This window comes from Rosa chinensis, chromosome 6, assembly GCF_002994745.2.
Source record: "Rosa chinensis cultivar Old Blush chromosome 6, RchiOBHm-V2, whole genome shotgun sequence".
NCBI lineage: Eukaryota > Viridiplantae > Streptophyta > Magnoliopsida > Rosales > Rosaceae > Rosa > Rosa chinensis.
Window position 1 is genome coordinate 18,449,470 of NC_037093.1, and position 115,532 is coordinate 18,565,001.

Consider the following 115,532-nt stretch of genomic DNA (forward strand, 5'->3'; position numbering starts at 1 on the left):
AGCGGCTGGACGGGGAGGTTAACCGCCTGAAAAATGAACAGAGTTCCTCTGCGGCCGCCGCCGTTGAAGCGTTCAAGCTGTCGGCGGAGTATAAAAAGACATTGACCGAAGCGGCGAAGTCTAGGGCCCGGGCCAATATAGACATGTTGACGCGGAAGGGCGCCATTGACTTTGCAAAGGCGTCACAGCCCGACGTGCCGGTGGTCGAGAGTGTCCCGCCGGAGACAGAAGTCGTGCCTGACCCTGCGGCGGGTACTCATTCGGGCAGCGGGGAAAGTGGCTCCCATCCGCCGGAAAGGTCCCGGCAGACTCTCCAGCAGACCCCGTCGGAGGTGTCACGTGCCGGATTTCTGGAGGCACACACCCGGCGGATGGTACTATAGAGACTCCCAGTCCGACAGCTCGAGGGTCCGATCAGGCGAGCCGATCGGTCGTGCCGACAACCGCTGAAGCCGTAGAAGCTGAAGACAACCGCTGAAGCTAGCTGAGACTTCCATAGTTTTTTTTTTTTTTTTTTTTTTTGACACTTTGTAATAATGAACTACTTTGGGTGGGGAGTCCCAGCCCTGAAATGAAATTTCAGAGTTTGACGTTTGTCATGATGTGCTTGTACCGCTAGAGTTTTGACGTAGAGATTTTTCTTTTGCCAAGCAATGAAACATTAAAGGAATTAAAATTGGTCCAAGTGCACCACGTAGCGGACGTGGTCCGCTGACGATTCCTGGCGTTGCCAGTTGCCCTCAGTGCTAGACTTGGTAACAATGGTTTGAATAATTCCTCGTTTCATTGATAGCTGACTGATCAGCATTTACAAAAGAGGGGTAGTACCCGTTGGGTAGCTTCCCTTAGCTAAATATTGAACAAAAATTTAGCTAAGTCAAGATGCTCTTGGGTAGCGGCATGACTATTTGTAATAATACCGAAGGTGTTCGGTATTCCAAGGGTGGGTCGTTGTGACGCCATCCTTGTCCATTAAGTAGAAGGTGCCTGGGCTAACGACTTTCACAATTTTGTATGGACCTTCCCAAGTTGGGCGAAGCTTTGTTGGCGGTGGAATGACTTCCTTCATTACCCAGTCCCCCAGTTGGAGGTTCCGGGCCTTGACTCTGGCGTTGTAGAAACGCGATACCCGCTGCTTGTTTTGCAGGTTGCATAGGTGGGCCTTGTGTCGCTTTTCCTCCAGGAGGTCCTTGTCCAGGTTGATGCCGTCAGTGTTGGTCTCTGGGCGGTAGCCCTCGACTCTGGCGGTAGGTTGAGAGACCTCAATAGGCAGGACAGCCTCCGTTCCGAACATCATGCAAAAAGGAGTTTCACCAGTTGCGGAAGTTGGGGTTGTTCTGATGGCCCATAGAACTTCCGGGAGTTTCTCCGCCCATAGACCCTTTGCTTTGTCGAGTTTTTTCTTCAGCAGCTTTTTGATTATCTTGTTTGCTGCTTCGACCTGACCGTTGGTCTGGGGGTGGGCGACAGATGCAAAACTCATCTTAGTACCCAAGTTGGCGGTGAAAGAGATGAGCTCCTTGTTGTTGAATTGTGTGCCATTGTCGGTGATTATCGTGTGTGGGACACCGTAACCGCAGTAGATGTTCTTCCAGAGGAAGTGAATTACCTTGGCGGTAGTTATTGCTGTTAGTGGTTCCGCCTCTATCCACTTGCTGTCGTAGTCGATAGCCACTATGATGTACTTGAACTGGCCCTTGGCGGTTTGAAATTTTCCCATCAGATCCAGGCCCCAAGTTGAGTGGATCCATGGAGCGACGATGACTGATAGTGGCTCCGCCGGTGCATGCGGGATGTCAGCAAATTGTTGGCACTTGTGGCATGATCTTGATACCTGGCGGGCATCGTCGCCGAGAGTAGGCCAAAAATAGCCTTGTCGCATTGTGCGATTGGCTAAGGATCTGGCGCCTGAGTGGTTTCCGCATTCTCCGCTATGAATTGCTGCCAGAACGACCTTTCCCTCCTCTGGGGTTAGGCAGCGGAGGTTGGGATGGGTGAATCCCTGGCGGTACAGCTTGCCGTTCTGGATGTTGTAGCGGGTTGCCCTCCGCTGGAGTTGTCGCGCCTTAACTTTGTCTTCCGGCAATGTGCCGTTGCGCTTGTACTCAATGACTTCGTCCATCCAGCTGGTATTGACCTCAATGTTGAAGATCTCCGCCAGGGTTTTTGTGATACTTGGCTTGTCAAGACACTCCACTCTTGTGTCCGCTGGACTCTGATGTGGCTGGGCGGTTGCCAGTCTTGCCAGTGAATCAGCCTTGGTGTTCTTTTCCCTGGGGATTTGTGTGATGTTATGAAATTTGAATTTCTTGAGGAGTGTCTTAACGTACCCCAAGTATGCCGCTAACTGTTGGTCCTTGGCCTGGAAGCTGTCATTGACCTGGTTAACGACCAACTGGGAATCACTGAAGATGTTGACACTGTCAGCCCCTGAATCGATGGCGAGGAGTAAGCCGGCAATGAGTGCTTCGTACTCCGCCATATTGTTGGAGGCTTTGAAGTTGAATTTTAGCGCGTATTCCACATTCAGCCCCCCAGGTCCTGTGAGGATGACTCCGGCGCCGCTGGCCTTGGCGCTGGCGGAGCCGTCCACATGCAGGTTCCAATCTGATTGTAGGGGAGCTGGCTCCTTAGCGGTGACCATTTCCGTCCCGGGCTCATTCTCCGTGCTGGGATTGGGCTGACGCTCAGTGAGCTCGGCGATGAAGTCCGCTACCGCCTGGCCCTTCATGGCGGTTCTTGGCTTGTAATCTATGTCAAATTCACTGAGCTCGATGGCCCACTTGCTGAGGCGCCCTGAATGTTCAGGGTTCTGCATCACCTGTCTTAGTGGTTGATTGGTCAGCACGTGGATTGTGTGCGCTTGAAAATACTGGCGGAGGCGTCTGGCGGCAACGATGAGTGCAAGAGCTAGCTGTTCTAAGGGTGGATACCTTGTTTCTGTCCCGTTCATGCCTCTGCCGGCGTAGAAAACTGGGAGCTCGTCCTGTCCCTCCCGCCGGACAATGGCGCAACTCACCGCTGATACCGATACCGCTAGGTATATGAACAGTGTCTCTCCTTGCACAGGGATAGAGAGTAGTGGGACTGCCGCTAGGTAATCCTTCAAGCCCTGAAACGCCGTCTGACACTCTGGGTTCCAGTTGATGACTTTCTTGTGAGTCGTTTTGAGGAGCTTGAAAAATGGGGCACACCTGTCAGAGAGCCTGGAGATGAATCGAGAAAGGGCGGTTAACTTGCCCTGGAGGCACTGGACGTGTATCTTATACTCAGGGTCCGCCAGGTCGAGTATGGCCTGTACCTTGTCCGGGTTAGCCTCGATTCCTCGTTCACTGACAATATAACCCAGAAATTTGCTGGCGGTGACGCCAAAGAAGCATTTTTCTGGGTTGAGGCGCATGCCATAGGCCAGGAGGATGGTAACTATGATCTTGAGATTTGCCACATGTCCGCTGGCCTTTATACTTTTGACTAACATGTCGTCCACGTAGACCTCGATTATCTTGCCCAAATGTTCAGCGAACATAGCATTCATCAGCCGCTGATAAGTTGCACCGGCGTTCTTCAGACCGAAAGGCATGACATTGTAGCAGTACAGCCCTTTGTCGGTGGTGAAGGTGGTACACTCCTGATCGCTGGGATGCATCTTGATCTGATTGTAGCCGGAGAAGGCGTCCATCATGCTGAGGAGTTCATGCCCGGCGGTCGCGTCGACCAGCTGGTCAATGCGTGGCAGAGGGAAACTGTCCTTTGGACATGCCTTGTTGAGATTTTTGAAGTCGACACACATCCGCCACTTGCCGCTAGGCTTCTTGACCATGACCAGGTTGGAGATCCACTGGGGATAGACTACCTGGCGGATGAATCCAATGCCCTGGAGTTTGGCGACCTCTTCTCCTATGGCGCGGTATTTCTCCTCGTCGAAGGCCCTTCGCCTCTGCTTGATGGGATGGAACGATGGCTTGATGGTTAGTTTGTGTGTGATGATTTCGGGAGAGATACCTGGCATGTCCGCATATGACCATGCGAAAACGGCGGCGTTGTCCCGCAGGAATTGAGTGAGTTCTGCGGCCACCTCTGGGTCTAGCTGAGCTCCTATGCGGACTGTCCGCTCTGGGTGCTCGTCAGAGATGCTGATGACCTTCAACGATGTTTCCGGATTGACCGGTTCCTTCCTTACATATTTCTCCTCCTCATCCCTAGGATCCTCGAAGATATCTGGTGGCGGTGCCCGATTTCCTACCGTTAGGATTTCGTGGCGGCGGGTTGACCGCGCAATGGTGGTTGAGTAGCACTCTCGTGCTAATTGCTGACTTCCCTTGACACAGCCCGTGCCGTTGGGTGTGGGGAACTTCATGAGAAGCATGTATCCGGCGATGATGCATTTGAGCTTGTTGAGTGCCGGCCGTCCTATGATGGCATTATACGAACTGAAACAATCCACAACTATAAATTCAGTATGCACCTGTGCCATACATGGACTGGAACCGACGGTTAACCGCATGTAATCAGAACCTAGCGGTTGAGTGATATCGCCGGAGAAGCTAAGCAATGGCTCATGGTCTTGTAGTAGTTTCTTGTTCCGCCTAAGGTTGTTGTAACAACCGCTGAATATGACATTGACAGCAGATCCGCTGTCCACCAGGATTCTTCCCACTGACCATCTGTCGAGAATGGCATCGATCAGAAATGGGTCGTCATGGGGTAGATGTACTCCGCGCTCCTCCTCCTCTGAGAAGGTGATGGGCTCCCAACCAGACTTTGGGAGTTTGGCAGATCTCTCGTAGTGGATGTTGCAGACTTCCTTTGGGTGACTTGCGCGTGCATACCGCTTTCTTGCCCTGTGAGACATGTTGGTGATTGGAGCCCCGCCATTGATGGTGTTGATGCGGCCCAGTGGCTCAATGTTGGCAATCACAGGTGGCGGTTGGCGCACCTTAAACTGATCCATCTTGCCGTCACGGTACATGGTCTCAATGGCCGTTTTGAGAGCGTTGCAACTGTTGGTATTGTGACCGCTGTCCTCGTGGTATTTGCACCACATGCCGGTGTTTTTTGGCTTACCCTTTTTGGGGAATTTCGGTGAGGGTGGCGGTGGTATCTGATCCTTACATTGATTGTAAATTTCCTCGTACGAGGCTGTGAGGACGGTGAATACTGCATACCGTTGAGAGGATTCCGTCTGCTTGTTGCGATTGTCCCCATGGGATGGGCGGTTGCCCTTGTAGTGGTTGTCTTTCTGCCTCTTGCTTTGATAACTGTCCTGCTGCCATTCCCTCTTCTTGTCAGCTGGCGGTGCAGTGGGGGCTTTGCTGGCGGTCTCCTGATGGCTGGAGGAGGGTTGAGATGACTTTGTTGGTGTTGCTGGTGGCGGTGGGGTTTCTCCATATGTGATAAATTCCGCCTGGGCATGAATGACCGCCTCACTCATAAGGTGATCATACGCCGCATTGGGATGATTGTAGTTGAGGTGATAGAGGAATGGTCCCTTGAGGAGTCCCTGCCTGAAAGCCGCCGAAGCCATCGTTTTGTCGAGATCGCGGCACTGAGATGCTGCCGCTCGCCATCTTGTGACGAATGCCTTCAACGATTCATCCCCTCCCTGCCTGACGCCAAACAACTGGCTCGTGTTGTGATGACCGGCGGACAATAAGATGAATCGAGAGAGGAAAGCATGAGATAATGCGTGGAATGAGTCGATGGACCCTGGCGGACACTCAAAAAACCAACTCATTGCCTCACTATCCAGCGTTTCGCTGAACAAGTGGCACAGGGTGGCGTCATCGAACCCCTTGTTGTTGGTGACCTTCTTGAACGTGTCCATGTCGACGAAGGGATCGGTCTTACCGCTATAATGTGACATTTTTGGGGTCTTTGCAAACGCTGGTCTGACGGCTTGCAAAATTGTAGCGGTGAATGGGCCTGGCCTGGACGCGAAGAGTGGGTTTGGGGCTGGCGCCGGGGTGCCTGCCTCTGCCAGGATTAGTCTCCGTTCTAATTGCTGCATCCTCTCCAAAATTTGGGTGGTTGCGTCGCCGGCGGGGCCCGCTCGGGCGCTCCGCGGAACTAACCCCTGCCCGGGAATGGGTAGATTGCCCTCAGTCCTTGCTCTAGTCCTCGAGCGGTGGGTGCACAGCGATGACTCCGCCTCCTGCTCCAACAGTTGTGGGACAGGGGGTGGTCCCATTCCCGCCAGCTCAGGTGGGTTTGGCGGTACCTGCATTTGCACGATGGGTCCTATACCAGCGGTAGGCCGGCTGTGTCTGGTGCTGTGTGAATGCTCACTTCGTGCGGGGTTGGCGTTTGCGTCCAGCGTCCGCCTTAGCTCGTCGAAACGTGTCATCAGTGTGGCCACCTGGTGTTGGGCTTCCGCCTTCTCCTTGCGTTCCTGCTCGCGTTCCCTGTTTGCTTTGTGGAGGTCCGCGAGCGCCAGCTCATACAAGGCGGTGAGGTCCTGACCTGGGGGACGGCTGCTGCTTGGATTTGTTTCACCGCCTGGGTTGACCGGGGTGTTGAATAGTGCGCGGTTGATGTTTACCGCTGGGTGGGCGGGTTGGGGAACGGCGGACTGGTCTGCCTGCTCTTCGACATTTCCCCCGCTACCGTTAGTCATGGTAATTGTGATGGGATGACCTTCTGTTCAAGGATTCCCACAGACGGCGCCAATGTTAATGTCTAAAAGTCTAGCGGTAGCAGGACTTTAGCTAACGCTGATCCGATGGGCGGATCGATACTTGTGTTGTTGTAGTTCCCGTTACCTGTCAAGTGAAATACAAAGGGGCGTCAGAGGGAGACCGCGTTGGGCGGTCTTTAGCTCTCCGATGCCTAAGTTAGTCGATGTATTTATGTTGACAAAGTAACAGTAAGCAAGTATTGAATGCGTAATAAATGAGGAGAGAGGAGAGGACCTTTTATAGGTGAGGAAGAGGATGATCTTCTCCTTGTTTTCGATGTGGGACTGATGTGCTTCAGTTCCCAGTTTCAGTAGCTTCTGATGCTAACTTGACACGGCGCGTGGCGGCGCGTCTGCGGTGCTTTGGGGTTGCTCCGGGGCTCAGGCGGTACCCTGGCTAGCTGTCTTTACGCCAGTCACTTATATGGTGGGCGTTGGTACCCCTGGCGGTACAATGAGCGTGGCTCATTATAGCTAATTATGCTTGCAAATGCACATGTATGTACATCCTGCACAAAAGAAGAAACATTATTAACCACAGAAGCAACCAACTCTTCAAGAGAGTTACCTTGAGGTGTTTGTAGTTGATGATCATTGCATGAGCTATGGCAAGCCTCCGACACATTGAAGGATGCTTGAATCCAAGATTGTGTTTCGAGGGCCTCTGATCCTTGTTTCAAAGAATTAACAATTTGCTCTACTTCTTGCTCCATGGCAACATGTGCTTGCTCTTGATATGATGATGACATGAACGGATTGAAATCATGACGATATGGGTTATTCATAGGAGCTTGATAAGGCTGCCATGAGTTGAAGAGCCATGAAGAGTTTGGAGCGCCCCATCCTTGATTATAGACGCTTGAGTAATGTCCTCCCACGTCATGTTACCTTCTTCGAAGTAACAACATGGGTATTGCATCTTGAAAACAAAACAAACAAAAACTAATTAGTATTATAGGAAAAAAACAAAAACAAAATAAACTAGATTAGCAATTAAGGAAAACAATCCCCGGCGACATGTTGGAGACATCATTGAGTATGAAAGTGTGTGCAAATTTGTGTATGATGTTCCCTACTCCCAAGTGTAGGAGGTCAAGTTTTAACATAGAGAAGTGAAGAGTGTCGTACCCAAAGGATTGGGGGAAACTCAAACCTAGCTAGATTCCCGCAAAAGCCTTGAAAAAAAAAATGCAATCTAACTTTTTACAAGTTCACAACCTTAGCCCTTTGGAAGCTAAAGATTGCAAGGATGGTATTAACAACTATGGTAGTAAATGGCTTGGTTGATTTTAGTTTTACGATAAACTAAGTTGCACAAAAATAATACTAAGCTAATAAAAATGTGGAGACTAAATCAATGAGAGGAGTAGAGACTTAGGCATCACAACTAACCTTACTCATGCACAAAATGTAACCCATATTTGATGTAGTAACATGCTTTGACAAATTTCCCCTTAGTGCTTTGGTGAAGCTACCAAGAAACCAACTAATCATGCAACTCAACAAACTTTGGTGAAGTTAAGTTAAATTACACAACCTTAATCCCATTTATATTTTATTAAAACATAAGTGGGCTATAAACCGCAAGCCTAACACCCCCTTAGAGCAATTAAACTCACGGTTTATGCATTAAGTTTAAAGTAAGAAATTCAAGCAACTTAACAATTCCCATAGGAATCATTAAGCCACCACCTAAAGGCTACTCATGCTCATGGATTCAAGAAGTGGTAAAGTTCAAGTTTCCAATTCATTAGTTTCCTAAATATGCTTTCTAAGTGACTAAGCTAGCAAACACATTTAGTAAGCATTAAAGTTTAGAAGCCCATAGATTCAAAACATGCATAAACATCAAAACACATTAAAATTTACATTATTTGCACATAAGCTAGCCCTAGCCTCAAATCCAACTACTCACAACATATGTTATTACAAGTACAAGCCATAAACATCAAATTAAAGAGAGAAGGAAGGGAAAAGGAAGAACTACCCACAGGTTTGACTCTTGGTGGAGTCAAACCAAGATGTCAAAGATCCCACCTAGCTCTCTAGATGTAAAATGATGAGAGAATTGCTTCAAGGTATGGGATTTTCAGTTTTTACAACCCAAAACACCATACACAACCACAAAACTCAAGAACAAGCAAGAACAAGGGTTTGGATATGTGAAAGCAAGTGTTGTGATTGATTTAGAGTGTGTAGTAACCTCAGTTTTGGTGAAACCCAAGTGCCTACACACCTATTTCTTACACAAACTTAAGCAACTATGAACTAGAACTCAAAACTAGAGAGAAACTATGCTAGAACTAGAGAAAAGAGAGGTTTTGGTGTTGCAAAATGAGAGAGTAGAAGGGTGAACACGGTTTTGGAAGAGAGAAGAGGCTATTTAAAGGCCAAGGCAATTCAAATCAAGGGTGGAGATCAAAAGGAATGAAGGGCTAGATGTGATTGACAAATGTGTAAGCACAAAATGTGAATCTAGTTTTTGACTCCACATAGAAATGACCTAGAAAGCCCATAAATATTTTGGTGGAGGAGAAAAGTAAGGGTAGAAGGGGTCATTGTGTAGGGAAACAAGGTAATGAATGTGAGACAAAGGTGTAAGGTGCAAGAATTGGACCACTTGTCATCTTTCAAACTTTGAATTTCAAAATAACCTAGACCTAAAATCTTCCGAGCTAAAGTCTCTAACCCTAGTCAGCTCTTCCTTGTCCTCCACACGAGTTCTTGGCAGGCAACTCGGCCGGAAAAGTCCGGAATCCGGCGTTGACCACCGTTGACCCAATTTTTGTCCTTTTGCTCATTTTCTTCTCCTTTCTTCCTTCAATTGAATCTCTACAGAGAGTTCGGAATTGGCCTTTGACTTCTTCATACCAAATGTTCCTTCATGAGTATAAATCATCCATTTAAAATTTCAGAGCTTATTTCACTGTAGTTTGGCTGGAAATTCTGCCGGAATCCGTACAGGTCCAGTTTTGCAGTTTTCATCTTTTAGTCTGAAACTTGGAGCGATTATTTGAAAGCCTTCCACAACGAAGTAGCTCTTGCACTCTTCATACAAAATGATCCTTAGAATGTCTAGAATGTATCTGGAAATTTCAACTCATTTAGAGTTCATTTGGTTAGTCTACCGCTCCTCCTTCGTTGCCTAGCTCGGTTTCTCCTAGCCGGAGTAGGAAAATATGCTAAAGTTGAGTTTTTAGGGCATTTCCAAGCCTTTCCATTATTTCCTAGCATGATAAGGAAAACATAATAAATATATATAAATAAACACAAAGGTTAAGCAAAAGTGCAAGATTAGGGGAATAATTACTAGGTAATTATGGACCTAACACGACATGGCGCCAAAATTTGGTACACTTAAAATAGGCGTAATAATTTAACCCTGCAATCACAAATATTAGTCAATCGTAGTACAGGAAAGAAGGGGTCTCCCGCAGAGGATTGTACCCTAAATATGCAAATCTAGACTATAAAAAAAACATACAAAACACAAAAATTGACCTCTAATAAAGACAAAATTTAAAACCCTATCTAGACTCAACGAAAAATTATGAAAATTTACAGACACGAATTAGACATGCTAAGGATAAGTCACACTAAATTTCATGGGAATTGGAATTGATTTACGATACTAAATAAATAAAACAAGACCGAGAACAGAAAGTGACGAAAACAGAGAATTGTTTTTGGGTTTTTGAAATAGATGAGATTAACAATAGCTAGTGTTTGGCTCCAAAACCAGTCTAGCGTGCAAACAGTCTCTTTTGAGTGCGTAGGCATGCCAGCATCTCGGGGTGCAGTCATCGGAAAGTCGCTTGACCTGACTTCTTCTTAAATGCTGTGGACGAGGAGAGCACCAACCTCTTCACAAGGTTCTTTTCTATGCCTTTCGGAAAAGGACTTCTTGCCTTATGGGTAAGGACTTCTGCTGCGATCTCTTGCATCACCGAGTTGATACTCAATATTGTAGATTGAACAAAGCAATCAACGAGAAGTAGGAGAAAGCACGGGTTTTGCTAAAGAGTGACTTTAGCTTCACTTGGTTGCGAGGGCGTTACCCTTGTTTTGCTGATTTTCAACTAGGTTGAAGGTAGGTTTGCTCTAGAGAGGCTTTGGTAATATGAGAGATTGATTGGAGAGTTGTGTGTCTGTTGCCCTTGAAACCTGGTATTTATACCCTTAGGGTTTCGGTTGTTCCTTGCCGTAGAAGGATTATTGATTGAAGTTTCCTATTCAATCTCCGCTACTTGATTCCAGTAAGCGCTTGTTTTCCTTATGGATCTCGAAATAGGTGAAGCTAAAACCCAAACCCAAGTAAACTTAATTTTGGGGCCGCGGGTATCGGCCCGCTATGCGAAACCCCCTCAAGGGATCTTGCCAAAAATACTTTTGGGCTCAAACACTGCCCCCAACCCTCAAGATTAGGCTCGCAAAATTGTAACTGATCGAAGGGGCCTTAAACGACATGACTTATGACGGAAACGAGACCATTAATGAAGGTTTGCATCCATTCAATTGTTAAACGTCTTTTCATCTCATCGTTTCCTCACAAATCTTCTTGTTTAAATCCCGTCGCCACTCGGATCTGTCACATCAGAAACTCTTCCAGCCTCTTAATCCCAGAAAAATACTTCTCTCGCTCCACGCCATCTTCTTTTTCGAAACCCAAAAATAGCTCCACCCAAGAAAATCATCATCGATCAAGAGGAAGAGATCAACGAGAAAGCTGCTCATACCTGGGGAACCACCATCGGTGCCCGCTGCTTCGCTCACACCTCCATCCAGAGACCTATGCTACTCAACCTCCCCAATTCCTAGGCCGGATTAGGTCATACCCTACGAGAACCTATCCCGAACGATGCCATCGTCCTTTACGGTCTATCTATTCGCCGACCCATTCCAGTTCTCCGAATGACCCCTGGAGATTTCAGCAGTTGGGGCACGCATCAGTACAGAGGCAAGATAAGGTTTTGGCCTACGATCAATGCGGCGGAATTCGGCTGGTATCGCAAAGTTCGCATGAGGGATCTGGCTCGCTGGGACGCAGCAGGTATTACCCATATCATTTATCTGTGTTTCCGTCTCCCGTGCGGTGGTAATCATTTGCCTCTGGCAGCCATTCTCTGCTTCTGGAACACCGCCAGCAACCCCTTCGATTTCAGGTTCTGCCAAATGAGCATAACATTGGTAGATATTCTGGCCATCACCGGCCTTCCTATGGACGCCGAGCCCTACGTGCATGGTCAATTTGACTCCATCGCATTCTCTTGGCATATGGTTCAAACTAGCCGCAGCGTCCACAACAGTTCCTACCCACGATGGCTGACCCACTATCGCAAGGAGCATAAAGTGATCGGCGGTATCGCCTTTTTGGAATACTGGCTCTGTAAATTCATCTTCTGCACCTCTTCAAACAAGCCCACTAGTCCCTGGACTTCTCTGGCCACATCCCTCTACAACGGCCGCCGCGTAGGACTAGGATAACCTGTATTAGGTGCGCTATACTGGACTCTCTATCAGGCCACGATGCATCCCTTCGAGACTGGCATTTCTGGCCCCTTCTGGATCCTCGACTTCTGGGTACAAATCTACTTCCCACACTTTCGTCGGCAAGACATTTCGCCGCTTCCCCAGGCTGACGAGCTTCCAGGTTAATGGCTCAGCCGCGAAGCAAGGTACACTTCCCCACCATACTCTGAATGTTTCTCATATTTATACCTCCTAGATGAGATGCCATTCTCAAACCTGGTACTTAGGAGAAGATTCCCCCCCCACTTGAACATGGGTTCTATCCTAAGGATCCAGAATACAGCGATCGCGCGCGCTTGGCCTTTCGCCTTGCGATCTCCTGCTCAGATATCAGGCTCGCTGCTGACAACATTAGCTATGAACTCTATGCCCATAAGCACTTCACTCGCCAACTCGGACTGGCCCAATTAGTGCCATTCCTCCTCTATGATGCTTGGAATTACAACACCTCCTGGCGCAGAATCGGCCCCGCGACTGGACCTCCACCGGCCCAAAGCATGCTTTCTCTGATCAATCTTCCGAGCGGGGCCTATGAAATTGTCCCTGTTGACAGGGTCGCCTAGGATTTGAGGTACCCTTATGAAACTAATTCCGAATTGCTTGCGCGCTTCCCTAAGGATGGAGCACAATCTTCACGACCTGTGCAGTCTCCGTCCTGCTCAAGCCGAAATCATAATTCACGAACCAGTGCAGGAGATAATGCTTCTTTGTGTACTCAACAGTTCACTCCTTTTGCTCTCACTTTCCTAACTCATATATTATTTCAGCGGGGAAATCTTGGGGCGCCACCGCCTAGCGGCCAACCAACCACTGCTTCACCGGCCTTAGGCCAGGTCGCAAAGCAAAAGGTTGTGGTAACAGAAACTGAAGCCGTAGAATCCTCTGATGAAGAAGACCCTCAGGAAGTAAGCCTTTACTTATTGCTAAATTTGAAAATTTGATAACTTTCTTGAACTCCAACCTGACTCCCTAACTTTCAATAGGCCGCTACCGCTCTAGCCTGCAAGGGCAGCCGTTATGAATCCCAGATCAACCCCTGGGCCGATGATGAGCCACTCGCGAACTGCCTGGTACTCCATACCTCAAGTAAACAATGAGGCTATCGCTTTACTTTACTTTAGTTTTCCTTACAACGCTCCCCTTCTCGCAGGTTCGTCGCAGGTCTACGGGTCCTAGGCAGAGTGGGGAAGGCTCATCCACCGTTGGTGGTGAAGCATCCTCCTCACAGGCACAGGCACCACCAGACTAGACCACCACCTTAACTTTGGTCAGCACCACAGACGGCTCACACTTGGCCCTGATGCCTGTGCAAATAATAGATGACAGCTCGCCTGAGGCAGAGAGGAGAACGCCCCCTCCTGACTCTACCCATAAGGGGACAACCGCAACTAACGCTCTGGAGCAAGTGGCAACTGATTCGGTTACAGATGCAGCTGGGGATGGCCAAGAACATGAGGCGATGACGACATCAATTGTGCTAGTAATAGCCCACGATACTTTAGACACTCTCTGCGAGCAACATGCTGAAAAGGTACCTTTCCTCAACAACTCTTGCTCTATTTGTTCTACCTTAACTATTCCTGACATTGTGACCTCCATTTTCAGGGTCAAAGCTCCGGTTGCACATAAGATGCAGCTGTTGTCGAGGAGCTTGCAGGCGAAGATCCTGCTAAACCCGTGGTAGCAATTTTCGGGGAACCAGCCCCCATGCCCCGCAAGTACTCGAAGCAGAGGAAAGAGTGAACTATCAACCCGAGCCGGAGGAGGTTCCCATCGCGGAGCCACTTGAGGCTACAATAGCAGCACCTCCTGTTCCACTGCAAGCACCTCCCGCTGAGCCTTCCAGGCTAGAACGCTGGCCCGGGTGCTTGAAGTAACTCCTCCTGGAGTTGTAGATGATGCTAGGGAAGGTCTTCGCCGACTTCTGGGTCCTAACATCCTAACACTCTGTGCGCCTGCGAGGGCTTTGGAATATCTCAAAGTACTTCATCGTGAAGCCGCCATCACCGAAGCCAAGTTCCTTGATATTGACAAACTGCTGGAAGACCTCCCTAGGTGGCTCAATGAGAAAGCAGCTGCGACAGCACAGGCCAGACAGGCCCAAACCTATCATCAGGCCCTTGCTCAACAAATGGATGCCTTGCAAGATTTCCTGGGTGAGCAGGCCTCTCATCTTAGGGAGTTGACGCTCACGGAGAACCACTTTTAGTCCCAGATCTAAGACCTTCAGGCCCAACTAACTGCTTTGAGGGCCGAGATTTTTCAGACGGAGGCCTAACTAGAGCAGCCCTTGGCAGCTTTCGAGACGCTATCTCAAAACATGGCCCAGGCCCCCAAAGAAGCCCAAAAAGCTGAACAAGCCGCTGCTTATGCAGGTTTTCATCTGGATGAACATTTCCTCCAATTAACTTATGCGGGCCGAGGTCTTTAGGCCTCTAGTACCAGGCCTATTATTTTTGTAATACGCACATTATTAATTATTTAGCCCACTTTATTGGCCCAAATACACCTTTAATTTTATAGGCAACCGAGCGTTCGACACTGCCTTAATTGCAAATTAAAATGGTTCCAAAAAGATAATCTTGGAACTGAGCAGTTACCTCCTTGAAAACCGCTCTGTTACCCATGCGTCTTCAATTTTCCTTCATTTTCGAGATCACAGCATTTAATCTTATTGATGGCGTTGAATCGACCCCAACTGTCTATCAAACGGCGGAGGCTACTGGAATTAGCCTTATAAATACCTAAAGTACTTAAGGGTGTGAAGATAAACACAACCATGGCTTACCCAGAAATAGCCCTGCTAGCCCTACTTCTCTTTCTTCTCTTCTTAAAATCTTCCCCTCACGACATCGCCTCTAGCTTTATAGCTTTATGGCGAAATCTCAGGTCTGGGGTTAGCATTATGGCTTAATCTCAAGCCGACCGCATGTCTTTGGTTTCAGAAAGTCTAGATGGAATTTCCAGGCTTTTGAGAGGCTAAAGAACATGCGGAACTCCTAGCACGGGATACCACATTCTGGGGAGTCTCCTTCCTTAGGTTCCCTTGCATGGAGCAAACCGAGGAAGGGTGGGAGGCCACCCAAGGCCTTACGCTCTTCTTCGGCGCCCTACCTCCTGGACTTAACGGACCGAACTTTTGTTTTGTCCCTGAGATAAATGGGGCAACTTGGCTACACTTTCCTCTTATGACAGCTTTCCGCCCATAGGATGGACGACATGAGAGATTGGGATGATTATTTCCTTCCCTCTCCTTACAGTACGAATGATAGTAGCTGTAGCCAATTGGGATGGGATCGGTTCTGTTTTTACAATTCAAGCAATGGAACCGAGACCGAACCGAGTTGTAACTTTCGGTTCGGGTTATGTGTTTTTCAACTTGAGAACCGAGATGGAACCGAACCGAAAACAAACGGTTCGGTTCTCGGTTTTTATGGTTCCTACACCATTTTCAACTTCAGAAGTTCAGAACTGCAAAGTATGACCATTATCAGTTTGTGACCATTATCAACAATTCAACATCATAATTGAAACTCTATAACTGTTTCACAAGTACAAAACTCTCAAAACTACATTAGTGCAACTTGCAAACTATCCAATCAATACAAAATTACAAACTATCCAACTTGCAAACTGCAAAAGTGCAAAGTACAAACTGAAACAAAACAAGGCAGAAAGCTAGTAAGCAACTAACTGAAATAAGCAAAACTGCAAACACCAAAATTGCAGCATAACCAACACTCCAACAGTCCAACACTTTTCAGTTTACTGAGTTTAACAATTAAAACTGCAACTGCAATTCTAAAAAACTGAATCATTCATCACAAATTACTGAGTTAAGCAACTAAGGCAGTCCACATAACACATTCATCACAGCAGCCAGTCAGCCACAACTACTGCACTGCACAACTCCATCTGCATAAATAAAAAATTATGGACAAATGAGGTTCCAAACATTGAAATGCCTGCATACCAGCTAAAATTAGTAAATTACAATTACCATATCTGCAATTCACTAATTTGACATTCTAAATGAAAACCAAAAACATGAAAAGCATTCAAAAATTATAAATCTGCAATTGTAAGATAGTTCATACTTCATACCTTGACAAAGCATTGACATATCATTTTTTCAGTTTCCTCTTCTTGGTTGTAGGAGCTGAAGCTGAAGCCTCAGAACTCTTGGCTGTTCTCACACTCGGTACTTCTGCAGATCCACCAACAAAAGTGTTGTTGACCTTCTTAGCCTTGTCTTTGTCCTCCTTTTCATGTTCTGCAGAAAAAGAACAAATTCAGCCACACAAAAATGAAATTGAAACTTAAACTTAAACTTAAATTAAAAAAGAGCAAATCAAAAACTTGGAAATACATACCAGTTTCAAGTTGTTCATAAGCTTCCATTTCCTCCACACTTGGAAGGTACTCCAACCCCATAATTGAATCAGACTTTAGCCAATTTTGCAAACAAATAAGCTTTTCAACTGTTCTAGGAGTCAAAGAGCTTATGTATGGATCTATCACCCTCTTTCCAGTACTGTAACTGGACTCACTTGCAACTGTAGACACTTGTATGCCTAATACATCTCTGGCCAATGATTGCAAGTTGGGATATTTACCTCAATTTAGCTTCCACCAATCCAAAATCTTCCAAGCATCCTCTTCTCCTTGCTTCACTTCAGGTTTTTCTATAGGGTCTAGCAAATAACGATCCACTTCATGTCCCACAACAACTTCATTATTCTGTTTAAGCTGCCTATTCTAGTCTTCTAGCATAATAGCCCTTTTCCCACTTACTGTCCTTGATCTGCCTCGACTCTTACTGGTTGCTGTGTCATTATTAGTGACATCTTTCTTCTTCTGCCCACTTGCTGCACCATTAGACTGACTGTACAAGTCACAAAGTTCTATAACAAGTTGCTTCACTTCCTCCGATTTTTTCTTGATCACATCATTAGGCAAATTCAGCCACACTTCACACACTCTACCAATGTTTCTCAACTTATACCTAGGATCTAAGACCACAGCAACTAGGAAAAGTTGGTTCATGTCATACTTGGACTTCATTTGGACTGCCATGTTATACAAGACTATGTCAGCTTCATTTGAATCAGGCCCTATACCAAGCGAGCTAAGTTCTTCAAGCTCAGCTTCAATGGTAACAACATCATGGAAGGCCTTATGTGCAGTAAGGGTTAGTGAAGCGCTCACATTGAGGGTCACATCATTAAAGACCTTCAAAAACTGCACAAAATACCTGCATTTTCCCAATCTGTTTCAGTTGGTGGCCCAACTCTTTTCGTAGGCACTCTCCTCCTATTTGCAGCCTCTGCCTCATCTTCAGCAATTTCTTCATCTTCATCAAAATAATTTCGGAACCTTTCATCATCATCATACAATCTCTCAAATGCTTTTTTCAACTCCAAAGTTGTGTCCAACATAAGAAATATGGAATTCCACCTTGTCGGAACATCTAAAATGCAAATCCTATTGCACTCAACTTTCTCCTTCTCCACACATTTTTTAAATTCATCAAGCCTAGAACCTGAACTCCTAACATATCTTACGGCATTCCTTAGGCAAGCCACTGACCTCTCCATCAACTTCAAACCAGACCTCAATGAGGTTTACAATGTGAGCTAAACATCTCACATGCATAAACTTACCTCCACAAATCGTTTTAATCTCCCAACTACACATTTTCTTCCTAAGATAATCAATGGCATGCTTGTTCGCAGATGCATTGTCAACAGAAACAGTTAAAACTTTATCAATTGACCAATCAAGGAGACAAGACTCTAGTAGTTTACCAATCATTATACCTTGGTGATTTGGAACCACACAAAATGCAAGCACTCTCTTATGCATTTGCCATCCCCTATCAATAAAATGAGAAGTAACTACCATGTAGTTTATGTTTTGACAAGAAGTCCAAGTGTCTATTGTTAAACTAACACAATGAGACTTCAATTCCCTTCTCAACTCCTCCTTCTTGGCATCATACATGCGAAGAAAGTTTTTCATTATGACTTTCCTACAAGGGACTTTAAAAAGAGGCACGACAACACTACAAAAGTAATTAAACCCAGGTTTTTCAATGAAACTAAATGGAAGTTCATCGACAACAATCATATGAGTAGCAGCTTCAATGCAATTATCCTGACTCCAATTCATAGAAACTAAACTGCCCTGCCCTCTTTTCCCATCACTGGTTAACACTTGTTGCCCAGATTCTACCTTAACTCTACCCGGGTACCCTTTACATACTATCTCTATGTGTTTCCTAAGAGATGAAGTACCATTATCATAAGGATTGCATGCCAAATGCGTCGGACAATACTTACATTGAGCTCGTTTGGTATTGCCAACCACCTTCTCAACTCCATCAACAGTCTCAATTAATGGATGATCCACCTTTGCGAAATGATCCCAGACATCTGACCTCTGCTGGCCTTTCTTTCCTTGTTTTCTTTTCACAGTAGTAGTGCTTCGAGCGTTGCCAGGTTTTGGGGAAGCTTCTGGGTTGTTGCTTGCAACAACCATTTCATTGCAAGCTGAGGATGGCCCAGACTTCTCGGGATCAAATCAGCTAGACCCAGATTGTTTGACTTCGACACCAGGAGTTTGGACTGTTTGGGGCATAGTGTTTCGATTGGGAATGAAAATCGACTAATCGATTTGGTTGTTTGGGAATGAAAATCGACTAATCGTGTTTCGAAGTGCTATTCTGATTCAACCTGAATGAATTTTGGGGCAGATATGTTTAGGGTTTTGAACTTTCGATCGAATTAGGGAAGAACTCAAGAACACATGAGATGAGACTCGAGAGGAGATTTCATCTGGTTTGGTCAACTGGCTGATATGTTTAGGCCTTAAGGTATAAGTGGAGACACGTGTGTAATACCTCGGTTCTGAGGGGTGTAGAACAGATGAAACCGAGACCGAACCGATCTCTTCTTCCTCGGTTCAGTTATAAAAAGGCACTGACATTTTCTGTTCAAGAACCGCGCCGAACCGACCATTTCGGGTCTGTTCCTCGGTTTATCAGTCCAAAAATCCCACCCCTAGTAGCCAAGGTTCGAGAAAGGTGAAGAGAGGAAGAGTAAGAGCAATCCTCTCGCTAACTCCTTCCTGAAATAAAACCCAGAAGATCCAGAAGCTCTTGGAAGATCTGAAATCCTGTGACTTTCAGCCACTTTTGGCTTTGTAATTTTGCATATGTAATTGTTGCGAATGTAATGTCTTTTGGCCACAAAGCCATTTTATGACTATAATAGCATTTTACTATTTTTCAATCTCTTATTATATAATAAAGCCTCTGGTATAGGCCTTGTTACACATCTTTCTTGACACTTATTGTCTAAAGGATAATGAAACTAACATTCAAAAATCAACAAAACTGGTCAAAAAACCAAAACTTAAGATAGTTAAGGGCCGCGAAAACCTAGCCCATATGCATAGAGGGTTGCCCCCCTAGTCTTACTAGGTGAAGCGAGGATAGTAGAATGGGATCCCTGAGTAGGCCCAGATGTAGAGGAGGCTGCGAGCAAAGGAAGACTATGTTTGGCCCCCTGTCATGGAGGCTGGTGTAACTGGCAGATCTTCAAACTCCCACACGTTGGGATAATACTTCTTCAAGAATCTGCCGTTAATAGGATTACGATGAATTTCGCCATCCAAATTCATAAGTTGAAATGCCCCCTGGTCAAGAATCTTATGAATGACAAAGGGTCCCTCCCAGCGCGGAGTCCATTTGCAGCGGCCGGTTAATTTCTCACCGAACGGAAGCACTGCCTTCCAGATGAGTTCACCCTCCTTGTAGTTGCGGTCGCGTGTCCGCTTATCATAGGCCCGAGCAACTCGTTGTTTTTCGAGTACTAAGTTATCCAAGGCCGCCAGACGCTGTTCACTCAAGTCTTCATGCTCTTGCCACATGGCCTGGACATAATCCTCGCCAATCAGATGATGTTGGTCCTGGACTCGCAGAGATTGAACATTGATCTCCAAAGGTAGAACTGCATCATGGCCAAACATCAGAGCATAGGGTGTGGTGGTAGTAGGGCTTCGCTTAGGAGTGCAATAAGCCTAGAGGGTCTCGTACAACGTTTCATGCCACTGGCAAGGATTCTCCGTGAGCATCTTCTTCAGAAGGGTGATGATAATCTTGTTACTAGCCTCAGCCTGGCCATTAAACTGGGCATAATACGGGGTAGAATGAAGGAACTGGATACCCAAGTCAGCTACCAGCTTCTCCATTTTGCTATCCATGAAGGTTGCCCCCCCTGTCTGAAACAGCACTTCCGGAATGACAAACCTACAAATAATATGATTGAAAATAAATTGGCAGATTGTGGCGCCGGAAGCCTCTTTCAAAGGCTCAGCCTCTACCCATTTGGTGAAGAAATCAGTAGCGAGGGTGATGAACTTGTGCTGGAGAGATGAGTGAGGATGAATAATTCCAATCAGATCCAAGGCCTAGCCTCGCACAGGTCATGGCTTAATAATAGGCTGCATGAGAATATTGGGCATGTGCTGGACTGGCCCATGTGCTTGGCAATCTTGGCAACCTTTCGCGAATGCAATGCAGTCCTTCAAAATACTGGGCCAATAATATCCATGTCGTCTGATGAACCAGCGCATTTTTGGACCCGCTTGATGGGCTCCACACACACCTGCATGAGCTTCTCGCATTAATCGCTTAGCTTCGCTGCCATACGCACACAGAAAATAGATGTCGTCTTCACCACGCTGCCGCAACTAATCATTCTTGAGAAAATAATTGAGAGCGGGGAAGCGGATCATCCTATCGGTGGCGGAATCTGGCCGCTTGAGGTATGCGATCAAAGGGACACGCCAATCCACATCGATAGGATCCAACACAACCATAGTTGGCTCGTCAGGTGGGTTAGGTCTCGCAAGCCATGAAGGTAGCGAGTGACGTTCTACTTTTAAAATCATCTCGCGAACCCCATATTTTAAAGTTATCCTGTAGCCAGTTGAGCGAGTTCATTGGTAGCGAAGTTGTTCTCGAGAGGAATATGTTCTACGTCCATGTCATCAAATTGGACCAGGAGCTTGAGTGCATGATCCAAGTATGGGGCGAGCAAGTAGCCCGTACATCTGAACTTTTCGCGAAGTTGATTAATCACGAGTAAAGAGTCTCCGCGAACTTGGATGTCTCTGACTCCTAGCTCCAGCAACACCTCTAGGCCTATAATGAGGGCCTCATACACAGTTTGATTATTAGTGCACCGGAACTCCAACTGGAAAGAATAGAAAAAACGATCGCCGGTTGGGTTCTCCAAAACGACCCCTGCCCCTGCCAGTGTGTATGTCCTTGAACCGTCAAAATATAGCACCCAGGGTTGGAGTGAGATTGTGGCCTGATACAACGCAGTGTATTCTGGCAAGCACTCTAAGTCTGGCCGCTCCATTATTTCGGCAGGAACCTCTAAATCTCGCACCGCAGGGACATCTGGTACGTCTTAAAAGATGTACAACTTAAACCTTGCACTCAAATATCATCGTTGGTAATATAGTGATCAAGCAAGGGTCATTACCTACCGAAGATTGTTCCTAAACTGCTAAACAAATGTCACAAACTACTCTAAACCATGCTACTGAACAGTTAACAAAAATAAATTGTTTAACTAACCTAGACTCGATGTAATTTTCTATAAATTTACAGGACACTAAAGACACATTTAATAACACACATACAAAATTTCAGAATAATTGGAGTTGATTTGATATATGAAATAATTCACGTAAAACTGAACACAGTAAGATAACAAAACAGAAACAGATTTTATAACTTTAAAACTATTGACATAAACAAAGCTAAGGACTCATTCTCTACCACCAAACACACTCAATCATATCAAAGCTCAGTTATGGAATCACTATGCCAATAACCTTATCAGACGACAGAGATCAGACGACAGACAAGTTGGTTTCTGTCGTCTGATATATTTTAACGACAGACAATGTAAAAACTGTCGTCTGAATATAGCAACATACCATACAAAGTTAGTTTTGAGAATTAAGTTTGTTTTCAGACAACAGTTATCTGTCGTCTCGTCAAAAGAGATAAATTGATTTCGATTCCTATCGTAGCTGTTTTTTTTTGTTTGTGTTTAGACAACATATATCTGTCGTCTTATCAAAGAGATAAATTCGCTTTGGATTTTTTCGTAGCTGTTTTTTTTTTTTGGGCACAACGTGAAGGGATATATGCCAAATTTTAAAGCTATTTCTCTTTCCCGACAAATTTAAACCTTTTGAAAAATTTTCTCTTCCGCAAAAATCCTATCTATCTCGCTCTCCCATAGGCACAGAAAAACCAGCAACCCCAACTCAAGACACATACACTCAACTTTCTCTCTCAAACCCAAATTTCATTTCTTACCCAGATTCATTCTACAGAGCAAGAGAGCCAAACATGTCGATCGAAATGCCCAAAGGGCTCCCCTTTTCAGTTGATACATGGAGTCCTTCTTCAAAGAGAAAGAGGCACCATTTCTTAACTCACGCCCACAAAGACCACTCCACTGGGATCTCCTCCCACTTTTCTTACCCGATTTACTCTACCCATCTCACCAAAACCGTCCTTCAACACTACCTCAAGGTTTATCTTTCAATTTTGATACTTTACATGTTTTTACAGTAGCCCATTTCATTTTTTGGGTTAAAGTTCCAATCTTTAATTGGGATTTTGCAGCTTGATGAATCTTTGTTTGTGGGCATTAAAGTTGGGCAATCTGTAGCTATTGATGACCCGGATGGAGCCTTCGCTGATACAGCTTTCGATGCCAATCACTGTCGTGGTATCTATCTTTCATGGTATTATGGATTGGTTTCTTATTGCTTTGTTTCTTTTCTTTCTGGATCTGAACCATAGCCGCTTAATCTCCAGTCCTTGACCATTCTTTAGCTGAGGTTAGAAGTTGCTCCGATTTTGGTCAAATTAAAAACCCAAGCTTAAGCCCTTCGATTTTGGACTCACATTTTTCGGATCTGTGGTAAGTCTCCTGCGAGATCTGATTTCAAATCCTTATAGTTGTTCGCTTTCTGAAGATTCATCTCTTATAACTTATGGGCTTTACCTCCGGAGATGATTTCTCCATTGCTAGCAATTCGTCTGTCTCTATTTTCCTCACAATTTCATACTCGTCGCGACATTCAATCTATCGCTGAGAAAGAGGTCGCCGATACTGCCGGTGAGGAATTCCAGTACCAAGCCGAGGTGTTATTGTTATATGGGCAATCAAAATGGATGCATTGAGTTTAAATTATAGGGCTTTGTTCATAGTCGGGACTGTTTATAGTTTTCATTTTCATTTTTTTGCTTTTGAGATTTTAGTTTATGAGTTTTGAATTGAAAACTGGGGACTTTGAAACTAATTGCGGGTCAGTCGGCTAATGGATTTGATAGTTCACAGTGTATACAGCCACAAGGAGGTGTTCCTTAGAGAGCTTGTTAGGTAAGCTGAAGATGCCTAGGCCTTGATAATTTGGGGAATATATAAAATTTGAATCAAAACCTCTTTCTCTGTCTCACTCACATATAGAATTTATGGGCTTTATTTCGTAAGATAGATTGCTCCTTGATGAAAAACTAGAGTCCTCCTTCATCTTTGGGACAATTTATTTCTCTGAATCTTCTCATTAGTCTTAAAATGTTGGGCATTTTCTGCTAAAGTATATGTATGGATTTTTCTGTAATTAGAAAGGATTTTGTGCAAATTCAATAGTTTTGTTAAGTTTCTGTTGATAATTGCAGATGGCCAGGTATATATTTTGTCTTGTTTCATTTTTTTAATTATGCAAATAGAGTGCCAACTTGTTTCATTTTGTCTAAAATGCTTGGATTTGAATCTACCCTTAATTGATATGCAGAACTGCAATGGTTGGAGAGTGAACCTAATGTGACAATCCTGTGTAAAGATTGCATTGATGGGTTTCTTGGTTTGATTGAGAAAGACGGTTCTAATGTGTTTGTAAATTGGGTTAAGAGCAATCAGATCAAAACTATAAGCGTTTACCAAACCCCGAAAGTGTGTGTTTGCTTGTGAGTTTTTGCAATTTGTATTTTGTATGTTTTAGGTCGTTGGTGGCTTTTGATTATTTATTGTTTCTGTCTGATTTTGTAAGTTACTGTTTCTGAAGATCTTAGTGCTAGGGATATGCATATGTGTGTGTGTGTGTGTGTGAATAAATGTTCTCTATACTTCAGTTCTCTTAATTAGATAGCTCAAATGTTAGGGAAAGAAGAAAGAGAAACAATAGCTCATAGTGTTAAGAAAGCTCTGTGAGGATTATATAAAAGCTTTACATTTTTCTTTTCAGTTCAGTGAGTAATAAGGCTAGACTGTGCCAATTATCTCCGCTCTCTTTTTCATCTTTCAAGCTTTTCTTGGTTTGAAATAATCTCGGGCTAACTCTCTCTGTGGTTAACTTTAACGTATCAGGTTACAAGCAATAATCCAGGTTGCCATTAACGTCGTCTTTGTTGCCGGTGAGTTCTTCTACGACTAATTTACTTTGCTTCCCCGTGTTTGCCTGATTCTTCAAATTTCCAAACTAGTAGTTTGATCAGAATTTATAGTGTGAAAAACAGAGTATTGCCTGTACGTGTCTAATTCTGACCTCGAAAAGGCCATATTAAGGACGTTGGCCAAAGGTGCAGCAACATTTCTAAGCTTTACAGGTGATTAATTACTTGTACTTGTGCTAATTTTTTATTTTTATGTATTAGAATGAAGTTTACTGTTGGTATATATAATTAAGCAATGATAATTGTCAATAGTTGGACTGTTTTTAGTGTTTGTATTAAGAATTTCATGATGATTAATTATGCTGATCGGCTATTGACCATTGAAGCTGATCAGCATAGTTGGTCAATCTTTTGTTCCTTTTGTGCTTTGAATTGTAGGAGTTCTATACATTGAAGAAACCAGCTATTCTTGACAATAAAAGTGTTGTACAGGTAAGTGATACCTTCTCAGTCATTTTCTAATATTTATTTTAACAAAGCAATGTTGGTACTTTGTCATTTTCTTAAATCTCCTCAATTATGGCTTCTAAGCTAGAAGTTCTAAATTCTGGGTATGTTTAATGAAGGGTTGGTAAACCTGAGAGGAAGAAGTCTCAGAGTTGGTATGCATTTTTAACATCTGAACCATCATCATATTCTTACATATACTTATGTCTATATTTACTAGCTAATGCAAGCAGACATTTGCATTCTTTCTGTGCCTAGTTCAGTTTTAAGATTTTGGTAACAGTTATTCGATATATGTGATTTTAGATTTGAGCTGTTCACATTTGCATTCTAAAGCTCAAATATTTATAAATTGATCCACATGTTTTATAATTTTTTTTTCTATATCATTTACATTTGAGTTGCATATTCTGCATTACCTGTCGTATGGCTTGCCTCTACTCATTCATATGGACTGAGGGAAGATGAATTGTGAAAATGTCATTTTATCTTTTAAAAGTACTTTTAAGTTTAGAATATATGATTATTAGTAGGCAATTATTATTATCTTCACCTTGCAATCTTATAGTAGCTATAAACATATTTCGAACCGTTGCATGTGTTCAAAAGGCAGAGTGTTGATGATAAAGTTCAGAGAAGAAGACATAAGGCATATCATTATGCTCTGTCTCAACCAGTTGAATGAGAGCTAGACTTATTTCTATTGTGAACAGTGGTCATTGGACGTTGGCTGTTGTGAATCTGGATGAAGAAACCATTCACTTCATGGATTCGTTAAAGAGGCTACTTCAGGCTAGATCGATTTTACTTTGTTGAATATTTGGAACAATTGATGTAGTTTGGTGGCTGCTTGAAGTGGTAGTACAGTTTTTGCAGTGTTTATCAATGGATATTATGTTAGTGGTTTCCAGGTTTTTGATGAATATATGGTACAAAGCGATTTCCACTTTCTATATGAATGGTATATTTTGGTTTATATTTTCAGGTTCTGATGAATGTATGCTACATTACTGTGGTTTCCAGGTTTTAGAATGTATGTTGCTTTATTAAGAAAAGAACAGCACATTGAAGCCAAATTTTGTGGTTGTAAACCAAATCACACAACATAAAAAGGAAAACAACTGAACATCCAACAACAGAATTCAAGCAAAATTCTGTTGTTTGAAACAACCAGAATCCACAGACTAAGATAAGAGTTTGTAGTCATAGTGTTATTCACACAACAGAATATTGTTGTGTAAAATCATTTTACACGACAGATGTAACAAATAAACTTTACAATTCTACACATCAGACGACATTTTATTGTCGTCTCACATTAAAACAGACAAGAGATTTTTTGTAAAGTCTGTTGCTAGAGTTTGACAACAACAACATTTGACTGTCGTTCAATTTCATATCTAACCACATATACTTACAATTTGTGCATATTTAAGCACATTCAGACGACAGATTTTTTTTAGGTGTCTGTCGTCTGAGTGAATTTCTGACGTCGGGCATTGACTGTCGTCTGAACACCAATCAGATATCAGCTTAATAGACGACAGATTTTCTTCATATCAGACGACAGTCAAAGTCTGTCGTCCGAAGGGTTTTTTGGCATAGTGAATCTTAATTCTCAATTGAATTTACCCGAAGTTAACTCACAAGCTCGAATTAACCGATTACCCTTTCTTAGTTCCTCGTTAAGTGAATACAAGCTCACCACTTAATCTATTTCCGATTATGTAACCTAGACACAAGCTCGCTAAGTTTAACATATCAAAATCATTAAGCAATAAAAGGGTTTGGATAAATCTAGGGTTGCAAGTACATTGGTAGTCTTGCTAAACCTAGGGTTTGAGTCACATGTAATTCAAGAAAACATTTTGCTACTCAATTGGAATCAACACACGACATATACGAATCTAGTGTTACTCCTAGCATTAGAACCCTAACCTATTCATTTAGTTGCGCACCTAATCAAACAAGCAAAGATTCATCTTGTAGACACGGTGAAACAAACACTCAATTGATAATATAGAAAACCAAAAACTGAACTGTCATCAATATGAATTGAACATGTTTGGGGCTTTGAAATCGCCCCTAGCTACAAAATTATTTAGATAGACATAGTCGTGAACAAAACAAAAACTAGAAGAAAGGAAGAGGAAGAGATGGCGGCTGGATGATGGCAGAAAGGATGCCGTTCTTCTTTTCTCTTGTGCGGCCAAACGTACGTCCCAGTAGACGTCCCTTCTTTTTTGCTTAACTCCAAGAGATTTTCACTTCTTTTCCTTTTAGGATTCAAGTAGCTTCTCCTCTAAGATTCCTAATAATTTTCACCCATAAAAATATGTCATATATCTCTAATGAATAGAGATATTCAGTTAATACTCGTCGGTGGGCTTCTAAAAGGAATTCGGGCCTCAAATCATGGATTTCCGTCAAAGTGTCAGATTCTCGGACTGCCCGACCTTGCTGTACTAAATCGGCCATAACCTCTTGTAGAAAAATGATATGAATGAACCGTTAAAAGTTCTGGAAACTAGACATCCAAGGATTTCCAAGCATATAAAGCTCACTGTCTAGTTCATTCTGAACTGCTCTCAATTTCATGTCGAAGTTGACTGATCTGCACACGTAGATTTACTGATTTAGCTTCCTTTCCTCTACTTTGCTCCATAACACCTACAAAACATAAAAATAAAGTAAATGACTCAAATAGATGGAAAACTAGCTAAGAAAACATGAAGAAATCAATACAAAATCACGTACATTTATGAGCTTATCAAATTCCCCCACACTTAACTTTTGCTAGTCCTCGAGCAAAACAAAAGAAACTAACTACTATAACAAAAGACACGGACCTAAAGTCTTCCAAACATCTCAGAGAACTTATAATGCCCACTAGTATGATCAACAAAATTCAAGCAGCCACATATCAAAATTCACAATTTCACTTAAGAGCTAATTTATTTTGATAACCATAGTGTTAAATTTATAATACATGAACAATCAAACTAGTGCAACAAAGGAGAACCAACTTATTCATGGGTCAAACACGCGTCAACTCAATTTCTCACAAAGATGCTCTCAATTTCTTTTCACTCATGATTTTCTGACTTGATGGATAAGCATATATTTCGCTCAAGTTATATGTGAGAGGAATGATGTAATAAGACAAACAAATAGCTCACATATAATAGTAAGAAAGAAAGGCTTTTTCTGAATTTTTTTTTACGTATGATCCCATGATTGGAACGCCAAGACTCAGACGAAAGGCCAGTGACACCATATGCTCACCCCTCTACACAAGTCTCCACAAATCGAATGCACAACTTCAAAGATCAACAAGGTCTTTATTCAGGGTTGTAATGGGGCCAAGGGTTAAGGTTAGAAGAAAGAAAGGATAGGAAATTCAAAGATCCTAAAGAACCTAGTGGAGCACTAGAAGAACATAAGAGATTAAAGAATCTTAAAACTCTGCAAGGTAATCAATTTTTGAACCTGAAGCAAATAATTTTTTTCAAGGCCAGATGTCATCTTCTTGGGCCTTTGCTTCATTCTAAACCTTTCTTCTAACACTTGTGAAATAGGACAAAGACCACACTTTCTTGAACAGGCCTTCAATTCAAAATAAACTCCTTATTCACAAGAGGGGGACTAAAATCCATTCACACTTTTTTTTTCTCTCTTTTGCCGTATACTTTTTTTTCTTCATATTTTTTTCTGTTTCGGCATACATATATTGTTTTTTTTTTTATGGACAAGTCTTACCCCCACACTTGCTTACAAAAGTACCTTGAACATACATATATCTCTAAAAATATTTGCTCCACTAATTCCTTAGAATAGGGTAAGGATAAATCTATACTAAGCTTAGGGTTAAGGAATTCGTGGGTAATGAAACAAAAAGGCTTAATGTAGGCTCTAGGGGGTTAACTAGGGGATTGCACATCTTGTGTGCATAAAAGGGACACAGGTTAATTTGGCTATGGTGGTAATCCTAGTGCCTTTATCCCTTCCCATCCATCATGCAATTCAACCATACGCTTCAAGAGGCTTTGGGGCAAGTTCTAGCATTGTCCTTACAAAATATGCAAGTCGAATCTGAGTCTCAACCAAGATGAATAAAAGATGAGATCATGCAAAATCCTCATCAAGAAAATAAGATGATTCTATACTAAGCACTCAGAAAAATAGCACATATACAGGCTCAAAAGCTCACAAGGGTTTAAATCAAGTGTAACCTGTCATAGCATGCATCCATCAATTCTCAAGTGCTACATTAATCCAACCATCAATGTATATAAATCAAGCACAATAATCATCAAAATCTATTAACAATTATTTGAAATCAAGAATCTAACACATGCCTGCAATCCTTTTGTGACCAAAATATAAATCTGAAAGTTCATGCTCATCATAGAGTTGGAAGACTCCTAAGACTCATTGAAAAATAAAACCTAAAACTAGACTCTTTTTTTTTTTTTTTAATTCTTTTTTCATTTGTTTGATTTTTTTTTATTGAAAATAACAAAAAGTTTCAAATTCCTTCCCCCACACTTAAACTAAACATTGTCCTCAATGTTTGATCTAGATATAATCATGCAATGATATAGTTAAGTATAGAAGGAAAGAGAAAACACAACAAAAACAAAATAGTTAAGAAGAGTAGAGAATGCTCCCTCTTGTAGACCTCCCAATGCTAATGATCTTTGGATATCAACCTCAAGGCTGTAAGCCTTGAATGTCTAGGGCAAGCTCTATGCCAAATGCGCCAAAGATACTCCAATAATGCTCAAAGTCATTAGGAAACATCACTGTTCACAAACTGATTTCAGCTAAAACCTTGCAGCATCCCTATTTCCAAGGTTCATAGCTCATCCAGTAAGAACCGGAATCCAAAGGTTCCACTTGGAGATGAAAGTTCATATTCAGGGCTTTCCATACATATGTGGCACGCATTCCAACTCCAAGGGATGTAGAAACTAGAGACCTGCAAAGTTAGCAAAAAATTACAGAAAACTGGCAGAATGACCTTCGTCCATTCAAACCTGAATACAAGAAGCTACAGGGGTCACATTCAGAAACCGTTTAGTAGAAATGAAGTAGAAATCCGGGGCTTCAAACCCATATAATTTTGTCTCATTTGGACCCCCGGAAGTATCCCCTGTTTTGCACTTTATGTGGCTCTGATCCCCAGTTTTCTGCTTTTCTGTTCCGACCCTCCTGTACTCAACTGGAAACTGCAGACGGTGTGAAACTTGAAATTTGGATCTGCCAAAGCCATTAGAAAATAGACATCTGGGGCTTTTGATCCATATAAAGTACGTCTGTTGGTTCCAAAGGAGCTGTGAACGACAGCTGTTCAAAGTAGACTCAAATCTGGGCGTCAGAAAAACTGGTTTGATAAAAAGTGACTCCTCTAAATCTTTCTCAACTATGACACCTGCACACACAACACAAAAACATAAAACCGAACAAAACAAGAAGCAAAGAAAGAGAAGAAAAGAATAAAGAAAACATCTCTTAGAAAAATACTGCAATTTTACTCCTTCATTCATTGGGTTGCCTCCCAAGAAGCGCTTGGTTTAACGTCCTCAGCCTGACAGCCGGGCCAATTCTTTAAGATTTATCAGGAGGTTTTGGTCTTGGTTCCATGAGATGCTTGACCTTTTTCAAAGATGCTAGGTGATCCCTTGTAAGCAACTTGTGCTCCTTGGTAACAATGGAAAGATAGGATTTCAACTTTCTCGTTTTCTTTCTCTTCTTCCATAGTCTCGTTCTATTCTTATGTCCCACAAGCGCGGCCAAAAGAATCTTCTTATCAGAATTGGGATATTCACCTATCACCATCTCCACATGATCAACAAACTCAAGAGTTTCTTGTATGGAGGGAACAAATGTAAAGCTCGAATGTGGCAAGTAATGGTCAGGTGGTCGGGCATGTGATAGAATTAGAAGCCCGTCTATAGGAGATTTGCTGGACTCCTCTTCTAAGCAATCCTCCATGTCATCCTTGTATTCTTGATCTTTATGAGCTATGATGATTGCTTCCGGCACTTGGTACTCATTCGCATGAAACTGAACCTTATTTTCTTTAATGTAAAACTCCTCATCTGTCAAGGACTCTTCAATATCACTACTTTCACATGCTTCAAGCTCGGTTGTATATTGTAACACATAATCCTCACACGTTCCAACCTCAAGTTTCTTTTCATAGGGCTCATCCAAATCTGTATCCTCATCCTCATCCAATATTGACTCATGGAATACATTATGAGGTTGAGGTAAGGCTGTGACTTCAAGGGACTTCCCTAAAGTTGTAGTAGGTGTAGGAGGGCACTCCATAAGTGCCTTGGACTCCAAAGGCTCATTAGCTTCTGCCCAATCTTCTTCCTCACTCGTCAACACCTCATGATATGACTCTATTTCCCGCTCCTCTGTTTCTTGGTTCAAAGAATTAATAATTTGTTGGATATGTCGCTCAATATTCTCCACGGCTTTGTCCATATTCCTTGATGATTCTTCCGCACTTTTAGCAACTGCTTGTACAATTGCCTCAAGGGAGGGCTTCATTGGATCAACCAAGAGGACTGGTACTTGATCTTCGTATGACGACCACATGAATGAATCAATATTGTGATGATAAGGATCATACATAGGGACTTGATAAGGTTGCCTTGAGTTGAACGCTTCCGAATTCCATGAAGAGTTAGCATTAGTCCAACCATTGTTGTAAATGCTTGAGTTGGGATCCTCCCACATTACAGTAGCTTGCTCGAAATAATCTTGGTATTGCAGTCCGCAAACAAAACAAAACAAAAACTAAGTTAGTATATTACAAAACTGAAAAACACAAAAACAAAACAGATTAGCAATTAAGGAAAACAATCCCCGGCAGCGGCGCCAAAAATTGGTACGTCTTAAAAGATGTACAACTTAAACCTTGCACTCAAATATCATTGTTGGTAATATAGTGATCAAGCAAGGGTCATTACCCGCTGAAGATTGTTCCTAAACTGCTAAACAAATGTCACAAACTACTCTAAACCATGCTACTGAACAGTTAACAAAAATAAATTATTTAACTAACCTAGACTCGATGTAATTTTCTATAAATTTACAGGACACTAAAGACACATTTAATACACACATACAAAATTTCAGAATAATTGGAGTTGATTTGATATATGAAATAATTCACGTAAAACTGAACACAGTAAGATAACAAAACAGAAACAGATTTTATAACTTTAAAACTATTGATATAAACAAAGCTAAGGACTCATTCTCTACCACCAAACACACTCAATCATATCAAAGTTCAGTTATGGAATCTTAATTCTCAATTGAATTTATCCGAAGTTAACTCACAAGCTCGAATTAACCCATTACCCTTTCTTAGTTCCTCGTTAAGTGAATACAAGCTCACCACTTAATCTATTTCCGATTATGTAACCTAGACACAAGCTCGCTAAGTTTAACATATCAAAATCATTAAGCAATAAAAGGGTTTGGATAAATCTAGGGTTGCAAGTACATTGGTAGTCTTGCTAAACCTAGGGTTTGAGTCACATGTAATTCAAGAAAACATTTTGCTACTCAATTGGAATCAACACACGACATATACGAATCTAGTGTTACTCCTAGCATTAGAACCCTAACCTATTCATTTAGTTGCGCACCTAATCAAACAAGCAAAGATTCATCTTGTAGACACGGTGAAACAAACACTCAATTGATAATATAGAAAACCAAAAACTGAACTATCATCAATATGAATTGAACATGTTTGGGGCTTTGAAATCACCCCTAGCTACAAAAGTATTTAGATAGACATAGTCGTGAACAAAACAAAAACTAGAAGAAAGGAAGAGGAAGAGATGGCAGCTGGATGATGGCAGAAAGGATGTCGTTCTTCTTTTCTCTTGTGCGGCCAAACGTACGTCCCAGTAGACGTCCCTTCTTTTTTGCTTACACTACACCAATTTCGGAATCAGACAACACATATCAGACGACAGCAAACATTTTAACTGTCGTCTGAAATAATCAGACGACAGCAAGAAATATTCTGTAGTCTAAGTTTTCGAATCCAACAATAGTTTTTTCTTGGCTCTTGTGCAAAAGCATTTCAGACAATGGTTGATTTTTTTGATGTTGTCTGAATGAGTCAATTCAGACAACAGTTATTACGTGATGTTGTCCAAGGTTCATTTATACAATGGTTGATAAAAGATGTTGTCGGATTGTTTTTAATCAGACAACAGTTATTATTTCTCTGTTGTGCAATTACCATTTATACAATGATCGAAAAGATGTCGTCTGATTGTATTGATTCACACAACAGTTTTTCAGTTGTCTATTGTGCGACTCTCTTTCAGACAATATATTGAAATTGCTGTTGTCTGAGTTTTAGGGTTCAATGCTTGGCGCCCTTCTTAATTGACTTGGCCAAATTTTCAATTTTTCACTTCCCACCACCATTCGATCAAAACCCGAGCTCGCGCTCTCTCTCAAAATCACTCTTCATCTCCCCGATCTCACCAGTGATCTATCTCTCCCACTCTCCCTCTCAGCTTTCTCTCTCTTCCACTCAACAAAACTACCTCTCTGAAAACTCTTCTCTTACTCTCGTTCAAGCAAATCTGAAAATCCGATTATGGCGACCAATATGGTGGTCGAGGATACGAGCTTCGAGGATGATCAGCTGGCCACGATGACCACCGACGACATTGTCAGGGCCACCCATCTTCTGGACAACGAGATCCGAATTCTCAAGGCCCCTTCTCTCTCTCTCTCTAACTCTCTCTGTACTTGCACTTCTACTAGTCTAGGGTTACAACTAGTGGGAGTTAGGGTTTCCTTAATTATTGATTCAGTTCAGAGAATTAGGGTGAAAAGCCCTCGAATTTGATTTTGTTCTACCCTGGAATTTGTGGGTTTTTGTGAAATTTTGTTTTGTTATTTATTGGGTTGTAAAAGGATAAGCATGTAGTATTTTTTGTGAAGTAATTTTAGGATTCTTTGTGTGTATATTTGTCTGACTTTTTGCTGTGGGATTGAAGGAAGAATTGCAAAGAACAAACTTGGAGCTGGATTCATACAAGAAAAAGATAAAGGAGAATCAGGAAAAGATTAAGCTCAATAAGCAGTTGCCCTGCTTGGTCGGCAACTTTGTTGAGGTATGCTCCTTTTTCTCTGTGGGATTTAGGTTTTTTAGTCTCAGTGTTTCTTGCTTTAAGCATAGTTATTGTGGTTTTGAATATCAGGGATGTAAATGGAAAAGTGTCCAATTTGCTTTGCTAGCCTAGCCTAATTTATGTGCCAGATATGCTGTTTAGCTTTTAAAGTATCAACTGCAGATTAGCTGATGAAAAATGATCAGTACCTTTTACTGTAATGCTAGCTGGTGATTAAAACCATCTTTCTTACTTACCATGTGTGATGTGTTCAGTCTTTATCACATTTTTCTTTTCACAAGATATGGCTTTAGAGTTTAGACTCATGAATAACAATTGGAATCGCATACAATTAGGCTAGGACAACAATACCGGCTCTTTGAGGAGCCTTGAAGAACTCTGACAAGCTTCGATAAAGTTTTGTATAAAACTAGAAAATGAACTAAAATTAAATATAATTAAGAAATGCTTCAGATAGCTTATGAGTTTGGAACCCATTATCAAGCAGATTCTTCACTTTTCATTATTTTCTACGGTAAGTGATGAAGAGTGTGTGTGATTTCTTGAGCTATATCGGTCTAGGCAATAATGAACATGAAGAGAAACAAATCTTAGGTTTTACACTCTTTGCTGATGTCTCTATATATGTTGCTCTCTCAGTACTGCATATATACTTGGAGTAAAATACAAATAGTTTTTAACTGAACGGTAGGAAACGTACATTTTTACAATGTATTATTTTGACAATGGTGTCATGAGTCCCTCAGGTAAGAACTAAGTTTGAGATGTGCAATTTTACAGATTTTGTAACGTAACAAATGAGAAAAGGGACTCCGGCCAGTTCTTGTCTTTAACCCAACTATAAACAAATAATGTTTTGATGATGAGGTATACTTGAAGCAAGTTTGTTATGGGAGTTCGTCACAAACATTTAACTTAATTGTAACACCTTTGTGCTGAGGTTTGAAAGGTTTCAAGATTGGAATGCACAATTCAAACTTGAAATAGTAAAGATATTCTTTGATCTTTATATAAGGCTGCTGCAGAGATGCCCTTTTAAACTATTTGTGTCTGTGTTTACTAGCTCCGTCCCTGCTCCCAAGTCCCAAGGGCTAGCTAATGTTCTAGCTAGCTAGCTAGACATATAGTTTTGTACAATCTGTTTCTTAAAGTTATAATGTCCTTGCATTGTGAAAAATTGAATTATTTGTTTGTGATGTTTCTTAGATTTAAATGTTTGTTCTACAGATTTCCTTTGCCTTATCAACTTGATGGCTTACAATGCTTGAATTGCTTAATCAACTTGATGGCTTTAGTAGCAATGACCGGATCAAGGTTTGTTTGTTTTCATATATTCACTTCTCTTGTAACTATGATTATTTGTTACACTGAAGGCATAAATGATTTGAGCTTCCCAGAGTAAACTATAGCTTAATAAACATATATGTAATATCCCTGTATGTGATGAATCAAAATCTTAAGAGCACTGTGAAGATTTTATGCACATTTGTGTGGCTTAGACATACCAAGAAAATTGAAGAATTTTTTTTTTCGTTCTTGGGTTCAAAATCAAAACGATTGAATTGCATATTTGCATCTGTTTTGGCCTCTGTTAATGGGAATTGAATCGATTGATTAATTGAATTCCATTTGCATCTGTTTTGGCCTCTGTGAATGGTTGTTGAATGTTGAATACTATTTTTGTTTATATAATTACATGATTTCTTCTGGTCAGCCAGTCAATGAGTACATTGACGCAGCTATGAGACATGTTCTCCTTAGGCAGGGTCTCCTTAGACAAATACCATGTTAATTTGCACACTAATCCAGTTGTCTACCTTCTGCGCTATCCCTATAGTTGCTAAATTTGAAGCTTCAAAATGAGAAGCTGAAATGGGTTCTCCGAATGTGCGAAACAGTACTCCCAATGTATGCTCCTGCCAATCTAATTGTCTTGGCCTATATCTTCTGTTTTTTCTAAAGTTATGACTCTTATTAGATTTTTTTCATTCAGGAAACTCCTGGTAATGGGCTTCCGGTTGAGAAAATTCCTGAAGAAAATTCAGATTTTGATCGTGCAGTTTCGTTGTCCTTGAAGGTTCTTAATCTGTCTTTCTTTTCTGGGAGGTGGGTGCTTCCTTATTTTGAGGTCCTTGATTTTTTGTAATTTGAAGTGAGTTCAGACAGCAGAACAAGAGAAAGCAATACGTGAGATGCAGCTGAACGACAGGAATCAAGATCCAGGAGTTTATAGTACACGGAAGGTATACCTTCTATTTATGGTAGAGTTGCTCAGTTGCATATACAAATATTAGAAATAGTAGAAAAGATATTTGTAATAATAACTATATCAGAATTTCATTCAAACAGTTTCATTTCAGGTTGTATGCACTGCAGAATGGAGGGTTTAGGTCTCATGTTATACAAATAAGAAGAAACATTCTCTAATTTTTGGCAGACATTGTCTCAATTAATATTTTAGGCTGCATGTAACTGTTTTAGCTTTTCTTACTTATCTATCTGTCTTAAAAAGCATGTCAGGCATAAATTCTGCTTATACATCTATCAAACGAAGTACATTATGAAACTTTAGTGAAACAATCTATTGAGACTCCCCTTGCTAATGAAAAATAATTGTGGATTCTAGCAAGGAAGGTCATCACAGCAAAATGGAGCTGAAGTTGTAGAGCAGCAATTAGTTAGTGAAGAATCTAAGCGTGATGGTGGTAGTCATCTTCAACAGGGAAAACTGGTAGCTCACAGTGATGTGGTATAATCTCTGTTCTTACTTTTTATATATTTAGCCCATGTAAAAGAAAGTTGACTGCTAGACTAGTCAAATTTATCACATATATACTTGTAGTTGGGAAGCTTATCTCCAAAAGAGCTTGACGAAGCAATTATGCTTGAGACTGCACTTTTTGGTAAATCTCCATACACCTAATAATCTGCCTATACATGCCTCTTCCTCATCCTCTCTATCAGCAAGGCAATTGCTCAGAGAACAACAGGTTCTAATCTCCTACTTGCAATCACCATCATGAGTTTGTGACTGTATTGTCCAGCACTTGATTGTTAAATATTTACTTGCAGGATGATGAGTATCTTGCATCCCACTTAGCTGATAAAGAGAAAGAAATGAATGTTGTCCATGAAGCTGCAACTTGTCAGTTGAAGGGAGATGTCAACAAAAGAATCGAGCCAATGGTAGTGTACAATGGTAGTTTACTGCTGATTATATTCAGTATTTTACCATATTGTTTTCAGAGTAATAATCTATTTACAATTGATTTTGGATTCACATTACTGAAATTTGGTAAATTGCTTAAGTTCGTTTTTTACATTTTGGTAGATAAGAAGGCCAAAATCTTAAATATTACGAGGATACAGGGAAACAGTTGCATTCTTGATTCTGTCGTGTGTCCTTGATGTCCTTATGTGGCTCAGGAAGCTTTTGAATGTAATGCTAATATACAATACAAGTGAGAATAATTTGTCTTATAAAACATATGTAATTATAGGGATTCATGTTTATCCCAATGGCAATTACAAATGTGGTTTATTTGTGTCAGATGCTAAGAACTCATAACCAAAAAATAAAAATGAATGTTAATGCTCGTAAGATCCATATAGTTTAGAACTGACGGTGGAATTATTGATATCAGTGGAGGTTTTGGATATGTCAAATGTCTGAAAATCCGAGGTCATTTGGATTTAGTTTACCACACTGTCTACGATAACTTAGTTAAAATGCTGTTTGCATCTGCAGATACGAAGCTGTAACTCGACTGCTTGATATGATCTCTTGAGTGCTGGTATTACTTCAGTCAACCAATACGTGAAGTTTTATTGGATGTTTGGTTATTGGTAGGTTTCCTCTATCACGTAGTTAAGATATGATTTCCAGATTGTAGGTAATAGTTAAATATAGGCTGTGCCATTATGATGGAGTGATTTACCATTTTAGTTTTCACTTGCTAGATGTTTTGTTTTTTTGGTCTATGATCTATTGTCTCACGAGATAAGATAACAGGAATTTGAGAGAAGGCTAGATGCAAAAAGTGCTTCACTTCCTTGTGAACCAGCACCAGATGATGAGAATGCTGTGACTCTTCTTGTTCGGATGCCAAATTGTAGCCGCCTTAGCCGTCACTTTCGCAAATCTGACAGGCTTCAGGTATGACGTTAAAATTGTTTAGAGGCTTATATACATTTCTCTGTCTCCAAAATTCACTAAACTGATGCATGGGAGTTGATGATTCTGAAATTGACGCTATAATAAATTGTGAGATCAAACTAGAATTCTGATGTTCATATACCTGTTGGATCATTTCATGCCTTGTTAAGAGATTTGTATTAGTTTTCTGTTAGCTTGTTTTAAAATGAACTTTTAGTCAACCAGGTGGCATTGGGTGAAAAAAATGTTTATCTAACTTCCCATCATTCATACATACATAAAGGAGAGGCATCAAGGCATAGGGGAGTGACAGCGAAAGTAAAGGCTGTTGTTGATGCAACTTCTGCTGGCATCTTCATTGTCATCACAAAGTGTGTTCTTCAAGACTTGGTTGGTTTCAACATTTTACTAAATTTTGTTAGAAAACTAGTTCTGTTGATGTAATGACTTTGTTGGATATATGGATGAATGTATCGTATTTTAACATAAATGAATGTGTTTTGGATGTGATGTCATTTTGAATGTTTATCAGACCGTTCAATCCAGCTAAAAACTATTGTCCAATAATTGATCATCACAAAATGCCTAACAAAAACTGTTGTATGAGCCATCTAACTATAATACTATAAGGACTAAAAGAGTGAGAAAGTCATTGTCCAGCAAAACAACAAACAACAGTTTTTTGGAGAAATCTATAGTATCAGTAATGGATGGACAATGGGATTTACAAGTACATATTGTCTGACTAAGCCTTCAGACAACAGCAAGCATATAAGCCCCTGTTGTCTGGCACAGCATTCAAACAACAACAAGCATATAAGCCCCTGTTGTCTGGCATAGCCTTCAGACAACAGCAAGCGCATAAGCCCCTGTTGTCTGGCACAGCATTCAGACAACCGTAAGTATATAAGCCGCTGTTGTTTTTCTTGGTGTTCAGACAACAGACAGCATAGTAGTCGCTGTTGTAGTAAACTTTATCAGACGACAGTTTTTTGGTATTGTCTGATCCATGTATCAGACGGCATTGAGATAGACAACAGCAAAGTATATAATCAGACGACAGTGAAAAACTGTCGTCTGATTGAAAAATTGGTGTAGTGTTAACTCCAAGAGATTTTCACTTCTTTTCCTTTTAGGATTCAAGTAGCTTCTCCTCTAAGATTCCTAATAATTTTCACCCATAAAAATATGTCATATATCTCTAATGAATAGAGATATTCAGTTAATACTCGTCGGTGGGCTTCTAAAAGGAATTTGGGCCTCAAATCATGGATTTCCGTCAAAGTGTCAGATTCTCGGACTGCCCGACCTTGCTGTACTAAATCGGCCATGACTTCTTGTAGAAAAATGATATGAATGAACCGTTAAAAGTTCTGGAAACTAGACATCCAAGGCTTTCCAAGCATATAAAGCTCACTGTCTAGTTCATTCTGAACTGCTCTCAATTTCATGTCGAAGTTGACTGATCTGCACACGTAGATTTACTGATTTAGCTTCCTTTCCTCTACTTTTCTCCATAACACCTACAAAACATAAAAATAAAGTAAATGACTCAAATAGATGGAAAACTAGCTAAGAAAACATGAAGAAATCAATACAAAATCACGTACATTTATGAGCTTATCAACATCCAACATAGGGTGATGGGCCAAAAAGTCTGCGATGGCTTGCCCTTTAACTACCTTCTGTGGAAGATATTGTAAGGAAAATTCTGACAAGGTGAGCACCCATTTTCCAATTCAGCCTCGCAAGATAGGCCACTACAGCATATATTTGACTAGATCAGTTTGAGCGATGATGCAAGTAGTAAAGGACAACATGTAATGCTGCAACTTGCATGTTGAGAAGTATAGGATGAGGCATAGCTTTTCCATTAGAGTGTACCGCGTTTCGTAGTCTGTGAGTGTCTTGCTGAGGTAAAAGATAGCATGCTCAATGCCATCCTCGTCGTCCTGAGTGAGTAAGCTCCCAATGGAAGCCTCAGCTGTTGTGATGTACAACTTTAGTGGGAATCCAGGCCTGGGAGGAACAAGTACTGGTGGGCTTGCTAAATAGGCCTTGATTTTATCAAAGGCCTCTTGATGCTTAGGCTCCCAAACGAATTCATTTTGTCCTTGCAGCTTCAGTAACGGGGAAAAGGCTGGATTTTGCCAGCGGAGTTAGAGATAAACCGTCGCAGAAAATTGATTTTCCCTAGTAGTCGCTGCAACTCTTTCTTCGTTCGCGGGGGAGACGCGATGACGATCATGTTCGCCTTATCTTCATGAACCTCAATGCCCCTTTGGTGGACCATAAGACCTAGAAAGTCACCTGCTTGAACTCCAAACATTCACTTGGCGGGATTCATCTTAAGTTTGTGTAGCCATGTGCGCTCAAAGACCATTCTGAGGTCCGCAATGTGGTCTCCTTGCTTCTTGGATTTGACGACCACATCATCTATGTAAACCTCTAAGATCTTTTCCAGTATGCCATGGAATATCAGGTTCATGGCTCTCTGATAAGTGGCTCCAGCATTTTTCAGACCAAAAGGCATAACCACATACTCAAAAACACCCGCGAAGCCAGGACAACCAAAGGAGGTCTTGTGTCTGTCCTCTTCTGTGACCGGAATCTGGTGATATCCTGTCGTTTCTTCCATGAAGGACAACAGTTCATGCCCTGCTACTGCATCTACCAACATATCCTCCACCGGCATGGGATAGACGGCTTTGGGGGTAGCCAAATTAAGGTCTATGTAATCCACGCAGACCCTTATTTTGCCGTTCTTCTTGCGGACAGGCACTATATTGGACAGCCACTGGTTGTACTTGGCCACCCTGATGATGCCTGACTTGTGCATCTTTTGAACTTCTTCTTTGACCAAGACTTGGGTCTCCGAGTTCATTCTTTACGGCTCTTGCTTCACTGGCCTCTTATCAGGTAACGTTGGCAGCTGGTGGCAAACCAAGTCAGTGGATAGGCCTGGCATGTCTTCATATTTTTTCACGAAGCAATCTTTGAATTCCAATAGCAGGTCGGTGAGCCTCTGTTTCTCACTAGGCTCTAAGTATGAACTAATAGCCACTTCTATGGGCTTGGTGGTCATTCCCAGATTGACTTTCTCAGTAGGGTCCCTGACCTTTGGAGGAGTGTCATCCAACGCCGCTAGCGCGAGCTGGATTTCCTTTTCTTCCTCCTCTCAGTCAGATAGTTCTTCATTAACCACTTCTAATGTCGCGACTCACTCGTAGGCCTCTTTCTCCACTAAGTACGAGGATACCCTATCGTACAAAGAGTGAAAGGCCTCTATCCCTTCCTCTGGAAGGCTGTAATCCATTAATTATCCATTGTGTGGGGCACAACGTGGCCAGGCCTCTCCATGTCCTCCTTTACGAGCGTGAGCCCCCACTGTACCAATTCTGAGGCCGTCACCCCTATGAGGCGGCCTTTATTGTCGATGCCACTGACCTGCAATGGAGTAATGGGCTCCAAGTAGTACATGGCATCTATATAATTTGCAGAAATAGGGAAAGGGCGAAAATCAGCTTTAATCACCTCAGCTTTATCTGTCACCCTGTTCCACATAATCAATTCCTGATGGAGAGTCGACGGAACACAATACCTCCGATGGATCCAATCTCTGCCCAGTATGGCACTGTAGCCTACGTAGCATTCCGTGACAAAGAACGCGTAAACACCCTCTGAGGGACCAACCTTAATCTGCAAGAAAAGTAAGCCCAGTGTCTTAGTCACTGTACCCGGAAAGTTCTTCAGTGTGAGAGAGGTAGATTGGATCTTCTCCTTTTTGATTCCCAACAACTGTATGGTCCTCGTAGTAATAACGTTTATTGCCACACCGGTGTCAACCATTATCTTGCTGACCTTAGTACCGTTAATCTCCACACTAATATACAAGGGTCTCATGTATTGTACCATAGCGGGTGTTGGTCTTGTAAAGCTCATAAAGAAGCCTCTGCTGTTAGCATCCTCAGTTTCTAAGAACACAGCTTGTTCTACTGGTGTTGTTGTGGCTGAAGTGATCTGCAACGGTTGCTCGTCAGTTTTGTCAGCATCTACACATTCCTGTGCAGCGACCAGTAGGGCGTACTTGGCAGGCAGCACATAGACCATGTTGCAGGAGGTATTAACTATCTCTGTCTCGTCCATGTAGTCGTCGAGGTTAAGCTTGGGTTCATTAATTAGGATCACGGTATTGAACTGCCTAGCCACCAAGGCGACCAACGACTCCTCTACAGGTAGCACCATCTCCGCGTGCTTGTGTTCCTGTACCTTGGCAACCTTTTTCGGAGCCTCTGGTTTTTGTTTTGCCGCTGGTTCTTCTTTTGGAGCCGCGACCACCATACTTTGAACCTTCTTGGGTCGCCACTGTAAGGCTTCCAAGGTATGATCGTTTCCCCCAAGTCTCTCAAACACTGAGGATTTCACTTCAAACTCATCATGAAATAACCTGCGGAGGTCGCTTGGCGCCTAGTTGGCTGCTTTCCTTCCTAGCTAGTGGTAGTGTCTTCACCTTCATAATCCTGCAAAAAACACTAGGCTTGGGTGCCCCTGGCACTAAGTTTGCCTGTTTTCGTAAGCTACGAGGAATTACTAAAGGCTTAGCTGCCGGCGCTTCCATCTCTTTCTGGTATTGCTCAAGAGATTTGAATAACTGCGTGTAGATACCTCTACTAGCATGACTAGTTTGCTATCTCACCAAGCATAAGTAACACCCTCTTTGGGACACCCACAAGCCATGGTAAGGCCCAAACCGCTACTTGCATCTTGTAGCCCTATGTTCAAACTACTCTACGGTATCCTGAAATGGCTAATCCGTCACCGAGAAGCCACCTTCCCGGCCTTGCCAAGTTGCCTCCATAATAGGCCTTTCTAGACTAGAATAGTGATTTTAGTCATCCCACATCTAAGAAAATGTAAAGGAGAAGCATTCCTTCACCTATAAAAGGAATGCCTCCTCCCACTTAAACATCCATCCCATTACATCTTTTGTAATCCCTTGGGCCGCAAGGCTCAACACACTAGTGTAACATTCAAGTGGACGTAGTTTCCCGCTAAGGCGGGAGACGAACCACTATACATCTCATGTCACTCACTCACTCACTCTCTCTCTCTCTCTCTCTCTCTCTTCTCTCTCTCTCTCTCTCTCTCTCTCTCTCTCTCTCTCTCTCTCTCTCTCTCTCTCTCCAAAGCTAACTAGAGATCCCACGGATCACTAACGTTAACATTGGCGCTGTCTGTGGGAAGCCAACACAAAGGCTTCGTCACTTACCATTGAGTTAAGTCATCTTAACCGAGCTCAAAATAATTTCTTTCTTTGAGATATATAATTGATATTCTTGGCGGCAACTTGTGCCATCTACCAAGTCAACCCTTGGTCAACACCAAACAAAGCTAAGTCAACGCTGATGGTGTTGATCAACTCCGGTCAACGCCCATAGGCATGGTCAATGCCAAACAACGAAAGTCAACGCTGAACACACACAAAAAAAAAAAACCAAAAAAAAAAAAACTTTGGGGCGGCTATTTACTCTGGACACCCAGAAGGCTTCTCTGGGCACCCATGGCCATTCTTCGATCATCAACACCGGCGACACACCACCACTAGCTATGCCCAGCGGTCAGCAACCTCTGCTCCGCTCCGCTAGCCTCACCACCGCAGGTCTTCACCACGGAGCTTCTGCTCCGCCTACCAAAGCTCCATCAGCGAGGTCCGCTCCTCCAAACTTCTCCTTCGCTGGCTGTTCACCGCCGAGCTTCTCCTCCGCCGACCAAGGCATTCACTGCTGGGCAGTTCCACCACCACTGGACTGCACCACCGGGCAACATCCATTCAGCGCCCCCGCTAGCCATCCTTTAGCGGCACCGCTGGCCATCTATCAGCCTCCCTCTAGCGCCGACTAACACCATCAGCGGCAACACACAGCTAGGCATGGTAAGGCCAAACAAGGCATCACAGACACAGCTCCGCCGAGCTTCTACCGCTAGCCAACCACCGTGGGCAAAGAGCACCGCTGAGCAGCATCGTCCACTGGCCAAGTCTCCGCTGAACTCGCAACCTCCGCCAAGAGTTCTCCGCCAAAGAACCATCTCAGCCAAAACTCCGCTATCACTGGCCACGACCAGGCTCCCCCAACCGGCGACCTCTGGGCAGCCTCTGCTGACTTCCTTCACCAGGAACCATCAGCGGTAACTTCTTCCTCCGCTAAGAACAAATTCAAGCTTTACCGCTAACAAACAACCGCTAGAGGCCACCGCCGGCAAAACCTCCGCCAGCCAGTCGCCGTTGGCCAAATCATCTGCTGGCCAATCCCAGCCACCGATTGAGCTCCGCTGTCCGCTGACCGATAGCCCTTCACCGCTGAAAATTCATCCGCTGGCCAAAGGGCTCCGCTCCGCTGATATGCACCTCTGGCCAAAGAAAGCCTCTGCTACCGCCGGCCAAGATTCCGCCCGCCAGGGATCAACTGCCCAAGCTCTGCCACCCAACCTCCGCTCCCGCTCTCCTCGCCTAAACGTTGATTAGCGCCCGGAGCTGGAAAACTGGAAAGTCTTCTTTCTAACAAGCTGCAAAACAGATGAGTTTTCTGAGTTTTCTCTTAGTGCTGCAAAGCTAAAGCATATACATATGCATACTATAATCGGCCAAAGCATATATAATATTATATATATATATATATATATATATATATGTTTGTTGTATGCTGCACGTACATCACATACACGTGTTGTGCTTTGAAAACTGCCAGCTTATTACACATCACTATGCACACATGTTCACACGCTATAAAGTCATCATCTTAGTACAAATTCATATATAATTGTACTCATGTTGCGAATGCGCATCATTGCCATGACAGTTGCTTATATATCTCTTTTCTTAATTAATACAATTAGTACATGGCTATCATGTCACATGCATAGACATGCTAAAGTCTAGAGCCAAACACACACACAAAACCACATATGTGTCAAACGCTTTCATTGCATGCATGAAATGGAGCAAGGATGCCCATCAATTATCAACATCATGATATACTTTATACGTGGTCCCCCTGTGCACTAACCACAAATATTTATGCTGCATGCACATCATGATATGCTATAATCACAAGTACAATTAAAACTTGCAATAAGTTTATACCCGTACACACATACATGATACATGTATGCCTTCATTTCTCACGTCTCAAGGGTATATGCAAAATTTATGTTATATATACAGCAGTAACTAAGCCTTGTGCTTGTTCAATATCATGACAGCTTTGCAAGCATGCACGTTGCATACTAGCATGCACGTTGCATACTAGCATGCACATTTATCGTTGGACACTCGTCCCAAGTGAACAATATTATTCAATTGATATTACTCGTTTCATAATATATGAATATGTCATCTGGCAAAAATCCTACTTGTGTCTAAATTCGCATATAATACTTGTGCTATATGGTCTTATATAGACTCCAAGGCCTGGGGCATAACCACCGATCACCCCTTCAAGCGGTAAAAGCATCAATCCCCTATTACAACGATCCGCCAAAGTAATATTGGAGCATCATGCTTGGACAACTCCAACATGATTTGGGTACTTACATCAGGTCCAACCCCAACTCGCTCCAAATCGGCACAAGATAAGTCACTACATCTTATCTTTTACGCTCTTTCAATTTTGAGCTAATGCCATGCCAATACCATGCTTTTACTATTTCTAAGCATGCTTATAGAATATCACACTTGGTATATCTTTACATGCTTCCATAACTTTTAAGCATGCCTACAACATTTCGTAGATTTGGCAACACTTTCTAGACCTCACATGCTAGATATGTCATGCTTCGTATACCAATCTCAAACGATCTCTAAGCAAGTTTACAATAGTACATAATGTTATTAGCAACTTTACTACAAGTACATGCTATACACATATGCCATGCTCCTATTTAATTGCAACCCAATTAAATAAAAATGGGACAATCAAACAAAATTTTATTACTTGCTCTATTTGTTTGTCATGTTTCATACAAGTACAAACTTTACGACTCTGTGGTCACCGCTAAGCGGTAAGGCAACGACTCATAATGACAGTGACAGCTACGCGGCATTGCAGTCAAGTTTCTCCTCCGAGAAATAGTAAAGGGACTAGTTAACACAGCCCACGGCAGCTATTGATCCGGCAGTTAACCCAGACGCTTGGGTACTAAAGATTGGGCTCGCTACCCAACACCCTCTGCTCCGTGCAGCTCCCCCTCAACAAACAATTTACCGACCATCCGGAGGTCCGTCGTGGCTGGGGAGTGGGGAACTCCCTGGCGGGCCTAGCAGGGGCCCACCCGAAAGGGCAAAAGCGTTCGCTCCAACCAATTCTAGATGGACGATCCACTCGCACTAATTATGCTTGATATATGGATACGGCACAAAGCTACACTTTGGTATCAACCCGCAAGAACACCTTCCTTGACTGGGGACTTCAGGGACTTGTACATACAGCCCAGCATAATTAGCAACGGTCACGCTCATGCCTCAGGGCATCACCTTCGAGCTACCCGTTAAAGCCTCAGCGGCATCGCCGAGCTGTCATGCTCTCGGCTCAGCGACATCGTCGAGCTCTCACTCTTTCGCCGCAGCTGTACCGCTGAGGTGTCATGCTCTCGGCTCAGTGGCATCGTCGAGCTCTCACTCTTTCGCCGCAGCAGTACCGCCGAGCTGTCATGCTCTCGGCTCAGCGGCATCGTCGAGCTCTCACGCTTTCGCCGCAGCAGTACCACCAAGCTGTCATGCTCTCTGCTCAGCGACATCCTCGAGCCCTCACCGCTCTCGCCTTAGGGGCATCCTCGAGCTCTCACGCTCTCGCCTCACCGGCACCGCCGAGCTGTCATGCTCTCGCCCCAGCGGCATCCCCTAGCTTCCGCGCTCATGCCCAGCGACACCGCCGAGATTTCCCGTTCACGCCTTCGCGGCATCCCCGAGCTTTCCATCTCATGCCTTCGCGGCACCCCCGAGCTTCCCGCTCACGCCTTCGTGGCATCCCCGAGCTTCTACACTCATGCTTTCCCGGCACCACGAGCTTCCGCTCACGAGCTTATCGCTCATGCCTTCGCTGCACCCTTGAGCTTCATGTTTACGAGCTTCCGCTCATGCCTTCGCGGAACCCTTGAGCTTCCCGCTCATGCCTTCCCAGGAAACCCTTGAGTTTCTGCTCATGCCTTCCCGACAACCCTTGAGCTTCCCGCTCATGCCTTCCAGGCAACCCACGAGCTTCTCGCTCATGCCTTCCCTGCAACCCTTGAGCTTCCGCTCATGCCTTCCCGGCAACCCACGAGCTTCCCGCTCATGCCTTCCCGGCAACCCATGAGCTTCCGCTCATGCCTTCCCGGCAACCCACGATCTTCCCGCTCATGCCTTCCCGGCAACCCTTGAGCTTCCGCTCATGCCTTCCCGGCAACCTTGAGCTTCCTCTCATGCCTTCCCGGCAACCCTTGCAACCCTTGAGCTTCCCGCTCATGCCTTCCTAGCAACCCTTGAGCTTCCCGCTCATGCCTTCCCTGCAACCCTTGAGTTTCCGCTCATGCCTTCCCGGCAACCCTTGAGCTTCCCGCTCATGCCTTCCTAGCAACCCTTGAGCTTCCCGCTCATGCCTTCCCTGCAACCCTTGAGTTTCCGCTCATGCCTTCCCGGCAACCCTTGAGCTTCCCGCTCATGCCTTCCCGGCAACCCACGAGCTTCGAGCTTCCCGCTCATGCCTTCCCGGCAACCCACGAGCTTCCCGCTCACAAGCTTTCCGCTCATTCCTTCCCGGCAGTCCTCGAGCTTTACACTCATGTCTACTCGACACACCACACGTTAATGGAACATTGAATTCTTCTACCATTTGTCACTTGCGACAAATTGAATTCTTTTCGCGTTCCATTAATACGAGCGACAACCAAAAAAACACAAGCGTTCACGTATTCATCACTCACGAATTACAAACGCTTACCTTCGCACCGCTCATGCAACTTACATTTATCATATGCAATCCATATGCTCACATGACCATACGCGTTCTCAAGTTTGTACGTCATAAATAGATCGTACTCGGCACCATTCGCGTGTATGCATCAACATGTATCACGCACCCCATACGTTCGTATATGCCAACGCATATCAATGCAACTCACATGTGTTGCCCAATGCAACGAGCATTCTACGTATGCCTATTTTTTGTCTTTGTTGTGCAGGTTAACGAGTCCCTTCTTGCTTACGGAGTTAGGGGACTTGTAGGGGCTCCGTGCCGCCCGGTTACTTATGCTTGATGACTTCATGATTATAACTCCCCAACCAAGAAGCTCCTCTTACTTGGGGACTTCGGGGACTTGTAGATACCTCTACTAGCATGACTAGTTTGCTATCTCACCAAGCATAAGTAACACCCCCTTTGGGACACCCACAAGCCATGGTGAGGCCCAACCGCTACTTGCATCTTGTAATCCTATGTTCAAGCTACGCTACGGTATCCGGAAATGGCTAATCCGTCGCCGGGAAGCCACCTTCCCGGCCTTGCCAAGTTGCCTCCAAAATAGGCCTTTCTAGACTAAAATAGTGATTTTAGTCATCCCACATCTAAGAAAATGTAAAGGAGAACCATTCCTTCACCTATAAAAGGAATGCCTCCTCCCATTTAAACATCCATCCCATTACATCTTTTGTAATCCCCTTGGGCCGCAAGGCTCAACACACTAGTGTAACATTCAAGTGGACGTAGTTTCCCGCTAAGGCGGGAGACGAACCACTATACATCTCGTGTCACTCTCTCTCTCTCTCTCTCTCTCTAAAGCTAACTAGAGATCCCACGGATCACTAACGTTAACACTGCGAATGCTTAATCAGGCCCTGATCCAAAGCCTCTAGTGTTCGCTTAGCTTCTCCAAATCTGCACTGTAGCTTTCTCTTCTTAGAAGGGCTGATCTCTACCGCTTTCCCCTTTTCTCTGGTGTACCATTTTCCCTCCTTGAGAGAGGATGTTGAAGAAGGCGGTATGTAAGGTTTTGTCAGAATATCTTTACGCTTACCTTGTCTCTTTTCATCCTGCCTCTTCTCCTCCATGGCAAACTTCATTTTCCTGAACAAGTTAGAATCCCTTGGAGATGGCGGTGATTCTGCTTTATCTTTTGTTTTAGGGATGGAAGGCTGTGAATTTCGTAAAGGTGAAGCCCACTTGATTGGCGGGAATGAGCCAAAATGAAATGTCTGCTCGACCTCTTCATTTGACACTTGGATGCCATACTCCTCTTTGCATCGCGAGCATAGGATCACTGGTGATACCTCGTTAATAGGCTTAACCCTCTTCTGAGATGGAGTCACTTCCTCTTTATCCTTATCATCCCATTTCTTACCACTGGTTGTCAAATCCAAAGTTGGTTTTCTCTGGGTTTTCCCCTTCCAATTCACGTCAACCATATTCACTCTAGTGTCTGGGAAAGGATTCAGATCCACAAGAGCCGCGGCGGATGCTGGAGACTCCACCTGCAAACTACAATTATTGAGCTATACCTGAATCTGATCCTTCAGCTTCACACAGTCAGCAATGTTATGATTCCACAAATTGTGGAACTTGAAATACTTCTTTCCTTTCAGTTGCTCTGGTCTTGGGAAGGGTTCGAAGTCTGTCTTCACCATCTTCGCAGCGATCATCTCATCCAAAATTTCATGCACCTTGTTGGCATTGGATGTATATGTCGCGAACTCAGGCTTAGTGAAGGCTACAGACTTAAGCTTGACTAGTTCCTTAGTCAACTTTAGCTGCTTCAAGGCTGAGTTTTTTCTCCCGGTTAGCTCGAAGTTGGAGATCTCATTCTCCTCCTCTTCATCCTCATTTGGAAAAACCTCCTCGCCCTGATAGTAAGGGTCGTATGAAGCTGGCTGGTAGGTTAAGGTAGCCACTGTCCGGTGTTTCCCAAGTACATAAGTTCCCTTAGATGCCTTCTTCCTAGCATCTGTCTCTCTGAGGAGGTGCTCAAACCTACCCACCTCCGTAATGAGCTTTCCCATTGACTGGATCATGCTGCCGTGTTGTTTCTTTCGCTGGCGCGACTCGAGGCCCTTGATCGCCAGCTTAACTAATTCTCTTTCTGACAGAACCATGTATAGTTTAGCCTTCTAAATCTGGAATCTCTGGAGGTATGCAACAGCAGACTCAGTGGGCTTTTGGGCCATCTGAGTAAGGGAAGCCAAATCAACCTCAGGCTCTATAGCTCCAAAGGTTTCCCTAAAAAGCTTCTCCATCGCAGGCCAATTTGCAACTAACCCCGGTTGAAGTTTAGAGAACCAGGTAAAGGCGGCTCCGGACAAAGAAGTGCCAAAGATCTTGCACTTGAGACTCTCATCGTTCTGGTATTAGCCGCATTGCACGTTGAACCTGGCCAGATGGTTTGCCACATTCTCGATATTTTCCCCTGAAAAAGTGGAAAATATGATATTTTTATAACCTCTAGGTAAAGGCGCTGATATGTGGCCGAAAAGGCCCCTCATATACTCCATCGAGGTAGGCCCTAGGGTCAGCCAATCTGATCATCTCCTCCACCTCTTCACATCTCATATACTCTGGACCAGGAAGAGGGGGTGTCGCCACAGTCTGATGCGCGGTCTGCCAAACAAGAGCCTCTTGGCTGGTAGTCGATGTTCCTTCCCCAAGGCAAACAGTCTGAGAAATACTGGGCTGCTGGAGAGTAAGTGCTGGTGCAGACACATCCTTTGCCAGAGCAGTTATCTTGATTGGATTGCCTACCTGGTCGATCCCGTAGTAATTACCGGGAAGCTCTTAGTACAAGTTCTCTGCTCCGTCACTATTGTATTGAGTGAACACGACAAGATCAACGAAGGTACGTTCACAGATTTTCAGAGTTTTGCTTTTTTGCGCAGTCGGTGGTGTCTCCTTGTCTTTGCCACCACCAATTACTAGGGCTTTCTTGGTTTTGGCAGATGTGGTAGTAGCAGCTGTAGAGGGTGTGGCAGTGCTGCTGCTAACCTTCTCGTGAGCATTCGGTGGCACATATTTACCGGACCCAGCAGCTGACCAAGCGAACCTAGAATCACATTGGAATCTCCCAAAGCTTTATTTAGAATCTCTTTAGCGTGGTCCAGCTCAGCCTTATGCATGGCGACTTAGGTCGCGAGATTGGACCCCTCGTTGCAAATAGTCGCGATGTCAATAAAGATGTGTTTGCTCTGGGCGGCCTGGATGTTTATCATAGTCACGAGCTCCTTATGGTGTTCTCGGTTTTACTCGGTCATGCCTGCCAGCTGTTCCCTTGTCTGCCGAGACCACTGTTCGAGAAATCGGACCGACTTCCAAAGCTCATCCATCTTCTTTTGCTCGGCTGCTAGGACCCTTTATGTCCTCTCATAGTAAGAGGCAGAATTCTGCTTAAAGATAGCAAGTCACTTCTCTACTCTCGCATTCTCTGGTATAGGAATAGGCACATAAACATCTGCTATTGCTTCGTCTTCCACCACCTGAGTGATATCGAATGCATTGCCAACCTCATTAGGCTAGGTGGCAGGCATATTGTTGCCCTTAGCGCTGGGCAGGTGATTTCCTCCTTATTCAGTTGACATGTCGGATGACGATGGGTTGAGAGAAAATCTTAGAATTATTTGTTAGTCAGAAAGACCACGACAGTCTGTACGAGAGTGCGGGCGGTAACTGGAGGTCTTATGTTTCGGGAAGTTAACGTAAACCTTCTGGTAAGGGTTTCCGCTTGACTTCTCAATGGTGGAGATCGCTAAGAAACACTAATGCGGGTCCCACTGGGCGTGCGAAAATGTTTGGCTCCAAAACCAGTCTGGCATGCAAACAGTCTCTTTTGAGTGCGCAGGCGTTCCAGCACCGTGGGACGCAGTCGTCGGGGAGTCTTTTGACCTGACTTCTTCTCAAACGCTGTGGACGAGGAGAGCACCAACCTCGTCACAAGGTTCTTTTCTATGCCTTTCGGAAAAGGACTTCTTTCCTTACGGTGTTGTGATCTCTGGCGTCACCGAGTCGATACTCAATATTGTAGATTGAGTAGAGCAATCACCGGGAAGTAGGAGAAAACATGGGTTTTGCTAAAGCGTGAATTTAGCTTCACTGGGTTGCGAGGGCGTTACCCTTGCTTCGCTAGTTTTCAACTACGTTGAAGGTAGGTTTGCTCCGGAGAGGCTTTGGTAATCTGAGAGATTGATTGGAGAGTTGTGTGTCTTTTGCCCTTGAAGCCTGGAATTTATACCCTAGGGTTTCGACTATTCCTTGCCATAAAAGGATTATTGATTGAAGTTTCCTATTCAATCTCCTCTACTTGATTCCAATAAAGGCTCATTTTCCTTATGGATCTCGGAATGAGCGAAGCTAAAACCCAAACCCAAGTAAACTTAATTTTTGGGCCGCGAGCATCGGCCTGCTATGCTAAACCCCCTCAAGGGATCTTACCAAAAATACTTTTGGGCTCAAACAGGTAGGAACAACCATACACTACTAGACCATGTTTCACCTAAGATTTGTTAACCTACATGCTTCTTTTCATTTGAATGTCTTTACTCAAGCTAAGCCAATGATGTGTTGAACTTAACCTATTAACCTTTCATACTTGATATGTTAAGTGCATGATGTCTGCATCCTAACCTAGCTTCTAACATGGAACCTAGAGTGATGTTCTCGCACAGCTCTCAAGTCAAAAGTCATTAAGAATAAAAGGGTTGTGAATAAAGCTAGGCAATTTCAGTACTGATGTTGTGCTAATCTACCTAGATGCTAAATCATATGAATGAGGCTCAGATCACTCATGTGCTACTCTAGATAACATGCTTGACATGATGATCTAAACACGAAATTATAGCAATAAAATCCTAGCATGCCTACTACGTTTGCAACTATAATAAACGAAAATAGAATTTATCAATGATAAACCAATGAATTAACAAACATTCAATAACCAAGAAACTATAAAATTAACGCCAAAATCTTAGTTTTCATATGGCTAGGGTTTAGGCAGCCCCTAACTATCAAAAACTATTAGCAATACATAAAAGAAATAAAATAAAACATGAAAATAGAGGGATGAGAGGATGGCGGCAATGGACTGATGTTGCGCGTCCAAAGATGTCTACCATGATGCCCTAGACTCCTTTTTATATAGTTATTGCGTCAAGACTTCTTCTCCACCAAGAACTAAGGAATTTGATCTCTAATTAAAGAAGGACTTTTAATTCTTCTTCCCTTATAGCTCTAGGAGACAATCTTTCCTTGTTTGGAATCAGATTCGCGTGCAGTCTGACCTCCTTGTACTATATTGGTCATAACTTCTTCTAGAAAAATTATATTCATGAACCGTAAAAATTTTTGGAAACTAGACATCCGAGACTTTCCATCAATATAAAGATCATTATCTGGATCGTCCTGAGCTGCTCTCAGTAGTCTGTCGAAGTTGATTGATCTGCACAGGCAGATTTAATGATTTTGGCTTTCAATCCCTCTTTTGCTTCTTTTCTTCATCTTTGCTCTAAAATACCTACAAAACATATAAACAAAGTAAATAACTGGAAAATATCAAGAATCAACAATGAAAATATAAAGCAATTTGATATAAATAATGTACAATTATGCTCCTATCACACAACCCTACCCACTGATGTACTAGAGAGGCTATGCCCCAGCACGCTGACTCTGCATAAGTCTTGCTTCACTTAGGAGGCAGTTTAGGACGAGTGGAGTTCACTGCCTCGTTGAAATTTTGATTTTTGTCACTTGAGATTGAGTTTTTATATATCTTGCCCCCATGAGGAAAAATTATTAGTGTGTGTGTGTGTGTTATCTTATATTGTTGAGCTAGCCCCACAATTCCCACAGAATAAGAAATGAAGAATATGAAGTTTCTCATGTACTTCATTCATATGGGATATTAGGAATTGCCGTTTGTAGAAGGTAAAGAGAAAAACTGATGGAGTGATGGGTTTATGTCCTCAGGAACTTCTCAATATTTATGTGACCAACAAAAGATACCTTGCATCTGTGCGGAGGAATTTTCTATGGAAGATTAGTTTTCTATTGTAATCTCATTTTGATTCAGGCTGATTCATTTGTTTTCTTTTAATGCATGTTTTTCTTCTCCTTTTTTTTTTTTTTTTTGGTATATTTTCAATAGAGAATTTGTGAATTGAACTCATGATTTGAGAATCTATATTTTTGTTCTACTGGGTGGGATTTTTTTTTTGAAAGGGCTACTGGGTGGGATTTTGATGTTCTGTAATAGTACAATTTGATTGCTCTATTTGTGTTAGAAGATTTTATCACCATCGTTTTTTGCCTATAACAAGAGAGACATACTACTTCTTCAATTCCATACCATTTTCCCCGAGAGTCAAACTCTCTCTATCCCCTCAATTTTTCTCACTCTAAAACTTCGATGGATTATAACTTTTGATCTGTAACTCCGATTCAGGATCTGCAAAAGCTATGGATTCATCTTGATGCCCTCTTTCTATCCATGTAGGTTTGAGTTAGATCCAACGGTGTTTTCCATAAGGCTCGTTTTAGGAGGTTCTACAATCAGTGTTCTAGGAGGCAATTCTTATTGTCGAGGTGAGTGTAAAGCATGATTTTATCTACTTATGAGATATTTCTCTATTTTAGTAAAGCATGTCTATTTTTAAAATATGTGGGGTTTATATATATTATGTGCTAGATCCATTTTTGGACTAGTCGTGAAACATGTAAACTTCTAGATTGATAATGCCGAGGTAAGGATGTGCCACACGGTGGTATAGGGCTAAAGAAAGCCATTAGGGTTCCGGTAGGGTATACTAAATTGAAAGATAATCAATAAGAATGGATAATGCAATGTGATGAATTGATGTAATTAAATTATTGTGTATACAATATACTGCTTTCTAGCGTGTGTAAAAATGACATGGTTTTATTGGTATATTACATGTTCTACTCACAAAGCCTGTGATTTTGCTCACCAACCCATCTCTAATACCTTTTTGCAGAGAAGTACTTAGTTTTTGATAAGCTGAAGTTGGTTGAATGAGCCTAGAATGAAGAGCGTAGAAGGAATAATTATTAAGATTTTGCTTTGTAACACTTACACCTCTGATTTGGGGTCGGGTGCTTAAAATCCACCGACCGGGACCGGGCCGTGACACTGTAGGGCAACTTCGATCTAAAGTTCAAAAATATTGGAATATTGAAATGAAGTCCAAGCCTACCATTTCATGCTGCTTAATCAAATGGACTGCTACAATTTGAAAGGAAAAAGTTTTGGAAAATAAAATAAACTAATTTCAATAACCAGAAGCAATCGTGTTAGAGAGTCGTCGAATTTGTTGGTCATCTCTCAAAAATAAGAAAAACATCATTGAAATCCATCCCATGGCTTTGCACTTTTTGCCCAACTCTCATGCCACTAGTTCTTTATAGATTTTTGAACAAAAGCATTCAATTTTAAGACCAAACCTCCTCTTAAATTAAACAAACCTCCTCTAAACCCTAATTACTCTCTGAAAAATGTAACGGTGGCTTTCAGATTAGTCCCTAGTTTTTTTTTTTAAGAGTTAATTGGGTTTAGACCGAAAAAAAAAATCAAAAATTTATAAAAAAGTGATGGGTCAATTGTCAGAACTTGGTGACGTGTCAATTGTCAGAATCTTTATATTAGACAGAAAGACCAGATTTATGAAATTGAAGTAATTTACACCCTCCTCATTTTAGACCAAGCCCGGCCATGTCCAGGGGCAGCTTTGGCGATAGCCCTGTGCCCAAGGGAAAGTAGGGCACAATCTTTTTTGCATATATAACCCTTCTATTAACTGATACCTTTTTTTGCCAATTTTAAGCGATACCTTGTGGGACCCACTTTTCGATCTCATTTCAGCATCTTGACCGTTCAGTTTTTAGGTCCTAATGTATAGATCACTTTTGCAAATTTTCATCCAAATTCATGAGCGTTGAAGTATAGAACTAGATTACAATAATGGACGAACCGAATCTGTCTAACCTATATCCTTCATGATTATATTTGTAAATCGCAGTTATGAATATCTTAATGATTATCAATTTGGTTGAAAATTTGTAGAGATGATCGAGCTAAGCATATAGACCTAAAAACTAAACGGTTGATGAGATGTGATGTGATCGAAAAGTGGGTTTAATATTCGATCCCTTAAAATGACTAAAAATGGGATCTCTCACTAGAATGACCCTATGTGTGTATACATAGTAATATATGCTAGGAAGCGTAAAAAGTTTTTATTTTTTTATTTTTAGATGACACTAGCTGTGTGTGTGTGTGTGTGTTTTTTTTTTTTTTTTTTCTTCTTCTTCTTCGACTCTTCGAGTCATCAAGAACTGTAAAAAGTTAAGCATCATTATAGCAGAGTCTTTCACTCTCTCCAAAACTTTGAAATCAAACAAATCTCTTTAAATTTGGGGTTTCAATGATTGTTGAATCCCTCAATAATCTTTTTCCTCTCTATTTTTTCTACTCTTCTATGGTGAGCAGACATATTTTTTGATATTCCATGATGCAGGTTGAGGTATGTATCAAAATAGATATTAGGTGTTCTTTCATTTTGGAATTTTGGATATTAGAAGTTTTGTTGCTTGTATTTTGTAATTCTGTTAATTATCTAATAACTTTTATTAATTCGTACTTTTTCAAAGTCACATTAATCTTAGAATCGTCAACAAAAAAAATCTCAAGAATACTGATCATAAGCACTAAATAAAATTTCGCCCCAGGCATCAACAACCTCAGGATCTGTCATGTTTTAGACGAGCCGGACTCTTGTCGTTAAACTATGAAACAGAGATAAATATATACTGTCACCGTCTCTGCCAGGCACAAAAGCCAATTTCCATCAGTATTAGCTGTTAAATTGGTTTACACGACAATCATTAATCAATACAAGCAGCCCACGTGCTAGCCATATATATATATATATATATATATGTATGTATGTATGTATGTATGTATGTATGTATGTATGTATGTATGTATGTATGTATGCGGATTTCCGTTTCTAAGCTAAGGAATGGATTTTCAATTTTGACCCACTTTTCGATCACATTTTCACATCTTAACCGTTCAGTTTTTAGGTATATATGAGTAGATCACTTCTGTAAATTTTCAGCAAAATTGATGATCATTAAAGCATCCAAAATTTTAATTTACCATTATAAACACGAACGGTTCATGTTCGAAAGATTCGGTTCGTTCGTGTAAATTGCAGTTTTGGCTGCCTTAACGATCATCAATTTGGCTGAAAATTTGTAGATATGATCTATATATTATGACCTAAAAACTGAAAGGTTAAAATGTGAAAAAATGATCGAAAAGTGAGTCAAATATAGAAATCCGTACCTTTTGCTTAGGTATTGATATCCGCACCTGAACAGGGTTATATATATATTCGGTGCGGATTTCCAGTTTTTCTCCACTTTCCGATCATATTTTCATATCTTAACCATTCAGTTTTTAGGTCCTAATGTATAGATCATCTCTGCAAAATTTCAGCCAATTTGGTGATCGTTAAGTCATCCAAAAATGCAATTTACCATTATAAATATGAACGGTTCCAGTTCGACAGAGTCGGTCCGTTCGTGTAAATTGCAGTTTTGGATACCTTAACGATCACCAAATTTGCTGAAATTTTGTAAAGATGATCTATACATTAGGAACTAAAAATTGAACGGTTAAGATGTGAAAATATGATTGGAAAGTGGGAAAAAATGGCAAATCCGTACCTTTTTGCTTCGGTGCGGACAAAGTTATATATATATATATATATATATATATATATATATATATATATATATATATATATATATATATAAGGAATCGATCAAATTATTCCTGTTTGTTCTTTTTAGAAACAGGATCTTAATCCTGCCGGCTGCTGCATGCATTTCTAGTTGTACGGGGCCGGCATGCATGCATGAAATTATGTATACAATTAAACCAGAAGTTTTGTTCATATGATATTTCAATCACTTATTTATGCAACTGTGTGCATGGTTTTACTAACACAATATGGTCAACAATTTCTTATCATTACACTAAACCTCTAAGTTAGAATAATATAGATATTATTTCTTGGCTTTAATAGTTGTCAAGTTTATATATAATGATAAAGCTTACGGTGCAAAATCTCGGGCCGCTGATGTTGTTCTCATGCTTTAATACGTCTTTTTTTTTTTTTTTGGGTCAAATTTTAATACGTCTTTTCGATGTATCATTTTACATGTTGGTCGTTCATTTGATAAACTGCAAAGCATTCAATCACAATGCCTATATGGGCAAAAGGGTTTGTAGCAGGGTTCGGCAAATCTTAAGACAAGGGTTGTAATCGTGGTTTTTTGTTTTTGTTTATTCACCTCCAGCACTAAACTATATAGCTAGGTCAAAGAGCCGGTCCGTGGAGTTTTGATCTCGTGCCGGTGGTGTTAAATTAAACGACTATGACAATTGCTCCAATCGATAATATTGTTCGTCTGGACGATTTCAGTTCACATCTTTGGCTTTCCGACGAGCTTCCTCACCTTGCGCGCCTGTCATTCTCATTTCATTGGCGAGTCATTGGGTCCAGTTTTGGATGTTGGACTGGTTAGAGTTTGTGTGCATATATGGAATTGGCTATGAATAACAAGGTGACAATCCAATGCCGACTCTAGTTGACTCCGGTGGTGGCGGGTATCAACTTCAAGTTTGAGAAGCGAATTCGACGAATTCAGCCCTCGACAGACTCTGCATTATATATAGTGCTACCAAAGACTAATCCTAGCAAAACCATGTCACGACTCTCCACTTTTATATGCACCCTACAATATTTGACAACAGAATTGATATTGACACTCTACATAATTGATATTGACACTCTAGCCTTGAGTACAATCATAACTCTTATTTTGATCACTAATTGGCCATATTTACCTGGTCTAAATACACTAAAAGTCATATTTATCTCTCCGACGCAAAGAAAAATCATATAATGTGTTATTGATGGAGTATTAATATAGTATAGTGTTTCTTTTTGCATATTGTTAGATTAACCAATTTTTTAGATACCATCTGTATCTCATCTTATGTGGCAGCTGATGTGACAGAAAGTTTAACCTATCACAAATTTCATTAAATGATGCAACTCTGCTACTATATTGTACCCTCACTAGATACAACTCAATTAGTCGATAACTTAGCTTAATTAATCAGAGTGATTCATCTAAGTTTGTTTGTCACAACCAATTATTAATCTACGCCTGCTGTGAAAGTGAACCATTGGTCCACATGAATGATGCGAGTCGTAATGACACTACCTGATGTGACCAGTAGTTTGGGGTCTATATATACCCACACTCCTTATAGCTTAGCGCTAAGCCTCTTAACGGTCTAACCCAACACTACTACTCCACAGTTATTTCATCCTCCTCAAATTAACCACCACATAACCGAATCTCTCCCTACAGCTCCTAGTCCATCTCTAGTTTATTAACGAGATGGCTGACCGGAGAGCTGAGGAAAATGTCGTCTCCGGCCAACCCACCCAGAAAACCATTGCGGATTTCGATCCCGCACCCAAGCCCAAGAGAAACAAGTACGCTTTAGCTTGTGCTATGTTGGCTTCCATGACTTCGATCCTACTCGGTTATGGTAAGTAATCGTTTATGTTTCTTCCTTGTGAAATGATATCTCGAGAACTATTTATATGCATGTATGGTTAATTTCTTTGTGTTATCTACAGATATTGGTGTAATGAGTGGAGCGGCGATCTTCATCAAAGACGACCTCCATATCTCCGACGTGCAGGTCGAAGTTCTAGTTGGAATTCTAAATCTCTACTCCCTCATCGGATCCGCCGCCGCCGGCAGGACGTCCGACTGGATTGGACGTCGGTATACCATAGTCCTCGCCGGAGCCATCTTCTTTGCCGGTTCTCTTCTCATGGGCTTCGCCACCAACTACTCGTTCCTCATGTTCGGGAGATTTGTTGCTGGAATCGGCGTCGGTTATGCCCTCATGATTGCTCCTGTCTACACCGCCGAAGTTTCTCCGGCGTCGTCTCGTGGTTTCCTCACGTCTTTTGCTGATGTAGGTTTGTTTGTTTGTTTCTGGCGTGTTAGTTAAATCATAATCTTTGAAGCACTTATCAAGCAAGCTTTAGAATATTCTCTTGGATTTTACCCAACAAAGCATCAAACAGACCAAAGTCCCAAGGTAACACCACCCTTTCTTTGAGTTTTGGTCATATACATGGTCGGAACTCGTTTACTTTCGACTCACAACTTTTTGATCGCAAGGCATTGAATATTATGTATAAGACTTTTCGGTTTTGTTTTACAAAATTTATCTACACGTAATTATGACCGGACACTTCGTAGGTTCACCCCTAGGGTGAACGAGCATATTCACCAACATTGTCGATTAACATATTTTTACTTAATAAATTTATAATCCAACAGTCCATATATTAAATTAGCATTTAAAGATAATCTCTGTAAAATATCAATTGAATAAGAAATCGTTTAATTATCTGATTGAATCAAACAAATGGATAGTTCTAACAAGACTTATTACTATTATGATGAACCGTCCATGTATTTCATAGAAATGAATAACTAAAAGGTCTTCAATTTGATTGATTTTTTACAGAGTTAATCTTTGTATTACGTTATACAACATGAATTGTTGAATTAGAAAATCATAAAGTTATTATGCATTAATTGCAAGAGAGGGTGAATATGCTCGCTCACCCAAGGTCCCAAGGGGTAAACCTGAGAATTGTCCATTATGACCCTTTTACTTGTAATTGTGTTATATCATTTAGTATAAATTTGATGGGGAAATTATTCTGTGGTCCGGGAATACAATGTAATATTGCTATATGGTGGTCTAGACCAATCCAATTATTCGAATTTGGTGGGGACAGGGGGTGAAAAAAAATCCAATCAGTAATGAGTATACATCATGTGGACCAATAACATTAACTAGGACCACCACATGAATCATGGTCCCGGACCTTGTAATCATTTTCTAAATCGGATAATTATCAAATTCTTATTGCTAGAGTTGAGTGTGTTGTTCGCCCAAGCCAAGATTTTGATCGATCCACTCTTTTTGGCTCATTTATAAGCCAATTCTTCTCCTTCATTTCTTAAAAAGCGTTTAGAGTTGCTCTATATATCCCCACGAAGTTGGGAAAAATTTTTGGTTATCAAACTCACCTCAATTTTTTTTATGGTTTCATCTCTATAGTATATTGATGTTTGGGTGTTTGAAATTTTGAACAGTTGTTTATCAATGTCGGAATCTTATTGGGGTACATATCCAACTGGGCCTTTTCCAAGCTCGCACTCTCATGCTTGGCGTCGGCGCCATCCCCTCCGTCTTCCTTGCCATTGGCGTCTTAGCCATGCCGGAATCCCCTCACTGGCTGGTCATGCAGGGCCGCCTCGGTGACGCCAAGCCAGTCCTCGACCGTACCTCAGACTCCATGGAAGAGTCCAAACTCCGACTCGCCGACATCAAAGAAGCCGCTGGAATCCCCGAACACTGCAACGACGACGTCGTTCAAGTCCCAATACGCAGCCATGGCGAAGACGTGTGGAAAGGGCTCATTCTCCATCCCACCCCCGCCGTCCGTCACATTCTCATCGCCGCCGTCGGTATGCACTTCTTCCAACAAGCCTCCGGCATTGACGCCGTCGTTTTATACAGCCCGAGAATCTTCAACAAGGCCGGAATCACGTCCAAGAACAAACTCCTCATCGCCACCATAGCCGTCGGATCCGTCAAGACAGTCTTCATCCTCGTCCCAACTTTTTTCCTGGACAGGATAGGACGTCGTCCTTTGCTTCTTTGCAGCGTAGCAGGGATGATAGCCTCACTCGGCTGTCTCGGTTTCGGCCTCACCATCATCGACCACAGCAACGAAAAGATCATGTGGGCCATTGTGCTCTGTATCACCATGGTCTTATTCTACGACGTCGCGTTCTTCTCCATTGGAATGGGCCCCATCACGTGGGTCTACAGCTCCGAGATCTTCCCGTTAAATCTACGAGCTCAGGGATGTAGTATTGGAGTCGCCGTCAACAGAGTCGCAAGTGGGATAGTCTCAATGACTTTTATATCCCTGTACAAGGCCATAACTATTGGCGGAGCCTTCTTTCTTTATGCTGGAATAGCGGCGGTTGGCTGGGTGTTCTTATGCACAATGCTACCGGAGACACAGGGGAGAACCCTTGAAGATATCGAAGTCCTCTTTGGGAAGTTCCACAAGTGGAAACAGGCCAATGCCCTGCTCAAGAATAAGCAGGTGGATCCTAATAGTAATGGAAACAACACCGCCAACGGTGGTCGGTTCAGTTAGGAACAAAAGGGCAAGATATATATATATATATATATATATATATATATATAATGATTTTGTCTTACATTTATGGGTTGCTATGATGGTTAACATATTCTTTTTTGAATTGGATTCCCTGATTCAATCCAGCTTTATAGTTTCGGCCAGTTTGTCTATTGATTTGAGCATTGTGAATTGTGTACGTTTATTTTGATATCCATAACTTCACCATTTTTAAACTAAAGTAAACCAATCTGAAATGTTTGTCTTATAATGAAATTTTCATGATGCATTATACTAAGGATTATGGAACCTATTAAGTATTAACTCACAGTTGCAGCAGTTGGTCGAGTCAATTACTCACAGTTGCAGCAGTTGATTCAGATATTAGCCCCAATGCCACCGCCAAATATTTTCTAGATGTAGGTACATAGAAAGTTAGATATCATATGTCCTTAAAGTTGTTTCTGCCTTTTTTAGTGAATTGTATATTTGACATCTTTGGCATGACAAAATTGATTTCTTCGTAACAAAGATCACCTGGTTTTTTCGGCCTCAGACAATGACTTGTAAAGTACTTGGACGAATTCTATACTCTAAGGATTATATATTGAGATTCTGTACCACTAAATCGTAATCTCGGTACTATCTAAAATACTGCACATTGGCCTTTTCTTTTGGTATTAGCATATATCTATTTTTTTTTCCTTTTCTACTTATAACTGTCTCTTTGACAGAATTCAGTTCATTTTTGGTCCTTCAGTTCATTTCTTTGTGGTAAAGGATTATCATAGAACCATTGTAAATATCAAAACTAAGAATCATATAATTTCTGCTTAGCTACAAGATAGGTTGCACGTGTTTTGGATTTTCACCTAGAATTTCTTGCTTCAATTTATATGTTCATGTATTATTTATGCAGTGGGTAAAAAATAATGTATTTGTTTTCTGTACATCTCTTGTTACAGTGTGACAAGACAGGAAGCAGTAGTTATGCTCTTTATTGGAACAGATTGACAATAGTATTATTGTTCCTTCATGGGTGGGAGAGTTATAAGTACGAGGAAAAAAAAAAAAACTTTGCGTACATCTAAGTCATGGAATGAGCCTCTGTTACTCTGTTAGTGAAGAAATTTGGGTAGAAGTGGTGGCAACAACGTTGGTGGAGGGGACAAGCTATCTTCTTTCTGTAAGGCAGGTAATGCTGCCTTTTGTTATCAACTTATCTATTTCTGGTCAAATGGAAATGCTATGTGCCTAAACAAATTGTGTCTTCCACAATGAAAATGCTATGTATTTCTGTGCCAACCTTCATTTGATGGATTAAGAATGTGAGAATGGGTTGGTCTGCATATAAGCACCAATCATGGTTAATATGACTTAATATATAGCTTAAAATTTTCTAAATGCAGTTGGCTATTTAGATATATATATATATATATATAATGATTTTGTCTTACATTTATTGGTTGCTATGATGGTTAACATATTCTTTTTTGAATTGGCTTCCCCGATTCAATAATTGAGTGCCAGCTTTATAGTTTTGGCCTGTTTGGTCTTTTGATTACATTGTTTGTCTATTGATTTGAGCATTGTGAATTGTGTTTATTTTGATATCCATAACTTCATCATTTTTAAACTAAAGTAAACCAGTCTGAAATGTTTGTCTTATAATGGAATTTTCATGATGCATTATACTGACTAAGGATTGAGACTGATGCATTAGATTATGGAACCTATTAACTCACAGTTGCAGCAGTTGGTCGAGTCAATTACTCTTCCATGCAGAGTACTGCATGCATATTTCTAAATAAGTCTTTATTGAATTGTAAGTCATGCATTTGTTTATTTGTTTTCAGTGAAGGGTACTTCATATTTAGAATCATGAATAAGTCTTTGTTTTGACACAGCTCAGTTTCATTACTTTCTTTCTTCTTTTCTTTGTTCTGAGGATAGTCATAGTTAGCAGTTGACTAATCAATCTCTCTTTACTTTTTGGAGGTTTCCTGTTTAATGGTATCGATGTCATGTCACAAGTTCAAGCAGCTTGTACTGCTAACTAGCAAGAAATTGGTGGCAATTCTCAACTTCTCATCCATTGTAATGCCAACTGCAACATATTATTTGCATTTTATTTTTAGCATGTGATCACATTCGCACCCCAATTCAGATCCATGTGAACACCAATATAATTTTTTCTTTTCTTTCAGAAGTGAGATAAGTTTATAGATGCTGATGAGAGAACTGGCCATGTTTCTGGTGTCAGACTTGGCTATGCCAAGATTGTAGGTATTTTACCCTTTGTAAATGCTTGTGATATAGATATTTTGATGTATTTTCTTAATCAAATTAGACAGAGGATAGATAACATGTACAACACTGAGTAGCTATATATACAATGGACTTGTCATGAAAAGTGATGGAAGATGTCAAAGGTCAAGTTCCAAGTATTAATGAAAGCTGTTGAGAATACAAACTGTTAATAAAGTAAATCTCTTTACATTATTGTTTATCCATTTGATTGCACTGCAAATGACTCACGTATCTGCATTTTAGTATAGCATGCTGTAAGTTACTTACAAAATAACATACCAAATTGACATTTCCATTGTTTCACAAATATATAAATTCCTATCTAATCAGTGAAAGATTGAACTTTTCAACAGTAGGAACAAAAAGCAAAATGAATATCAAATACTGCTTCAGGTTTTGTCTAATGACAGTATCATCTACATTGATTTATAACCCTGAGTAAGAGCAGGTTCTAAGCATATTACATCAAAAGGAAAAAAAAAGTAGCAATGAGCTAGCAACAACAAGTGTGTCAGAGCTTGACACACTTGTGGTGGCTAGCTTAAGCTACAATGACCCGAGGAACACTTTGTTCCACAGAAGCAATATCAATCTATCAAGGATTCCAGAAAAAATAGAGACTATAAGCTACAACAATCAAAGGAACACTTTGTTCCAGAAAACTAACATCTATCATCAAGAACTGCAGAACAATAGAGCAAGTCAGCCCATTTCAGCATCATCTATCACCGATCTTTAACTGTCAACCCCAACCCATCAAAGCATTGTCTTGACATCTGCAAATTGGATAAAGTTAGAGACTGTCAAATGACTCTTCCTAGATCATTGCACAATAGAAAATAAACTAATAATGAGAATATAAAGATGAGGTCGCAATGAGGTAGAGAAAGTTTAAGTCACATCAGAAGGAGTTCAAGGCACACCAAATGCAATTAATACAAAGAATCTGGTCAAAACAAGGCAGAAGTTATCTAAAACTGAAGTTCCACCAACATGCTAAAACAGCCCCTCGTTCATTTTTGGAGAAAATAAAAAATGTAGTAAGAAAATCTGACAAGAACTACAAACTGTGAACCAGACGTCCACACACAAGGTAAGTTTACAAGAACACGAAGAAAACAAAGCAAGCAAGAATAGCAGTAGCTTTATACATCCACACTCTAAAATAGTTGAATCCATTATAGAACCCAGCAGTACTCTAAAACTCTCCACAACATGACAAAGAGATCCAGGTCACAGTAAAAGAAAAAACACACCAAGTCCCATTCATAGAAGCAAGTAATGAAAGCAACTAACAGTTACTAACAGGGACAAATATTAAAATCATAGAAGAGTTATCTCACCAGTTTCTCACTAACAGGGACACAGTTTTCTTCTTTTTGAAATTTCTTTACTTGGCTCATCATCATGTTTTCCATTCCTTTGGCATACTAGTGGAAATAAGCTTTGAACAAAACCAATGGCTTCCATTCTCGCTTTAGGTTCCGACATCAGACCGAAACCCAAAGCTTGAAGGCTAACGGGTGTCTTGTTAAACCCCAAAATCTGAACTTTAGAGTCTTCAGTGATGTTATATTTGGTAATCTTCCTTTTGGCTCGAAGAAGAAAGATGGTATTGCCTCGTAGATATAATGGCCGCACTAAGCAATGAAGATTTGCTTTGTAGTTGGCCAAAGTGATGCTTCTTTGAAACTGATCGTCATTCAAGAACCATATGGAGATGTCTTGAGCAGAGAGGCAAGCAGATAGCTTGTTCTCGATCACTCCAAAGGTTACATACCGCCCACAAAGTTCTTCAGGTAGTCGAACTCTTCCAAAAGTCTCGCTGCAGATATTGAAAGTGATCAGCACATCTTCTTCTACTACTTGTTGTTGTGGAGTTTTCAATAAAAACCCTCTCCAATATAGTTTATCAGCGACGAAATTGGCAGCTGAAGGGTCCAATTTAAATTGCCAACTTTCATATGATTTCTCTCTCCAACAATGATCTTTCATTGAATAGATCATTACTCTTCTTGTGTCATAAGGAGCAGAGAAATTGTCCAATAGCTTGACTAGTTTGAAATCTTCAATAGTCAGGTCATATCCAAATCCATAGTTTCCAGAGGTATCTCCCAGTTCTTGTATGATTTGAATCCACCTAGTAAATGGATTCAAGAACAATAGCTTCTGCTGTTCTTCATCCCCTAGACATATCAGTCCATAGCAAGAGCCCAGAATTTCCTTGAAACCACTTGGGAGATCAAATTCTTCCACAGAATAACTAGTATCACTAGAGTAATGAATGATGCATACTGTCTGGGGAAAATCAACATATTTGACAAATATGCTAACCGGGCAATTACGTTGGCATACCATGTGATTGAACTCAGAATCAGCTATCATTGTTTGCCATGATTTAGAGACCAGTTGGCATTGGCATATGTTCTTCACAGGCAGGTTCATCAAGATGTTGTCCACTAATACTTCAATATCACCAACTCTCGTATGACAAATTGCTACAGATTAGGAATAAAAACAAACAGATAAGCCACACGTTAGATTTTACTTTTGAAAAGAGAAAGAAAAAAAAAATCCAGTCAGACATATCTTCTATCTAACCCCATCAGATATGTGTGTCTTTAGATTGAAATGCTTAGATTAGTTTTTTGAAAAATAAATCAAATTAGTCGCCATCCATTATCCAAAGACTCTTTATTAAGAATTTCAATCTTAATCAAACTAACCCCATCAGACTTCTATCTTTGTAAACCTTTCTATCATTGTGAAATAACCCCCATCAGAAATGTGTGTCTTTAGATTGAAATTCATAGATTAGTTTTTGAAAAATAAATCAAATCAGTCATCCATTATCCAAAGACACTTCCTTTATTCTACATCAAATTGGGGAATTGTGGAAAGTAACGGAATCAACAATCATCAACGAAATAAATGTGAAAACGGGGACAAGTCATCAATTCTCAACACGAAATGAAATAGAAAACATAAACCAAATCATACGTCTTCCCTTATCCAAAGACACTTTCTTGATTGAGAATTTTGATCTAGATCGAATTGGGGAATTATGGCAAGTAATGGAAAATAAATTAAACCACAATTCTCAATATGAAATGGAATAGCAAAACGAGAAGCAGAGATGTTAGGTAAATGAAATCAAGGGAGCTGACCTTCATGTTCTCCATAGGAATCAAAAGCCTCCAGTTTTTTAATTGGGGAGAATCGGAGAAGAAGAAGGAGGAGAAGTAGGAAAGATTTGATCTTGGAAAAGCAGCTGGTGGTTCCAGAAAGGGTTACTGTCTGCGTGTACGTACAATTGAAAATTGGATTTGAAGTGGGGAGAATAGAAGAAGAAGGAGAAGAAAGAAAGGTTTGATCTTGAAGAAGAAGCTGTGGTTCCAGAAAGGGTTTGTGTTGTGGGCGCAAAATTGAAAATTGGATTTGAATTAGTAAACGAAGTAGCCGTTGTATACAGTCGGTTAAGAAACTTACTTTTTTGACATTTTAACTCATTTCTTTGGTAAATTCTCCAGGACAAAAAAATGGAACACGTGTCACTATATTGTAGGCTAGGGGGGTGGGTTAATTGAATTGAAAGCTCAGAGGAAAAGGGACGAAACTGGGGTTCCTCAAGTGGAAGGCAACACAACGTTAAACGTTTGGCTTTCTGGGTATTCTTTGGAACACTATCGATCTGTTCAATGAAGATCATATGATTCCATCTGGGATTTCATTGTTATAAGTACCTTTCTAATGGATCTTCAGTTGTCAGTTTTTTTTCATGTCTTCTAATCACAGGCAGTGATTCCTTATGCAGGGTCCAGATGGTCATAAACTTCTCGGGCATATTGACAGGTTTGTCTGGGAAAATTCTACAGTACTGGGGTGTATCCCATACTGTTTGTTTGATGAATATTTGTGACCGTCAGATCCACAATATATCCAATGGTCGTGGATATTCGAATCAAGTTAACCTATTTAGCGGGTAACTGGTTCATATGATATGCCACCACGACTCTCTCTCTCTCTCTCTCTCTCTTCGTGACTCTGCCTCCCCACTGCTCATCCAGTCGTCTTCAGCCTCCAGCCCACGGGTTCTCTCTGTGCGGCAAAGACCCTCTCCGTCTCAGCGTGTCTCCTTGATCGTTGAGGCGTCGATGGCCCTTTCTACACTCGACGGTGACGAACTAACGGTGGTAACTCGGCTCTTACTTTCTGGGTTTTCAGTCGAATAGCCTCGAAGTCTTGAACTTGGTTGCTCTCTTCCTCAAGCAGCAAAGCAGAAAGCCTGAAACAAGCTTGGTTAGTTGCTGAAATCAAGCTTGGTTAGCTGGTTCTGAAATTGGCATTCAACAATTTATGTTCTTAAATTGTTCTTTTGTTGCTGATATTGCTTGCTTCTATGTTTTGGGGTTTACTTTCGAGTTTGTGAAGAGTAAAGATTGATTCTTTTCTCATGTAAATTGAGGGGATTGATGGGAGTTTGAAGAAATGGGGTTTTTGTTGTTATTTAAAACGGGCTGTGTGTCCTGCTGAACAAAGTTTGAGTCTTTTCTCATGTAAATTGAGAGCCCTGAAGGGAATTTGAAGAGATAGAACAGGTATACGTTCTATTTTGATTTCTGAATTTGGTTTGATTTCTGTTGTGATGTTCTTTTAAATGATTATCTCTAAAAATTAACTGTTCTCATCTCATACAGTGGATGGTAGAGCTTCAAACTGTTATTTGGTTGGAGGGCAATATCGACAGAATGAATCCTCTGCAGATTTCAACTACTCCACAGGATTATGGTATGTATCTTCTGATATCGACATTGATAATTGTGGGAGATGTGTGGGTTCTTTGCTAGATGAATGTTATGAAATTAGTGCGTTGCTTTTTTAATTTTTTTTTCCTTTTCTTTTCTACAGAAAAATCCTTCATGTACAAAATCAGGAGTACTTTATCTGCATATACATGATTAATTATCTCCTATGTTTAACATACAATATTTCTTCAACTAACAGGGCACTAATTACGGATTTAGAGTGATCATGATTTTACTATGTTTGTAAAAACTCAAGAGGAATTTGATGAAGACAGGATCAGTAAAATGCCAGATGATGTTCTCTGCTTTCATGTCAGCTGTTCTGTACATATTCTTAAACACCATTGTGGAGAGGAGACCTCATGTATTCCAAAAGATGAAGAACCTAGCTGTGATCGCGTAAGCTGACTTGCGAACCATACATTCAGCCATATGGTGAGAAATGGATTAGAATCTAAACTCTGAAACTTATTTTTGACACACTCAGGAGGAGAGGTTTGGTTTTGAAGTTCATTCAGCTTTTTTGTTGTTTAGTAAAAAAAAAAAAAACTTTTTCCTCTGAGTTTGATGAGTTTTTTTCCTTCTTATTACTCGCTTACTCTTTTTTGCACTAGCTGATCGTTCATGTATATGGGACTTATTAGTTCTTAATTCAACATGTCGTATTAAGTTTTAAGGGACAACCTGTTTTCTCAAACTAGCATGACAGATTAAAAAGTAAAATGTACATCCTAAATTTCAAACTTCTGACTATCAGTATGTACATTTTTTTTCCTTCAGTTGACACCTATAGTTATTTGAACTATAACTTCTTATGTCATACTGAGATTTGGTATATCAGTGAGAGATTCTATCTTTGTGAAGGACAGTGTTATTGACCTACATGTAGTTATTGTTTTACAGTACTAAGCAGTTGCCTAGTTTTTTCTTTTGTCTAGGAATCAGTGTGTTTTATTCTTCCCTTCTGTGTTGGTATAAAGTATAAGTTTGCTCTTGCTCCTATACGTTTGTGTATGGAGAAATGTTTTTGAATTGCTTTCAGGTATAGGAATGATGCGATAACTCATGAAAGCTGTCTATGATTCCAAAGCAACTTTTCAACTGTATAAACATCTCAAGTTGTTTTAAATTTGGGAAAGCTACAAACTTCATTCTGCCATGAAATTACAGTAGAGATTGGAAGGTATTGGGAAATGTTTTTTTTTTTGTCTGCTGTGTTTACTTTGTGCACCTAAAGGGATTCGCTGACATTTTATATTTTGCAGGGCAAGCCATACCCCTGGATCTTTGTCGATCATTATGGCTGGAAGATTCAAGGGCAATAGGGTTGTCTCTTTGAAGCATCATTCTTCTTGCTTGCTTTTGGTCACTTTTACGTTTGGTTTTTCTTAACTGAGTGAGAAATTGTTTTTACTCTTGGTTACCAAGGCTAAGGCCTTTTGATGAATGTACATTTAGTTTGCTATGTTTGAGTGTCATTGTGGATGTATAATGTATGTAACGTTTGCAAATGTAGTATTATTAAGCTGAACACCAGCAGCATTGCGCGGGCTGCAATACCTAGTTACTAATGATACTAGAATAAGGGCGGCTGTTACTACTAACAAGTATTTGATTCATAAGTGGGGCCAAAGTCAATTCTTTCTAGCCATTTGATGTGGGTTCTCAGTTTTTGATCAACTTGTCGTTATTGATTGCTTGTTCAGTCACTTAAGTTATGAAATAATAGTATTTAATTGAAGCCAATGTTTTCAGATATGTACAAGACTACAATGTCTAATTTGAAAATATATGAGCTTTGTATTTGAAGCATTGAAATGGATGTATATCATCTGGTACATAGTCTGGTTTGAAGCTGTTAGGGCAAATTACCATTAGGTACAACTTCAGCACATATATTACCATTAGCAGACCTGTTTTTTTTCATATCTCTTGCGGTACTTTAGTTGCTCCATGCGCAAGCCTTAAGCCCATGCGGCCTTTTCCTTCCACTTCTAAATTGGTTTCTGTTAACATATAAATTACCAAACTGACCTTTGCAGAGTTGGTGTGATTTAACATTACTGACCTTCAATATCATTCTGAAGGATACTTCATTCTTATCTTTGTTCTTTTATTTGATTGTATTATTTCTCTCTAGAATTCAATTTGTTAGCTAATAAGTCATTATACATCTACATATACTGAATAGTTGAATGTGTCAATGAGCTTAGTTTTCTCTACCCATAAATCAATCTCTGCCCATCCATTATTACATGAAATAGATAATTGATCAGTAACCAAGTGTTTCAAGCTTGAGCTGAGAAAACTGATATTAGATATAAATAGAAAAATAGGATATAGAAGCTCAAAATTTGATCATGATCAGCAACGGTCAACCTAAATTCATATAACTTTAAACACAGATCTAATAGATCTGAACATATAATCCCCAAAATTTCTTCAGCCTTCCCTAATCTTCTTTTTGATTATTGTTCTGTAGGTGTCTAAGGTTGTCCAGAATGCATGCGAATTGCATTTATATTGTATGTAATTGGGTCTCTGTGCTCTTATCTTCTTTCTTTCAGTTGTTGTATCATCTTCTCTAATTGCAACAGCCTTTCTTTATTGTCTTTCTTTTGAGTACTTGTTGCTCCTTCCACAAGTGCTTTCCTCTTCCTCTTTGCTGTTGCGATTAATCTATATATATGATATGCTAAAATATGAGTATTGACCCTCAGTAGAACATCTTCATGAAAAAATACTGACCCTCAATAACTTACTCATTAAATACTGAGCCTCAGTAGCTTACTCATTATCCATGTATCTAATCCTATCTATGTTGTGAAGCTACATGAAAGATAAATTTTAAACAAAAAGAAATGAAGCATTCTTAAGCATAGCAATCACAAACTAGTCACACATGTTGCACCAAACATAGAGGACTAAGAAGGAACACAAGCCCACTACTCAAAAATCAAATCTTTAGTATAGATGTTCAAATTTCAATCAAGATGAGCTATTTTTATTAGAATACAAACATAACAGAGTAATAATCAAGCAAAGCTGCACACAAATTTCACCCAAAGCAGGCAAAGCTAAGAAGGCTTGAACACAAAGCAAAGGAAAGTATCAAAAACTATAGCTATTGACCCTCAGTAACTTATAAATTTCTTAGAATGTATATAAAATGGCATCAAATTTAAAGTTACTGAGCCTCAATAGGCTTCTTACCCTCCTGAATGCACAATCATGAGATACAAAGATAAGAAATATAAAGAAATCATATCATGTATCCCACATTATCAAACCAATGAAACATACATATGCTAGAAATCAGCAGCTTTAATGAAATTCTGAAGCTATTGAAACACATTCAAAGAATTGATAAGATGACTATATTAGGCTGAGCTATCTAAATTCATAAACAGAGGCATGCCTTTGGATCAATGCAGATTTCAAATAGGAAACCCAACTTGCCTTACACAAAATTACTAATAAAATTGCATAAAACACAGTGAATGCAGCATGCACTCAGTTACATTACATCATTCCACTCAAGCATATACCACTCACTATTTCAAACTAATTCTATAGAGAATTGGGCTTTGTGATTGGCGCTACTAATCCTCAATAGGCTATTGTTCCTCAATAGACTACTAACCCTCAATAGGTTACTGATCCTCATCAATATGATTGATAAGCAGGGCCGGCCTTGCCCAAGGGCGGGCTTGGCGACGGCCCAGGGCCTAAGTGAGAGGGGGGCACAGTTTTTTTTTTTTTTTTTAAATAAGGTTATATATATATGAAAAAAAATTATATATAGTATATGTCGACGGTAAACAAAAAAAAAAAAAATTGCTTTGTTCCCAAACGCAGTGTCTTCTCTTCTCCTCTCCTCACTTCGAAATGGTTTTCTCTTCTCCTCACTTTGAGAATTGTACACACAATTATAGCAGACGAATTTCAAGAGTCTCTTAACTCTCTCTAAAACTTTAAAAACAAACAAATTTCTCTTGAAATATTGGGGTTTCAATGGTTATTCAATCAAGCAATTTATTTTCATCATCTGTCACCTCCTCTCAATCTTTCTCTCCTATATTTTTCTCTTCTTCTACGGTGATCAGACACAATTTTTGGCATTCCATCGATTCAAGCTGCAATAGAGATCGATCAAAATAGGTATAGTTAAATTGGGTGTTCTTTAAATTATTATTATTTTTTTTATGGTGGGTGTTCTTCAATTTTTAAATTCGTTGAAATTTTGGACATTATAAGTTCTATTACTGGCATTTTGTGGTATTTGTTGATTATTCTAACAACTATTATAAATTTTTGTGCCTGTAATCTCAAAATCTCGACTATACTGTCACCGCTGATGTTCAATTTGCAGCTTTTAACATCCTTAGTCAGTTAGTTACAGGTTCAATCTATACTGAACACTAGAAGATCGACTTTTTTTTTCCCCTACAATGGAATTTTTTTTTCTTTATTTATTTATTTATTTTTTGCTCTCTTTCTCTACAAACATAGCATCTTTAGATGCATTAATTGGAAGTCAGAAGTTGCAGGTTGATATGTTGATGCATACGTCTTTACAATTGCTACATCGCAATCGTTGTTTTATTGTTCTGTGCTCGAATGTTTATCGTTTAAAGTTGTACTGTTTTACATATGAATATATATACATATATATATATATATATATATATGGGTAGTTAGGCACCAAATTTTTTTTTGCCCGGGGCATCAAAAACCTCAAGACCGGCCCTGTTGATAAGCTGGCTTGTCCCAGAAATAGATGTACTAAAGTTTATAAAGATATTCTTCCACAACTCAACATACATATATAGCCTATAAGAATGCAAACAACCTAATCACAAACAAAAGAGCAGAACAAAATATATCCAAAACCAGAAGTTGTTCTATACATTAGAATGAAAATTAGTAGCAACAAGAATGAAATAGAAAAGCAGAATAAAGCTTGATAATTCATCAACAAAGATGATATGCTTGTCAAAATGTCATTGTTACAAAGCATTGTCAAAATATCAACAAAAAAATAAAAAATTACTCTCAATAGGATTAGTTCCATATATGCATCTCTAAGGCAAAAAAACACTCGGTGCTTCACTTTTCACTAGATAAATAGATAAATGCAATCCAAGATTCTAATATGATAGCAAATCACAAGGATTAGTATACGAGCTAAAATAATCAATCGAGATCTGAAACCATAACTTTCTATGGATCGCATGAGCACAAGAGATAAAGAGATCTACAAAATTCAACAAAAAGAGCACAAAAATCAAAGACCATAGCTACCGACCCTCAGTAACTAGAAATTTCTTAGACTACTGACCTTTAAGGCATCAATCTAAGCTACTTATTCTCAATAGGCAACTGACCTTCAAGCCCTAGCCTCTCTGTGCCTAGCATCGCAGCCCAGCCTCGCCGTGCCTAGCTTCGTTGCGTCGAGCTTCACCGCCTTGCCTCGCTGCTCCTAGCTTTGTTGCCTCGCCACCTAGCTTCATTGTTGACCCTCACTGCTGAGCTTCGAGAGGCCTAGTTTCACCGTCTTTCTTTGCCGGAGTGGAAGAGAGGTTTTGATTTTGGGAGAAATTGATTTGACGGGTTTGGTTTTGGGAGAAAACAGATTTGAAGGTTATGGTAATTGTTGTAATTAATCAGAAGTTGATGTGCTCTTTTATTTTTGGGTAGACGGCTCATTATTGTGTAATCACCGCATGGGTCACAGATTTTGAATCTTGCTTGTGGTAATAAACTATAGCCCATTGTAGTTATTGGTAAAAAGCTCTTCATATTATGACTAATCTAATTGTTCTTCCTGTACATAGCAAAGCAGATATATGTATATACATACATACATACATACATACATACATACATACATATAGCAAAGGTAAAATTCAGATTTTTGGGCCCGAAAGCCTGCAAGCCCGGCTCGAAATGAAGTCCTTGTTTGTGCCAAAACGGACTTTGGGCCCGAACCTTAAAAAGGGGGCGGCGTATGGGCTCAGTGAAATTTTAGTTGGACCCGGCCTGTGCCCAGCCTTAGTCTTTGTTCTTGTGGATGTAAATGTTTTGGGCCATTTGCTTCCCTTTTGTTTTAGCTTGAAATTATGCCCCCTCTTCCTCATCATTTTCGAAGGGAAGGTCCCATATTGTCGCCATAAAAACCAAATGACAACGTATTTTTAAGTTCAAACATAAAGAGTAGAAATAACTAGGCTTCTTTTAGGAATGTTCAAACATAAAAAGTTGCATTTAGCATGTAAATGAATGCTATAAAGAGAGGCAGAGCCTTGGAATTATGCTAGAATGCAATATCGTTGTACCAGTCCCAGTAACTGCAAACATAGATACCAATATATGAATAAAATACGATCATGTAGATGCATAGAAGTAAACTAAACAAAAGAATGTTGATTATATACACAAGCATTTTTGTTTATAAATAGGGTCAAGGGCAAACCAATGATTCATTTTTGAAACTACTTGTAGAGAAGCTGGTCTGACGATGTGGTGTTAGCTCAGTGGTTAGAGCACCCACTACTTATGTACGAATTCATGGGTTCGAGTCACCATGGGGGTAGGAGTGAAATCCTTTGATCCTCTTTTAATAAAATAAAATAAAATTAAAAAAAAAAACCTGGTTTAATAGACGAAACTAGGAACTAGATTGAGCAAACAACATGTATCTATTTATATATAAATGAAATTGAAGTGTAGAGAAGATCAATCCCAAATTGGGAAGATATGGAACCCAATAAACTAACCTAACTGTGGACAAATAGAGAATAAAATGCGCGGATCAGCTTCATTATACGCATATCGGTCTCAAAAGGAGGGAGAAAATGGGGAAATAGAGTTTATCAAAATTGAGTGTTGGATGTTATCATGATAAGAACAAATAGTTATTATACGCATATTGTCCCATATCATTCAATTGAGTTGCATGGTAGGACAATGAGTATTTGTTCTTCAGAATTTCAACATATTATGGGTGTACCAGAAGGAGGAACGAATATAGATTTCATTGCCTCGAGTGATGTCAACTCTGATACGAACATGCGTCGGGATTTTTTGTTGGAAAATCTGACAGCATATCAATTCCTAACCTATTACAGAGGTTAGATGACACAGCAGATGACAATTTCAGAGTCAGTTTCATTTTATTAGCATTGGGTACCTTACTTTGTCCCACTACATCAACAAGCATCCATCCGAAGTATCTTCTGCCACTGAGAGATCCAAACAAAATAAGATATTTAAATTAGGCAAGTTATTCATTTGATTTTTTGGTGGACAGTGTGTGGTCTTTCAAGCATAAGAAATCACGGTACATGTGCGGGTGCGTCATTTTTTTACAACTTTATTATTACAATATTATTGCACATGGGAGAGCTCTTGTAGATTATTCAAAGCCACCTATTACTGTTTGGGGGGGAAAAGGAGTCATCAAAATTAATTAAGTGGATCTCAAAAATGGAGGGTATGAAAGTCTTGATATTAATCTAGTTCCCAAATTTGATGTCGTGAAGAGACGTGAGCATGAAGTGGGAGATGCATCTGGTTTGAAAAATGATATAGAATGTTTGAAGAACGTTGTTTGTAATATTGAGAAATCAGTTGATGAGCTGAAAGGTTGTTTGTACCATTCTTCCAAATGCTGTAGAAGAGGTGAAATGTGTTTTTAGAAGTAACACGTTAACAAAACAGTTGGAAGATCTAAAACAAGAATTTTTGAAAGCCACAAATGAACTAAAAGAGGGTGGGAAGCAGCTTAAAGAGAAAGTGGTACAAAGTGATCATACCAATGATGTCAATGCAAAGGATGATGTACATGATGTTCAACAGAATACACACATATTTGAGTCACCATATGTGAAGGAAGATTTAGTTGCTTCTTCATGTCATCTATCGAGCTACGTTGAGTTACCAAATATCAAGGTATGTTTTAAAGTTTTAAACATGCATGATACTTGAATTATTCTTGTTTCTAGTTATATTTGTGTAATTTTTAATTTATAATGAAGTGATTTTATTCTAAGTCATAGCTACGTTGCATATTTTCTCGTAGGCCAAGGCTAGGGAACTTAGCAATAAAAAGAATGAGGTCTCATCAAATGATATTAGTCCCAAGAATCTTCGACGCACTGTTGAAAGAAAGCCTGGCCACCAAATCTCAAGTCCATTTGTACAGTTGGAAATTATGGGAAATAAAATAGATCTTATAACTGCAAAACTAATGGAGGATAAGCCAAGAAAACTGCAAGATATTGGTCCTTTCACAGGGTGTCGTGGTCTTTATGATGACGATGTATATTTGATTGCATTTGTATTTTTGGAGACGGAAGATGTGGAGTAAGTCTTTTTCATCTCAACATATACATGATGAAAGATGAACACTATTTATATCAATCTATCAAGTAATCTAAAATTGTTATATATATATATATATATATATATATATTGTTTTCGTGTTCCAGTTTTAGAATTTTCCAAACTGATTATGAACATCTTGACCGTTTAGCAATGAAATGCCTAGAGCCGGGGGGACTTGTTACATCTGAGGTATGACCTTATTTTGGACCTCAACACTATGGAAATATAATTTGTTAACTCTCACAGTTGTTTCCTACACAGGTTATAAATGCAGCAGTTAGTCTTCTCAGGGATCCAGAGTCATCTACTTGGTATTACACTACATGTTTTTCGGTATGAATCTATGTTTTCTGATTGCTTTGAAATGTATATGCAATATATTATAGATGGAGTATATTGAGGTTGGTATGTTAATACAGGATAGAGCAATTAAGGCTGCCAAGAAAGGAGGTGATGATTGGCTGGAATTTGTTGCCACAGCACCAAAAAGGTTTGCCGCAATATTACAATATAGAAAAGGCCTTAAGAATGGAGAAAAGGTATTATACAATGAGTGCTTTTATAGATTAGTCCTAAAATAATTGCTCATTATATTAACACGTCCTCTTTATAGATATTCATCCCCATGCTGGATCCAGATACTACCCCAAGTCACTGGTTCTTCATTGTGATTAAAATAGCGACAACAGATGTAGAAATATGGGACACCTGCCCGAGCCCTGCACGCAAAATGGCTCGAAATGATCTTGTTTATTATGTGGTAATTTTAAAGAGTGAAATCATTATTTCCATTATAGTTGGACTGTATTGCACATCACACTTATCTTATTGTTGTTTGAAATACAGCTTTTGGCATTGGACACAATATTTGACACTGAAATCCAAAGCTGTTTCAAGAAAGGATGGTCGTTTTGTTCATTCACAGTTAGGAATGTAGATGACATTGTGTAACATCCCGTATCTTCACTTACCCGTTTACTAGTCATTTGGACGGTAAACGACAACTACTTTCACTTTTACCGTCGTTTCGATACTTTTAGTGGCCCTAAAATATGACTTTTTGTTCGGGTCAAAATTTGAGAAAATGTTCTTCATGAAAGTTGTAGAGGACGTTAAACCGAGCGCGTGCATATGTGGTACGTAAAAATCGGAGTTCATATGCGAAAGTTATGGCCAAAATACTAAAGTTACTGTTCATAGTAATTTTCTATAAATAGCCGAGTTACTGTGGTAAGTTTCTATTTTCGGAAACTTACCGAGCCCTCTCCCCGATTCTCTCTTCCTCTCCCACCTCTTCACCTTCTTCCGGTCATAACTCCTCCATCCGGCGACGGATTTTGACGTATAAGATGTCGTTGGAAAGCTCTCTTCCTTCTCTTCATTTCTGGGTTCGTTTCGTAGCTTGATATGAACTGTGGAAGGTGCAGCAACGAGAAGAAGAGGACGGTCACTGTAGCAGTTTTGAGTCAACGCCGATATTTTCCAATTCCGGCAGTCTCCGGCCACTAAATTGGCGTCGAAGGTTCGGTTTTTGACATAGATCATTTCCCCTAAGGTCTTTCATTTCAATTTACAGTGTAGAGGTCGAATTAACAATTTCAATTTCTAGGGTTGTTGGAATTTCTGGAAATTTTTCACCGGCCAAATTGGAGCTCTTCCAGGTAAAATTGGAACTTGTTGTAGTTGAGAAAGAGGTTGGGTTTGTGGAGTAGATGGTACTGCCAAATTTTGGTGGCCATCGGAGGTGGTTGCCGGTGGCGTGTGGGGCCCACGCGCTGCCACTGTTGGTGGCGCGTGGAGGCGTGAAGGACAGTGTTTTAATTCCGGTTTTTAGCCCATTAAATCCTATAAATTGTGTAGAGCTTGTATGTGAAGTTTGGTGATTTTTGGAGAAACTTGGAATTAATTATGAATTTCTGAAGTTTAGGGTTTCGATTATCGAATTACGAGAATCCGACCGTCGGATATCTCACGGTTTTGCCTTGGAACCTTTAAATTAACGAATTGGTATTAGTGGTATAATTTGGGCTAAATCCGAGGAGAATTGGGAGGTGAAATTGTGAGGAATTGATTTTAGGAATTGTATTAAATTATTGAAGAATTATTCACGGAATATAATTGTGTACAGGATGACGGAACACGAATGCGTGTTCGTCGGAATAGTACTGTGAGTGGACTTTTGTTTTAAATAGCGATGCATGCATTTATTTTCTTAAATAATGCTCTAGTGATTATTCATATTACTTTTTGAGGAAATGAATTAATTTTTGGAAATTGATTTCGAATTATATCATGGATTTGCTTTCAATAATGAGTTTCAAAGGTTAAATATTTTTAAAACATATCGCTTTACTCCCATTTTTTAGTTAATTTCCTTTTTTGTTCTAAGAGTTATGATTAATCAATTTATTTTCTAATATAAAACATCACAGGTGAAAAAACTTTGTAATTGTTAATTTGTTGGTTTTGATTTATAATATTATTTGATGAATTCCTTATTTCCGAGGTAAATTTCTGGAATTAAGCATATCCCTAATCACCGAGTTAAGCTCCTGGAAGATTTTTAAGATGAGTTTCAATGGAGTTGGATATTCTCAATTGTTTATTGACTTTCAATTTTGGCATCGGGAATGCCTAATTAAGGATTTTGGATTTGGTTGGCTTCTTGGAGATTTTGAGAGATTTTTGGAAATGGGATTTACCTATACTAATTTCCGGTAAATCTTAGGCCTATATTACTTTCTATAACTTAAAGGTTACTTCATAAGACCTTCTTAGGCCTATATTACTTTCTATAACTTAAAGGTTACTTCATAAGACCTATAAGAGGTGATGGCTTCAAACAAATCCCAGAAAGGATGCAATATTCACAAATTCTGATAAATTTTAGGAGGCCTTCTCTCTATAATATACACACCTGTAACAAGTAATTAGTTACTCTTGTTGATCTCCCAAAAGTATCAATTGGTATATGTTAGCCAAGCTATGAGATTGTATGCATACTAACTCGTTAAGCAATTTTTTATATAGCCAAAAACTGCAGTGTCTATTGTTCAGTATGATTTAGTGCCTTTCGATACATATTCAAGGCCTTGCAGTTTTTGGGCAAGCTGCTGCATTGCAGAAAAAACACTATTTACATTACATCAAGGTTCTATTCTGAATGTATCTAGTTATTCACTGATAAGTTTTGGATATAGCCTAGTTGACCAAACGGATCGTGTATGTGGTGAATTTATGGGTTTTGTAACTAGTTAGCTTAGCTTTGAGGAAACATGGTTGCCGAAATTCTGCATGGGTTGTAATTTAATCTTTTTGAGGTTAGCTTAAGTAATGTTTATTGGGGCTATAGGGCAGCAGCCGAATTCAGGTTGGGTTTAGGACTTTGGACAACTGAAAACTATGGGAAGGAACAGTGGAGACAACACTTCCTTTCAAGTTTTGATCAGAAACGATTTGTGATTAAAATTCCCAGCTAAGATAGCTACGTATAAGCATGTTACTAACCAAAAAAGCCGCTTCTCTTAAACTCATAAAAACACTAAAAGCAAAGATAGTTTCCGAAAAGGCAAATATGCAGTACAGGACTTATAAAGTTCCATTGCTATCGCTTTTGCTGTATATGCAATTTTCATTTGATGTTCCATGTGGGCACAAAAGCTAAATATGTCAAAATTATAAACACAAACAAAGATCAGCTGTGTCTTTAAGTGTTGCATCATTGTTTCTCTTAGTTCCCCTGTTTTCAACTGTGTTTCCCCACCAGCGCTTTGTAGAAATGTCTTGACAAATGAACCAAACGTTAGCAGAGGTACTGACAGTTCTCGTGCATCTACTGTCAAGTGTCAACTCTACCTTTGGTTGATGACATTGCTTGAATACCTTCAACTCTCCTTTTGCTTGTTGCTAACAACTATAACCTAACAACATATCAACTATTCAAGTGTTTGTAAGGAGGTTTGAATTGTGTAAATTACATGTGTATAATCAACAACTTTTTTAATTCTAGGGTTTTTGACCAATGTCCGTTATGGACTAACCAGGGAATTCACAGTGAATTGCCCCTGATTTCGGTGCTCTTTTGATTTTCCACAGCAAGGAATTTTCTCAGAGAAGGTTGTTTTTTTTTTTCTCAGAGAATTTTCTCAGCATTTGCAAGGTTGCAGAAAAAGTCTTTGTTGCTGCTAATGTCATCTGTTATCGTGATATCCAATCTTAGATCTCATTCAATCTGACTTTGTGAAATTTTCATTGGGGCTGGTTTCTGAGTTTACCTTTTGAAATCATTTTATAATTTTCTTTGCTCCAGTTAACCAACTATACACACACACACATATATTGTTTTTTTTCTTTTTTGTTTTCTTGGTTCATGTGGGCTCACACCGAGGTTACTTTTCTTGTTACTGATGTTGTTTTTATTTGTTCATAGGCTTGGTTACATTTGTTATGAATACTTATTCGTCACACGGTTATGTTGCATCCTTCAGATTTTGAGATCAATGAATTTATTATTTTTCATACATTCAGATTTATTTCTTTTGAGCATGGCAACTGGTGGAGCATTGGAACAATACTATTGTTACCGAAGCAGGGGAAAATACCAATGCAAGTGCCTCAATGGAAGCTGGAAATAAAACTACCAATTCATCTAAATATCTCGCAGTTGTCATGTTCCTTGGAAAATCGTAAGTCAATTTTTTTTTTTACTGCTGAGTAATTTAAACAAGTTCTGTGTAATTTTATCTTTCCTCTGGTTTCTGTGCTCTAGTAGTTTTTATTTGTACTTCAATAATGGAATGTGCTGATTCTTCACTTTGAGAACACAATAATGGAATGTGCTGAAAAAAAAGTCCATGGTTTAGATTCCTTTCTCGAATAGGGTTTCAGTTTTAATGTTGTTGGTTTCCAGAACAGCTGAATGTGATTTCCTAGATGAAAATAAAATAAATAAAATTTACAAGGACTCCTAGTTTCCTATTCCTACTAGGAGTGGGATTTTTTTTTTTTTTTTTGGATAATGGAATCCTAGTTCATTTAGAAGTAGGGCGCCTCAGCGCTTCTATATATGTCTTCTTATTCTTCCTTATTCTTCCACTCCCCCTTCTCAAGGTTCAATTAATTAAGCTTGAAATTGAAGATGTCATCATCCTCGTCTTCTCTGCAAGTTGGTTCGGAGCCCAGCAAGTCAGATCCCGATAAGAAAAGGCGCCGGAGTGAGGCTTGGAGTCAAGAAGACGATGAAGAGATTGTTCCTCCACACCTGAAAGATCAAGTTAAAAGTATAAGAAGTTCGGCTGATAATGATGATGATGCAGCAGCTGCTAAAGTTGATGATGATGAACAAGTGCAGCAATTCAATTCGGAGCTATTTGAGAAGCTCCAGGAGGATAGAAAAGCACTACCCATTTATGGATTTCGTGATGCATTGCTCGACTTTGTTCAAGCGAATCAGGTTGTTATTATTTATGGTCCAACTGGGTGTGGAAAAACTACACAGATACCCCAATATCTACACGAGGCCGGATATAGCAAAAAAGGGATGATTGGGTGCACACAGCCACATGGAGTTGTTGCTATGAGTGCTGCTTTCAGAGTTTCTAAAGAAGTGGGTGTCAAGCTCGGGCATGAGGTAGGATATTCCATTCCTTCTAAGGATTGCACATCTGAAAAGACTGTTTTGAGATATATGACAGATGAAACGTTGTTGCATGAACTCTATGGTGAACCAGATCTGATAAGCTATAGTGTGTTGGTGGTGGATGGGGCCGATGAGAGAACCCTCTCAACTGATATCCTACTTGGATTGTTAAAGGATATTCTTCGATTTAGAACCAAACTTAAGATAGTCATCTCCATCCGAACTACTGATCATGCTGATAAGTTAAGTGGTTATTTCAACAAAGCTCGCATTCTCAAAATCCTACTAACAAGGCGGATGAGTTATGGTTACCCCAAAATTGAATTCATGAACGCACCAATAGTAGATTACTTGGATGTAGCAATAGGCACTGCACTTCAAATCCATGCGACAGAACCAACCGGGGGAGATATTTTGGTCTTACTCACCGATCATGAAGAGGTCGAAACAGCAGAAGAAGAATTGAAGCTAAAAGCAGCTGGCTTGGCTGAAGAGCTGATTATCTGCCCCGTACATGAAAACCTGCCTGCTGAGCTTCAAGCAAAAGTTTTTGAGCCCACACCTCACGGAGCCAGGAAGGTTTTCCTTGCCACAGTGGCTATCAATGGGGCCAAATATGTCATTGACCCTGGGTTTTGCAAGAGGAAGTGTTATAATCCAAGAACTGGTATAGAGTTAATGCAAGTCGCTCACATCTCAAGGGCAACTGCATTACAAAGGATGGTGGTAAGTGAAAGGGGAAGTAAAACGGCCCCTGCCAAGTGCTTCTGTTTATATACTGATCATAATTATGACAAAGATTTTGATAAAATCACAGTGCCAGAAGTACAATGGACTAACCTTGCAAATGCTGTTCTTAGGCTTCTGCATCTTGGGGTTAATTTATCACAGTTTGAGTTTACTGACCCTCCACCTACTGAAGCATTGACAAAAGCCTTACGAGTGTTATTTATACTAGGTGCTGTAAATACTGAGGGTGAGCTTTCTAGGGTTGGTGCACAGATGGCGGAAATCCCTTTGGATCATATGCTGTCCAGGGCGGTAGTTGCTTCAATTGAGTACAAATGCTCAGCTGAGGTTATTTCTATTGTTGCCATGCTTTCCACCGGTGGTGATTCAGTCTTCTATCGACCACAGGACAAACATACAGATGCCGACAATGCGCGATTGCATTTTCATTCTGGGAATGTGGGGGATCACATTGCATTGCTTAGAGTTTACAATGCATGGAAAGAGGCAAATTTCTCAACACAGTGGTGTCACGAAAACTACATACGAGTTAGAAGCATGAGGAGAGCAAGACATATTCGGGATAAGCTTGAGCAGCTATTGGAGAAGGTCGGCTTAGAGCTCACCTCAAATCTAGTTGATTTGGAGCCTATAAAGAAGGCTATTACCACCGGTTTCTTACCTCATTCTGCAAAGCAGCAAATGAATGGATCTTATAGAACAGTCAAAGAGCCAGATTCACCAACTATCCGTATACATCCCAACTCGGGGATGGCACAAGTGCTCCCGACGTGGGTTGTGTATCATGATTTGGTGCCCACAACCGGAGAATATATGAGACAGGTAACAGAAATCAAGCCGGAATGGTTGGTTGAAATAGCTCCGCATTATTACCGGCTGGAGTATGTTCTGGATGTGGTTTAAAGAAGATGCCTCTCTCTCTCAAATTTGTAATAGTTTGATATTGTATCGATTCTCAAGGAAAAGAATGCCTCTGTCTTGCGTGTGTTATTTTACTTCTGGTGGGGTTTAGACTGTAATTAGTTAACTAGTACCTCTTCAGACTTCAATCAATATAAGTTCTTTCCTTTCTCTTCAAACCAATCCTTATGCTAATTGCTTATCTTTTTGGTGCGTGCTGTGGATGAGGGTGAGTGCGTCAGACCATATTTGCAGTGCGCTGTTTCGAAGCACGTTGACATATTAAAATCTAAAACCAACAGTTGTGTAAGTTAAAGAGTTTCATGCAGCAAACAATTGCCCCAGAGAAAGAAGGATTGATTGCAAGACTCAAAAGTGTGGGATTCTTTTAAAAAAAATTATCAAATATCATAAAAATTCGGAAGTGACAGTAGAAACCTAACACTTCAGCCGGCCTCTGACAGTTGTTCCGCTCAAGTGAGTGATCATCTACAAGAACAAGAAGTCTTAAAAACTGAGATGCATTACACATATAATTCATTAATTTGCTGGTTTTGGTTTTGCAAAAATGAACATTTAGAATTCATGTATGGATTCTAAGAAAACTGCTGGCAAAAACATTATCATATGCTTAGGGGTATTTGACAATGCCAGTACTCAAGATCCTGTTCTATGTCAGTTTACTGAATTAATGGGGCACAATGTACCCTAACCCTAATATGAGTAGGAGTTCTTCTTATGTACCCATAGCACCCAGGACGACCAAGGTTAAGGTTAACCAGTGGAATTCTATTTAATTTGCTGATGCTTCCGCTCCATCTGGCTTGGTTCTATGTCTAGCAGCAACACCCTTCCTCCGACATTGTGCCTCTCAGCAGCTGCTTCCTTCTGCTAACCAACCATGCTTCTTACTTGTTATCAGTAACAACTCCTGGCAGAACAAATATACAAATAAAAAAAGAAAATAAATTAAAGTATAGGAAGAGAAAATAGTCCTCGCCGGAGCCATCTTCTTCGCCGGTTCTCTTCTCATGGGCTTCGCCACCAACTACTCGTTCCTCATGTTCGGGAGATTTGTTACTGGAATTGGCGTCGGTTATGCCCTCATGATTGCTCCTGTCTACACCGCCGAAGTTTCTCCGGCGTCATCTCGTGGTTTCCTCATGTCTTTTGCTGATGTAGGTTTGTTTGTTTGTTTGTTTCTGGCTTGTTAGTTAAATCATAATCTTTGAAGCACTTATCAAGCAAGCTTTAGAATATTCTCTTGGATTTTACCCAACAAAGCGTCAAACAGACCAAAGTTGATGTAGGACGAGAATGGTTTAGCCGGTGTTTGAGCCCAAAAGTAAGTTTGGCAAAATCCTTTAGTGGGTCTGAGCCAGTGGGCCGATACTTGCGGCCCAAAATGGGATTACATGGACTTGGGTCGTGATGCTGCTTATCCCATATCTCATAAGGAGATATCATCATTAATTGCATGAAGATTTGAGCGCTTAGAAGGGCGCGAAGATATATTTGCACTTAATACGTGCGTATCCTACTGCTCGCATCCAGCGATCACGTCTAGGATTCTAAAAGGCAAAATGTTTCTCTGGCCGATACTTGCCTACATTCTAGCGACGACAGAGGCGGATAACATTAATTATCGCTTACGATAGATATCAAAACTATTAAGAGTTTTGATTTGATTCAAGGCCAATAACTGTGGCCTAAAATATAGTATTTCATTCCTATTTGGACAATGAATCTGCAATAGCCTATATATAGAGGCTAAAGACAATACAGAAGGGGCTCTCTCAAATCAATCAATCCCAGCGATTACAAAGCCTCCCCGGAGCAAACCCTCAACCTCGTTGAAACCCGGTGACCGCCCGCCAGTCCTAGTCTCCTCGCGAGCCGACTGTCAGCCTCACCAGTTCAACCCGGCGACCGTACTTCCAGTCCCAGTCTCCCCAGGAGCCGACTGCGAGCACAACCGCCACTGTTACTTCCAGCGAAGCAAGGGTAACGCCCTCGCACCCAGCGAAGCTAAAGTCACGCTTTAGCAAACCCGTGCTTCTCTCAAACTTCCCAGTGATTGCTCTGCTCAGCCTCTCAACGTTGAGTATCGATTTGGTGAACGCAAAGAGACCACAACCAAAGCCCTTACCCGCGTAAGGCAAGAAGTCCTTCTCCGGAAGGCAAGAAAAGAACCCTGTGACGAGGTTGGTGCTCTCCTCGTCCACAGCGCTTGAAGAAGAAGTCAGGTCACGGGACTACCCCAACGACTGCACCCCGCGGTGCTGGCACGCCTGCGCAACCACTCGCTCAAAAGAGACTGTTTGCACACCAGCTGGTTTTGGAGCCAAACATTTTGGCACGCCCAGTGGGACCTCTTTACTAGGGTTTCTTTCTGAACGCAACCATTGGGAAGTCTAGCAATAACCCTTACCAAAAAGGCTACGCTAGCTGCCCAAAGCATAAGACCTCCAGCTACAGATCGCATTCTCGTGCGGACTGTCGTGGTCTATCTGAGGAACAAGTAACGCAACGATTCTCTCTGCAGGCTCAATCATCCAGTATGTCAACTTCGCAAGGTGAGAATCACTTGGCCGCAACTGAAGGTCAGAGCGTCAACACTAATCAGGCTAGCGAGCCTGTTAGTCCCTCCACTGTCAACGCTGTAGTGGAAGCGGAAGAGGCTTTTGTTTCGAAGCCTATCCCGGAGGGAGCAACCGTCGATGAGACTATCGCGATCCTTATGGAGAATGTCGATAACCATCGCAAGAAGATGGACGCGGATCTAGCCAGAGAAACCGCGAAATCAGAGAAGCTCCTCCGCGAGTTTGAACAGCGCATGACTCTTTATGCGGAGAATACCAGGCAGCAGGTCACACAGACAGAGAGCGCCTTGAAAGCGCAAGCTATAACTATCGCTGCCGCACAAGATGAGCGTCATATGACAATTCTGAATGCTATAGCGGATCATTCCAAGCAAACCACATCGAACATTGCTGATCTCCGCAAGGAAGGGGCCAACTTGGCAACTGAAGTGGCTATGCAGAGAGCTGAATTGAACCACGCGAAGGAGGTGATGCACACGGCTTTAGGAGACCCTAATACCATCCTTGGTTCTCTTGGCCAGTCGTTCGGTTCAGGCAAGTACGTGCCACCAAATCAGCGCGACAAGGCCAACCAGAACGTCGGTTCTTCGTCGACGATGGCTGCTGCTACTCCATCGAAGAACAAGGAGCAGGCCTTGGTTATTCCTGGCGGTAAGGAAAAGGTTGCTTCATCAGGTGGACAGGCTGCCAGGAAGCATCAAGCCTCGAAAAGTACAGGAGCTGCGTCAGAACCTGCGACTTTAGTCCAGTATGACAGTGACGGAGCGGAAATAACATATCAAGAACTGCCAGGAAGCTATTATGCGCTCGACCAAACTGGCACTCCGGTCAAGATAACCGCTCTGTCAAAGGAAGAAATTCTTCCTGCAGTGACTCTCCCGCCAAAAACGGCTACCCGCACTGTACATGGCGGGGAAGGATCAACAGTAGTAAACCAGGTAGCCCCTGAACAAACTGCTCACCGAGCTTTGGTGATACCCCCTCCACCTCCGGGTCCGGATTACGTGAGACGAGACGAGGTAGAGGAGATGATCAGAATGGCAAACCCTAGGGCCCAGCCAGATGGAGTGTACGAAGGACCTTTCCCGCCAAACATCATGCTCGCACCCTTCCCTCGAGGTTATAAGAACATTATTTTTACTACTTTTTCAGGGGAAGACACGGAAGATGCGGCCACTCATCTGGCCAGATTTAGGGTGCAATGCGGCCAATATCAGAACGATGACGTCCTCAAGTGCAGGATCTTTGGTACCTCCTTATCCGGCGCTGCCTTCAGATGGTTCTCTAAACTTAGGCCAGGGACAGTGGCGGATTGGCCGGCGATGGAACTACTTTTCCGGGCAACTTTTGGGAATATTGAGCCTGAGGTAGATCTGGCCTCTCTTACTCAGATGGCCCAACAGCCCGCAGAATCAGCAGTCTCTTATCTTCAACGCTTTCAAATCCAGAAAGCCAAACTGAACGTCATTCTGCCCGAGAAGGAGTTGGTCAAGTTGGCGGTTAAAGGCTTGGAACCCCGGCAAAGAAAGAAGCAGCATGGCAGCATGATACAGTCGATGGGGGAACTCATCATAGAAGTAGGCAGTTTTGAGCATCTCCTTCGAGAAACAGATGCAAGGAAGAACGCTTCTAAAGGAACGTATGTGCCCGGTAAACACCGTACGGTAGCGGCCCTGAGCTACCAGCCGACCACTTACGACCCTTATTATCACCGCGGTACGCCAGAGATGAGCCAGGACGATGAAGATGAAGAGGATAATGATATAGCTGCCTATGAACTGACTGGGAAGAAAAGCTCATCTTTGAAACAGTTGAAGATGTCCAAGGAGCCTGTTAAGCTCAAGTCAATGGCTTTCACTAAGCCGGAGTTCGCGGCATATACCTACGATGCCAACAAAGCGCACGAGATTCTCGACGAAATGATTGCTGCGAAGATGGTAAAAACTGATTTTGGGCCGTTTCCGCGGCCAGAGCAGTTGAAAGGAAAGAAATACTGCAAGTTCCATAACCTGTGGAACCACAACACTGCGGACTGCGTAAAACTTAAGGACCAAATTCAGGTATGGCTTAATAACGGTAACTTGCAGGTCGAAGCTCCAGTCACCGCGACGGCACTAGTGGATGTGGACCCCTTCCCTGATACTGGGGTTAATATGGTCAACATAGACTGGAGCAGGAAGCAGCAACGGAAACCGACACTGGATTTGGCCCCAAGCGAACAAGGTTATAAATCCGCCGCAGGTGAGGCATCTGTTAAGGATAAAATTGCGACAACCAACCAGGCCTCACCTGTGGTTCTTTGTTCGCGATGTAAAGAGGAATGTGGTATCCAAACGCCACATGAAGAAGTTGAGCAGACATTTCGCTTTGGTTCTCTACCACCAGTCAAGTGGACTTCCCCATCGCGGAACTATCAGCCTACCAGCCCGAGGGAACGGGGGAAAGTGACACCACCTCCTCCCAGAGATTCCAATTTATTCCTGAAACTAAAAGCAACCGCGAAAGAACCAGAGCGGGAAAAGGTCAGAAGTGAATGCAAGGATGTTTTGACCAAGCCCTATATACCACTTGCAGCAGCTAATCCCATCAAAGAAGGTAGATGGTACACCAGGGAAAAGGGGAAGGCAGTGGAGATTAGCCCGTCCAGAAAGAGGAAGCTGCAGCGCCGTTTCGGTGAAGCCAAGCGCACTCTAGAGGCCTTAGATCAAGGCCTAATCAAACCTTCCCAATTGGTCAAGTCGCCTGAACGATACCAGAAAGAGCTTGAGGCACTGGCCGCTAAACCACTAAGACCTCTTCGTGGTCTTGACAAGCAAACAGATTCGCTAATGGGAGCTTCAAAGCCCAGTGTGTTTTGCAGGATTACTAAAGAGATCTCACCGCCGCCTACCCAAAGGAACAGCACGCCAACTCGGCGACCGCACGTTCGGCGCAGACTCTCCCATGAAGCACCGGTGGTCAAAGCTTCAGTCTTCGACAGACTGGGGGCAAGGACAGAGTGGTTAGCACTTTGCAATGGCGACCTAAGAAAGTCCAAAGTGTGATCCTTTCCGCCCCAGAAGAATGTAGGGAACCGGAAAACCCTAAGCCGTTGGTACTTGAGCAAGAAATCGAGTCACAAGGGCCTGAACACTGTCAGGTAGAAGGCCTTACAGAAGAGTCGCTGGTAGATCGCTTGGCTCGGCAGTTCCAGACTGATATCCCATTGGAAGAACCCAAGATTGATCTGGATGTCAACATGGAGGGGACTGAACCAGATAATGTTTCTTGCAACATGGTTTATGTGCTCCCCGCGAGATATGCCTTGCCGGTCGCTGCCCAGTGTTGCGTGGAGGAGACAGACGAAGAGGGTGCGCAACCATTGCAGGTCACGTCCGCAGCCGCAACTCCGGTAGAAGACGGAGCCTTACCAGAACCAGCGGGGGTTCCAAACAAAAGGTTGCTCATGCATTTCTCTAAGCCAACACCAGCCATGGTCCAACACATGCGGCCGCTATACATTACGGCAGATATCGGTGGTGTCAAAGTCAGCAAAATCATGATTGACACTGGAGCGGCCGTTAATGTTGTCACTACTCGGACCATGCACTTGCTTGGAATCAAGCGGGAGAAAATCCAATCCACATCTCTTGCGCTAAAAACTTTGCAGGAACTGTCACCAAAACCCTAGGGCTATTGTTCTTGCGTATTAAAGTCGGACCAGCAGAGGGAGTCTATGCTTTCTTCGTGACGGATTGTTATGCGGCCTACAGCGCCATTTTGGGCAGGGATTGGATCCATCGGAGTTACTGTGTTCCGTCGACACTTCACCAAGAGTTGGTTATGTGGAATAGAGAAACAGACACGGCAGAGGTGGTCCCAGCCGATCCCCGTCCGTTTCCAGTCTCCGCAAATTATGTAGATGCCAGATACTATTTGGAACCTATCACTCCATTGCAGGTTAGTGGCATCGACGATAAGGGCCGCCCCACAGGGGTGACGGCCTCTGAACTGGCACAGTGGGGTCTCACGCTCGCAAGAGAAAGCTTGGAGCGGCCCGGCCATGCTGTGCCCAAACCGTTAACTGATTAATGGATTACGACCTCACTGAGGAGGGACTGGAAGCCTTCCACTCAATACACGAGCGGTTGTCATCATACATGGTGGAAAAAGAGGCTTACGATCGCATCGCGACCTTAGAGGTCGTCAATGAAGAACTTGCTGATCCGGAGGATGACGAGGAAGTCTACATTCAGCTCGCTCCAGCGGCGCTGGACGATACACCTCCCAAGGTTAAAGACCCTACAGAGAAGGTCAACCTGGGTACGGTAAGCGAGCCTATGGAAGTATCCATCAGTGCTTACCTAGAGCCTAACGAGAAACAGAGGCTCATCGAATTATTGCTAGAGTTCAAGGATTGTTTCGCGGAGAAGTATGAGGACATGCCCGGCCTGTCACCAGACTTGGTTTGTCATCAATTACCAACTCTGGCTGAAAAGAGGCCCGTCAAGCAGGAGCCTCGACGAATGAACTCCGAGACCCAGATCTTGGTAAAGGAAGAGGTAGAGAAAATGCACAAGTCAGGCATCATACGGGTGGCCAAGTATAACCAGTGGCTATCTAATATAGTGCCTGTCCGGAAGAAAAATGGCAAGATAAGAGTCTGCGTTGATTATAGAGACTTGAATCTCGCCACACCTAAAGACGTTTACCCCATGCCGGTCGCGGATATGTTGGTGGACGCGGTGGCGGGCCATGAGCTGTTATCCTTCATGGACGGCACTGCAGGATATCACCAGATTCCGGTCGCTGAAGAAGACAGACACAAGACTGCTTTCCGCTGCCCTGGTTTCGCGGGAGTGTTTGAATATGTAGTCATGCCTTTTGGCCTGAAGAACGCCGGCGCGACGTATCAGAGAGCCATGAACCTGATCTTCCACGACATACTGGGAAAGGTGTTAGAGGTATACATTGATGACGTAGTCGTCAAGTCTCAGAAGCGAGGGAGTCACATCGCAGATCTCAGGAAAGTGTTTGAGCGCATGCGCCAACATAAACTCAAAATGAACCCGGCCAAGTGTGTGTTTGGAGTGTTAGCCGGAGACTTTCTGGGGTTTATAGTCCACCAGCGAGGAATTGAGGTCCCCGAGGACAAGGCAAGCGCAGTTATTCATGCATCTCCCCCACGGACGAAGAAGGAATTACAGCGTCTTTTGGGTAAGATTAACTTTCTACGGCGTTTCATCTCTAATTCTGCAGGGAAAATCCAGCCCTTCTCACCGTTGCTGGGACTACAAGGACAGAATGAATTTGTGTGGGAATCCAAGCATCAGGAGGCTTTCGATAGTATCAAGGCCTATTTAGCAAGCCCACCAGTCTTGGTTCCCCCTAGACCCGGAGTCCCGTTAAAACTGTATATCTCAGCAGCCGCCGCCTCCATTGGTAGCCTGCTCGCTCAGGACGATGAGGACGGCATCGAGCACGCTGTGTTTTATCTCAGCCGTGTACTGACAGATTGCGAGACAAGGTATACCCCCATGGAAAAGCTGTGCTTAACCCTATACTTTTCGGCGTGCAAGTTGCGACATTACATGTTATCCTTTACTACTTGCATCATCGCTCAGACCGATTTGGTCAAATATATGTTGTCCCGGCCTATCTTGAGAGGCCGCATTGGCAAATGAGTATTGGCACTTTCAGAGTTTTCGCTCCAGTATGTACCCCAGAAGGCGGTCAAAGGGCAGGCTATCGCAGACTTTCTAGCACATCATCCCCAGCTAGAAATACCCGTACTGAAAGAGCTAGAAATTGCCTGCAACGCCACGACTCGACCAGATAAAGCATACATTCCTGAATACGAGGTCTGGTATCAGGCTACTATTTTTCTACAACCCTGGGTGTTATTCTTTGATGGCTCACGAACAGATGCTCTGGCCGGCGCAGGGATTGTTTTGGAGAATCCTGCCGGTGACCGTTTCTCTTATTCTTTCCAGTTCACGTTCCAATGTACTAATAATCAGGCTGAATATGAAGCTCTCATCATTGGACTCGAAGTCCTGTTGGAAATGGGCGTCCGGGACGTTCAGATTCGCGGAGATTCTCAGCTCGTGATCAATCAGCTTCTGGAAAAATATCGCTGTACGAGTTGGCTGCTCATCCCCTACTTGAGCCGCGCCATTGAGCTTCTAGACCAATTTACAGATGTTGGTATGGAACATATACCACGTGAACGTAACTTTGCTGCCAATGAGCTCGCTCAGCTGGCTACAGGCATTAGCTTGAAATACGGCGTGCGCGAGCGCATTCTGAAGGTTGAGCGCCGTACACTACCTTCGTGGCTTGCTCGCCCTGATCCTCCAGATGAGCCCGTGGTTGCGGTACTCGAGCCCATTGATGTTGATTGGCGGATCCCACTGGTTGAATACCTCAAACGACCAGACTCCAGCGCTGATAGGAAAATTCGTTTCCTCGCATTGAATTACTTCCTTAGAGGTGATGAACTGCGCAGACGTGGCGAAGATGGTATAGATTTTCGATGCGTCTACGGTCGCGAAGCCAAAAGATTGATGCGCGAGGTGCACACGGGGATATGTGGATCTCATCAAGCCGGACCTAAGATGCGTTGGCTCCTCAGACGTCATGGTTATTATTGGCCCAGCATTTTGAAGGATTGTATTGCATTCGCCAAAGGCTGTGCGGATTGTCAAGCACACGGTCCTGTCCAGCATGTTCCTAACATCCCTATGCAACCTATCATTAAACCTTGGCCTGCGCGAGGCTGGGCGCTGGACTTGATTGGGATGATCCATCCTCATTCTTCCCTACAGCACAAGTTTATCATTGTCGCCACTGATTACTTCACGAAATGGGTTGAAGCAGAACCTCTAAAGGAGGCCTCCGGCACTACCATTCGCCAGTTTATTTTCCGTAATATTCTCTGCAGGTTTGGCATACCTGAAGTGCTGGTGTCGGACAGGGGGCAGCGTTCATGGGAGGCCCCGTTGAAGAGCTGGTGCATGACTTTGGCATTCAGTTCACCCATAGTACTCCATATTATGCTCAATCTAATGGCCAGGCGGAGGCAAGCAACAAGATAATCATCACCTTACTAAAGAAGATGTTGGTGGAGAATCCTAGACAGTGGCACGATACTTTGTACGAGACACTTTGGGCCTATCGCACTTCTAAACGTAACCCCACTGCCACGACGCCGTTCGCGCTTATGTTTGGACATGACGCTGTCTTACCATTAGAAATTAATGTGCATTCCTTACGAGTCCAAGAACAACATCATTTGATTGGTGAGGACTATGTTCAAGCAATGTGGCAGGAGCACGAAGACTTAAGCGAGCAGCGCTTGGCCGCTTTGGACAATTTGGTGATGGACAAGCAGCGTATCGCCCGCGCCTATGACAAGAGGACGCGGGGTCGCAGTTTCAAAGACGGTGACCTCGTTTGGAAGGCCATTTTACCCCTGGGTGAAAAGGTCACCGGTCGCGGTAAATGGACGCCGCGATGGGAGGGACCCTTTGTTATCCACCGAATATTGGAGCGCGGTGCTTTTCACCTCAAAGACATCGACGGCGCTATCCATCGCAACCCTATTAACGGTCGGTTTTTGAAAAAATATTATCCCAGTGTCTGGGAGTTTGACGATCCTCCCGATTCTGTTTTTACTCCGACTGTGGGGCAACCTTAATTTTCATCGGCTCGCAGCGTTATGGTTATTCAGCCTTTTCTCTGTGGCCTTTCTGTTTTGTTTCTGCTCCCCGCTGAACATTGGGGGGCAACATCTCAATATCTATTAGGGCCTACACAAGAGGCTTCATTTTAAGAACCTATACAAGAGGTTTTGTTTATGATTATAGTTCATGTTATCAGTTACTAGGTTGTTATTCATGATCTTGACAAAACGTGTTATTTTTAAATACAAAGGCCTATACAAGAGGCTTTCATTTTGGATTATTTTTGCTTTTGCGTTTGTACAGATTTTTGAGTAAATCGAGCATTTTTATTCATAAAGTGGCTTTGCAGCCAGAAGCATACAACAGAATAGAGCAATACAGGTTCACATGCGAGCTACAGACATGAAAGTTTAAAGTGTTCGCCGTGGCCGTGTGGAGAAGGATCTAGACGCTACCACCTCAGAGCATTCTTCCCCCTATGATCAGATCCTCCTCCCATCTAAGTCGCCGCTGCTATCATCGATGCTGGAGGAAGAGGGAAATTCACTCCCCTGCTGGGGCCTCTCCTCCAGGCAGAGTTGGGCTCCAGAGCAGGCGTGACTCACAACCACATCTACCTCCTGGGGTAAATCAGAAAGTGCGTACCCAGGCCCCAGAGATAGACCGAGGAGGCAGAAAGGAAAGCCTCAAAGTGGCCTTCCTCCCCTCCTCGGTTTGCTCCGCGCAGGCAATCTGAAAAGTTGGACTCCTCAGAATTTGGTTCTGCCGCGTTAGGAGCGCGGCGTGTTCTTCGGTTTAACTGAGACTGGCAAGTTCATCCAGATTTTCAGTAACCAAAGACACGCCGCTGGACCTGAGATTAGGCCATGAGGCCTAACCAGGTCTTGAGATTAAGCCATGAAGCCTAAGAATCTGTGGCTAAGGGTGAGATTACGGTGGGAAGACTTTAGAAAATGGAGGAAAAGCAACAGGGCTGGCGAGTTCATCTTTGGAAGAAACATGGTGGTTGGGTTATCGCTCTTCTCTGGCAGCTGGTATTTATAGGGTTGATCTCACACCGTGCGGTAAGCAGTTGAGACGCTTTCAACGCCATCAAGAAGAGAATCAATGCGGTTAAATGCGATTATCTCGGAAATGGAAGATATTGAAAACGCGTGGGAAGCAGGACGGTCTCCAAGAAAGCAACCGCCCAAATTAGGATTATCTTTTCAACGGTCTTGCTTTTCATTAATTGGCAAACCTTAAGTGATATTTGGGCCGAACAAAGCGGGCTAAATATTGTATATATTAAACATATCCTTATACAAAGTAAAATGGGCCTAAAACAGGAGGCCTAAAGTTTTCGACCCGCATGGGTCAAGCGAAGCAAGTGCTCATCCAGACGAAAGCTAGCGTCGGCAGCAGCGTGCTCTGCTTGTCGAACTGCTTCGCGCGCTTGAGCCAAGTTCTGAGACATTGCTTCTAGCGCCGTTAGGGGTTGTTCTATCTGAGGCTCCTCCTGCGCCAGTTGGGCCGTGACCGTCACTAGTTGGGCCTGGGCTTCGATTAGTTGGGTTTGGAGATCCTGAATGTGGGTCCGAAGGTGGTTCTGTGAGATTCTCAGATCCCTAACGTGAATCGCTTGATCGCTTAGAGAGTCGCGAGATACTTCTGCTTGTTGTGCAAGGCCGTGATAGTGAACCTGAACCTGCCTGGCCTGCGCGGCCGCGGTCGTCCTATCTTTGATCCTTGCAGGAAGATTTTGCAAGAGCTCATATACTTCAACGAATTCATCTTCAGCGATGGCGCGTTCGCGGCGAAGTACCATCAGATATTCTTGAGCTCTGGCAGCTGCGCCTGGCAGTAAAATGTCAGGACCCAGGAGTCGCTGCAGATTGTCCCTCGCTTCATCCGCGACCCTCGGGGGAGCCACTTCGAGTACGCGAACAAGTCTTTCCAGCCTATTAGGAGGCTCAGGAGGAGGAACTGCAGCGATGATGTCTGCGTCAGCGGTAGCAGCAGCAGGGCCTACTTGAGGTTCGATGGTCGGGGCCGCAACTTGTTCTGGTACTGCATCCATATCAGCAACTATCTCTGGAATCTGGGGGGCAGGTTCTTGATTCGCCATGCCGTCATCAGCAGGCTCAGCAGGGTCAGGGACAGCGACCTCCTCAACAGGGACGTCACTCTGCAAAAGGAAAGACGGTCAGGTGTACAAGAAGACTAAGAACTAAGGCACCAATTTTCAATTAAGAATACCTCTGCCACAGGACCCTCGCATGAGACGTTTACTGGCATGGATTCCTGAGCTTCCTCATCAGGATTGCGATCAGGTGATGCGAGTGCTGGTGGTTGTGTAGCGAGCAGTTCCTCAGTCGATGCGTCCGGAAGGGGCGCATTCTCTTCCGTTTCATCGGAACTATGTTCTATGATCTGTACAGGGATAGAGGCTGAGCCGCCATCAGTGCTGACGGGAGGTGGAAGATTTTCAGGTCCCACGGATGTTGGCGCTCGCGAAGCGTTTGTCCCTTGAGCGGCGGATGAAGAGCCTTCTCCGGCATGGTTGGATGGTCTGCGACGAACCTGTAAAGGAGAAGGGTGTGAAACATGGGCAGAGACAGGGATAATTTCTAACATAGGCTCTTTGTTTCTTACCAGCCGGTCGGCCATCGGTTCATCTTCTTCCCAGGTGCCAGTATGAGCATCTGAGCGACTACGCTTGCGGGCTATAGCAGCCACGACCTGGGAGAAGCGAGAGATTAGCATTCAAATCACAAAGTTGGTCCTGAAGACAAAGGGTGCTTACGGTTTGTAGATCGTTGTCATCAGAAGAGGAAGAAGAGCCCTCAGCTGTAGCTTCAGCAAGTACTGTTTTTTGTTTTCCAGTCTGTCCAGCGGCCGGTGAAGCATAGTTTGTGCGGCGGCCAGGGCGCGGCGCACTCCCCTAATACAAACAAGAATGAGTAAATGAAACAAAGAAGGAGTCTGCAGAAATTAGAGTTGCAGTACTTACTTCTGGAGGTGGTTCACGAATGACGATGCCAGCCTGGGCCGGGCGAGGAGCTCGCGTAGGCCTGACCACTTGGAGGGGTCGAGGCCTGTTGGCGTCTTCAGAAAAGCGAGCGAGCACTTCAATATCAGTGGGGTATGGGTTCCTGAGCTCGCCAAAGAGAGTAGCGAAGAGTTCGTCATCTGGTTGAGTCCAGCAGTTAACAGAGACTTCTCTCCACCAAATCTCATACCCTTCTTCGGTTCCGTCGACAGCCTCTAGGTTTTGGGCCCAATCGGGAAGGTCGACCAGCACGAGCATACTTTGTGCCGGTGGGGGCCCGGAAGGTGGACCGAATCTTCTCCAGGAAGTGTTGTAGTTCCAGGCATCATACGGAGGGATTGGTACCAATTGGACAAGGCCAAATTGGCGGGCGAAATGGTTAGGAGCGTAGAGCTCATAGCTGAGTTCCTCGGTAGCGAGCCGAATGTCTGAACAAGAGATGGCGCGGCGGAACGCCAGGCGAGCCCGGTCGGGATAACGAGGATCGCCAGGGAGGAATCCATATTGTAACACAGAAGGGAATCGTCTCCCCAGAATTAAATCACAGTATGGCATGTCGTCTAGCAAGTACAGATAAGAAAAGCATTCAGAGTAGGGGGGAGATGAGTACTTGTCCTCGCAACAAAACCATCGACCTAACAGTTGATCGACCGGCGGAGATAGCAGGATATCTTCGCGGCGGAAGAATGGGAAGTAGGTCTGGATCCAGAAGGGTCCGGAAATGTTGGTCTCAAAGGGGTGCATCGTCGCTTGGTACAGCATGCGATAAATAGCGCCCAAGACCGGTTGTCCGAGCCCGATGTTGCGGCCGTTGTAGAGAGCCGTTGCTAAATAGGTCCAGGTACCAGTGGGCTTGCAGGAGGAGGTGCAGAATACGAATTTACAGAGCCAATACTCAAGGAAAGCGATTCCTCCGGTCGCATTGTGTTCCCGGCTGTAATATGCCAGCCATCTTGGGTATGAACCACTATGAGCGTTGCGGCCTTGCTGGGCCATGGTCAAAGTGAAATTGGTCGAGTCAAATTGACCATGCACATACGGCTCGCCATCGATGGGAAGGCCAGTGATGGCAAGGATGTCCAACAGGGTAATGCTCATTTGACCAAATCTGAAGTCAAATGTGTTGGTGGAGGTATTCCAGAAACAGAGGAAAGCAGCAAGTGGCGAGCGATTACCACCGCGAGGAAGGTGGAAGCACAAATCAATAGCATAGGTGATACCCGCAGCATTCCAGCGACCTAGATCTCGCGCCCGCGCCTCGCGATACCAAGAGGTTTCCTGCGCACTAATGGAGGATGGCCAATTCCCTATCTTGGCTCGATGGTCTTGGACACCCCAACCGCTAAAGTCTCCGGGAGTCCTTCGGAGGACTAGAATGGGCCGTCGGACAGGAAGACCGTACATAGCGATAGCATCGTTTGGGATAACACCTTGCGGTGCTGGGCCTAATCCGGTGTGGTGATTGGAAAAACGAAGGAGTAGGGGTCGGTGAATAGTGGTCTCTAGATGAATGCGAGCCCCGATACTGGTGCCCCAGGTCCGAGCAGCCATTTCGTTCAATTCTTCTTCCTGATCGACGACAATTTTCTTAGGGGGAGCCATTTCTGGGTCGTTTGCAAAGAAGATAGAGCAGAGATGAGTGCGGCTGTGAGTTTAAATAAAGAATTTTGTGAGGGAAACGATGCGACAGAAAGCGTTTCACAAATGAAGGGACGCGACCCTTATTAATGGCATCGTTTCAAGCGACCGACGCTTCTTTCTAAGTCCCCTTCAATCAGTTGCATTTTAGCAGGCCTGATTTCGGGGCCTGGGGGGCAATGTTTGAGCCCAAAAGTAAGTTTGGCAAAATCCTTTAGTGGGTCTGAGCCAGTGGGCCGATACTTGCGGCCCAAAATGGGATTACATGGACTTGGGTCGTGATGCTGCTTATCCCATATCTCATAAGGAGATATCATCATTAATTGCATGAAGATTTGAGCGCTTAGAAGGGCGCAAAGATATATTTGCACTTAATACGTGCGTATCCTACTGCTCGCATCCAGCGATCACGTCTAGGATTCTAAAAGGCAAAATGTTTCTCTGGCCGATACTTGCCTACATTCTAGCGACGACAGAGGCGGATAACATTAATTATCGCTTACGATAGATATCAAAACTATTAAGAGTTTTGATTTGATTCAAGGCCAATAACTGTGGCCTAAAATATAGTATTTCATTCCTATTTGGACAATGAATCTGCAATAGCCTATATATAGAGGCTAAAGACAATACAGAAGGGGCTCTCTCAAATCAATCAATCCCAGCGATTACAAAGCCTCCCCGGAGCAAACCCTCAACCTCGTTGAAACCCGGTGACCGCCCGCCAGTCCTAGTCTCCTCGCGAGCCGACTGTCAGCCTCACCAGTTCAACCCGGCGACCGTACTTCCAGTCCCAGTCTCCCCAGGAGCCGACTGCGAGCACAACCGCCACTGTTACTTCCAACGAAGCAAGGGTAACGCCCTCGCACCCAGCGAAGCTAAAGTCACGCTTTAGCAAACCCGTGCTTCTCTCAAACTTCCCAGTGATTGCTCTGCTCAGCCTCTCAACGTTGAGTATCGATTTGGTGAACGCAAAGAGACCACAACCAAAGCCCTTACCCGCGTAAGGCAAGAAGTCCTTCTCCGGAAGGCAAGAAAAGAACCCTGTGACGAGGTTGGTGCTCTCCTCGTCCACAGCGCTTGAAGAAGAAGTCAGGTCACGGGACTACCCCAACGACTGCACCCCGCGGTGCTGGCACGCCTGCGCAACCACTCGCTCAAAAGAGACTGTTTGCACACCAGCTGGTTTTGGAGCCAAACAGCCGGAAAACTAGAATAATAAAGAAGCGGCGTGGAATCAAGAAGAGTGATTGGAAAATAGGTAATTCACGCATAATGAGAGCTGACGCAGTCGGAAGTAACGAGGTTTACAAGCGATAAACCCTAACAGACATAATTCTGGAATCCACCAGAGAAAGAGAGAAAAATCTCTAATTTTTATTAATTTGATATGATAAACTGATCTAGTACAAAGTATAATGGTACTTATATAGGCATCCAAAACCCTAAATCATAGTCTAACAAGAAATCCTAAAGAATTCAAATTAAAAGGAAACTAAAAACCTAAAATAAAAGAATTCTAAAACAAATGTAAGACTAGCCTAAAAATATTAAATCCCGAATCGGATGATTAAAACGACATATTTAGGCCAAAATCCGTTAGGGCTCACTAAATTGAGTCTTGAAGATCTCGTCGTTCCCATTCTGAAAAGGTATCATGCGTCTCATAAGGACATTCTGGCCAAAAGTTAATCCCAATCTGCTTCGCAATTAAGACCTGACTTTTTGCACGAGTAACCCGAAAAGTTCAAAACTAAATTTTCTTGGATATTGCAGCGACTAGTACCCTCATTATGCGTGAATTACCTATTTTCCAATCACTCTTCTTGATTCCAAGCCGCTTCTTTATTATTCTAGTTTTCTGGCTAAACTAGGACATTCTCGTCCTACATCATTCTCCTCCACTATGAAAGAACTCGCCCTCGAGTTCCTCTTGAATAAAGAACAAGAATAGGTAGATTAAAGACCTGAGAAAAAATTCGACAATTGAACCTGTAGATTATTGGCCTGATCCTCTGCAAATTTTGATGGCACAATCATGAACCCAACGCTAAAGATGAGTTTATCATATGCATTTTGGCTCTCATACGCAACCTTAGTAGATTCGTCTTGGCTCTCAAGGTTGCATTCTTGAATGATATCTGGTTCTGAGTGATTTATTTCAGGCTCCAAGACTTCTTCATTATTAATTAATAACCATGTCTACATGAACAATTTTATCTTTAACCTCTTCTTAGTCATGACGGATGATTTCTTGGGGAGCATCTTCCATTAGAAATTCTTCTGATTTTTTTTTCAGATAAACTATTAATCTCAACGGGCAAAGAAAACTCTTTGGACTTTAACTTTTCTCAAAAACCTTAGGAGGGTAATTCTTGATCGAAAAATCTCTAGGCAAAAATTTTTCGTTAAGACGACCTTTCATCTTCCTCCATGTTCGAACAAGCTCTTTTCCTTGCCTCTGAAGAGAACTCTGCAATTGATCCCACCAATAAGCAGCATCTTTTTTTAGCTTCTGAGAAACCATCTTAGCCTGCTTGTGTTTTGGAACCTCCATGATCTCAAATAATCTAACCACTTCAACCTTCCAATCCAGAAAATGCTCCACGCTCATGTGACCAGAAAAGTAAGGAATATCAGTCTTGGTCATGAGATCCTCAGAATCATGATTAATATCACCTCCACCACCACGTGGAGCTCTAGCACGTTGTCCTTCCCCGCATCTGTTACATTTGTTGTTGTTGTTTTTTCCTTCCAACAACCCACAACATTCTGCCATTTGAGCGTTCATGGCAGCAATTTGAGCAGTCATCTGAGCGGTAAAGGCATCCAAATCCGCTCTTGTAATTGGGGCAGTACATTCGTCACCCATGGATAATCGAGGTAAATAAGAGAGATAGAAAAAACCTGGCTCTGATACAAGCTGACGCAGTCGGAAGTAACGAGGTTTATAAGCGATAAACCCTAACAGACATAATTCTGGAATCCACCAGAGAAAGAGAGAAAAATCTCTCATTTTTATTAATTTGATATGATAAACTGATCTAGTACAAAGTATAATGGTGCTTATATAGGCATCCAAAACCCTAAATTATAGTCTAACAAGAAGTCCTAAAGAATTCTAATTAAAAGGAAACTAAAAACCTAAAATAAAAGAATTCTAAAACAAATGTAAGACTAGCCTAAAAATATTAAATCCCGAATCGGATGATTAAAACGACATATTTAGGCCAAAATCCGTTAGGGCTCACTAAAGTGAGTCTTGAAGATCTCGTCGTTCCCATTCTGAAAAGGTATGATGCATCTCAAACGGACATTCTGGCCAAAAGTTGATCCCAATCTGCTTCGCAATTAAGAACTGACTTTTTGCACGAGTAACCTGAAAAGTCCAAAACCAATTTTTCTTGGATATTGCAGCGGCTAGTAACCTCATTATGTGTGAATAACCTATTTTCCAATCACTCTTCTTGATTCCACACCTCTTCTTTATTATTCTAGTTTTCCGGCTAAATCAGGCTCATTCTCATCATACATCAAAAGTCCCAAGGCAACACCACCCTTTCTTTGAGTTTTGGTCATATACATGGTCGGAACTTGACTCACAACTTTTTGATCGTAAGGCATTGAATACTATGGATAAGACTTTTCGGTTTTGGTTTACAAAATTTATCTACACATAATTATGACCTGACAATTCTTAGGTTCACCACTAGGATGAAAGAGCATATTCACCCTCGTTGTCGATTAATATACTTTTACTTAATAATTTAAAATCCAACGGTCCATATATTAAATTAGCATTTAAAGATCATCTCTGTAAAATATCAATCGAATCGGAAATCGTTTAATTATCAGATTAAATCAAACAAATGGATGGTTCTAACAACACTTATTAATATTATGATGAACCGTCCATGTATTTCATAGAAATAAATAACTAAAAGGTCTTCAATTTGATTGATTTTTTATAGAGTTAATCTTTGTATTATGTTATACAACATGAATGGTTGGACTAGAAAATTATAAAGCTATTATGTATTAATTGCAAGAGATGGGGAACATGCAAATTGTCCATTATGACCCTTTCACTTGTAATTGCGTTGCATCATTTAGTATAAAGTTGATGGGGTAATTATTCTGTGGTCCCGGAATACCACGTAATATTGCTATATGGTGGTTCGGACCAATTGTTTGCCTCAAAATCGTCTCGGCCCAAATTAGTTGTCAAGGGATTTGAAGTCCAATTGTCCTTCTTGATACGCAGGTGCGCCAACTCGCGGCCAATTGGCCAAGCGAGATTTTGATAAGATTTGCGCTTGATCTGACTTCTTTTAAGTGACTGTGGGCCGAGGAAGGAACCGTCTCAGCCGCTAGGTTCTCTTGCCTTTATTGCAAGGACTTTCGGCGTCTTCACCGATGTTGCTTCTCTTTTTGATTTTTTTATATATGTTGCAAAAAGTAAAGTGGGAAAAGTGAAAGAGCAAGAATTTAAATGCGAATTAATTAAATTGCATGAAATTTAAAGAGACTGAAGAGTAAATTGCAGGAAAGATAAAGTGCATGTGGAAAGTAAAGAGAAAGATAAAAAATAAAGTAGGCTAGAGAAAGAATGAAAAATTGATATTGGAGAGAATTTGATGTATGTTTAAGGAAAACTGAATTGGGAAAGAATTGAGTCGTACTTTCATTGATAATAGGGGCCTCTTTATATAGAGGATTACAAGCATAGAGATAGAGTTGTACATTGATTGGATATCTCCTACATGGAAACATAATCGTACATTGATTGGATATCTCCTAAGATTCTCCGAGAATATCTCTAATATAAACCCTATTTCAACTAGAGCAAGTAACCTCGAGTTTGGGCCAGACACATATTCTGGATTTACTTGAACACTCCCCCTTGTGTCACCCAAACATGGTACTCCTCTCGTTGCCTCATTAAAAACCTTGCCGAGTAACAAAAACCCTGTGGGACAAAAATAACCTAGGTCGAAGGGGAAAAAGAGCACAACACACCCTTCACGTTTCGACACCATGTAGACATCTCCCCCTGATGTCTGCATCTCTCCCTAATGACAACTGTCATGGGAGTTCGGATAACTTCTGCAAAAGATGCTACCAACATGTTTCTTGAAAGTGGAATTGAGGCAATGATTTAGTGAGCAAGTCTGCCTCACTGTCCTCAGATTGAACCTAGTTCACTTTGATCTTGAGGAGAGTCTGTTGTTGCTGATTATGCTTGGTGTTGTGGCTTTTGATGTAGCATTTGCTTCTTTATTCAAAACAAGCAGCATTATCTTAAATGCTCGTAGGCTCATCTGTGGTAGACTTCAAACCACAATTGTTCGAACATGCGTAATTATGGATCCAATCTATATACATTCATGAACCATTTTGTGAAGAGCAATAATCTCTGCATTGTTCGAAGATATAGCGACTAGGGTCTATTTCTGTAGACCTCCAAGATATCACAGTCTTTACCCATGGTGAACACATAACCATTTTGGGAATGACCTTTGTATGGGTCAGAGAGATACCCAACATCAGCAAAACCTTCCAAAACACATGTTGTTTTGGGATGGGGATAGTGGACTCAGGCCAGTGTTGCGGCGTTCCTGGTGTGTGATGGGTCTGAATCCATCATCTCTCTATAGGGATAGAACAAGCCCATATCAATCGTACATCTCAAGTACCGAAAGATATCTTTTACACCAATCAAATGGCGTCGCGTTGGCGCAGAGCTATACCTTAGCTAACAAGTTCACTGCAAATGAGAAGTTCGGTCTTGTGCATTGAGCTAAGTACAATAATGCGCCTATTGTACTCAAGTAAGGCACTTCTGCCTCTAGCACATCTTCGTCATCATCCTTCAGACGAAGAGGATCCTTTTAAGGATCAAGACTACGAACGATCATGGGGGTGCTTGAAGGTTTGACCTTGTCAAAATGCCTAAGCATCTATCGACACGATGCTCAAGTTCCAAACTGAGACATAATCGTGTTTTCCCATAATCCTTCATCTCAAAATTGAATATCAAGTGTTCAGCGGTTTCCCTTAACTCTTTAAGGGATTCTAATGAAGATCATGTCCAACATGAACCGCGATGGAATCCGAAACTTGTTATCGAAACGAGCTGGGCATCTTCCTTCCTAATCAAGTAGTCATTTTAGCGAGCGTTTCAACCTCTTTATAAACGCGCTCCGTGGTCTAGAGCCACTTGACTTGGGTAAATGAAGTTCACCATGAACCTTCATGTATATTCCATATCTAGATCCCTATAGAGATACGTAGTGACCACATTTGTAAGCTGTATGTACAGTTATTCAGAAACTGCTAAACTGATAGGGTAGTGAAGTGCAATGACATCCATTACGAGAGAATATGTCTCATCGTAGTCGATTCCAGGGAGTTTTATGAGAAGCCTTGCGCCATAAGGTGAAATTACCATCTTTTTTTCTCACTACGCTTTCTAACGAAGACCCATTAGTCAACAGGTTTTATGTTAGGAGGTGTTGGCGTCACTAGCTCAAAAACCTTCCTCTTCGTTAGAGAATCCATCTTAACATGGATCGCATCTTTCCATTTAGGCCAAATCTCTCTACATTGGCATTCATTTATCAACGGAGTGTGGTTCGATATCATCAGACTCAACAAACTCATGCGCAACAAAACGCGCAACTACATCAACAATTATGATGGAGTTTCTATCCCACGTCTCATGTATACTAGTGTAATTTTCATAGAGCTCTATATTCTCATGAATAGGTTCTGACGTTGAGGCGTCCCCCAATAATAACCATAACCCAGAAGATTCTCATGAGACGGATTTTGAGTGTCGATGATCAAAGGATTGGAGTGTGCCAAAGCATCCTTCGAACCCACGGGCCTCCCACACATCCTAGCTGGGGCCATGGCCTGTAACGCCAGAGTGCCACTCCCTTTGATGTTGGCGCCATGCCTACCTCCTTGTAGGGTGGCGCTACGTCCTCTCGTAGGGACGTCCTTCCTTGCAGGCTTGTTTTCGTCACTTTAACAGGGATTGAGATGAGACATAGTGGGGATAGGCCACGACAATTCCTGTTGTTCCTACTGAACATCCGTGTTCTTATCTCACCCTAACGACGGGAAGACTGTCTCATCAAAGTGACAACCCGCAAATCTAGTGGTAATGAGATCGCCTTGCAAGGGCATTAAGTGGCAGACGATTGTTGGAGTCTTAAATCCAACGCAGTTGCCTATTCGTCTATAAGGACCAATTATAGATCATTGTGGCAGCGCAATTGGCACATAAGGGCACACTCAAATTTGCGTAAGTACGATACTTGTACCCAGTCACTAGCTATAACGCAGAGGTACATTGAATGGCGGTGGGTCGTAGACGAATCAGCATAGCTGCATGCAATATTGCATCATCCACTACTAGAATTATGCTCATAGACATCCTGCCATTTAAGTCGGTGAGAAATACACACGATGTAAAACAATGTCATTAACATTGATTCCTCAAAAACCGATTTGTCTGCATATAACTGACATCGCTTTTTACTGTTGACCGATGACAAAACTTTTGTTTGAATTTTCAGAAAACCGCTGGGTGGCTAAGTTAAAATTTGTAAAAGAAGCGCGGGGGAGGAAAAACTCATTCCCACACTTAGACATATTTGGAGTATCATTGACTTCAGCTTGCCCTAACATTATTCAACCAAACCTCCCTTTTCTCCTTCGTTCTCTGCCTCCGACAAAAACCATCCTCCTCCGACCACAACCCTCCTCCTCGTCTCCATTCTCCGGCTACAATCACAACCCTACTGTCCTCGTCCTCCTCCTTTTCCACCTAGGACCAGCTCCTCTGCTCGAAGACAGTGAAGAGAATCAGCCTCTTCGTTCTCCCCATCCGACAAAAACCATTCTCCTCTTCATTCTCTGCCTCCGACCACAACCCTCCTCCTCGTCTTCGTTCTCCAACTACAATCACAACCCGACCCGCCTCGTCCTCCTCCTTTTCCGCCTCGGACCAGCTCCTTTGCTCGAAGACGGTGAAGAGAATCAGAGATGGAGGTCGGGCTTTTGGAGAAAATTTGAGCTTTTTGTCTTAGGTAATTGACGAATTTGTTCAATGCATGTCTTCGAAGGATTTGTGAGTCCTTAATTCACTGATCTGATTTGTTTCTTATTTTGCTTCCAAGGATTTGTGTTTCATCTACTGAAGCTTTATGGGCTGCATTCGAGCTTTCTGGGCATTCATGTTCTGAGCTTTCTGGGAATTCTCCATATCCGGTTTGTTCTATCTCAATTCTTCTCATTGTTTGTGATTGATTTTGGGAAATTTTTGCACTTTTGTTGAGTTATAGGTTTTGGGTTTTACATTATTATGTATTAAACATCAGTGGGCAGAATAGTCTGGGATTCGATATGCCTTCATACCGTCTTCAAGTTTTTTTTCCTTTTTTTAATTTTTTTTTATGAGATATCATCTTCAAGTTGGAAATGTGAAATTACTGTGTTTTTGAGTTAAAATAAAAAACGAGTTCTGGTAGCGATGAGTTGTTCAGTTGCAAGACTTATTGCATATGACTATAGGTATTACTTTACTTGTGGACCTGTGGTCATGTTGTGAATTACGAATCAAGTATAGATCTGATATGCAGTTTCTAGTTCAACTTGTTTCTTCGATACTGCTACAAAATAAGTACACTTACAAGATCTCGGATTTCACTTATTGAAGAAACACATATTGAAAAGAGAATACTATCAAACACAACAGCAGATTTTTGAGTTTCTCGTCACTCCATATTTGTCGTTTAACGCACTACATGCAAGATCCTTTTTGTGAATAATTTATATGTACTGTTTGCAGGAGAACATGGTTGCGAAGGTTATCAAGCGGTGACATGGTTTTGGGATTGGTTGTAGCTAATGTTGCTGTTTTTCTTTTATGGAGGATAGCAGACCCCATATTCATGTACAAGAATTTTACTGTGAGTTCTTAATTTGAACTTGTGTGCTACTAAGTGCTGTCAACTTTTTTGTATTTAATCTTTAATTCCTGACCATTTATGGGCTCTGTCTTCTGGAGCAGCTGCTTGATTATGTGTACCCATTGGCTTTTCATAAGTGACTTAAGTAACAAGTGCACAACTCAAGGAAACAATATGTTGACGGACATAACTCTTTATAGCTGCTTAGTATTCTTGTCTCATAAAATTCCATTTCTTACTTCATTTTCCTAACTTCTTGATTTTCTCTAAGCAGATCTCATTAAACAATTTTACAAGTGGACGTCTTCACACATTGATAACTTCTGCATTTAGTCATGTTAATATTGGGCATATCATTTCTAACATGATTGGACTGTATTTTTTTGGGATCAATGTAAGCTCAACTTCCTCATAAGCTATTTCTCTTGCGTGCTCCTGGTTCCAATTTTTCTTAAACACACATATCCTAAAGGATTCCTGTATGCTACTATATTTGTTATGGAATCTGTTTAGTTGAAGCATGTATCATAAAGCTAAGTTTGCTCAACTTATTTTGTTAATATAATCTTTATGAAATGGTGAGTTCAATCAGTTTCAATCTTGCTTACTGGCTTTGGTGTATTGACCAGATTGGATTTCACTTTTGGGCCTGAGTTTTTGCTGAAGTTGTATCTAGCTGGAGCTATTGGTGGCTTAGTCTTTTACTTGGTGCACCATGCCTTCCTGGCTGCTTCATTGAAGGTACCATGATACTAAAGTTAATAACTCTATCAACTATCAAGCATTGAGTCAGTATTTTATAAACATAAAAAAAGTAATTGTCCGCAATTATGAAGCAGGAGCAACTTGCTATTATGCAGTTGAGTTTATCCTCAACCGTGCTGAAATTTCATTAGCTTTTTTACGAGAACAATATCTTATAAACTTTTTTGACATTATCTTAATTAGTTAGATGCTTAAAGACACTGCACTTCAAATTGCGGACAATTACTTTTTATGTTTACTTGTTCCCCAAAAAAAGTAATTGTCCGCCAAAAAAATTATTAGTGTGTGTGTGTGTTATCTTATATTGTTGAGCTAGCCCCACAATTCCCACAGAATAAGAAATGAAGAATATGAAGTTTCTCATGTACTTCATTCATATGGGATATTAGGAATTGCCGTTTGTAGATGGTAAAGAGAAAAACTGATGGAGTGATGGGTTTATGTCCTCAACCCCAACTTCTCAATATTTATGTGACCAACAAAAGATACCTTGCATCTGTGCGGAGGAATTTTCTATGGAAGATTAGTTTTCTATTGTAATCTCATTTTGATTCAGGCTGATTCATTTGTTTTCTTTTACTGCATGTTTTTCTTCTCCTGTTTTTTTTTTTTTTTTTGGTATATTTTCAATAGAGAATTTGTGAATTGAACTCATGATTTGAGAATCTATATTTTTGTTCTACTGGGTGGGATTTTTTTTTTGAAAGGGCTACTGGGTGGGATTTTGATGTTCTGTAATAGTACAATTTGATTGCTCTTTTTGTGTTAGAAGATTTTATCACCATTGTTTTTATCCTCTTTTATTTTTGTATGCCAGGGAACTTTAGAAGCAAAAGCCAAAATTAGGAAATTCATGCATTCACAGTATCTATCGAAGGGATCCGGTTCCTCTAAAGTGAGGAGGGTGTGAATTTACTTTGATTTCATAAAATTTGAACTCTCTATCTAATCTAAAGGTCCTAACAATTGACACATCACTCTTTCACAAAGTTTTGATTTTTCATCTAAACCCCAGTTAACTTGTCGCTAACACTAAAAATAGAATAAAATAAAATTGGGGATTTCTCGTCAGTGTTTCTACTGTGCGTCAAGTTCCTGCTTCATTTTCTTTTTGAAGTTGTGCTAATCAATAAATTCATCAAAGACATGAGTATCAAAATTATGGTGTGCGTTTTTTTTGTGCTGCATCAATTCAATTCCATGCAAACTAACCATGGATCGACTTTCTTGAAGTTGTGCTAATCAATAAATTCATCAAAGACATGAGTATCAAAATTATGGTGTTCGTTTTTTTTGTGCTGCTTCAATTCAATTCCATGCCAACCAAATGCCCCCTGTATGTGAGATCTTGAATTTTGAAGTTGGTCAAATTTTATTTTGTGAGCTTGGAAATGAAAAGTAGAGCTCTCCACTAGTCTGTAGCATTTTTAAGTGAATTTTTTAATTCCCGAACTATTTTTAAAGAATTTTTGAAGTTTAAATAGATGAATATAGAAATGCCTACGTGACATGTTTCGATTGGCGGAGAGGCTGACACGTGGAGTGGGAGGAGACCAGCTGACACTGATGTCATTCAAGTGTGCGGATGACATCATCATCATCATTAGTCACTAGCCACATGTCATTACTTGGTTTTGTTTGGGTGGCTTTGTGTATGTTAACCAATTATTGGTTGACATGTGTCAATTCCTTGCCTATAACAAGAGAGACATACTACTTCTTTAATTCCATACCATTTTCCCCGAGAGTCAAACTCTCTCTATCCCCTCAATTTTTCTCACTCTAAAACTTCGACGGATTATAACTTTTGATCTGTAACTCCGATTCAGGATCTGCAAAAGCTATGGATTCATCTTGATGCCCTCTTTCTATCCATGTAGGTTTGAGTTAGATCCAACGGTGTTTTCCATAAGGCTCGTTTTAGGAGGTTCTACAATCAGTGTTCTAGGAGGCAATTCTTATTGTCGAGGTGAGTGTAAAGCATGATTTTATCTACTTATGAGATATTTCTCTATTTTAGTAAAGCATGTCTATTTTTGAAATATGTGGGGTTTATATATATTATGTGCTAGATCCATTTTTGGACTAGTCGTGAAACATGTAAACTTCTAGATTGATAATGCCGAGGTAAGGATGTGCCACACGGTGGTATAGGGCTAAAGAAAGCCATTAGGGTTCCGGTAGGGTATACTAAATTGAAAGATAATCAATAAGAATGGATAATGCAATGTGATGAATTGATGTAATTAAATTATTGTGTATACAATATACTGCTTTCTAGCGTGTGTAAAAATGACATGGTTTTATTGGTATATTACATGTTCTACTCACAAAGCCTGTGATTTTGCTCACCAACCCATCTCTAATACCTTTTTGCAGAGAAGTACTTAGTTTTTGATAAGCTGAAGTTGGTTGGATGAGCCTAGAATGAAGAGCGTAGAAGGAATAATTATTAAGATTTTGCTTTGTAACACTTACACCTCTGATTTGGGGTCGGGTGCTTAAAATCCACCGACCGGGACAGGGCCGTGACACTGTAGGGCAACTTCGATCTAAAGTTCAAAAATATTGGAATATTGAAATGAAGTCCAAGCCTACCATTTCATGCTGCTTAATCAAATGGACTGCTACAATTTGAAAGGAAAAAGCTTTGGAAAATAAAATAAACTAATTTCAATAACCAGAAGCAATCGTGTTAGAGAGTCGTCGAATTTGTTGGTCATCTCTCAAAAATAAGAAAAACATCATTGAAATCCATCCCATGGCTTTGCAGTTTTTGCCAAACTCTCATGCCACTGGTTCTTTATAGATTTTTGAACAAAAGCATTCAATTTTAAGACCAAACCTCCTCTTAAATTAAACAAACCTCCTCTAAACCCTAATTACTCTCTGAAAAATGTAACGGTGGCTTTCAGATTAGTCCCTAGTTTTTTTTTAAGAGTTAATTGGGTTTAGACAGAAAAAAAAAAATCAAAAATTTATAAAAAAGTGATGGGTCAATTGTCAGAACTTGGTGACGTGTCAATTGTCAGAATCTTTATATTAGACAGAAACCAGATTTATGAAATTGAAGTAATTTACACCCTCCTCATTTTAGACCAAGCCCGGCCATGTCCAGGGGCAGCTTTGGCGATAGCCCTGTGCCCAAGGGAAAGTAGGGCACAATCTTTTTTGCATATATAACCCTTCTATTAACTGATTCCTTTTTTTGGCAATTTTAAGCGATACCTTGTGGGACCCACTTTTCGATCTCATTTCAGCATCTTGACCGTTCAGTTTTTAGGTCCTAATGTATAGATCACTTTTGCAAATTTTCATCCAAATTCATGAGCGTTGAAGTATAGAACTAGATTACAATAATGGACGAACCGAATATGTCTAACCTATATCCTTCATGATTATATTTGTAAATCGCAGTTATGAATATCTTAATGATTATCAATTTGGTTGAAAATTTGTAGAGATGATCGAGCTAAGCATATAGACCTAAAAACTGAACGGTTGATGAGATGTGATGTGATCGAAAAGTGGGTTTAATATTCGATCCCTTAAAATGACTAAAAAAGGGGATCTCTCACTAGAATGACCCTATGTGTGTATACATAGTAATATATGCTAGGAAGCGTAAAAAGTTTTTATTTTTTTATTTTTAGATGACACTAGCTGTGTGTGTGTGTGTGTGTGTGTTTTTATTTTTTTTTCTTCTTCTTCTTCGACTCTTCGAGTCATCAAGAACTGTAAAAAGTTAAGCATCATTATAGCAGAGTCTTTCACTCTCTCCAAAACTTTGAAATCAAACAAATCTCTTTAAATTTGGGGTTTCAATGATTGTTTAATCCCTCAATAATCTTTTTCCTCTCTATTTTTTCTACTCTTCTATGGTGAGCAGACATATTTTTTGATATTCCATGATGCAGGTTGAGGTATGTATCAAAATAGATATTAGGTGTTCTTTCATTTTGGAATTTTGGATATTAGAAGTTTTGTTGCTTGTATTTTGTAATTCTGTTAATTATCTAAAAACTTTTATTAATTCGTACTTTTTCAAAGTCACATTAATCTTAGAATCATCAACAAAAAAAATCTCAAGAATACTGATCATAAGCACTAAATAAAATTTCGCCCCAGGCATCAACAACCTCAGGATCTGTCATGTTTTAGACGAGCCGGACTCTTGTCGTTAAACTATGAAACAGAGATAAATATATACTGTCACCGTCTCTGCCAGGCACAAAAGCCAATTTCCATCAGTATTAGCTGTTAAATTGGTTTACACGACAATCATTAATCAATACAAGCAGCCCACGTGCTAGCCATATATATATATATGTATGTATGTATGCGGATTTCCGTTTCTAAGCTAAGGAATGGATTTTCAATTTTGACCCACTTTTCGATCACATTTTCACATCTTAACCGTTCAGTTTTTAGGTATATATGAGTAGATCACTTCTGTAAATTTTCAGCACAATTGATGATCGTTAAAGCATCCAAAATTGTAATTTACCATTATAAACACGAACGGTTCATGTTAGAAAGATTCGGTTCGTTCGTGTAAATTGAAGTTTTGGCTGCTTTAACGATCATTAATTTGGCTGAAAATTTGTAGATATGATCTATATATTAATTATGACCTAAAAACTGAAAGGTTAAAATGTGAAAAAATGATCGAAAAGTGAGTCAAATATAGAAATCCGTACCTTTTGCTTAGGTACTGATATCCGCACCTGAACAAGGTTATATATATATTCGGTGCGGATTTCCAGTTTTTCTCCACTTTCCGATCATATTTTCACATCTTAGCCGTTCAGTTTTTAGGTCCTAATGTATAGATCATCTCTACAAAATTTCAGCCAATTTGGTGATCGTTAAGTCATCCAAAAATGCAATTTACCATTATAAATACGAACGGTTCCGGTTCGACAGATTCGGTCCATTCGTGTAAATTGCAGTTTTGGATACCTTAACGATCACCAAATTGGATGAAATTTTGTAGAGATGATCTATACATTAGAAACTAAAAATTGAGGTTAAGATGTGAAAATATGATCGGAAAGTGGGAAAAAATGGCAAATCCGTACCTTTTTGCTTCGGTGCGGATATCCGCACCTGAGCAAAGTTATATATATATATATATATATATATATATATATATATA

General features: G+C 41.6%; 4 protein-coding genes, 3 long non-coding RNA genes and 1 pseudogene across 12 annotated transcripts; 6 read left to right on the forward strand and 2 right to left on the reverse strand.

Moving 5' to 3' along the window:
- Nucleotides 1-19,756: 19,756 nt before the first annotated feature.
- LOC112170975 lies at nucleotides 19,757-20,455 on the reverse strand. Its single transcript, XM_024308234.1, has 2 exons — nucleotides 20,320-20,455; nucleotides 19,757-20,214 (listed from the first exon to the last, which is right to left on the reverse strand). Exons 1-2 carry the CDS (start codon nucleotides 20,453-20,455, stop codon nucleotides 19,757-19,759), a joined length of 594 nt encoding a protein of 197 aa, XP_024164002.1.
- A 15,932-nt stretch (nucleotides 20,456-36,387) lies between these two features.
- On the forward strand, nucleotides 36,388-37,088 carry LOC112169843. Its single transcript, XR_002924922.2, has 3 exons — nucleotides 36,388-36,467; nucleotides 36,553-36,633; nucleotides 37,017-37,088. It is a non-coding gene; the product is annotated as an uncharacterized LOC112169843 (long non-coding RNA).
- Nucleotides 37,089-37,314: 226 nt separating this feature from the next.
- LOC112169236 lies at nucleotides 37,315-38,499 on the forward strand. Its single transcript, XR_002924596.2, has 3 exons — nucleotides 37,315-37,380; nucleotides 37,463-37,576; nucleotides 38,403-38,499. It is a non-coding gene; the product is annotated as an uncharacterized LOC112169236 (long non-coding RNA).
- A 21,443-nt stretch (nucleotides 38,500-59,942) lies between these two features.
- Nucleotides 59,943-62,930, forward strand: LOC112170976 (annotated as a pseudogene).
- Nucleotides 62,931-65,663: 2,733 nt separating this feature from the next.
- LOC112170977 (F-box/kelch-repeat protein At3g23880) lies at nucleotides 65,664-68,611 on the reverse strand. Its single transcript, XM_024308236.2, has 3 exons — nucleotides 68,379-68,611; nucleotides 66,555-67,709; nucleotides 65,664-65,987 (listed from the first exon to the last, which is right to left on the reverse strand). Exon 2 carries the CDS (start codon nucleotides 67,654-67,656, stop codon nucleotides 66,565-66,567), a length of 1,092 nt encoding a protein of 363 aa, XP_024164004.2. The 5' UTR covers nucleotides 67,657-67,709; nucleotides 68,379-68,611; the 3' UTR covers nucleotides 65,664-65,987; nucleotides 66,555-66,564.
- A 209-nt stretch (nucleotides 68,612-68,820) lies between these two features.
- On the forward strand, nucleotides 68,821-71,757 carry LOC112169030. 5 transcript variants are annotated; one of them, XR_005801154.1, is made up of 5 exons: nucleotides 68,821-68,879; nucleotides 69,026-69,809; nucleotides 69,909-69,999; nucleotides 70,216-71,199; nucleotides 71,282-71,757. It is a non-coding gene; the product is annotated as an uncharacterized LOC112169030 (long non-coding RNA). The 5 variants fall into 5 exon arrangements; XR_005801155.1 differs by having other exon boundaries at nucleotides 68,856-69,510; nucleotides 69,643-69,809; XR_002924503.2 differs by having other exon boundaries at nucleotides 68,866-69,809; nucleotides 70,216-70,451; nucleotides 71,036-71,199.
- Nucleotides 71,758-79,877: 8,120 nt separating this feature from the next.
- On the forward strand, nucleotides 79,878-85,865 carry LOC112170978 (pre-mRNA-splicing factor ATP-dependent RNA helicase DEAH1). 2 transcript variants are annotated; one of them, XM_040508024.1, is made up of 4 exons: nucleotides 79,916-79,926; nucleotides 80,014-80,065; nucleotides 82,932-83,089; nucleotides 83,514-85,865. In XM_040508024.1, the coding sequence occupies exon 4, from the start codon at nucleotides 83,542-83,544 to the stop codon at nucleotides 85,693-85,695; it is 2,154 nt and encodes a 717-aa protein (XP_040363958.1). In that variant the 5' UTR covers nucleotides 79,916-79,926; nucleotides 80,014-80,065; nucleotides 82,932-83,089; nucleotides 83,514-83,541; the 3' UTR covers nucleotides 85,696-85,865. The 2 variants fall into 2 exon arrangements, with proteins under 2 accessions (XP_024164005.1, XP_040363958.1); XM_024308237.2 differs by lacking the exon at nucleotides 80,014-80,065 and having other exon boundaries at nucleotides 79,878-79,926.
- Nucleotides 85,866-93,151: 7,286 nt separating this feature from the next.
- On the forward strand, nucleotides 93,152-95,371 carry LOC121049974. Its single transcript, XM_040508476.1, has 3 exons — nucleotides 93,152-93,778; nucleotides 93,989-95,002; nucleotides 95,102-95,371. Exons 1-3 carry the CDS (start codon nucleotides 93,152-93,154, stop codon nucleotides 95,369-95,371), a joined length of 1,911 nt encoding a protein of 636 aa, XP_040364410.1.
- Nucleotides 95,372-115,532: the final 20,161 nt, after the last annotated feature.

Excerpts from the sequence above, each read along its gene's own strand:
- LOC112170977 (XM_024308236.2), bottom strand. The coding sequence starts at position 67,656 with ATGAACCTGCCTGTGAAGAACATATGCCAATGCCAACTGGTCTCTAAA.
- LOC121049974 (XM_040508476.1), top strand. The coding sequence starts at position 93,152 with ATGCCTTTTGGCCTGAAGAACGCCGGCGCGACGTATCAGAGAGCCATG. Across the intron at positions 93,779-93,988 it reads CTGTGTTTTATCTCAGCCGT|TATGTACCCCAGAAGGCGGT; the intron begins GTACTGACAGAT and ends TTTTCGCTCCAG. Across the intron at positions 95,003-95,101 it reads CACACGGTCCTGTCCAGCAT|CACAAGTTTATCATTGTCGC; the intron begins GTTCCTAACATC and ends TCTTCCCTACAG.
- LOC112170978 (XM_024308237.2), top strand. The coding sequence starts at position 83,542 with ATGTCATCATCCTCGTCTTCTCTGCAAGTTGGTTCGGAGCCCAGCAAG.
- LOC112170975 (XM_024308234.1), bottom strand. The coding sequence starts at position 20,455 with ATGGAGAAGCTGGTAGCTGACTTGGGTATCCAGTTCCTTCATTCTACC. Across the intron at positions 20,215-20,319 it reads GATGCTCACGGAGAATCCTT|TTCTACCTTTGGAGATCAAT; the intron begins GCCAGTGGCATG and ends GCCATGATGCAG.